Raw genomic sequence first — 130,748 nt, forward strand, 5'->3', positions numbered from 1 at the left:
CTTTTACCAATGTTTAGATAATCACTAAAATAAAAACACAAATCATCATCATCACTAAATTTCAATTTTAAATATCTTATTGTTCTATGCAGGGCCTGTGTAGTCTGACATACCCACATGGAATTAACCAGATACCACCTCCGCCATTTTCAGTGTGGCTATGTAACTCTAGCTATTGAAAATAAACACCTTCTGTAGTTTGGTAAATTACATCTTCAAGTTACACTTGGTCAAAGCCATAAATTCAAGGCTTGTTTTGGACGGTGATAGATTTCTAACTTATTCACCTATAAACCTAGTCAAAACACTGATCCTGGCTTTTTACGGACCCCATGATTCTAGACACACCATCTGAGCAGGAACACCTATCATTCGCTAAACAAGAGCACAGAGAACTGCTGTATATGCTCACAAGTTATGAAAATACAGTATTGACTCCATCTGAGGGTTTTTCTGCTTATTTACCATCTCTGGTCAAAACTGAGGATTTCTGTATTAGACATAAAGATGACTTCTTTTATCTTTTGTCCTATTCTTTGAGTGTTTTTTTTTTTTTCTTCCAAATTTGGGCTGTAGCTATTTTTCAGTTCTTTATTCAATATATAAGATGCCAAGAATTGTGCTGGGCATCTGAGAATACAAATATCTCACAGCCTAATGCATGAGACAGATATGTAAATAAATAGTGCAATGGAATAAATTCTGCAAACAAGATATATATTAAAGGCTATGAAAAAAAAGAAAATTGTTAACACTCACTCAGGCATTTCAGGAGAGTATCACAAAAAAAGAATCTTTTCAGTTGCATATTGTTATTAGTTATAGATTGCTGCATAACAAAGACCCCAAAACATAGCCGCTTAAAACAAATTTCTTCTCACTCAGTTCCTGTGTATCAAGAATTTGAGTTAGCTCACGGGTTTTCATGAGGTTGCAATCAGGATCACTCACATGGCTGTTGGGAGGCAGCCTCACTTAGTTCCTCTCGGTGGGCTTCTCCATGTGGGGCTGCTTGTGTGCGCTCATGAAATGTCAGGGAAATTTCCCAAGAATTAGTGAGCTGAGAAAAGATGGAAACAGAAAGACAGGTCCTAATCTTGGGTATCACACACCATCACTTTCTACATATTCTCTTCCTTAAACATTACCAAGTACAGACACCTAAAGGGATAGCGACCAGACCCCATCTTTTGAAGAGAAAACTATCAAAGAACTCATGGATATAGTTTTCAATCACCATGAGTACTGAGGAATGAATAGGAGCTCTTTACAGAGAAGCTTAGAAAAAAGAGAGAAAGAAAGAGAATCTAGAGGAGTATAGGCAGAGGAAACAGCATGGACAGGTGTGAAAAACCATGAGTTCCCAGAAAAGTAAAGCATTCACTGGAGATGTTCGGACTTATCTGAGCCTTTTAACTAGACAAAATCTTACAAAGAAGCCCAGTATGCAAATCAAAGAAAATGAGCTCTACCACAGCTGAAGCTAGGTAAAGGAGGGAGAGCGGGAACTCCCTCACCCAGGCAGCCTTTATGAAAACTCTCAGAGGCCCTAGAATATCAAAGTTGTTTGAAAACCACTGCTATACCCAGTGACTGTTATTGGTTATCTATAGAAGCAAGGCATTCTCTCGGTTAATCTTTGTCTCATCAGGTAAGAAATTGTGCTCTTGTTCTGTCACTGGGCTACAACTAAATAAAAACAGATAAAATTATTATTTAAAGGAGAACAGTGATCTTCCTGCAATGCAGAAAACCCCAATTTTCCTAATGAGTTATATTTCAAGAATTCATTTGTAAGATGGCTTTTAAAAAAAACCTCTGTATAAGTTAGCTACTGCCACAAAGATGCTGTGTAACAAACCATCTCAGAACTCACTGACCTAAAACAATTATCATTTATTCTCACATACCTACAGGTCAGCTGGAGGTCAGCTAATTTACACTGGTTATGCTTCAAGTTACAGGTCAGCTAAAGGGGTAAGCAGTTATCTACAGGAAGTTCATCTCACAGAGACCAGAAGTGCAGAAAGGCACAAGAAGGTAAGCAGGAAAAGACAAAGCCTCTTAAGTCCTAGGGTTAGATCTGACACACTTTTGCCTACATGGCTGGTGAAAACAAGTTTTATGGGCAAGCCCAAAGTCAAGGAGTAGGAAAGTGCACTCTGCCTACATGAGGCTAAACAAGAGAGTGAAGCACTAGAGCCAGTCATTTAGTCTACTACATTCTCAACACATTTTCCCATAAAAACAAAAATTTAGTTGTAGCCTAACATCTTAGCTCACCAAAACTGATTTAATGCCAAGAGGAATAACAACAGTAGCTACAATCAAGTGTGTACAAGATGCAGGCACACTTTTTAAGTAAACTGAGTGTGTCTTTCCAGCTCACTTTCCTCACCCACTTTTGACAATGTACATGCTCTGCATCTTCATGGTTGCCTAAACCCCTCACCTCTGTGCCTCACTCATGCCTCATTTCCCTCCTCCCAATCATGTCAGTCCCCAAATTTAGAACTTGGAACACCTGCATGTAGAACCTCTCAGCTGGCTGCCAAAAGAAAGACCATCTGATCAATTAAATTCACGTACAGAATAGTCCGCCGCTTCTTCACACTCAAGACATCTGCTTTATTAAAGGGCTTGTCCCATAGCCTAGTGATCCTCCCACTGGTGAGATTCAAGATAGTAAACTGGGAAGAGTCAGAAAGCCTGGAATATTTTCAGAAAAGGGGAATGTGTCCTAGAGATGCCTGCCAGTTACTCTCATTATGTGAAGAAAGTGTCATTCATACACGAGAAGCCTGCTGTATTCATTTTATTACTCTCAGTTCCAATATTTTCTTTTCCTCTCTATGCTGCTACAGGGAATTGAACTCACCAAGAGAAGATAAATGTCAGTGTTATGATTTACATCTCATTACAGGACTAGTGTTGTTTCCCATTTTGAAATTTACTCTATAGGCCAAATCTTTAAAGACATTCTTTTTTTTTTCCTTTTGACATTAAAATGACATATTTCAAAATTTTCTTTCGCCATTAAAATGACATATTTCAATGTGAAATATACCTACTTTGACTTAGGAAGAGCTTAATGATTTGGACCTTGCATTGGGTTTTCACGTGAACATCCCTATTTTAAACAAATAAAGAAATTACTGTCTTGAGAACATTGCAATTAATCATCTTTGAAAAATGTGTTTACTATTAAAGACATCATAAAGAAAGATACCATGTATTACATTTTAGTAACGCCACTTTTCTACCCTGTACAAATGTCTGTTTATAGACAAAGGGCAGTAGAAAGTTGAGGATTGAAGATACCATGTAAAAGACTAAACTGAATAATTTGGACCAAAAAAATATAGCTTTATTGATCTTGAGGTATGAATTTATGTATGGTTCTTCATTTCTGCTGATGTTTTCATGACAAAAATTAGCAATGCCTCGTGACAGTATAATTATGTCATATTTTAGCCATTTTGATCAGTCTTTGAAATAGTCAATATCCTCCGCCATCACTTTGCCACACAAATTATGGTACCCAGCATTAAGCTCCCTGAGGATGGGCTGGGAGGAGCAGTTATTTCTCTTCTTGTCTAGTCAAATGCCAATAACCACAGAATCATCTTCAAGGAGGCTGTGTTAGGTCAAGATTTGGGGTGTTTTAGCTTAAGAGCTCCTTCTCACATATTATTATTACATATTTGACCAGAAATCATACAAATTCCATGCTACCCAAGGCGGGGGGGGAATGCTTTTCTCTTGCTTCTTAACTGTGAAAGGGGGTGTGTGATAAGTATGATTGGAAAGGTAAGTCCCACCCTTCACCAATGGCAGGGTAGCCAACCAGTCATGAGGTTGCCCTTTTATTGTCTCATTTAGCATGAACTCACAGGTTAACAGTTGAAATGAGGCATAGGGTTCAGAGCAACATCTCAAATTCCAGATCCCACATTTACCAACCATAATGATGTGGGCAAGTTACTCACCTCTCTCTGCCTCAGTTTCTTTACCTACAGGTGAGGATAACCATATATACCTCTCAGAGTAATCATAAAGATGGAACGAGTCCATGTGTTTGAAGTGTTCAGAACAGTGCCTGGCACATAGTAAGCACTATATTTCTGTTTGTTGTCCTCGTCACGTCATCATCATCACCATCATCTGTGGATTCCTTTTAGCCATGCAGTCTCTCTTTCTCTTAACTCCAGATACTTGAGAGCAGCTAAATCAGCTCATAGCTGATTGGAATTCTTAGGTACCTTCTTAAACATTGTTGTTGGGAGTATAGCTTGGACAACCACCAAGATCTTGATATGATCTAATACAGCTGAAGATGTTCATTCTCTATGAGCCAGCAAAGCTACTCTCAGGCATATACAATAAGGAAATTATTAGATCTGTGCACCAACAGACTAGATTGGATTAGAATATTCACAGTCACACGGTTTGTAATAACAACAAAAAAGGAGACATTCAGATGGCCATCAACAAAAGGATGGATAAATAAGCCTAGAGTATTCATATAACAGAATAACAGACAGTTGTGAGTATGAATAAATTATGCTACATGTATCAACTTGGACAAATCTCATAAATATAATATTGAGTGAAAAAAGTCATAGAAGAATATATCTGTATGATTTCATTTACATAGGGTTCAAACATTGGAAAATTTGTCTTTAAATAGCAGGAGAATGATATACATGAAATCATGATAGTGGCTTACCTTCGGTAGCAAGAGGAGTGTTCTTGGAGTCTCCATGGTAGTAATAATGTATTTTAATTTGGGTGGGAGATATGTAGACATTTTACTGCAAAGTTTTATAACTCACATAGATTATAAAATTTGTAACATTTTATTCAAAAGCTCTTCCACAAAGAAAAAAATAAAACCACCACCTTGCTAGAGTCCCACCCTGTTTCTCTCCTGTGGGGCTCCACACACACTTGTGTGTGTGTGCTAAGCTGCTCTAGTCGTGTCTGACTCTTCGTGACCCTATGGACTGCAACCCCCCAGGCTCCTCTGTCGATGGGATTTTCTAGGCAAGAATACTGGGGTGCGTTGCCATTTCCTTCTCCAGGAGATCTTCCCAATCCAGGGATCGAACCAGAGTCTCTCACATCTCTTGCATTGGCAGGCAGGTCCCTTACCACTAGTGCCACCTGGGAAGCCCCACAAACACTTACGGCAGCACAAACTTAAACCAGCCCCAATTTCTCCTCTTCAGTGCACTGGGGAACTCTGCTGCAGCGATTTTTCTGTTGTTGTTCAATCTCTAAGTCAAGTCCAATTGCTTGTGTGGCCCCAAGAACTGCCGCACGCCAGGCTTCCCTGTCCTTGACTATCTCCCTGAGTTTGCTCAAACCCGTGTCCACTGAGTCAGTGATGCCATCCAACCATCTCATCCTCCATTGCTCCCTTCTCTTCTTGCCCACAGTCTTTCAGAGAACCAGGTTAGGGATGTGCAGTAGGGTCTAGTTAGAAAGGTACTCTGCCTCTATTGACATTTTTATTTTCTTAATAGAAGAATTCAATATTATGCCAAAATGACATGGACACCTCATCTCACAAACATCGCTCTGCCCATCGCCTCACAGGCAGGAGGTGGGTTTGCTTTCCCTGTTTGGTAAAGAAGAAATGCGGGCACAAACCTCCACGGTCCTACCACCCAACTGTGCCAGTCATGCCACTTCCTTCAGGGGCTTCTGTTCTGTTGATCCCCAAAGGTGCCTGCAGACACTACTTCTATAAACCATCTGCAAGTTCCTTTGGAGGTAGGAGAGTTATAAATCTTAAATTTAAAAAACAATGAGGGGAACGCACCTTTGGGATTAAAGCCCAGCTCTCCTGATTACAAGTTCCATAACTGAACGTCTTCTAAGTGGGATTTAAATCCATATGCAGTGTTCATTAGGCACCACGCGCAAGCTCAGAGATGGGGAGAGAAGGGGGGACGCTGGAAGCTGGGGCCTGCGGTACACCTGCAATAAGGGCACAAGTCACAGACAAGGGCCAACAACCCCCACTGTGGGCCCCTCCCCAGCCACCCAGGGCTCCTCTTTGCATCACGTATTTGTTTCTAAGACTCGGGGATAGGGAGGAAAGAGAGGAAGCAAAGGAAGCAATTTTTCTTCTTAATAGGTTTGCTCTTCTTGCTCTGGGTGGAATCAATGCAAGTGGGGTTGAACACACTCCCTAACTTTCCCTCCTCTCAACTGCTTCCTTCCATTGTAAATAATTTAGACAGAATAAAATAATCATGTGCTGGTAATTACCACCACCCCCTGCCCCCAAACGAGTGATGACTGCAGTGTGGTCTTCCTAGATGTTATGCTGCCCAGGCTGCTAGCAAGTTAAAGCTGGGATGTGTGTGGCATCTGAAGTTGAGGGCAGGAGGGCTGTTGGTTGTTCTTCCCGAGCAGAAGGACAATGAAATGATGCCACTGTGCTTCCGGGGAAATGGCTGGCGTTCTGCTCAGGGGCCTGGAAGAAGCACAATTTAAACCAGCTGCTCTAAAGCAAATTCTCCTTATTTTTCATTCTAATTTCTAGCTTCATGCATCAGAATAAAGCTTCTATGAGAGGCTCCAAGGCACCCCTACCCTCATCAAGAAACAGTATGCCTTTTCTTCCAGCTTCACCACTTCACAGAATTTAGTGGGCTTATTTCTTCATGCCAACACCTTGCCACCTGTGTGGGCCTCATTAGCAGGAACCTTTAGGAGAGGAGTAAGCGGTTGTTCTGCTTCAGAATATCAGTAAAGTTCAGGCAGCAATGGCACCAGCTACAATACAAGAGCGAGCATGTCTTGACCCCATAGAACAAAGTGGTGGCAACTCACCAAAAAGGGAGGGAGGGGGTCTCCCAACAAAACTGTGTGTGTGAGCAGTAGGGGGTAAGAGCTATGTGGTGGAAAGGATGTCATTTGGATAACAGTCATTTACAGGGAATCTCTGCTTGATAATAGTTCCTTCAAAAAAAAAATGCTCTGCAGACTCATTACCTTCATGGAGAATTAAAGAAGCTGTAAACATTAACTTTAAAAACAGCATAGATGGGGCTGTTATGATCTCGGCTTGTTACTGATACTCAGCGTGCACGCATGCAAAGTTGCTTCAGTCATGTCCAACTCTTTTGCAACTCTAAGGACTATAGCTTTCCAGGTTCCTCTTCCATGAGATTTCCCAGGCAAGAATACTGGAGTGGGTTGACATGCCCTCCTTAAGGGGATCCTCCCGATCCAGGGATCTAGCTCACGTCTCTCGAGTCTCCTGCATTGGCAGACAGGTTATTTACCACCAGCGCCACCTGGTAAGCCCAATAGTCTTTAAATAAAAAGTTGGACTAAAGAGACTAAATGCATAAACAGGTAGACCAAACCCCGGCTCTTCTTCTTGCTCTTACCCAGTCCTCTGAGCTGGTGGGGAAGCCTCAAGCAGTGGAGGGAAGTAGGCTTCAAAGTTCGAGGATTCCCCAGGCTGCCTGTCATGATGGGAGTACAAGCTGACCCCTTCTCTCTGGCTGTTTCTCAGGGTCAAGGCCGACAGGCCACGAAGCTCTCAATCTGACCTGTCCTATGCTATGGGTACTAGGCACATATGGCTATGCACACATTAATTAATTTTAAATAAGATTTAAAATTCAGTTCCTCATCTCAAGAACACAGTGGCCACACGTGGCCAGGGGCCACCCTAGTGGTCAGAGCAGACACAGAACACTTCCATCATCTTAGAGCGTTCTACTGGACAAAGCTGCTTTGATACCGGCACACTGTAGAAGAAACGCAGGCGTGCTGACCACCTGGGGGAAGCCTTTCACAAGAGAAGGAGCAGGATTCCCAAGGTGACATCATTTCCACATTTGGAGCAACTATTGAAATCAGTAAGTATCCACGGGAAACTGCGCAACACACAGTGTCTTTAAAATCCTATTTCTACATTAGTGAGTCTTAAGATAAAATTACAGGACATTTTCAAGTACTTAATAAGTGTAACCCTCAATTTGGTTAATTTCCCTCTTCCACTGGATGTTCTTAATTACTAGCATAGGGAAGTTTTTGGACAGAGGAAAAAGCCTAATCTGGGTGAAATTATTTTCCATATTCTAAGAGAAGACTAGTGACTGCAATGATAATATGAATTTTTGCATTAAAATATTACAAAATACATTAGGTGGAATAAATTCCAAGATATTAGCATTTGGAGCCTCAAAGAGTTGGACACAACTCAGCAACTGAACAACCCACAACCCCTCTGTTCTACCTCAGAGAGAACCAGGGTAAACCCTCAGGTGTTCCATCTCTCAGCTTCAATCAGGAATCAGGCACTGTGACTGGCTCTGGAGGGTAAAAATGACCCAGACAGCAGATGCCAACGTCACTATCAACCCAGGGAATGGGAAGTACAATAGGCTGCTGTAGAAAGGCGTCCAGCAGGGAAGGGGTGTGAGCCTGGATGAAGTCATAACACCATGTGTAAAATTCATTTTTAAATGCCATATTTAAATAACACATATTATGGTGCTAGATTTCAGTATGTTTTACTCTAAAGACAGCACAGACTATAGAATATTGGTGTACTGCACTTAGCATTACCATCATGGGGGGGAAAGTGGCATTCACATTTCTTGTTCCTATACTTTGAATAAGAGCAGAAATTTCAAGAGATTTCTTCTGACATCTAGAGCATTACACATTTGTTTCAAATATTATTCATCTTCTTTAAGGAATTCTGATATTTGACTTGACGTGTGTTCCTCTTGATTTTCCACCTCGGTATCCAGACATTTACTCAATCACTTATTTATTCATCTATTATTTTTTCCTTTGTTCATTTACACAAATGCTTTCCTTTCAACAAAAACATACCAAGCATCTGCCGTATGTAAGACACCAAGTACAGAGCCGTGGTGGATTCAAAGATGCATCAAAAGCCTCTCCAACTAGCAGGCTAGAAAAGACTAGATCTTCTATTCATCTGCTCATCTTCCCAAGCCCTGTTTACAGGGAGAATTGCCATGTGCTGGGCTCTATGTTAGCATCTGGTAAACTTTCTTGTAAGATTTTGCAGTCATAAAGGAGAAACAAACCGCTAATCTTATAAAGGCAGTGCATGACTACGCGATGATTACTAAAGGGAAGTGTAGGCAAAGAGTGCCTGGGGATTTAGAAACAGGGGTGCCCGCTTCCCACCAGGAGAACAGGGTCACTTCCTGAAAGAGGTGCCTTTTGAACTGGATCTTAGAGCTGGCTGAAAAGGCAGGTCACAGGGGTTAACAGGGAACCTGAATGATGACTGGTCTAGAAACTTACTACCTGAATACCATCCCAGCTAACAGTGGAATGCAGACTCCAGCACCTGCCTTTATTAATGAAGGGCAGTCACTTTATCCATACTTGTAAATACCTAAGAACCTCTGTCTATTACATCTACTCTGTGATTGGTGCTCCATGTCACGGGAAATAATTATGTCATCAGTTATAATGCCAGGCAGCCACCAACACCAGAATTCACTTACATTCCAACTTAGTTCTCCTTTCCTTAAATGTTCACCTGATAGTTCAATTCATCTTCAGAGTGATAGATCTTTGACAAAAGCCCCAGGAAGTGAAGGAAAGGATTCGTTCTCAACAGGTAGAAATTTGTAATGTAGGTGGTAAGAAGAACCTGGACTTGAAGCTAGAAGACAACTTATGCCTGCTCTGTCATTTAGCAGCTGGTGACGCTAGGCAAAGCATACACATGCTCTGACCCTCGATTTCTTATCCTTCTCTAAAACGGAAGAAGACAAATCATGTGTGCCTTCACTCATCTATAAAATACTGGGGAAATAGCAGCTATTACTACATTTAGATAAGAGTTTGGAATAGTTACTGTTAATTCATCATCTGCCAAAAATAAATCTAGAATAACTTTTTCTTTGTGAATAATGCCTTCTTCCTCAACAAAATACTAATTTTCTTTCTAATTTAAAGCTACTCATTCTTCAAAAATATTTTATAATGCACATTGATGTGAGTTCTTCTGGCTCTTTTTTATTTTCTTTCTAAGCTTTTGTTTGTTGTTTAATTTAGGAAAAACACAAAGGACTTATTTTCTGATTTAAATTTTGAAACTGATCATGAATTTTTTGATTTCCTACTGTGTGCTTAAATTCATATTTCTTGTTAGGGAGCGTACAGACGCAGTACTGGGCCTGGGCTCAGACCTCAAAGATATTACAATCTGACTAGTTACTTAAGGTCCTTATGATTGATTAGATATTTCATCAGAAATATGCACTATATCCCCCCAACCTCCATGGGATGAGTGTGTTTCCCTAGCCCTCAACTTTGGGTGGGCCAAGTAAACATCTTTAACCAAAAGGAGACACAGGCTGAAGCTTAAAATGTGTTTGTGCAGCAGGGCTTGCCTCCTTGTGCTCCTGCCATCATCTGGAGAAAACACTGTCCCAGTTAGCCCCTTGGTCCAAGTCAGGCCAGACCCAGATTAGCAGGATGAAGCAGAGCCAATCCAGTCAGCCTGCAGATCCAGGAGAATAAGTGACATAATATAATTCACACAAACTGGTAACCCAAGGCACACAAATTGCAGAATCCAACATTCCACACACTGGGATTGTCGCTGCCTCCCTTGGTAATTGTACCTATTGATAACACCATAACCTTACTGTATTATTCACAATAAGAACTGTAAAGAAGGGCCCTACCTGAACAATGTTGTTTTATTTTTCTCTCATTGAAAGCAATGATTTACTCCAGCTTTGGCTAAAATAAAGCACAACTATGAACAAAAGCTAAAACTGGCCCAGACTACAGTGGAAGTTTCTGGAACTCAGGCAATTATTTTTCCTTTCAGTGCACCATTCCTTTTCTTTAAATATAATTTGTTACTTTGGAATAACTTTAGACTTATAGAAAAGCTGCAAAAATAGTACAAACTGTTCCTATAATCCCTTCTCTCAGCTTCCTCTAATGCTATCATTTATTTGGATTTCACCAGTTTTTCTCCTAACATTCTTTCTCTGTTCCAGAATCCAGCGCAGACTCCCACAATGCTTTGTCTCCTTAGTCCCTTCCAATTCATGACAGTTCTTTAGTCTTCCTCGGCATTCATGTCCTTGACACTCTTAAAGGTTACTGGGCAGTTATTTTTCAGAATGGGTTTGTTTGTCTGATGTTTTTTCATAACTGGAGTGAGGTTATGCATTTTTAGTAAGAATACGGTGATGCTGTGCCCTTCTCAGTGCAGCACGGGGGGCCGGGCAGAGGAGGAACTGTCTTATTACTAGTGATAGTAACCTTAACCTTGATCACTTGATCACAGTAGAGGGTATCTGCTGGATGTCACCACTGTAAAGTTACTATTTCTCCTTTATAGTTAATAAATATCTTTAGAAAGCTACTTTGAAGTTGTACAAATATCCTGTTTCTCCTCAAACCTTCAGTGCTGATTTCAGCATCCATCAGTAGATCTTGTTGCAACAACTGCTGTGGCATGTGCCGAATGGCAGATCACACCTGAAATTAGAGGGAAGCAGCTAATGAACCATCCCTTCACTTTCCAACCTCTATTTAACCAGTAATGAGATTTGAACTAAGTGTGCAAAGGGGTAAAAAAGGTCCAGTTCCCAAAACAAAGGTGTCTCCGGCACAATTTCTGGGCTGCTTTGCAGAGTCAACTAAACAGCAGCTGACAGATCTTGCTTAGAAGGCAAAGAGAACAACTGGGACTACACCCAAGTCCCATGCTAACCAAGGGGAATAAAGCCGTGACATAGATGAGAAAACTGCAGTACTATGTTTAACACAACCAGGGGCTCAACTTATTCAGCTGGCTACCTTGTTTTCCATTTGTAATTATAGTCACAAAGAGACAGCCTCCTCGCGTGCGACCCCACAGCAGAGCCCCAGACAACATCCTCATTTTCAATAACTCTTCCCCTTTATCTCACTCTGCCTGATGCCTAATAAGCTGATTGCTATTTACTTTGAACCAACAGCTAATCTGTTAATGATTGATTTTAAATTTTTACGGTCATTTGTCTCTGGCAGGACCTGAGACTGCAAAAGGCAGTCCTTTTCCTACCTGATGAATTGGCTTTTTCTTTAAGGAAAAAAAGAAAGAAAGAAAAAAGAGGAAAAAGATTTAAGTCAAAAGTCTTCATAGTTGCATTCTGCTGAAAAACAACTGACAGTCAGTGAGAAATTTCAATGCAAAAAAAAAGAAAAGAAAGAAAGAAATGTTAACTCTTCCTCTAAAATTCATCTGCTTTTGAAATAGTCAGCAAATAATAAAAGTGGACATTTTGCTAATGGTGGCATGGGGTAAAGACCCTCTTCCATACGAAGTAAATTGTAATTGTATCATAAATTTGCAGAGCCTGAGATTCTTAATTAACCAAATTGATGCTCATTGTCCAACTGGGATGGGATATCTAAACTAATGTCTTTACTGTCCTTTAAAACGATCTAAATTGCACACCATATGATATGCATATTTTTTGCAGAAAAGTAAATTTTACTTTCAGTGAAAAAAAGAAAAGTCTATTGAGTAGACAATGGTTAAACTTGTATCACACAGCAGTGCTCTGCAATTTAATCACTGCTTCTAAAAATGAAACCACGGATAACTATAGTATTCTAAAAAGTAGAGGGAACACCAGGCATGAAAACACTGTGTGCATTTATAAACATCGCTTCTTCCACAAAGTCAAGCTTGCCTCAGAGATGCCATCTCTAATTTTGTAAATGAACACAACCCCATGGCAAGTATTCCCATCAAATATTTATTAAAGCGCACCCCAAGACCTCTCATCTCAAAATGGAATTAAACTCATCCAAGTGTCTCTGAAAGATGTGAGTGATTTAACATGTGAACCAGCCCTTCCAAGAAGTGAAGAGGAAGGACGCTGGTACGAAATGATGTTTGGGTACCTGTAAGTGGTAGCAGGTCTTCCTGGAGGGCCAGTGTTATAAATTAGCAGATTCGACATTTTGCAGAGCCTCTAAACGGAAAGGCTCAACTGTGTGAAGGATAAAAGCCCTGATCTTATTAATATTTTAGATCCTGCAAGACAGTGAGGCTCCATCTGCTGTCAGCACTACGTGAGAAAGAACCGAGGCAGCAGGGGGACAGAAACCGCGGCCTCCCAAATGGTCTACTGACCTTCCTGAGAGGCAGATATCATGTGACAGCGATTGCCTATCTCAGCAGACATGCTGGAAAACAGGAGAAAGTGTTAAATATAACCAGGTAGACAGTGATGAATTGACATACTGAAAAATCGAACGCTTCAGTAATCAGCCTAAGGATCTGATATCAACAACATTTTTCAGTTTTGTCCAAATTCATTGAAAGGTGTACTTTAGCAAGTTCACTTCTCATTGGTAAGACCTTTCATCTTTATGCTGCTTTTCTGATTGGATTCTGTGTCATCATCAGTTTGGGTGGCTCCGCACACAGGAAGCAGACAGACTGTTCACTTGTGAGAGAAGGAGGCCTGGGATGAGAACAGATATAAATGGGTTTTACTCCAACATTAATTAAAAAACTATTAAATATCTATCACAATGGTTATTTAGAAAGAATTATTAGAGCCACGGTATATGAAAATGCATCAGGTACTGTGTTCTAACAGCACAGTAAACCTGAAATATTAACATATTGCCTTCTATTTTGCAGTAGGAAGCTTCTATAACTATAATTCTAATTATAGAACTCTAATTAATGTCTACATGGCTTCAGATAACTTCATTAAATCATTGGAATATTTATATTATCCAAAGACAATCTCTATCCATTAGAATAAACAAATCCTTTAAAATAACTTTTAAAAATGCTACTGATATGCTTTTCTTTTTATGAGACACATAAGTCACATCATTTACTTTAAGGTTTATTCATCTCTGTAGCAGTATTCCAAAAATTCTTTACGTCTAAAACACTTTTTGTCCCTGGTACAGATGGATGAAACAAGGCTGTCAGCTGAGGTCCTTCCCTCCTTCGAGTGTGAGTGATAGTTGCTCAGTCGTGCCTGACTCTTTGCAACCCCATGGACTATAGCCTGCCAGGCTCCTCTGTTTATGGAATTCTCCAGGCAAGATTACTGGAGTGGGTTGCCATTTCCTTCTCCAGGGGCTCTTCCCGACCCAGGGATCCTGCATTGCAGGAGAGTCTTTACCATCTGAGCCACCAGGGAAGCCTACTATTAATCTCCTTTGAGATTGAAATAAAAACTTACTCAAGTCTCCAACCCTCATCTTGTGGCAAGTTCAATATTCTCCCCTAGATTTCTGAGAATTCCCAAGAGTTTGTGTTCTCATAGTCACTTCTCTCTCCCCAATGACTTCTTTGGGGTGAGTTCTTGCTCTCACTGTCTTTCATCTTTTATAGCTGCCCATACCAACCAAGATTTTGAAGGTAATCCCTTTTACTTAATTTGTGCCAAAACGTCACTCCAATAAAGTATCTGTGTGGAGGAGACTTTATTTCCTTAAAAGTCTCTCATCAGGTCCCATCACTTGCCCCCATCTTGCATTCTGCCTTACTCATCCCTCTCTTCTCCTCTTTCTCCTTTGCTTGCCCCCATCCCCAAATTCCTGTAAACTTATTCCACAGAGCAATTTGCTATCTCTTAGCCTAGCTCCAGACTGTTCAGACTATCTCCTGGGGACCTTATCTTCATAGCCAAATACTTCCATTAAGGTGGAGACAGGCTCCTCCCTAAAAGGAATTCCTGGCTGGCTCTTAAAATAACAGCATTTTCCTCCAAGCTGCTCATATATTACAAGAGATATGTGACTCATTCCTGCAAACATTCAGGAAAAGAAACACAAAGGACAACTAATTTTGTGATAAGCACGATAGGAAAGCATCTACAACAGAAGGCCTACAGCAGACAGCAAGATAAGATCAGAACTTGGAGGCAACTATAACTTGGGAGGCAGGATTCTGAGGAGATCCTGCTTTCAAATTTACCCTGGAAAGGACCAATAAAAGGGTTGATTCATAGATAGACAGAGGACGAGGGCCATGTTGAGCTGGAAATGAGCCTCTACACCAATGTCTTCCTAAGATTCTGAGCTCCTGGCTTTTCCCAGACATTTCAGTGTAGGAGCACCACAAATAGTGTTGTATGTGACTAACTTCCTGTTGCAGACTAAGCCAGAACTTAAAATGAGACAATTCCCTGCTGCATGGATGGGTAGAAAGAATTCCAGGAACTAACCAGAAGTCAAATTCTTTCCCTTTACCCCCAGCTTGAATACACAAGATAAAGCATCTTTCCACTGCTTCTAAGTGTCAAGCCAATCAGAACTATAAGGAGATCATTCAACCTCTGACTCACAAACCCACACTAGATCAACAGCCTTAACGGGGTGTTGAAATACCAGATCCAAGAACCCAAATTGAGAGGATGACTTGATTCATTAGCAAATTCAGACACATCCTAACCCCTTTAAGACAATTCAAGCAGAAGAATTTTACTTTAAAACGTTCAAACGGGTTTCTATTGAATGCATTCTTTACTTGCTCTCATAACAAAGAAATTGTGATTTCTAAACAGATAATAAAAGTAAGTCAACTAGGTTCAAGACTAAACAGAATTTTCATTAGTTCAGTGCTGGAATTGTATATTCAATGTCTACTGTGTTTAACTCAGTCGGAGGCAAGTGTGAATGCCCATTAGTATACACTGGCATAAAATCATCACAGACTGCTTGTAGGTGGTGGGGAGGGAATTGAGTAATTTTATCAAAATTTGTTACAATTCATAGAAACATTTACCCAACTATAATATGCTGGACAAAATTTGCCCACGCACTGATAAGTTGCATCTCAAGGTCCATGAAAGAAAATGTCTTGTAATTCATCCAAAACTGTCCTTTACATCATAATAATATTATTCACCCTATGCTTATTGAATTAATATATTTGATATGTGAAAATAAATAGCAAGGGCTTCCCAGGTAGCTCAGTGGTAAAGAATCTGTCTGTCAATGCAGGAGACTCAGGAGACATGGATTCAATCCCTGGTTCGGGAAGCTAGCCTGCAGAAGGAAACGGCAACCCACTCCAGTATTCATGCCTGAAAAAAACCCCACAGACAGAGGAGCCTGTTGGGTTACAGTCCATTGGATCTCAAAGAGTCGGACACGACTGAGCAACTGAGCACACATACAATAAATTGCAAACATTTTCATTCTTACTGGAAGCCAGGCACCATTATAAAACTTTATATATGCTAACTCAAATCTATATTACAACAACATTATAGGATAAGGACTCATTTTTTCCACTTTACAACAGGGGAAACTGAGACATGGAGAGACAGTATAATCACCCAAAGTCCCACAGATAACAAGTCACCAAACTAGGATTTGAACACAGGCAATCTGGCTGCCCAGGCTTTTACACTTGACTTCTAGGCCCTCTCTGGCTTCCACCGAATGTGGGTCCACAACTGATCCTCAGCAACTCCACAGTAGCAGCACCAGAAGCAAGAGCTGACTTCTTGTGATCTGATTACCAGTAAGTACTTGAGGGCGGAGGGCACAAGAAAACCCCACTAATCCAACCTAACTGCAGGGAGAGCAATAGCCGAATTAAGGGAATTTGCACTACAGAATATTTTTGAATGTACTGGTTTGGTTAATTCCAAATGCATATAGTGCTCTTAACCACAAGCCATTAAATGTGTCATGTCTAGGTTCCAGTTCAGTTGCTCAGTCGTGTCCGACTCTTCGTGACCCCATAGACTGCAGCACACCAGGCCTCCCTGTCCATCACCAACTCCCAGAGTTTACCCAAACTCACGTCCATTGAGTTGGTGATGCCATCCAACCATCTCATCCTCTGTCATCCCCTTCTCCTCCTGCCTTCAATCTTTCCCAGCATCAGGGTCTTAAATGAGTCAGCTCTTCGAATCAGGTGGCCAAAGTATTGGAGTTTTCAGCTTCAGCATCAGTCCTTCCAATGAACACTCAGGACTGATCTCCTTGAGGATGGACTGGTTGGATCTCCTTGCAGTCCAAGGGACTCTCAAGAGTCTTCTTCAACACCACAGTTCAAAAGCATCAATTCTTTGGCTCTCAGCTTTCTTTATAGTCCAACTCTCACATCCATGCATGGCTACTGGAAAAACCATAGCTTTGACTAGATGGACCTTCGTTGGCAGAGAAATGTCTCTGCTTTTTAATATGCTGTCTAGGTTGGTCATAACTTTCCTTCCAAGGAGGAAGCATCTTTTAATTTCAAGGCTGCAGTCACCATCTGCAGTGATTTTGGAGCCCCCCAAAAAATAAAGTCAGCCACTGTTTCCACTGTTTCCCCATCTATTTACCATGAAGTGATGGGACCAGATGCCATGATCTTAGTTTTCTGAACGTTGAGTTTTAAGTCAACTTTTTCACTTTCCTCTTTCACTTTCGTCAAGAGGCTCTTTAGTTCTTCTTCACTTTCTGTCATAAGGGCGGTGTCACCTGCATCTGAGGTTATTGATATTCTTCCCGGCAATCTTGGTTCCAGCTTGTGCTTCCTCCAGTCCAGCATTTCTCCTGATGTACTCTGCATAGAAGTTAAATAAGCAGGGTGACAATATACAGCCTTGACGTACTCCTTTTCCTATTTGGAACCAGTCTGTTGTTCCATGTCCAGTTCTAACTGTTGCATCATGACCTGCATACAGCTTTCTCAAGAGGCAGGTCAGGTGGTCTGGTATTCCCATCTCTTTCAGAATTTTCCACAGTTTATTGTGATCCCCACAGTCAAAGGCTTTGGCATGGTCAATAGAGCAGAAATAGATGTTTTTCTGGAACACTCTTGCTTTTTCAATGATCCAGTGGATGTTGGCAATTTGATCCCTGGTTCCTCTGCCTTTTCTAAAACCAGCTTGAACATCTGGAATTTCACAGTTCACATATTGCTGAAGCCTGGCTTGGAGAATTTTGAGCATTACTTTACTAGCGTGTGAGATGAGTGCAATTGTGTGGGTAGTTTGAGCATTCTTTGGCATTGCCATTCTTTGGGATTGGAATGTTCCAAGGACCTGCTTAAATAAGCAAATAAATACTATTTGCATATGAAGTTTTATAAGCCAAAGTATTAAAAATAATTTTTTAAGATTTTTTTATTTTGATGTGGACCATTTTTTAAGTCTTTATTGAATTTGTTACAATATTGCTTTTATTGCTTATGTTCTGGTTTTTTGGCTGTGAGGCATGTGGGATCTTAGCTCTCCAACCAGGTATCAAAATTTTGTATTGGAAGGCAAAGTCTTAACCATTAGACCCCCAAGGAAGTCCCCTAAAAATCATTTGTTAACACATTCCAAGGAGTATATTACTTGGACTATTTGATTTTTTTGTGAACCATTTCTCCCATGAAAATACCAGCGTAAATGCTAGCCTGAGCTAGTGCACACTTTGAATTAATGGAGGATGCATTAGTGAGAACATACTGCCACAATAACAGCAGGTCTGCATGTCTAACCTAGTCTGTGAGACATTGCAACACCGTGAAATATATCTTGTTCTACTTCATCTTACATTGAGCGCCCCCTTTGTCACAGCCACTTGGCAATCCTGAACGTATCTGTATTTGAATCAGGCAGCTGGGTGGGCTACACTCCTCCAACTCTCAACATGCAATTCTCTCTTCAATTCTTAGTGCCGACCCTTAATTTGCATATGACATAAACACTTAGTTGCTCATGCACTTGTTTAATTAATTTTTGCTTAATCATTCTTTTTTTCCTAAGACTCCAAAGAGGAGGTAAATCCAACACAGCTGACTGCCCGCTGTCCTTCCTTTTTTGGCAAAAGCAAGAATCTGTTCAGATACCTACGCCTCCCACAGATTCTGTTGTTGTTGTTATTGTTGTTCAGTGGCTTCAGTCGTGACCGACTCTTTGCGACCCCATGGACGGTAGCCTGCCAGGCTCCTCTGTCCATGCAGTGTTCCAGGCATGAATATTGAGTGGGTTGCCACTTCCTTCTCCAGGGGATCTTCCGGACCAGGCATCAAACCCATGTCTCCTGCATTGGCAGGTGGATTCTTTATCACTGAGCCACCAGGGAAGCCCCAAGATAACTCAGGACAAATCCTAACTGATCCCTGTGTGCTACTGTGTGCTAGTGAGCAAATGTCAGCTGAAGGGTTTTCAGCAAAAGTCAGCTGGAGGGTTTCTGAGTTTCTGAATGCAAACTTATACAAGGATCAGAGAAGCTCTCCCCATTTCTCTTGGATGTTACTATGACCAGATGTGATGTCTGGAACCATGGCAGCCGTTTATGACCATGAAATCAGCTAGGGTGAAAATGATAGAGCAGAAAAATGAGAAGGACCTGGGCCAGGCATGTGTTAGTGAGCAATTAAATTAACCAGCCACAGAACTTCTCTCCTTATAAACCTCTAGTTGAAGGAAATAACAGATATCCTTGCCAGTTTAGCAAGTGAAGACTTTCTGTTGCCCAGAGCTGAAAGTATCCTAAAAGAGATAGCAGGAAATGTGACTGTATAATCCACTTTAATTAATTTGTTCAACACATATTAGTTGAGCATTCACTATCCCTAGGCATTGTTCTAGAACTTGGGCATGAGCAATAATAAAACAGATAAATCCCAGCCCTTATGAACATACATTCTAGTGAGGAATTCACTTCGTGCAATGCCTTATATGCTCAGCACAGCCCAAAGTGAGCAGAGAAAAGTCATCCGATCCTGGAAGGACGAGAGGAAAGTTACATTTATTATGCATCAGGACATTTAATCAAAGGCTATTTCATACTATGGCTGCATGGTAAGCTTGGTGTTATGGCCCCATTTTACAGAAGAAGGTGTTGGGGCTCAGAGATCATATGTGGCAGAGCCAGGATAAGAATCCAGATCTTCAACACCAACTCTGACACTTTTTAAGCTCTCCTGCTACATCAAGGCTGAAGGATGTCCAGTGGGTCAAGAACTAGAGATCAACCAGATCCTGGTGTCCCAACAGATGGACACATCATGGAGACATATCTCTACCTGGTACCAACACAGGGCTATTGTGTGCCCCGTGAGGACTGTAAACAGGACAAGGCAGTAAAATTCAGAACAATCCCAAACAGATGGATGTCTGGCAACTGTGAGATAAACATTCAGAGTTTTTGATGAGTTGGTGACAGTGCAGGAAGGAATAGAGATGAGCACTCTGAAGGGTCTGTGATTTCCTGGCCTGTCAGCTCTGATCCAGACTGCCCTGCAAGGGATGTGGCCCCACCCTCTGTAGATGATAAAAACAAACAGCTTGGTGATCATAGATAAGCTGACAAAAAGAGGGGAGTCAGAGGAGGGATGCTGTTTCACTTGAGAGCTGCATGTGTTGCTATAATTACGCATAAAGGAATCCTTCCATAAATTTCTGTCTGGGATGCTATTTAGTGACAAAATGATGGAGGCTTCCATTTATTGAGCATCTGATACATGCCAGGCAGTGTGCTAAATCCTTTCCCTGTAGGATCATATTATGAAGTTAATTCTACCATTAATCTTGTTTTTACAGATGAGGAAACCAGGGCACAAAGCATTTTAGTCATTTGTCAAATGTTTCAGAAAATAAGGGGCAGAGCTGAGATTTGAACCCAGTCTGTCTTTTAACTACTGGTCCACACTCCCTGTGTTGAGGATTTATAGAACTTCAAGGCCCTGTGTGCTTACACCCTCTACTCGGACTTAGGATAGCTTACCCAAAATGAAAGACTGGGTTGTTTGATTGCTTTGTTTTGTCCAATCTGCCATGGGCTGATAGAGAGTTCTACTATACCTATACAGAACAGCTCCACCAATTATGACTTATAACCCAACCTGCTCTATATCCTATAAGACCATCCTCTGACTACTAGGATGTCAATGTCAAACCACTATGAAGCTTTTCATTCTGAACATCTCCTGTCGGTCCCCATACTTTCTCACTGTGGACCAGCAGCAAATAGTTCAAGACAGGCACTGGTCCACAGACCACGCTTTGCACAGCACTGACCCAGGACACTTAACAGGCAGCCCCTAATCCTGAAAAGGCAAGAGGGTCAGTTGACAATGATGGGTGTTTATATGTACAGGAACATCTTAGAGAAGGAAAGTCCAACATTTAAAGATCCAAATGAAAAAGGGGGAAAAAAGGAAGCAAAGACATTTATAAAAAGGTAGTTCACAGACCTAAAAGGATCCTTCATTATTATAAACTGCTAAGATGTACTTGTCAAACAGTAGAACATAAAAATAATTCTGATAAAGCCATTCATTGGAAAAGCACACAGTCACTGGAGGGGTAGATCTAATATTACATAGAAAACAAGATTAACATACAAAATTACCTACCTAATGTGATCCCATCTCCAACACATCCAAATCTGCTATCAAGAAAGGACTGTGTAAAATATCCTGTCCTTAATTGTAATTTGGTAGATATTTTAGCTGTTGACTAGTATCACTTTTTTCCTTAGCATACATATTCATATCGCTTAATTTTAAGAAAGTTGTTATAGGGAGTTCCCTGGTCACCTAGTGGTTGAAATTCTGGGCTTTCACTGCAGTAGCCCAGGTTCAGTCCCTGGTCGGGGAACTGAGATCACACAGCAACAAGGCAGAGCCAAGAAAAAAAAAACAGAAAGCTGTTATAAATTCTTACTCAACTAGGGTATAAATGACTGATAACTCCTAATATTTCCCAGGGAGCATTTGCCTTTTAATGGGAGATATAGTTAGCTGAAAGGAATTAATTCAGTAGGTAAGTTGAAATCAGGTAACAGATGAGGTTGGCTGGAACCCCTGATATTATATGGCCCATGCCTCACAAGCTTGTCCCAGCTCTTCTTCCAAATGAAAAGAATAAGAGTGCTGGCTGACACCAACAAACCATGAGACCAAAAATACAGTTGGCTGCCTGGTTCACTCACTTAGGAGGTACATATGTGGAGGCTTTTGAATTATTTGGGATTTAAAACTCACTACTTCCAAAAAGAATTTGAAAACACTGATGAAAATTTTAAAACAGATTACAAACAGTTTACGATATCCAAAAGACGGATAGAAAGATATTACTAGAGTGGAGGAACAGATTCATTTACATTTTCCTCCCAGGACACAGCATTATTTTTTTACTCAACAAAAATTTGCTGATTGTATCTTCCATAGCACCTTCCCCAGCAGGTGTTCCAAATGAATAGATTTAATCAAAGCACGTTAACTTCAAGGCTTAGCTGTTTCTTCCTAAGGAAACGTGGAAATCGATATATAAATTAAGAGTATTTGTTAAATTTCAAGCAAACAGCATATTCTGTTCACTGTTTTATTTTCCCACTAAGCCACTGAGAGCATCTCAGGCCTGAAGCACATTATGCACATCATGTGTTATCACTTTATAATGGGTTTAGAACCCAACAGACTCTCCTTCCCCTCACCTCACCACCAGATGATATCCACATAGGTCGAATCTGGTGTCAAGCAAATTAAAAGTGTTATTTTATTATCCAAAGTAATTGTTTAAGTATTAAAAGGCCATTATGCTGAATTGGCTATGTTGGTGATTATGCCATTAAGAATGTGGGGCTAACTATCAGTTGAGCTGAACGCCCATGTTCGCGAAAGCTTTCTTTAGGCTCTCCTATATGTGGCAAATCATTCTTAACTGGGTACTCCAAATGGTCTTTGTACTTCAGATGTATTTTTCTAAGCCATTAACACATTGAAGCCCATCCCCAAACTCCCCAAGCAACCATTAATTAACAGTGTAAGAAGAAAGAGCCAGGCCTCCCATTGTGATGTGGCTGGAACTAAACCTTTCAGCAGTGATGGTGTTCAGAACCAGTCACTGGATGAGATCTCTTATTCACATCAAATATTTCTATCATGGTAAGAAGCGGGGTGGGGAAGGCTATTAAAACAGTGCTTTTATTCAGAGCACTTTTTAAACATCCGGGGGGGGGAGGTACAAATATGTTTTTGAAAGATTCAAGGAATCTCAACCTTGTGAGGAATTTTGAAATGAACTCCTTAGCCTGACCCTCAAACAGCTCCCATATCTGAGGACTCAGTAGGTGCTAAGCCCTACATTAGGTGTTTTCAAGTATTATTACTGATGCTTACAAATTCCTCCAAGGTTTCTGTTTTACAGATGAGGAAAAGAAGCTTAGAGACGAGACACTCCCCAAAGTGTCATGGCAATCTAGAAGATAAAACAAAGCTCCATACAGGTCAGTCTCCAAAACATAGGTTTCTAATGCACACTGACCCCCTAAAAGAGTAATCCAGCTCCAAGCTTATATCCTATGCCAGAGGGTAGCTTGTTCAAGCACATATCTAAGAACCATATGGTTAATCATAAAACCAACAAAACCCTGTAAAATATCCAGAAATAAACTTTACAGGAAACAGGCAAAATCTGTTTGTGATACACACACACATACACACAGACGGACATTTAAACAAAGGCTTGAACAATTGGGAAATCATGTCTCATTCACTCTCTTGTAAGACTCAGAACTGTAAAGAAACCAATTCTCCCCACCCCCCACCAATTAATCTATAAATTAAATGTGATTTTAATGTAAATCCCAACAGGATCTGTCTTGAAACTTTGAAAAATAATTGCAAAGTTCATCTGGAAGAATAAACATTCAAGAATAGCCAGGGAAATTCTAAAAATGAATATTCAGACATTAAAAAGTATGTCCTAGCACAAAAATGCAGAGTGATCAAATGACCATGGTAGAGCCCAGAAAGTATATGGACATTTAGTACATAATAAAAGTGGCATTTTATATCAGTGGTAATAAAATAAATTATTCAAGAAATGATCTCAAAAAAACTAGCTAGCCATTTGGGGAAAAAAAACAACTGGATTTTAGCCTCTTTCTTTATACTGAGTTAAATTCCAGAGGGATCAACAATTTAAATATAAAAATTAATACTATAAAGCAATAGAGGGAAAAAGAAGATTTTTATTATCTGGGGGAAAATGGCAGTCTTTCTTATCATGAGTCAGAGGCCAGAAATGAAAAGGAAAAAACTTGATAAATTTTATTTTGTAAAAAAATGTAAACTCCCTATAATTTACAAAAAGGCAAATAATAAAAATATTTGCAACAAATACAATTTTTAGAGTTAATATCAGTAATCTAAAAAGTATATAAAATACTCTTTTCTGGGACTTCCCTGTGGTCCAGTGGTTAAGACACTGTGCTTTCAATGCAGGTTTGATCCCTGGTTGGGGAATTAAAATCCCACATGCTGAGCTGTACAGCCATAAAAAATGTCTTTAATTTAAAAATAAATATAATACTCCTTTCCTTATATTTTCCACATTGCTTGATATTTTTACAATGAGCATACAACATTTTTCTACCGAAGAAAATAATAAAGCTATTTTTATTTTTAAAAGAAGTATTTGCTTAACCATGCCTATTTCCTCTAGCATATAGCTTCCAATATTTAAAGGAACCAAAAACTTTAGTAACCAGTAAACTTTAGATCATACCATTGGAACCCTAACCAAAGAGGGTCTCAAAGCTGAATTCCCTGAAGAATATATTGTAAAGTAATTAGCCTCCAACTAATAAAAATAAATGAAAAAAAAAATAATAAAGTTTAACAAGCATCTTGATGTGTCTCATCTGCAAATCACTTTCCCTGGGTTGGGAAAATCCCCTGGTGGAGGAAAGGGAACCCCAATTCTGTATTCTTGCCTGGAAAATCCCATTGACAGAGGAGCCTGGCGGGTCAGGGGGTCACAAAGAGTCAGACACGACTGAAGATCATGCACCTTGTTAGATTAGAAACTTAACATTTTAAGTCAATTGATGGCACGTCTAGCCTTAAATGCAATCTACTCTGAAAGATCTTCCTATAATTGGGCTTTTCAAAGGACTTGAAGGCCTTAAAAATTGATCATTTTTTCCTAATTGTTTTTTCTCTTCTTTCAACTTTTAGTGACAGTAGTTAGGTCCTATAACCCACAATGCAGTCATTTCTCTCCTCATACATAGGTATTATAGTACTAGATAAAAACAACTGTTAACTATTGTTTATCTAACAGTTCATTCCATCCTTCTTCAATCATTATGGTCTTACTGAGTACCAAGATAAAGTTTGATTACTTTGCTAGATCATAAGTATATAAGAATTTTGGAAACTAACTTTGAGTTACATAATTTTTTTCTTTCCCATGCTTCCCCCAAAAGGAGCCAAACTCCATAATCACAACATAGCTCCAGGAAAATAAACTCTACAACTACTATGAAGGAAGTCTCAATAATCTTGGTAAATGGCCATGAAAAAATTTTGGAGTAATGTCTACCAATGGGGGACTAACAACTAGCATTACTTTCATCTGGTGCTCATGGCCCCTAGATGGGTGCTTTCAGATCTCCTAGTCTAGACTGTCGGAGAAGGCAATGGCAACCCACTCCAGTACTCTTGCCTGGAAAATCCCATGGACAGAGGAGCCTGGTAGGCTGCAGTCTATGGGGTCGCTAAGAGTCGGACACAACTGAGCAACTTCACTTTAGCTTTTCACTTTCATGCACTGGAGAAGGAAATGGCAACCCACTCCAGTGTTCTTGCCTAGAGAATCCCAGGGATGGGGGAGCCTGGGGGGCTGCCATCTATGGGGTCACTAAGAGTCGGACACGACTGAAGCGACTTAGCAGCAGCAGCAGCAGTCTTCATTGATGTAGAAATACTCAAGTGTCCTTCCACTCACTGATATATATGACACTGCTCTGCCAGCTGCTCTACATCATACCAGTTGAGGGACACACTCACAATGACCATTCTTCCAAAATAAAATTTACTCTCCTTCAATCTGGGAGTGGATCACTTGAAGACTTTTTAAGTTAATTAGCTTGTTTGCCTGTGCTTGGGTCTTAGCTGGAAGGATCTTCACAGCTTGCAGGATCTTCACTGTGTCATGCAGGAACTCTAGCTGCATTGCATGAACTCTCTAGTTGTGGTGTGCCAACATGGTAATTCCATGGAATGTGGGATCTTAGTTACCCTACCAGGGATAGAAGCTGCGTCCTTTACATAACAAGGCAGATTCTTAACCACTGGACCACCAGAGAAGTCCCTGAGAGTGGACTGATAAAAGACTGCTGTCTGAACAAGAACTCCTTGTCTCCAAAGTCCTGATACGCCAAAGCCTTTGAGTATGTGGATCACAACAAACTGTGGAAAATTCTGAAAGAGATGGGAATACCAGACCACCTGACCTACCTCTTGAGAAAGCTGTATGCAGGTCAAGATGCAACAGTTAGAACTGGACATGGAACAACAGACTGGTTCCAAATAGGGAAAGGAATACGTCAAGGCTGTATATTGTCACCCTGCTTATTTAACTTCTATGCAGAGTACATCAGGAGAAATGCTGGGCTGGAGGAAGCACAAGCTGGAATCAAGATTGCCGGGAAGAATATCAATAACCTCAGATATGCAGGTGACACCGCCCTTATGGCAGAAAGTGAAGGAGAACTAAAAAATCTCTTGACGAAAGTGAAAGAGGAAAGTGAAAAAGTTGACTTAAAACTCAACGTTCAGAAAACTAAGATCATGGCATCTGGTCCCATCACTTCATGGTAAATAGATGGGGAAACAGTGGAAACAGTGGCTGACTTTATTTTTTGGGGGGCTCCAAAATCACTGCAGATGGTGACTGCAGCCGTGAAATTAAAAGATGCTTCCTCCTTGGAAAGAAAGTTATGACCAACCTAGACAGCATATTAAAAAGCAGAGACATTACTTTACCAACAAAGGTCCATCTAGTCAAAGCTATGGTTTTTCCAGTAGCCATGCATGGATGTGAGAGTTGGACTATAAAGAAAGCTGAGTGCTGAAGAATTGATGCTTTTGAACTGTGGTGTTGAAGAAGACTCTTGAGAGTCCCTTGGACAGCAAGGAGATCCAACCAGTCAATCCTAAAGGAAATCAGTCCTGAATATTCATTGGAAGGACTGATGCTGAGGCTGAAACTCCAATACTTTGGCCACCTGATCTGAAGAGCTGACTCATTTGAAAAGACCCTGATGCTGGGAAAAACTGAAGACAGGAGGAGAACGAGACAGAGGATGAGATGGTTGGATGGCATCACCAACTCAATGAGTTTGAGTCAACTCCAGGAGTTGGTGATGGACAGTGAGACCTGGCATGCTGCAGTCCATGGGGTCTCAAAGAGTCAGACACGACTGAGCAACTGAACTGAACTGAACTGAAAGTCCTGATAATGACTTGGGACTGGCACCTGCTCACCCAGGCAGTAAAAAAATCTCTCTTCATCTCTCAACAACCTTGTGCTGCTGCTTGATTTCTGAGAAAATTGAAAATTTTCTCTCAGTGTCCAGACCTTGCTCCATACCCCCCACAAAAAAAAAAAAAAAAAATCAAGCTGGGATCCATCAGGGGTCTCCCTTGGAAGTCATTACCATGGATTTCACATACAAGATGATCTCATAGGAAGCTATTTTGGAAATCCCCAATATCAATGTGTGGGGTAGACGGCTTCACTCTGTGAGGTTTCAGCAAATCCCCTCGGATCTCCCATTTGCATTAGTGTAATTCAAGACTCTGAGCTGTGACCAACAGGAATGGCAAGGCATCCTTCTTCAATAATTCAATAATTTCACCAAATTCCCATATCTTAGATGACTCATTAGTCATAAGAGTTGTTATCATGACATGTGTTTTGTTTGGTCCCAAGCAGTCTGCTTGTGTTTATTTTGCTTCTAGATAGCCTCCAATACAACTTGGAAAGCCCTGAGCCTAGAAATTGGGGGAATTACATAAAGTTCATCAGGAAGTCAGCACAGACTTTAAGCAAGTCTCTCATGCTTTGGGACAAGATGGGCTGGGCAATAATTCTCAAGTTGTCAACTTGAAGGAAGGTCTCTAATCAATAGGCCACAGGGTTCTCTCTGTCCTTAGACATTGTCTCAATCAAAACGCTTCCCTCTGCCCCAGACAAAGACATGGATGGCATGCTTAACAAACCCAATGAAATTCATTCAGCATATGTATCCCAAGAAACAGGACACTTGACATCCAACTCTGCAATATTTCTCAGGAAAACCACTCAAGTCGTGTCTATTCAATTTTCAGTGAAGATAGGATTTAGTTGCTTATGAAGAGTAAATTATCAAAAGATTTACACTGTCTGCTATTGTTTTGGTTTTTTCCTTCATTCTCATTAGCATCACTTTGTTGCAGTTGGGGCAAAACGTGTATGCAGACTTTGGGATTATGGTAAGTGTTCATGATAGTTAGTTCCAGCAAATTATAGCCAGCATTTACTACCATCTTAAAGGAATACCCCAAGATACCATGTAGTGCTCCTTGACACACAAACAGAAAATAAAAGTCCTTGCAGGCAAGTTCAAGTCCTATGCTCAAAGGCCATTGAATTTTAGAGGTGATAAAAATATTAGAAATTATCTAGTCTGTATGTTCCATCTTAGAAATGAGGCACTTAAAAGCTACAGGATTCTCAGGACTTTCAAATACCCGACAACAATCAAGAGAGAAAGCCTGAATGAGAAGCCCACTCCTTCCTTATATGTCACTCCCTTAATGTTCCAGCATGGGAACTCAATGCCTCCTTGTAAGTAGGTGGTGTCTCCCCTTCAAGTTCCCTTCCTCCCAACACATTCCCTGTGAGCCCGTCACACCAGCATTCCTCCAAAGTTCCATCCCTTTATTGTGACTTTCTCTGTCTAGAAATCCTTCCTTGTTAGGCTGGAAACCATTCCCAAACAATCTTCCAGCTCAAATATCAGACTTCAGGGAAACTATTTACTCCATCACAGTTAGTTGCTTATGTTCACTTTGCCCATATTGTGGAATTTTCAGACTGGTTTCCATCCCCTGTCTCTCCCACTGTGAGCTGAGGAACAATGAATGACTATCAGCCATCTTGAAAATCCAGCTTCAGGCAGAGCGAGGTATATGGTGAACAATAACTGGCCATGTTAAAACAATCAAATCAACAACAATTAAAAGAAAAAACTTTAGGTCAAGCCCCATTCCATAATTTCCATAATTCCATTCAAGCCACCGAGATTAAAAAGACAAAGGTTTTCCTCTCAAAGGGCTTACAATCCAGTGGAGAATTCATTTATAACTTAACAAATATCTGCTGAATGATGAATTAATGTGATCTAATTCCAATTCTCCCGTGTTGACAAGCTATTACCAAAATTCAACCGATCTCAGGGTGTTCTGTGGAGCCATCGTTTTTTATCTTGATTAACGAGACTTCCTACTTTGTAGTCTAACTTCCTTCATTTCATTGCATTTATCACAGCCTCCAGTGCTGGACTCTTACCATAAAGCTGTGCAGAGAACATAGCAGAAAAATTCACTCACACACAAGTGTCCCCATGAAAAAGCTATACATTGGCCTGGAGTGGAGAAATAGGCATACACATATTGCTAGTTGGGGTATAAAGCAGGACAATCAATCTGGTTATCAACTTGGTGATATGCATCAACATTTTAAATGTACATCTCTTAGTCCCAGCATTTCCACTATTGAAAAATTATCCTGTGAACAGATTTGCACAAATCTGCAAACATATGAAGATATTCACTGCAGTAGGATGGTTGAAATAGCATAAATTTTTAAAATTAAATCCATATCCTGGATCCATACCCACACAATCATTACAAAGGATGCAACAGATCTAAATGCCCTGAGAAGAGATGTTCAATATATTATTAGTTTAAAATACAAGGCACTGGAGAGTAAGGATTGGTGTTATCCCACTTGTGTAAACAAAGAATTGATACACTTATTTTTCTATGTATAAAGATTACTAAAATATACAAAAATATATTAACAGATTGTAACGGTTGATGGTATAAAAGAAAGGAAGGAACAGGAGAGTTACTTATTTCGTACACTTCTGTAGTATTTGAATTATTTTCCTATTGAATATATTCTACGATGTCTAAAAGTGTCTTCCACCTTCTTATCATCTCCATGTTTCATCTATTTCAGTTTAACCAACTAGGTTTTCTCAAGACTAAGGTTACAGATTCTGTACTAACTCTCTCAAACTCATACGCATCTCCCAAACTTATTCTCTCCAAACTACTTTTTCTGTTGTAAATATGACCCTCCCAAGGTTTTTAGCTTATGATTAACCAGATGAAACCATCAGTACACAGACCTCCGATCTAGGTTTTGAATTACAAAAGGGACCTTGGGGGGGAAGAAAATGCTAACTCAATTGCGGTCAGTTAAAACATCATCGTTAGCAACACCACCGAGTCCTGATGCAGGAGGTCAAAGATCCATGGACTCAGGGAGTCACAGCAGGGCTTAACTGGGGCAGTTCTGGTTCTGCCATTAGAACCACGAGCACTCCAATCTCAATGAAAGTGCATAAGACACCACAATTATCTCCGGATCATCGACTCGGTAGACCCAAACAGCGCCAGTCTATCGTGTCAACGTGTATTCTGGGAGTCTTTAATGCACGGATCATTGGCAAGCTGCGCCATAAAAGCCCTGTAGGAGCTGTGCGTGCAGTCAATGCACACTCAGGGACTCCTCCAGGTCCGCATCATTGGCAGCACATCGTGTCAATGCATACTTCGGGAGCCCTGTGCATGCCGAGGAACCGCGTCCACCAAAAATACTTCTGAGATAGCTGCTACAGGATATACACAGTATTCACTCCTCCAAAGGGCATGTCAGCAAGTTTAGCGCGCAACAAATAACTCCTAAAAGGCACAAAAGGCTCCTAGAGGCCAGACTTCACACACAGACGGTTAGTCCAGGGGACTGGGGCACGACTGCGGTGGGAACATGGGTCTCTCTACAGTGAACAAGGGGACAGGACCAGCCAGTTTATGCATCGAAGCCACTGCCTCTACTCCGTGCTGTCAAGGTTTTCAGTATAACACTGACGACTTCCTAATTATCTGCCTGGGTATTTGATGCTTAAGAACTAAGAACCTTCTCTCTCTCCCTTGTCTTGTTCCAAAGCACCTGTGGGGTAAGGTGAGAGGGTTAGAGGAAAGCGCCTTGGGTCTTAAGCCTCTAGACTAGTACCTGCCCAATAGAAATATAATGTGATCCACATGTGTCATTGTAAATGTTCTTTGTGGTCACATTTTTAAAAGGTAAAAAGAAACAGCCTTAATAGATTTTAACAATATAGGTTATTTCACCCACTACATCCAAAACATTATCATTTCAATGTCCCATCGATATTTTAAATGATTGAGATAGTTTACTTTTTTTTTTTTTTTTTTTGGCTTCACAATCTAGACTGTATTTCACACTTACAGCACATGTCCACTTGGACCAGCCAAATTTCAAGTGCTCAACAGCTCCACGTGTCCAGCGGCTGCCCCAGGGGCCGCACAGCTACTCAGGCCTAGGAAAACGCACCCATCCCAGGAGCTTAAACGTTCACTGCGCCCCGTCGACTACCTGTCTCAAAGCAGGGGTCTGTCTAGCCTGCGCCTCCTCTCCTGACAGCGCTGAACCTGCCGAGCCGCCTTTTCTTAGCCGCTTCTGCGGGTGAATCTGTCTGAGGCTTTGAAATCCTAAAAAGGACCACAAATAAGCTTTCAGAAACGGGACAGAACGACTTTAGGCCAAAGTGATAGTCAGGGTCCGGTCCTCTCTCTTAGAGGTGGAGATGAAGAAAGCGAGGGGCTGCTGGGTGCGCGGAAGGGGAGCGGGGACGGCGCCCAAGGCGAGGATGGCAGCCTCCCTGCTACACTACACCGCCCCCCAAACTTGCGGATCAGCAGGGCTTGCGGGTCACGGGGAGTCGGCCCCGGCGGCGTGGCTGGGGTCTGAGGCTGAATCTTCCCAGGGACACAAAAGGCAAGGATGCGAGGACAGGGAGACAGCGACAAAGATGCGGGGTCGGGAAGAGAGAAGGGCCGGGGTGCTGCTACCGGTGCGGGCGGCGGACAAAGCCGGCGGCTGTCAGGGGGGCAGCGGGCGCCGCGCTCATCCGGGGACTCGCGGGACGTGGGAGGCGGGGGGCGCCCGACGCCCGGCAGGCCTATTTGAATATCAGGCTCTGCCACACTCGGGGCGCCGCTGACAACTTCATTACCTCCGCGGATAAAAATGACTGCGGGCGAATGCAAATAGCGAGCCGGTCTCGCTGCCTGCCTCCGCTCGGCCGCCGGCTGCGGGCGGGGCCCCGCGCCGGACCCACCTCCCCCCGCTGCCCCGGGCCCCGCGCGGCGCCGCCCCGCTCCCCGCGCCCCGCGCCCCGCGCCGGACCCACCTCCCCCCACTGCTCCGGCCGGCCCATGGGTCTAGGAAAGGAACGCGGTGGCGGCGGCCGGGAATTGCTAATCTAGTTAGATTTGCTCGTGAATGTTAAGAAAATGCCCTGCTTCTTAACTGTTGTTGAATTAACGTGTGAAAATGCCAGGAAAAAAAACTACCCTGTGCATGGGATTCCTAAGCTTGAACCCTGGTAAGAGGAGGCTGGACCTCATTGGTTCGCAACCACCACGCCCGAGGTGAATAAGTTGGACGAAAGCATCCCCAGCGCCCATCTTTGCCCACTGAGCAAGCAGGTGAGGGGCTGTGCGACGCCCTGCTCCCAACCTTTCGGGTCCTCCTGCCACCAGGGCGTTGCTCAGTCATGGTGCAGAGCCCCCCTCCCAAACTCCTGGTCCAGCTGAGCAGTCCATATGGGGGTGGAGGCAAGTCTGGTGCAGAAAGGAAAGCAGTGTTTCCAGAGCCTCTCATCTTCCTTTGCATAGAGAAAGAGGGGAGGGCTCACTCCCTGGCAAGAAGTCACCTCCTGCCGTGGACGGCTGCGGTTATTGCCTGTGGACTCCTTGCGAACTTCCTGAGGCCGTTTTTATTAATAACACCAGTGACAGCAATAACAGTAACAGTAAACATCTACTGAAGGCTTATTATGCACAAAGCATTATGCCAACTGCTTTACCGAGATTATTTTATTTTTGCCACAACAACCCTATTGCTCTCCTGGAAACCAGGGCTTAGCCAAGCCTTGCAAGAAGGCCAGGGTAAGCCAGCTAGGAAGCGGTGGATCACGGGTGAGAAAGAAGGCCACCCTCCCTCCAGAGCCTGTGCTCTCAACCATTCTGCAGTTTTCTGAGCCTCTCTTTCAGCTCACGTTGCTGTACCATGCCCCCTTCCTTCTCCCTTAGCTCCCCACCCCCCAGGCCATTCCTTCCTTGTGGCTCAAGGGTAAACCCTAAATAGTATCAATCAATCAGATCAGCCCCTTTTGTCCAGGACTTGGCTCAGAAAAGGAGTTGGTGATGGACAGGGAGGCCTGGCGTGCTGCGATTCATGGGGTCGCAAAGAGTCGGACACGACTGAGCGACTGAACTGAACTGAACTGGCTCAGAAAAAAAGCACGTGACCCGTCCTGGCCTACGCGGAAATTGGGGGAACATCTGCGGGGTGGGGGCGGGTCTGAGAAATGCTTCCCTGCGGGGTATCGGAGCGCTGTGTGTAGTTCCAGGGTGTCCACCACCTGGTGGCGCTAGTGGTAAAGAACCAGCCTACCAATGAAAGAGACAGAAGAGATGGGGGTTGGATCCCTGGGTTGGGAAGATCCCCTGGAGGAGGACATGGCAACCCATTCCAGTATTCTCGCCTGGAGAATCCCAAGGACAGAGGAGCCGGTGAGGGGGTGGGGGGGCGGCTACAGTCCATAGAGTCGCATGGAGTCGGACACGGCTGAAGAGATTTAGCACGCACGCACCACCTGGTAACCAGCAACAGAGCTACAGTCAACAGAGACAAATTTGCAAGATTTAGCGCAGTTAATGCCAGGGCTGAAGTTTAGGAAAGTGGCGTCCTAGTCCTTTCTCTATCAACAGTGAAATCATGCTGTTTCATGTTTATTCAGGATTTTATTTAAGGTTAATTCCTTTTGGGGACAAGAGATAATATAAAGAATTTAACAAATGAAAACTCGAGTAATTTGGCCATGTCTCTTCCCCACTGTTTCTGTTTCTTCATCTGTAAAATGACGGAAGAACTTCTGCTCCTGGGCGCTTCAAATGGAACCTCACAATCCCAACTTTTCCTGGGCACGCACATCCAATCTCATTCGGCCTCAAGGCTCTCAACAGCTTTTCCCCAGCTCCCTTTTCCATCAGGATTTCTCTTTGCCTACACAGGCAAGTCACCTCTTCCCTCTCAGGGCATCAGACCCTCCATCTAACTGTGCTGCAAGTGCACATCCAGGTGTCTGAGCTTGACTGCCTTTAAAATGTTGTTTACTAGCCTTCAAGTAGTCTCTCTGGGGCACTTGCAGCTAGTTTTAAGCGTTTTGGAAAACAATGGCTACTTAACCAGTCACTTACTTGGTTCCCTTGGCAATTGCTTTAAAATATAGAATCAAATTAGAATGGAAATTTTCTTTCTTTCATTAAAGTCATGCACACTTTCCATTAAAATATTCAAAAAACCTATATATATACTATAATATATACTGTATACTTTAACAATTCATCCGGAATCAATAAGTGGTAACCAGCTCAACCCTCTAATGTTTCCCACCACCAAGGAAAGGAAGCCCAAACTCCTTAACAAGACATTCAAGACAATTTACAGTCTACACATAACCAGCTCCAGCCTTATTATCTACAGTGGTAGATAGGGGTAGGGTAGGTAGATAGGTAGATAGATAGATATCAGTATCTAGGTAGATAGGTAGATAGGGGTAGTAGATACCCCTAGTAGATACCCACTGATACCCCTATCAGTGCATCATTCTGGTGCACTCATAACAAATCAGGAGTCATTCTGGTGCACTTCTTCTCCCATGACATAGTACTTCAGTATGAATGCCCACATTCTCTAGAATGCCCTTGAACCTCATCTCCAACTTTTCCAAGACCAGATTAAATACCACTTTTTTGCAAGAAGCCTTTCCCATTCCTCACATTTAATGACACAAAATACTCAGTTGTCTATTGTTTATTCTCAGTAAATGTAACATGTTTTGTGTTTATTGATACCCAGTATTCTAGAAATAATTCCTGTGTCCAAATAGCAGAAGACTTCAACATTATTATGCAAACAAGTAAAATGGGTTATAAATATTATAGCAGACTGTATAATAAAGCTCATTCCCAGTTTAAGGATGAGCTGTTCTCATAAAGGCATTAAAGTTTCTTTCACCTTGTTTGTGTTAGAATAACTTTGATGCAGGTAATAGAAAACCTGTCTCTACTAGATTAAACAGCAAACAAAATGTAGTGTTTCCTGTAGTATTTCTCAAGATAGCAGGTGCTGAGGTTAATTAATTCATGTTTAATATTGTCAAGGACTCAGATTGTTCTCATCTTTCCACTACTCCATCTTCAGCTTACTGACCTTGTCCTTAGGTAGTTCTCCTCAGGGTCCCAAAGTGGCTGCCATAGTTCTAGGCATCACTTGAAGACATGGTAAAGTCCAGCCCAAAAAAATGAGGCTAGTCTTACTTTAAATTTCTTCTTACGAAGGAGTCAGTTATACCAGAAGACCCCTCAGAAGATCTTTCCTCCTATTTATTTGGCCAGAACAGGACCCCATGCCTCTCTCTACAATTTCACTAGCAAGGAGATGGGATAAACATCACTGATAACAAATCAGAATTTATCTTTGAGTTATATATTGGTGGGGAGGGAGTGAGGGAAAGGCAAGAATTAAGACAGGCAATATCAAAACAAAAGCTGGATTTTAGTCAGTATCTCAGTCATCTATTCCTGCATACAAACTATCACAAAGCTTACTGTCTTAAAAAATATATATGTTTTCCTGAAGAATCTGAGCTGGGGAGAAAGGAGTGATTCCCAGGAAAGAAGGGAAGATTATTAGGTAGGTATTTAAAAGTATTTCTCTGCAACTTATTATGCTTTATTATTTGAAAATCAAGTATCCTTATGTTTAAATTATTCTTGTGAGTATGTGTGTGTGTCTGTGCTCAGTTGTGTCTGACTCTTTGCAACCCCATGAACTGTAGCCCACCAGGCTCCTCTGTCCACAGGATTTCCCAGGCAAGAGTACTGGAGTAGGTTGCCATTTCCTTCTCCAGGGATCTTCCCAACCCAGGGATTTAGCTCACCTCTCCTGCATCTTCCTATGGATTCTTTACCACTGAGCCATCTGGGAAGCCCCCAAATTATTCTTATATTGGTCTTTTCCACAAAATATGGTATACATTTTGTATATTTGGAAAATATACACAAAAAAATTGTGTATATTGATTTAGTCAGTAGTAAGTTGGCTAAACTCAACCAGCAATTTTCTTAGAGGGTGGTAAAATCATTTTTACTCTTTTGCTTTGTTTTTTCCTAAAAACTAGCTACATAATGGACTCCACATCTTAAGTTTTCCTTTCAATAATAATGCTTAAATGAATGAAGTAATTTTTGCCCTAAATCTTTAGCTTGCAGACATCTAAGAATTAAGATCAGGAGGATAGCAAGTAATTCCTTTGATTTAGCAAATAACAAATAAATATTTAACAAATAACAAATAATAGCAAATAACAAATAACAAAAAATTATTTAGCAAATAATTTGATAATGGAATTACTAACCATGGGAATATTACCCTTTTGAAAATCAGTAAATCAAAAAAAAAAAAAGAAAGAAAGAAAATCAGTAAACCACAGAAGCTTTTGAAGACATAATAATTAAGTAATCATTCCCCTCTTTTAATCAGGGCCGGTAGGAAAATTGTAACATACAGTCTTTGTTTTGTAATATCATGTTATCGTAAATAGGCCTTCTAGTTCTGTTGTAACTTTTATATATCTGAGGCAAAAAAAAAAAAGTTCTTAAGTGGTTGCTATAGTTAGATTTATATCATTTACTAAAATAATACATGGTATTCCTTTTGTAACTGTATCTTCCATCTTCTTATAAATGTATAACTGTCTCTATAACAATACCCAGTCAGGTGATGAATGTTCATATATTAATGTTACCTGTCTCCCTTTTTTGTGCCCAAGAAACCCATGGCAGTGCTTGAACAAAATTGAATGTATTTCAACATCATCTTTGTGAATCATAGACCATTAAAGCCAGAATCAGCCCCAGAATCAGCTCTCTCATTTGATGAGTGAAGAAAGAACTTAAAGAATTTTCTGGAAGTTTCCAGGCTAATTAGTGGTAGTGTGAGATCTCATTATCTTGTTTTCTGGTTGACTGCTCTTTACACCACATAATACTATTAATGATTAACATTAAGGACAGAGCTAAGTTTAACCAGGTTATCAAGTCAGATTCCTTAATGTGGAGTTGGTGGAGCCCACTCAGTCATGTTCCTGCAGGGGGCAGGGTTTCCAGTCTGTCCTCAGGGGCAGAGAGCTTATCCTCTATCCTCCAGCCCATCACACCCAGAGAGCCCGCCTACCACTGTGTATACCATCAAGCCCCACTCACAGATCCCCAAGATCCGTTTTGTTACATGTCCTAGCGGCCCAGGAAAAACCAGGGTACAAGGAACGTGCTTGATAAGGTGCTTCTGTCTTCCATGCTTGTTTTTTAGTTAGTGAGGAAAAGGGGAAAGGAAGAAGGCAATTGATAGTGTATTTCTTGCCATCTCCTCGCCATCACAGTGAATTTAAAGCCAAATTTTAAGATTAGAATCTGACAGCTCAATCATATAAGTAGGTTTTTTGTTCTCAAATGCTAGTTGAATTTTCCCCCTTAAATAATTGTTTGGATTTAGAAATCCCAGGGTCTATATTTTTTCAATATGAAATTATTCCATTTGCTTCATTTATTTAAATCCACAACTCATCTGTTCAATTCATACACTTATAAACAGGAGGAAGGAAAATGTACTCTAACTCTCTAATATTTTTTTAACAACTAAAGCACAGCTAAGAAAATGAAGCCTCTTCATTCCCCTCTTCCTCCACCTTCTCTTCCTCCTCTTCTTCCTTTTTGACCAACAACTGCTATAATCCACACTAATGAGGTAGACTGTGCTAAGAATTTTCTTCACTTAACATTTCTCATTATTAATAAATTTTACACTGACAACTATAAAGTGAACACTTAGGATTTATGCACCTAACCTAATTACATATGCTGCATGTATGCATTTCATTATTTACTTGACAGATTCATTCCTTGATATCATAAATAATTAAATAAGAATCAAATATTAACAATCAGATACATATTAATTCTCCTCAAATCTGTAGAAACAAACTATATTTTTATCTTCAGTTCAACAAGCACTGATTAAAATGTCTTCATTAGGCAAATTTCATAAGCAAAGTTCTTGGTCTACATTTCTTACCGTCTCTAAAAATTAAACCTGGGTCAAATTATTCCAGAATTACTTCATGGAAAAAAATAAATATAGCAGTATTTTTAACAAGTCATGGGATTCATAATCTTTCTCAAGCACTGCTGCATCTTATATATGAAACATTAATCTTTGTGTTTGTTAGGAATTTTCAAATATAGTTTTTATTATAAATGAGGAACCAGCACTATCTTGGTTCTTAGTAGCATGTTACCAGAGCTTCCTGTCTTATGAGTTGATGGGTTTAACCAAATAATAATTATATAACTAGTTTAAAGAATAATTTCTAGACATTGTGGGTAATGGTAAGGACTACATTTATTGGGGCTGATATTTTACCCTGAGATTAAAATGTATAGCTGTCACTTTTTCTGCTTTTAACAAGCTAGGTTTAAATTTTATTATTCGTGTATATCAACATCTTCATTGATCAATCTTTTCTCACATACTATCAAATTTGCTTTGGTAGAGCATACCATACAATTTCATCACTTAAAAAATGTTAAAGATTCATGGATAGCCACATTATTCATAATAGAAGATTAATGCCAGGCTGACAGGTTTTTGTAAAGATCTAACTCTTTTTTCCTAAGTGCATATACCATATCTGTGTGAAATGTACCTCTGATGTTGCATATTGATTACTCTCCTCTTTTCTCTTCTCAAGCTAAAGAGAGAATATTATGGAATGATTGTCAGGGTTAGTGTGTCTCTGACCTACACATGTACTATTAATAATTTATGAGCTGACTTGAAATACAGCATCAAGAAACCAACTGAGGACCACTGCCGCTGCCTGGAATGACATATACTCGGGGTTGACAGCATGTGCACCCAGATTTTGAGGTCCTGTTGTTAAAATATGTAGAGAGACACAAACCTTCTAAGTGCCAGAGCTAACTGAATGGAAGGAAGCCACGCTTCTTTGTTACAAATCTGTGGTAGCTATATTTATGTCTTTTCATCCCATCCTTTCCATGCCATGAAATTTTCTTATTAAATTATTTAATCAGCTTGCCAAGTGAACTCATGGTGTCTATAAACATTAGAGTCTCCACTCAAGAAATATGGAGGTACAGAAAGCAGCAGCTCGGGTCTTCTTATTCCCCACATTCCTTCACATCCAGAGGTTGTCTGGGGTGGATCCTTCCAGACTGTGTTCTATGCTCACACAAAGATAGTGGGGGTGGGGAGAGAGAGTCCCCTCTGCCCTCAAAAATGGTATCACACTCTACACACTGTTCTGCAGTTTGTTTTTTTCATACAACATATCTAAGACATTTCCCAGATCAGCACATATGTTTGTAATTCTTTTTTTTTTTTTTCACTTTTTTCTCATTTATTTTTTAATTGGAGGAAAATTGCTTTACAATGTTGTATTGGTTTCTGCTGAACAATAATGCAAATCAGCCATAATTATACACATATCCCCTCCCTCTTGGGCCTCCCTGCCTTCCCCCAGTCCCACTTCTCTTGGTCATCACAGAGCACCAGCCTGGGCTCCCTGTGTTATATAGCAACTTCTCACCAGCTGTAGTTCATTTTTTAAACAACATAGTGTTCCATTTTATAGAATACCATGGCTCATTTATCCATCCCCTTATTAATAGATTGTTAAGCTGTCCCAAATTTTTCACAATTGAAAAACAATGCCACATACACGGGAACATATATACTGTGTACTTGCTTAACTATTTCACTAAGATGGAGTTCCAGAAGTGAAATTGTTAGGTCAGTAACTAATCTTTTAAATCTCTTTAACCCATCAATTAGGTAAGAATCAATAAGTACTGCTATTTAGGATTTAAATATTATAACATTTCATTAATAGATTTGCTTGTAATATGTAAGTGTATTTTTTTAAAAACATACTTTTACAACTTTAAGAGTATGGAGTAATTTTGGAAAAAGATTATGTTTTAGTTACATTAATTTCATATGTGAGTAGCTTTCTGCAAAAGCAGATTAAAGTCAAAGTTGTTTCCAGTGTTTTAGCAATATGTCATCAAGTCACATGTCTGTGTATATTATTTTTAACATCAATGTCCAAAGCAGCCAGTCTTCATTTCAGCAATGCTATCCATAACTAAGGATGTTTATGGAGATTGACAACTGTTAAACCACTGAATGCTTTTCAAAATATATTTTAAAAAGTTATGTGTGAAAACATTTCATCTAGGAAATCTAATTAAAAGCAAGATTATATTTATTTGAAACCATCACAAGTAAGTAAACTTATAAAATTTCCTGCTTTTCACCTAAACTGTTTGAAGCCTTCTACAAACAGCATCATGGTTACCTACTGTGTCAGGTTCTATTATGTGAACTAGAATATGTTTTCAGAGAAGAAGCTTGCATCCGATGACAGACACTTCCTATCTGCTAGGACTCATATATAAAAATTGGAACACTGATCATTTCATGTAGAGATTTTCCATAGCGAGAAGATAAAGGGAAATCTTGTTATGCTAACTGACTTACTAGTCAAAAGTAGCCAGGACATTGAAACCTAGAAACTAGTTAATGGTTTGTAACAAGTCAGAAATAAAGATGTTCAACCAAGAAAAATGACATTAAGCAGCACTGGCTACAAGAGAAAAGAGCAGCCTGTCAGAATCACACGAGGACGGTGGTGACAGGTAGACAATAAAATGGGATGACACTGGGTCCTCTCACCGGGGGTGTTTTCAACAGCTTTCTCTTGGGAGTTTCCATGCACTTCCTTTGTAGGAAACCTTCCCTTTAAAAATGGCAGCAGACCCCTTGGAGGTCTTATTAAAATTCTCCTTCGGTGTTATGAAGTGTGTTGTTTAAGGCAGATGGCAGTACCCGAACAGTTCATTCCTCATTGTACGAAGGAAAGTGAGGAAAACAGTCATACCAAGAAGGTAGCTTGTGGCTGACATATCCTAGTAATATTGCACGGTGGCCATCATCAGAGAAGAAATGAATCAAAGGGGAAAATCAGTCCACAATCCCACCTAAGATGGCAGAAAGCATGAATCTAAACAGAAGCAATATGGTACATAATGAATATTTCATATTCAGATTGATACCCATTATATCTGCAAATTTCATATACCAGTTAAACTTCCATAGCACCACTAGGATAAACATGGTTTTTTGTTTTAAGAGAAATTTCCTTTCATTCATTCTTCACTAGAAAACTGCAGCTAAAACAGTGTAACTCTTCCTACCTCATTATGGACTATAAAGGCTATGCCACGCAAGAACTGAAAGAAAGCAAAGAGCTTAACTATTGCCCAATGACTTCTTTAATACAAGTAATTTCAAGGAATCAATCTACTTTATCTGAAATAATGCTATCACTTTTTTACTTAACCCTGTTCTAATGTAAAGTTTCCCGTATGTCTAAAGTATTATAATACCACTAAACTATTTCCAATAGAGTAATAGCTTCGAGAACACTCTTCTAAACCACTTCTCTCTTTTTTTATTCTATCCCAACATATTTTAAGTTATATGACAAAATAAACATTGCATAACCTTTTTCAGCTGAATTTTTTTTCTACTAATGTCATTTCAACCAGTGTGAGATCTATATTTTCCATGCTGCAGTTCAACATCTAAAATTATTTCTGATATAGATTAGCTGTCCCTTCGTGAACCATGAAAGACAAAATCTAAGCCTCTTTAAGACCATCTTGTTTGACAGCATGCACGTATTTACATGAAATATAAAGCAAATATTTGTTCTTTTCGTACAAGCTGTCAGCACAAACTTGCATTGTTTAGAAACCTGTTTAGACAAACAGAATTGGCATTTACCACATAACATATGGTAAAAGGTCAACAATAGGTAAAATCAAAGATTATCGAAAAAGAAAGAAAGCGTTGACATGCATTTGTGGAACCAAAGTTGATCACATTATGCTGTAACTCCTATAGTACATTGACAATTAAAACTTCATTGTGTATTCATTGTTTGTTTAAGAAAATGTGAGGCTTAATTTTAGTTGCTTACTTATCAGAATGTTAACTTTTGGTTCACTGCAGGGATAGGTGTAAGGAAACTGTTACCTGAAAAGTTCCCAATTAAAGTTGCTTTTCAGCTTTTTCTCCACAGAACTTTCTAATTGCTAATAGGAACATACTCTGGACATTTCTTGATATTACTGCTACCTAATCAGGGTCACTGAGCTACCAACTCCAACTGCCCAGGACAGTCAGGTTCTTGCTTTAAGGAACTAGTGATTCCTGAGTGTGCAGGAGCAGTAGTTTACCAAAAAAATCAAATTTGCTTTCCTCCTGCCTTTAGGATTTGCACTATCATGGCTTTCCTGGCAAATGCCTCCATCCCGGGGGCACATTTCATCTACCTCTAGACCTGCTCTGTTCTGAAACCACAAGGACGGAACTTCTTCTGCTTCCTGTGGACAGCGTCCCATCTGCTGAACACACATTTTAATAAGTGAACTCTATTTCCAGGGAAATACCTATTGGTATTAACAAGAAAATAGCATCTCTACAAGATTTTCTGAAAAGAAATGCTGTCAGTGCCACTCATTCTACCTTCAAAGACAAGTCCCTGTAATTACTTTCTCCCCTTCATTTCCTTGTCTGGATAAAGCAACGAGATCAAGAGAACCTATCCATTTTCCCCAGATACCTTCCAAACTGTGCATCCGCTTTTGCAGGCTGGGATCAGAAATTTCATTATCTGTATTTGTATTAGTAATTCACTGCACAGAGAGAACAGGGGCAGAGGAGAAGAGCAAGCATGAAAGCAAACATCAGACAGACAATTGTATATATGCAAATGCTTGCAAATTTCTGCCAGCATCTCCCTATCTATAACCAAGCAACATGGAAGCCTATTCATTCCTCAGTCTCTTCACTGCCAAACATGGTTGTGGATTTGAAGGGGGAAATTCAGGAAACATTGAACTTTTAGCCACTGAGACTAAATCTAACTCAAAAACTACTACATAAAAGGCTAATGCATAAATATAATCAATGATTTTCTAGAAAGACATGAGATATGCAACCTCCTGGCCACAGAGAGCAGAAAAACAAAGATGCCCTGGGAGGGGGCGGGAGAAGGGATCTGGTGCAAGTGACTCTCCAGCCCAATTGTCAGAGGACTGAAGGGCTGCCTCCAGGCTTCATGTTGTGCATGTGCATAAGCTGCCTGGGCAAGAAGGGGTATGGGAAACCAAAAAGATGCACGAGGAAGAAAATGCCCCCAAATTCATAAATACAAAGTGTTCACTGTCAAATGAATGTACATGGTGTTTGAAAATGACAGCAAAAATCATCATGTATTTTGTTTTGCCTTGAAATCAATTATTCTCACTGTTGATAATAGAAAATTTCATGACTTCATTCTTATATGTATACTCTACTCACTGCAAGTCCCTTTCACATATAGTAATTCCATTCATCCTCAAAATTATGTTTCAGGGTAGGGTCAGCATTATACCCAATTTACAAGTAAAGAAACCTGGACATGAGGTTGAACCAGCTCCACTGTGAACAGAGAGCTAAAGGGGTGGCCTGAAGAAAATCAAGAGACTTGTGAGAAGAGAAGGGACAGTGGGTAGGTGAAACAATGGGTGTTTACTACGTCTACTAGTTGTCCTTTAGCTACGGCCCCTGATTCATTCTGTCTGGTATTATGGTTAGATGTTTTCATGTGTATCTGCCCTCGGATGGACAGCCCCTGAGAACTATATATCTGTTATCACTGTCTCTCCTGAAGGACCCAGGACAATCCTTAGAATATAGGATACGCTCAATAAATGTTTTTTTGACATTATTGTTTCATTAAACTAGTTTAAACTATTGTCTTTTAAGCTAAAAGACCACTTCAGGTTTTTTAAGTTCTGTGGTGTCTTGTTCTTTTTATTTCATGGATATACATAAAATCTCAAACACTGTTAAATACCTTCTAACACTGTCAAAGACAGAACTTCAACAGTTCTGTTGAAATAACTGTTGTTATTTCAAATAACCTATGTTCATAATTTACACATATTTTGACTCTCCTCTAAAATCATTTCTTCAGTTAATTTTACACAGGTAAGAAAGAGTAAGCTTCTGCGGTGCCTTTCTAAGTCACTTCATTTTGCTGTTCTATTTTTGTTCCGCAAATGTTATATTTGCTAAAAATTCGAGTGCCTAAGACTCCCTGCGTCCTTTCATAATCTGTTAGCGTGCAGTTGTTCATCATTTGGATTTCACTGCAGTGTAGAAATGACCTTAGTTTTTCCTTGAGTCATTTAATTTCCATCTTTCTGGCCTTTCTCAAGGAGTCTCCTCAAAGCCTGTAATCTCAAGTACTGCTTCTTTTCCTTCTTTCTGGGTTTATAGCCGCCCCGCTTGAGATTGCCCAGCCTTTTCTGAAGTTAGACATGGCCATGAGCCTGAGTTCTTATCAAGAGATGTGGTGATGATTACAACTACCAGATCATCTGTTTAAGGATGTCTGGGGTTTGATTTCAAAGAATCCAGCAAAGAGGGACATATCTGGGGCACAGAATGGTACACGTTCTACCATATGACCCTAACTTGAAGCTGAGTGATGGGCACATGGGGGTGAATTATACTACATTATCCCCACTTTCATTTCAATATACTTGGAATTTTCTATTGAAAAATAAATTCAAAGGTGTTGGCCCTAGTTGTGTTGTCTCCTTTCCTTATCACTGGCTGGAAATGGAAATGACTGGAGCGAACTTGGAAAGCACCTGTGGAGGAGGGCAGAGCCACCACCCCCCCTCCCCAGCCTGGGTCCTGGAGCAGGACTTGTCCACCTGTCTTGTAGACTTCCTGAAAGAGAAATTGATTTCTCGCTCATTTGAGCTATTGCACTGTGGGGTCTCTGATGGCTAGAATTCTCTACATAACTCAAGCCCCTTATTTAGTTACATTCTATTTCAAAACAGACTGGACCATAAAGAAGGTCTTTGGACCATGAAGAAGGCTGAGTGCCAAAGAATAGATGCTTTTGAATTCTGGTGTTGGAGAAGACTCTTCAGAGTCCCTTAGACTGCAAGAAGATCAAGCCAGTTAATCCTAAAGGAAATCAATTCTGAATACTCATTAGAAGGACTGATGCTAAAGCTGAAACTCCAATACTTTGGCCACCTGATGTGAAGAGCCGACTCAATGGAAAAGACCCAGATGCTGGGAAAGATTGAGAGCAGGAAAAGAAGGGGACAGCAGAGGATGAGACAGTTGTATGGCATCACCGACTCAATGGACAGGAATCTGAGCAAACTCCAGGAGACAGTGGAGGACAGAGGAGACTGGCTGTGCTGCAGCCATGGACTTGCAAAGAGTAAGACACAACTTAGCGACTGAACAACAACAAATTTCAAAACAGTCTTCTTTACTCTAACAGCCAGCATAATCTCACTCATCTTCCCCATCCCTTTACTTTTCTTGGGCTCTCTTGTTGGTCGGCAGGGTGTTAGAACTCAACCAACATTTAGTATGGTTACATTTTTTGTTCCTCTGGAGATCAGGCTGAACCACAAGCCATACAAATACCTAGGTTGCACCAAGACTACCTTAAATTAAATTGCTCACAATCCAACTCACTGTCAAAACCCTTACAAAAATGTCACTTTTTAGTCTGGAAGTCTACTATTTAATACAGTTACTGACAAACTTGATTTAGAAAAGAACTATACGTTACTATAGAAAAACTTAGGATGAAGTAGTAATGTTGAGAACATCTCAATCAGATAATAAAAGGTTAAGAAGAAATTTAATTTTCTTTACACAAAATATGCTTGTATTCTAAACCAGTATTCTTGCCTGGAAAATCCCATGGACAGAAGAGCCTGGCGGGCTACAGTCCATGGGGTCGCAGAGTCAGACACAACTAAACGTGAGCGCGCACACACACACACACATTCTAAACCACTGTGTAGGTTGCATCTGATCTACCAGTGTCTTGTCTCTCACCTCCCCGTCCAGCACAATCCAACACAGTGCTTTCGCGGACTTTTGAATTTCAGTGTATATACAAGGCAAATGCTCCCCAGTCCAGAAGTTTCTGTCCTTCCTGTGGCCTCACACCAGCCTCTTCCACACTAACCCTGGCCATAGATTGGGCTTAACATGTGTAGCGTGAGGTGCGTGGGTTACAATAATTTTCTAAAAGGAGTTGTTAATCCTTGTGATGAATTGCCAAAGAAGGTCACAGACTCTTTCTCCAAAGGTCCTTAGAAATAAAGTAGATTTTCACAGAATGACTTTTAGAGGAGGTCCCGTGAAGGTCAGAGGATGAACTTAGGTAAACCAACAAAGAGAAAAGCAAAAACAGGATGCAAGTTAATGTTTGTTATTCATTGAAACTAAACAAAAGGAGGAGTTTGGGGAAGTTCTCTTTTCAGGGTTAGACTGCACGTTTCACTCTACCCACTTTTGCTCACAGGGAGAAAGATAATCAGCTGTAAGTATAGCCGACTGTTCCCATCCTCAGCCCCCCAGCACTGTTCACACTCCACACTCCCCTCCCAGTCCTCCTGCCCACATCCTTCAGGAGAATTCCCTCTTTGCCAGGCTAGTTCCTGAGCTATGGCTGCCCAGGTTGGACTAAGTGTGGGCAGGAATCGAGAGAACTGGGTTTACATTAAGAAGAGTAAATAAGGTTAGAGAACAAGGAAAAGACAAGAGCCAGTGTGGGCTGGGATCTGGAAGTTTGGAAAGAGACTAAAGTTATCACAAGTTCAAAAAAAGCTGACAAGAAATGTGAGATTGTAAATATCTATATCTATCTATGTATATCTATCTAGAGACAGAAAGAGAAGAGGACTGAGGCTTTTAAGAAAGTTTTGGAGTATCAGAATCCTTTGGTATTTTTTAAAGAGAATTCAGTAAGGCTTTAAATTATTTTTCAGTTGCTTTTTAAAAGTCAGACTGGGCTTCAGCTTTAAATGGGATTATATGACATAGCAGACTACATTTGGAAAAAATACTCGTCTGTCCAGCAAATCAAATATCCAACTTAATCATCCACCATTTATTGAATATCGGTTGCTCTATTACATACACACTGAGCTAGGCACAGTGTCTTAGAAACAAATTAACCAAAAGAACTATTTCACCAAAATATTTCATCGAATGGTTTCTTTGATAACCGAAAAGAGGAATCTCAAGCAAAGCTTTGATTGACTGCCATGTAGACCTCACGAATGGACAACTACATTACCATGTCAAGGTGTTCTGCCACAGAGAGATGAGATATGAGTCACTGTAACGGCAGGTTCTTCTACACCCTCCGGACCGCCAACGATTTCCAGTTCCAGGAGGCAGATCTCTCTGAATCACCTACCACCATCCTGAAGTTGATCTGCTGCTACTTTTGCTAGTTCTACCACAGGAAAGGGGCTTTGAAAAGGGTCTGTATACCTTTTGCCTACATAGGAGTGTAACTCATCTCTGACTCTGGGCCTCGCTCTGTACTAAACTGTGGCTAGTGCTGGGAGGTTGAGGTGGGCCAGAGACAAAATGCATTCTTCATCCTCCAGGGGCTTCTGCCTGAAGAGAAGATGGGTGACCAAGCGTGCAGCACAGGGGCATGGGTGCTGCCAGAAAGGCAGTGCGAATGTGAAGTAGGTCCTGCGCGGAAACAGCAAAAGCGTCCCTGCCCTGCAGGGGTGTGGTCAGGGTGGGCATCTGTACCAGGAGACATTTCATTAGAGTCCTGAATAACTAGGCGAAATGAACCAGGCAAGGAGGCAGGAGTAAGGAAAGCGAGAGAGCCTTCCAGGCAGAGGGACTCGCGCTGATTTCATCAGCGCCTCACAACTTGCCCTCAGGGTGTATTATTATCTTCATGTTGTATATAAAGAAACAAACTCCAAAAGGTTGAGGGACCTACCCCAAGCCACTCATCTTTAGGCGGTGAACCTAAGATTTAAACTTAGCACGATACTCCCTGCCTCTTTACAGAACCTGGTCACTGAGGGGAATCCTCATTTAATGATATCCACATTGACTTCCCTGGTGGCTCAGTGGTGAAGGACCCGTCCGACAGTGCAGGAGACGTGGATTCGAGCCCTGCGGTGGGAAGATCTCCTGGAGAAGGAAATGGCAACCCATCCCCATATTATTGCCTGGAAATCCCATGGACCGAGGAGCCTAGGGGGCTACATTCCATAGGATCACAAAGATCACATAGGATCACTGAGCGTGCATGCACCCAACTCTCACACCATATCCTCAAGAACGTTTAGGATGAGCATGTGCATGCTCAGTTGCTCAGTCATGTCTGACTCTTTGCGACTCTATGAACTATAGCTGCCCAGGCTCCTCTGTCCATGGGATTCTTCAGGCAAGAATATTGAAATGAGTTGCCATTTCCTCCTCCAGGGCATCTTCCCAACCGAAGGACGGAACCCTCATCTCCTGCATCTCTTTGCATTGGCAGGCAGATTCTTACCACTAAGCCACCTGGGAAACCCAAGGATGAACACAAGTGTCCCTTAATCATTCTGGGAAAAAGATCCAAAGTATTATAGACTCAAAAGATCATGAAATTTTTATTGTTTTTTTGGATACAGTTTTGTAAAACAGTATCCCCCTACACACACACACACACACACACACACACACACATACAGTATCTCTACATATGAAAGGCACTGAGAAGTCCTGCAATAGTAATAGACCATGAAAACTTCCACCCTACCTCCTTTTTTCTCTTTCTTTCTTTCTTTTCTTAAAATAACATTTATTAACACCTTTAAAGACATTCTGTATTTAGTCTTTTTATTGTATTGATGAGGATACTGCAGTCTACAGAGGGTGGGAGCTGCCTTTGGGAATGTGTTAATGGCAGAGTCAGAACCCAATTCAACAGACTTCCCTCCTGTCAACACTCACTTGGGTAAATCACACTTCAAAGTGTCCATTCCATACCTCCAATATATAAACAGTACACACAGCACAAGAGCTGATAACCTTGTAATTGTCAACTTACAAATTACTCTTTTAAAAAAAATACAAAGAAATCCCTAGGTGAGAGCTGAGATGGTGTATACAAATTTGAAGTGTGTTTATACACACTATTAATCGCCCTTGTCATGGTTTATACTAGTTATCCAAGTCTTGCTGATATCAATTGTTTATCTTCACAGACTTCCCACAGAAATAATAATACTAATAACAACTACTAGCTCTTTTTTTGCTCTCAATGTGAAGGATAACATTAATATATTGATGCAAATTTCCAGTGTTTATGCATGCACTTAAATGGAACCAAAGCTGAAGAAATCACTTCTTAACAAGATAATCACAAAACAAATCTTTGTACCAAGTACTTCATTACTAGATTAAATTCCATTATCACTAACTAAAAAAAAAACAAAAAAACTTTGGAATCTGGTTGGAATCAAGACAGAAAAAAAAAGTGGGAGAGGAGATTGGAAATCCTTTTGTTTTTGCAAAGATTCACATTATAGCACTATTTCTTATATTAAAATTAAAGTTGTTTGACTGGAAATTCTTTAAAGTAACGTACAAATTTAAAAACATATTTCAAGAGCAGTCAGTACTCAACTTCGAAGAGTATTTATGAATAATAACATACTAGAAAAGGTCAATTGGGCTTTCTGTCTGAAAAGTTAAATATTCAGTGCCTGTATTCTGCATTTGTTACCAAAGTCCCCTTTATCAGCAGAAGGAGGCAAATGATACCCTGAAAATGTTTTAAACGTGCAACTTTGCTTATCTTCCTGTATTAATGATCCTTATGGCAGTTGTTACATTAACCTTATCACATTGCACAGCAATAGGGGAAACCAGTTGTGAAAAGAAGAAAAAGAAAAAGCATTTAGTTTAATCTTGGAACCTTTTTTTTTCTAATCGAGCATTTTTCTGATTGTCAAGGAGGGTGAAAATGAAAGTTAGATTTTTACTGAGTTTTCTTAAAATCTCAAAGAAAAAACTAGACATTTCCAAATGGGTGACTCATTAACATCATATACTGTGAAAAGGACACAAATTAGACTATCGACGAATGGCTCATTATGTGAATTCTGGGTTTCCTGAGATCCACAAAGAGGCTCTGATTAGGAGACAGCCAATGGCTCCTGAGAAAACCGGTTTCTCTTTCAAGGTTCTGAATCTCTTATTTGTTGATATGCTATTCAAAACTTGCCATTTGCCTCTAAGACGTCTATGTCCTTCTTCATACATTTGTGTGCACGTAGAGGAAATTCAAAGGCTCCATCTTTTAATCCCTTTTTACCTTTGACAATAGTAAACCTGACCCTGAGACCCTTCTATCTTCTCATTCTCTCAAGGTGCTTGAGAAACCACCTAACTTTATGACTGAAATTAATGTTTTTATTCAACTGCAGATGCTTGAGCTCAACACCCATACCAGCAGAGTGAAAATCAGCCCCTTTCATTCCTTCAGCCAGGTAATATGCTTTTTCCTTTTTTCTTTTTCTTTTTTTCATTTTCCTTTTAATGCAGAGCAGGGATACTGATTACAAAGAGGCAGTTTGACTCCAGCAATAGGTCTTCTTCACTAATCCTCACTGTCATGGAAATTCCAGCTGCTACAAGAATAAGAGGCTCAATCCATATTTGCCAGCTCTAATATGAAATCTGTCAGAGCCCAAATTAATGAGTTCCAAATTCCTTACATCACGATAACAGGTTAAGACTGGTCAATTAATTACATAAATCCTTCCCGATTCATTGTGCGTTTGCAGCCCAGATTGTGTCTTACATTACTCCATGACACAAGGCCTTTTGGCTCCTGTTGTTCTGCAGAAAGGCCCCATTTAAGTGGAGGCTGCCTGCCACGGCAAAATGTTAAATGTCACCCGTTAAATTTGCACTTTTCTGTAATTGCTTTTGTTAAAAAAAAAAAATTAAATTACAGCACAGGGCTCCCAGTATACCACTACATAGAGGGCCGGGGTTGTACTGAATGGATCCCAGGGCAGGCAAGCTATCTTTTATGGTTTACACAGGTGTGATAGTTTACAGTCTCCTTTTTACCTGGTGCCCGGTAGGCAGCAGAGCCCAGAACGTGCACGTTTATGAAAAATATACCAAATTTCCATAAGATCGATGGCAACAGAAACATATATTCAGAAGATTCTTTTATGAAAAGGTTAAAATAGGATTCTTTAGCCAGTTTCCCTTTTGTTTACCAGTGAAAGTATTAGATATATAAAACACTTGATCTAATCACCTTTTCAGGACCATATATTGTACAGATGTGAGTTATACTTCTTCAGGTATTTGTGTTGAATGTTGCTGATGGTTTTCCTGTTTGTAACTGGCACACACCTACAGAGGGCGAACAACTGAGGATTAAGATGACGAAAGACTTTAAAAATTATCCAGACTTTAATCCTTATTAAAACATCAAAATGCACCTGGAATCACAACTGGTTAGATTCAGACCTAGAACTATAAGGCGTCCAAGTTCCAAATTCCGAGTGCCCTCTCTCTTCACTGCACTACACTTTTGGTGGAGTGGACTCTTTATGCACCTAGTTGCTCTGTATCCAGTGGAACCAGTGCCGGTTATGTTTCCTGCATCATCCTTTTGACAACTGGCTGTTCTGAGAACAAGGAACAGATGACGCTCCCAAGTACCGACGGAAACCTGTGTAGGGCGTGGGTTCTTTCTTTCCAGTTGGAACCCCACACCACCACGCAAAGGCTAGCCAGACCCCAGGCGGCGCGTTCTCCCACGGATCGCCGGGCCACCACGCTGGCCTGGCAGCGCCCCCCTCTGTCCTCCTGCAGCCTTGCACCGGGTCTGCCACCGGCCGCGCCCTTCCTTCCAGGGTTAAGGAAGCTCGGCCTCTGGGCTCCCGGCCCTAGTGGGGTGAGGGAGTTGTCTTTCCCTATACATTCCCCCCACACTCCCTCCACACACACGCACACATTAAACCTTGACCCTGGGCCGTTTCAGGACCCAGAAGCACGCGCTTCTTCCTCGGCGACCCGGTCCCGCAGCCAAGCGCACCTGTCCCCTCCCTACCCACAAGGGAGCGGGCGCATTAACGCGAAGGCGCTCCCACCGCAGGGTTTATTTAGGGCTCCGGGGAGACTCCAGGGGAGAGGGGACAACTAACGTGTGCGGTGCGGGCGCAGATAAAACGTTCGGAACGCGTGGGCTTCGCCCCAGCTCCATCGCGACCCCGGAGCGCTCCCGGGCCCCTACAGGCCGCATCCACACCCTAGCCGGCGGCGCGTCTTCGCCCTCTCTTAGGCCCGGCGGCGGGGTCGAGGGCGCAGCGCCGCGCGAGCTTCTGCAGAACAAAGACGGGTCCAGCCCTAGAGTGAGAACTGCCGCCGCCGCCTCCCCGGCTCCGGCCGGGCCGCCCTGACCCAGCTAAGCCCGAAACCCACCCGAGCGACTGGCGGTAGCCGGCTCCACGCCCGCTCCCAAACCAGCCGGGCCCCGGAAACGACTGAACCTGCACTCCCCGGGGGTCATCGATATTCAAACCTCCCTCCCGCACCAAACCTGTCACCCCAAGTCCCTCTGCATTATTATTTTTATTATTTTTTTCAAGCCGCCAAGTTGTCGTTCTAAAGTTAGGAAGGGGGCCTCGCGGTGCCCACATTCGAGGCAGGTGGGCAGGGGAGGGGGCACTGCAGGTCGGTGCTGTAAATCCTGTCTCTTTGCGGTTGTTGTTCCCACTCACCACCCGCCGCCCCCCTCCACCCGCGTTGGGTTTTTTTTTTTTTTCCTTCTTTCTTTCCGCCTAGCAGTTGCTATGGGTTACCAGGGCGGTTGCCATGGGTTACCGGACTGAGGCCGGCTGGCTCGCTACCTGCCACCCAGTCGCCGCCGCCGGCGGAGCGGCCCGGGCGGGAGGCAGCGGGAGCGCGCGTGTGCGGGCAGCGGCGCGGGGAGTGTGCGCGAGCCGGCCGGGCGCCGCAGCCAACAGGCGGCCTGGGTGCCGCAGCGGGAGCGCCGCCGCCGGTGGGGTGGGGGGCAGAGCTATAAAGAAGGCCCGGAGGTAAGAAACAAGCAAAAACACAACCACAAGTTATGCCCGTGCTGTGCCTCTAGCAGCAAAGACAAGCGGTGTGGATGCATCTACACTTCTCGTCGGGGGAGAAAGGGTATTTTCCTGTTTAGCATAAACCATCTGCGTAGTGTCTTGAGAGTTTAAATTCCGCAGAAAAATTGTAGCTTAATTTTTCTTTTCTCGTTTCCTATTATTTTGAAAGGAAGTCTTTGGAATATTGGAGAAAAGGGGTCAACTACCAGTTTGCGCAGCTAAAATAAATGAGCGTCCAGTGCACCGTTCCTAACAATGATCTAGAAAAGTTTCCATCAAGAGTGAAGAGCAATTGTGTTTGACTTAAAGGAACAATGGTGACTCGTTTGTGAGCTGCATATGGCAAAGAAGAAAGCCAGAATCCTTTGTAAATATTTCAAATTTAAAGAAATTGTTGCTTATGTACATCCTAAAATTTTTGAATTCCATTCTACTAAAATGTATTAATTTCGTATGACCTTTATGTGCAAAGGAAATTGTACCTATGCTTTGAATGTCTAATTACAATAACTAATTTCAGACAGCTTTTTGTATTTGATAATATGTGTATATACATGTTATATAATTATAATAAAGGTCTATATTCCAAACAAAAGCAGAAAATTGTATTGAAATAAATTGTCCCTCTGTTGAAAAGATGCTGCGTTATATTCACAGGATATCAACTAAGTGACTTGAATATTAAGAAAACTTACTTATAAATAGAATAAGCTTTTGCTATTTTTGTCTTAAAATTTTAGAAGCCTTTCATGGAAAAGTGTCTTCCGTTATGGCTGAAATATTGAAAACCTTATCTGTACCACAGCTACTCAATAATGATGAATCCTCAAGGCACCAAAAAACAAACTGAGTTCAAAACAACATTCAATTTAATGTTGGGATATAATGGTAACTGTGGCTAAGCGAAATGAATTTGTTTAAATTCTTAAGAGCCATAAGATAATTTTTTTTGTCTTACTATAGTAAGGTTATTGCATATCACTTGTTTGTATTTAATTATTTAGTAAAATGTGAACTAGAGTTAAAAAGCTCCTGCAGGGTATTTAATATCTTAAGGTACATAACTCAAGAGTAGCATTTCTGTTTTTCCTTAGTAATTTTTAAAACTTGAAATTTTAACTCAGTTTCTTTAATCACTTTCTTCCAAGTGAGACTTTGAAAGAAGCCCTAAGTAACAGGTTGTTGACTTTCATTGTTGACACTTTTGGATTATACATAAAATCAGTTCTGAAACAGAACACATAAACTAGCTTAATAGGTGAATAGCATGTCCTTTCAGAATTAGCCAGAGAAATATAGTTTTGCTGTATACAAATCATAAAGCATCCAGGATAAGAATTCTTTAAATTTGTTACATTTTAAATAGTTTTAAATAAACATCTATTTTATTTAGTTATGTAAGTAATTGTTTTCTTTGTCTAAAGAAAGCTTTATAAAAATATGCCAGAGAATAATACGAGACTTGAACAAAGCAAGAAAGCCACTAGGGGCTGAAGTTCATTTAAATCTCTCAGCTGTTGGGAAATCAGTTTTAAGAAGCCAGTACTTAGATATCAAAACAACCAAACCAAGGCTAAACGCCTTAAATGTATACAACTACAGTGAATATGAAATCAAATTTTACCAAAATTATCCATTAAAAATTACTGATGATTCAGAAATATACTGAATTTAGATCTAAGTCAGAAGAAATATATTGTATAAAATAAGCAACAAACAAGTTATTTTTTTCATGTTTAATGTGAAAATGATGATCTCATGAAGTTTACATACCACAGTATTACACATTACTTAATATCAATTTTGACAGCTATAGTCTCATCATCTAAGAATTACAATTGGTGGCACGATATATGCTTTTCAAAACTACTGTAAAACAGAACATGAATACAAATACATATTGCCAAGGAGCTGGTGACCACACTGAAATGACTTAATGGCAAACTTCACATGTCAGCAAGATAAAAAGAAATTGCTAAATCTTTTTTCTCCAGTATTAAAATAATGAGTCTTAGATGATAAAAGTAGTAAGATCCAAGATACATTAAATAAAAATATTTACAAAAAGTTCAATAACATTTTAGACCAAACAGAAAACAAAATGGCAAAATTAAGGAAATCATTCGTATCCTAAATTTAATTTTTTTCTGTTGAGTCTCAGTTAAAAGCATTTCACAGACTTTTTAAAATAATACAGTAACTTTTAATAAACTCCTAGTTAAAATGAGGGTGAGGTAACATTTAATTAAAGCAACAAGTTATCCCCCTTATATAAGATATCTTCTTGTTAATTTCAGAGATATTTCATACCATTCAACAAGAAAGAAATATGAAGTTATCTCAAGAAAATGCTGCCTCATCTGAAATTTGACGTTCAATGTAGTTTATCTAAGATATTTTATCTTTGACCACTATAAAAAAAGACATTTTGTTAAATTATACCAATCCTTAGGCAGATGCCTTAAAACAAAGGACTTTTTAAAAATGAATAATTAATTCTGAAATTAGCAAGTTCATATCCTTTTCTATATTATGGGAATATTTACTGGCAAATTTTATTAATTTTTATAAGATCCTACTTTTAACTTAACAAGCAACTGTCACTGATACTGAAAGTTATCTAGTGATAAGAAATTGCACATTAAGTCAGAAAATAAATCATGAACCTCTAATTCTAATTACACACAGATAATGAAAACAAACGGTTTGTTCCCAGAAACCATGTGTTTAAGCTGATTTTGGACAATGAAAATGTATTTCTGAATCTATATATTGCAGATTCTTTACTGCTAAGCCACCAGGGAAGCCCTCTATACATTGCAAATATAAGCAAAATGACTAGAGCTATTTCTGGGCTTTTCATTTTTAAAGATGTAAACATTATTTTAACATGTCTCTATTCGTAAGATACATTTTCCATCTAAGTGTGAAATAGAATAATGAAAAGGTTAAACGCTCTTAAAATATTTCAATCAACCATTCCAAAGCTCAGTGTTTTTCCAGTGCAGAGGAGGTACCCACAAAATTCCAGCTGCCTGTCTGAGAGAGGCATTCTGGTCTGCGCCGTAAGTCATACACATACCTGCTGTGTTTATGCTAACACTGCCCCAGTAATACAAGGAGAAATGCTCCATCTGGATTTGAAATGCTACCTATTTACCTATCTTTTAAAATGCAATAAAGCCAACTAGATTTTGTTTAAACATATAAATCATTTCATCTGAGGGCAGGATCTCGTTTTACCAATAGCGTGCGCTGATCAAGGAGAGTGCTGCATTCACAGGCTTTTAGCTTTTCACAGAAGCTTAGCCAAAATAAGACAACATAAAAATACCACTAATAAACAACACAACATCTTTACGAATTTAAATACTTAATATGACAGTTAGCTTTAGGTAAGAATATATTATTCGCAAGCTTTATTCTCTATGACTGGACACAATTTGCTATTCCTAAAATGGTAACATTAGAATTATTTTTCAGGCTTCCTGCGGAGCTGTGCTCATTTTACATCCGTGCGAACTGCTCTCATCACTACTATGTCCAAACCCAGAGGATGAACTGGAAAAGAAGAGAGGGGGGAAAATAATAAAAAGAGGAAATTGGTTTTCACAACACACTCAAAGCCTGAGTAACAGAGGAGAACTTTAATTATCTCCAGTCACAAAGAGAGACAGGAAATTTGGACTTTTAATTAGCCATTTGGAGTGCAGTTGGATATTTTTTTAGCTAGATAATTTAAACGCGAATAATTCAAGTCTGACTAAATGAAAGTCACATAATCAGAATGCAGATAATTGAATTTCTACTGCATTCATTAATTCAGTGTGGAGGTGTGTGTGAAGACTACTATGATGAGCTGTCACAGCTCAATAAAATCTCAGTCAATTAATTTTTTCATTATCTTAGTATTACATCAACAAAAAGTGGAGTGTGTGTATATGTCTATACACACGCATATGTGTACGATGTGTTATATAAATACGTATACGTTAAATCAAAATGCAAGGAAATACCTTTCTGAATCATAATCTATATCATTTTCTTTTTTTCCTTCTTCTTCTTCTTCAGGGAAACGTCTGTTCATCAAGGCAAACTTGTGAATTGCTTCTTCTACAGAGTACTTAGTCTGCCCAGAAACACACGCCTCGATGTCTTCTGAATTCAGATGACTTTGCAGGAAGAGGTGAAGGCTGCTATCTGAAAGCAGAAGTGCATTCTGTAGAACCCTATGTAAAAGAAAAAAGAAGACACGATCAGTGCGCAGGGAGGGACAATTATAGGGTGGGAGAGAGGAAAACATCAGAAATATGCCACTGAAGTGATTTCTCTACTATGGCAAACTTGGCATCAATTACAGACTCTCCCTATTAAAAGGATGAAAGCATATGTTAACTTTTATTCGATTATTTGGAAATTTAGGTGAGTAAAAACATGAAGCTAATAGTTAAGAACATCTGTTAAAAGAATAACTTCAAGGACATTTCTTCAATTTAACCATCTGTTATGACCATGTGGATTAATTATGGAAATATTTTGCTTAGATAGTCAGAGAAATTTATTCTGCCTTTAAAAAATTTACTGCCAACCAGCATGTCAGTTCTGTGATCTTTATTGGTTAGGCTGTCATGAAACATCAAAACTTTCAACGACTATTAAAAACTATATTAAAAAGTCAATACATTTCTCAGCATGTCTTACATTTTCAAACTTTACAAAGATGCTTATATACAGGTTCACAAGGGCTCAATTGAGAGGGAGTGTTTTTTGAATACTTAAGATTGACTAGAAATTTCTCCAAAATCTTCAGCAGTGTATGTATTTTAAAATGAGTCACTAAATAAAATTGCTCCCAGCCAGTTTTACCATATATGTAATTAAAGTATGATAAGTCTGTAATAAGTACATACTAGCCTTCCCACATTCCAAGATCAAAGTTCACAAAGGGAGAACAGATTTCAGCTAGTACATCATGGAGAATGAAACTACATGGAGAATGAAAAAGTGCCCTGTAGCAAAAGGTACACATGCTCAAATTCATCTTATCAGTTAATGTGTCTTTTCTGAAATGCATATCAAAGAACACCCTTATGTTTAAATAAAAACTGGTTTTCTCTTTTTAGCAATGATTTTGACATATGATAATTTAGTCTCTGTTAATAGTTCAACAATGATGTAACACAAGACACTAAGACCAGATGTTGGGGACAAGCCTGAAACATTGAAACTCAAGTGTGATTCTGTTCAACACAGATTTTTCATGTGGAGATCTATGAGAAATAGAGTATTTCAGACCAACAAAACTTACCTTATATTCTGCATTCTTAGATGCAGAAAACAAGTTAATTAGAAAAGTAAACAAGTTAATTAGAAAAGTAAATCTCTTTTGATCATTCGTATCAATTTACTTAAAAACCAAGGTCACTGGAATATTTCCTTCTCTTTCAAATAAGACAGTTATTTCTTAAAGAAGGCAAGCATCGAAAAATACACAGTATCAAAACCAAAATCTGGCTGTCCTCTTTGCTTCAGATAGGTTTACAAATGGTTTTTGAGCAAACATTCTTTACTGACCTACTAAAATGAAAAGTAAAACCTTGGTGCGTTTTTAAAAGGCAAGGCCTCAAGCAAAATAGCTAAATATTTCCACTCTTCCATGTCCTCTGCCCTGAGTTCCCTCAGTAAATGACCATATCACATGATAAAGATTAATTTACCAAGTACAAGGAGTAACGTAGTAAATCCTTTTTACTACTCTTTGAGATTTATTTTCTACATTTATAAATGTTTACCACTCTTGTTTTAAACGCTTCAAATCAAGAGAAGATTTATATAGCAACGACCCATTAATATTAACTTGCAGTCGCTGTGAAGTTTGAACTGAGTGTTTCCTGTGTCCTTTTGTCAGCGGTTTCCTGCCCACGACGTTACAAGTAACTGTTCATGGGATTATACTTACTGCTTTGTTTCTGTTGGAAATGTGTTTTATTTTCTTTATAAAATAATGGGTAATCTTTAAAATTGATTTTGGATGCTTCGAGGCATTACACCACAAAAGTAATGAGCACTAATGCCAATGATATTGGACACAAATTCATTTTAGCTTTATTTCATGTCTAAAGCAATTCTATTGAGCCTTGAACTGGTCACACACTGTTATTAACTTGCTAGTAACCTAACACATGGGTACAGCAAACAAAAGTGATCAGAGTCCAGGTTGATCAGGACCTCGAGGCTACTGTCTTTTTTCTTGAACTATAATTCAATTTCCAATTTTACTGTACATTAGACTCATTATTTCCCAGTCTTGTCTTTTCTGCTTAATACTGCCATCTGGAGGACACACAGGTGAACAGTCAGAGGGAGCTTGGCACACCTAGGTCACAATTCTGAAAGGGGAGAAGGATGTGGCTGGGAACACCTGAAGAACCATACAGGCTCTTGAGTGCAAAAACATCTGCCCAGTTTAGGTTTTGTGAATTTCCTCTGTCTGGTTGGCTAAATTTATGCCACCATACTCCATGGATAATTTTTAAATAAGCAAAAATAATTTTTTAATTGTATTTATGATTTTTATTTTCAGTCAAGTGTTTCATTCCAAAATTAAAAATACAAAATTTTCACAGTATTTTCCCATCTGGTTCAGTAAGCAAAATTAGTCCATTTTAAGTAATATCCGATTTACTATATGTCAGAGTATTGTGACTGCCATCATAATACTAAATCCTATTTTTACCCTAGTCATACTTACACCACATTTTCCACAAATAAATTTAATAGCAGAAAATCAACTTCAAACTTAAAATCAACTTCAAACTTAAAGTAAGGAGTACTTTGTAAAACAGTCAGTAAAATGTCACCTTTATAAGTCTCCATAAAAATAAACGTATATAATTTTCAAGCCCTTATAAAAGGAACAAAAAAATAGCCTCTAGAATTTTAAAGGAATTTTAAGCACAAGCTATTTATAACATGAGTCAAGAGTTATTCCTTTCTCCATTAATAACTTTAAACAAAGCAAAACCTGTTTTTCCTTGAATTAAACACATTTGAAAATCTGGTTTTCCTCAACATGAGTTTATTAGGTGTATTCTATATTGCTTCAGCTGAGAATATATATAGCTATGCAAACCATGTAACCCTAACTAAGGATGCCCTGAGTCTACAGAACCCAATATAATGATATACATACACATCTGTATAGCGGGTGGAAGTTTACCAGTTTGATGTAGGGGAAAAAATTAACTCAGCCTGTTTACCGCTTACCATGAGAAAAAAATAAAACCTACAAATCTTCATTGAAGACATTCATGATCTGTGCTGTGGTGCCCTCTATTGAACATAAAGACTTATAAAAATTGTGTGTGTGTGTGTGTGTGTGTGTGTATAAAACTAGCTGTAGTGTTTCCATGATATCCTTTCATAAAAATTTATATAAATGCATTAAATTTTAAGACATACAGAACTGTTATATGAAAGTCTACCTTGTAAGGTATGTGTAGTTATATTAATGGGGTGAATTCAGTAAAGAAGAAAAGTTGGCGCCCACTTGTGATAGCAAAGTGCAAAAAAATAGTCGGAATGCCAGTTTCATAGCTGGAGACTTACCAACAGAGCTTATAATTTAGTCTATAACTTCTTTGTTCATAACTATTCGTAAAAGTGACTTACAATTTAAAATTAGCCAGGGAGGAAGTCCCAAAGGGAGATTATACCCAAGACAGAGAAAAAATGAATATATTTGAAAAATTTCACAACCATACCAACTAATTTAGCTAGCATTTAAGAGTTCCAATTATAAAGCTGCCAGTTCCTGGGATTAATATACTGCCTCCACCTTGCTTATAATTTCCTTATCTATAAAACTGAGATGTAACTTGACTCCTAATATTGTCATAGGTATTGAGATAAAACATGTAAAAAGCTAAACATAGCCAGTCTTCAATAAAATGGTATGCTGCTGCTGCTAAGTCACTTCAGTTGTGTCTGACTCTGTGGCCCCATAGACAGCAGCCCACCAGGCTCCCCCGTCCCTGGGATTCTCCAGGTAAGAACACTGGAGTGGGTTGCCATTTCCTTCTCCAATGCATGAAAGTGAAAAGTGAAAGTGAAGTCGCTCAGTCGTGTCCGACTCTTCACACCCCATGGACCTCAGCCCACCAGGCTCCTCTGTCCGTGGGATTTTCCAGGCAAGAGTATTGGAGTGGGTTGCCATTGCCTTCTCCGATAAAATGGTATAAATTCCTCTTATTTGGTACCTCAGCAAAGGAACAACTTTCTAGTTTCTCTATGAAGACTGCCAGGCTATATACATTGCTATCAAATATGTATTACTTCACACATAACCTTAAAATGGAAAAAATACATATTTATATTATAGACACATACCTATGCACAGAAACAGCAGTATTTTTGTTTCAAAGAGGTTGAACATATACAATACTCTTGGTTTATAACTTCAAAATTTATATAAAAACCAAGTCTTTTAAGAATTCAAAAAGCAACATGTTTATTTGGGGCATTTATTGGGAAGCCCCCTAATTTCATTCCCATTCATCATCACCAGTTTAAAAACCAAGTCTTAAAAATACATGCTAAAAAGGGAATTCCCTGGCGGTTCCGTGGTTGGGACTCTGTGCTTCCACTGCAGGGGGGTGCAGGTTCAACCCCTGGTCAGGGAACTAGGATCCTGCATGCTGTGTGGTGCAGCCAACAATAATTAAAAATACATGCTAAGAATCTACTATACACAGGCATATTTCATACTTTAATATTGTGGTGTTTTTTTCTTAAATTCCAAAAGTGCTCTACAAACAAGGAACAGGCTACCGACAGTGGCCTCATTTAACGGGTAACCAACGGGCCCCAGAGGACGTCAAGGTGGGGTCCGGACACAGATGGCTGAGATGCACGTTGCATCGTTTCCCAAAGTGGGCTTAGGCTGGGGGGACAGAGGGGTCCACTAGAGGCAAAGACATGCAAGGCTGCTATTTCTACACACACTGGGCAAAGAACAGGACTATGTATCAGATTTGAGGGGCACAGAAAAGATGGTGGGGAGGATAGCGGGGGCCACAGCATTTAGGGCACTTAGGTGAGGACTGAATCCAACGGTGTGGTATTAGACTCCTTGTTTCCTTCAGGAGCAGACCACATAGAAGCACCAGCTTTCATTTTTCATGTGAAATTCATCTCTTGGAGACTAATGTTCACAGACCATAATGGGACAAATAACATCACAATGGTGTCTGCTCCGTGATTTGACTTCTGGATGACATCAAGATTCAACTTTAATGAATCAAGACATCCCTGATAAGTATGCAGTTGCCTCCCCGCTAGAATGGAAGCTTCAAGAGGACAAGGATACGTGTCCGTCTTGTGCAGTCCTATGTCCTCAGTACCCAGCCTGGTCAAAAGCAGTCACTTCATATATTGGCTCACTGAGTCCTTTCCCAACCCTCCTCTGAATGACACAACTACCCATGAGGTCGTGATGTGTGTATTAAATCATTGCACTTTCCAGCAAACCAAGGCTCACAGGAATGAATGACTTTCCTGAGGTTACAGAGCCAGAAAACAACCAGGAGCCAAGATTCACGGACCTGGAACCCAATCCCTCAAGCTCCTGACCCAGGACACTTCCATTATGACCTCTGCGTAAAATTCAACCAGCAAACTGCCGAACAACACAGCACGCAAGAATAACCTACAGTAAGTGAGCACAACCCCTCAACAGCCTAGTGACTCTCACACCGGCATGAATTTGGTTGCCCAATTGTGCAAGGCAAGGTCATGTTCAAAACAATGAAGTAATTCCTGATCAAAAAAACACATGCCTTGGGCTTAACAAGCCACATAAGCAAAGAGACACATGGTGTCCTCTGATCTCAAATAAGGATACTTCTCTACAGAAAACACACAGCTCCGCAGATGCTTATGGAGACTGCAGGATACAACTAGCCCTGTCCGGGACTCACTGGCGATGGCCAGTCTGCAGCGTCCCCCAGCAGCATCTGGAGTGACAGGCCACTCTGCAAACTTGTCTGTGGGGATCAGGTCTTTAGGGAGAGGCCATCAACCACCTGGGTCTCATATAGACAATTAAAATTGGAGCTATCCCCAAAGGGAAAGGGCAGGAAAAACTTGAGCAGGTCTTTGTTCTGTCATGCCTATGAATCTCCAAAGAACACCACTGTGAGGATTTCTGAGGACTTGGCTCGGTTAGATTCTTCTGTTCTCTTGTCATTTTTATTCCTCTGTTTCCTTTTTCTTTTCCAGCCCTCCCTCAATTTATAACCTTGGCTGTTTCTCTGTCTCCATGACCCCTTCAAAGGAAAAGCATGATACCAATCTAATGGAAATAAATATTAATATTCATGTGGATACTTAATACCCAAGCCTTTGATGAGTGAGCCATAGACAGAGAGACAGCCAGAGGGCAGTATATTATTTCAGGCTAGCTCAAAGGTGCCGAGTAGAAAACTCAAAAGATGGCTTCAGATCCTGAAGCTAGTAGAAATGGTTCAGGAGACTGGGCCCTACCACTAACTAGTGGTCATAGGACTCGGCCTATTCCCTTACCTATAAATAGGAAGATAGAAAAATTAGCTCAAAGCTATTTCATGTCTAAGTGCATTAAAATAATGGCTGATACTTGGATATCACACATTATATTTCAGTCTGTTGTGAGTGCTTTACATTTCTTAACTGATTTAATCCTCTTGACAGCCTTATGAAGTAGATACTACTATTACCCCATTTTACAGGTGGGCAAACACAAGCACCGAGGAGGTAAAAGGCTTGCCTAAATTCCCAGCTAATAAGTAGCAGAAGCAGGATTTGAACCCAGGCAGTCTGGCCTCAGAGTCTGTGTGCGGATCAGTGTGTTGTCCCATAGGATGGATATTCCAGCATTACAGAGTGGAAAAAGGGGGGGGGGGGTAATTATAGCAGTGTGAACTCAAGTCACTTTCACTGCAGTACCAACCATTACCAAGTGCTCCAGAGTTAAAAACCCACTGTGTGCATGTGTGCTAAGACAATCAGTTGTGTCCAACTCTTTGCAACGCCATGGACTGTACCCACCAGGCTTTTCTGTCCGTGGGCTTCTCCAGGCAAAAATACTGGAGTGGGTAGCCATTCCCTTCTCCAGCAGGTCTTCCTGACACAGGAATTAAACCCATGTCTCTTACATCTCCTGCACTGGAAGGCAGATTCTTTATCACTAGCACCACCTGGGAAGCCCTAATAACCCACTAAGACTATTCAAACACCAATAAATACTCCCTTATAAACATTCCCTCCAAAGAGTAGCAACAAGTTATTCACTTAGAGGAGCTCAGAGCAGTGTTAGCAGCCCACTGTAGAGCTGATGTTGGTATGTCGATCCTAAACGTTGTAAATAAAGAGAGTTTCTAAGAAGTGCCTTTTAATAAGGTACATTTGTTTCCCGGAAAATTTTACTCTTGTCAGCTAAACTCCCAAGCAATTTGGCTCTGCTTTATAGCTTAAGGGAGTATATATTTATTATCTGATTCAATTAGTTCATTGTTTTCTTTCTGGAAGGTTTGGTCCTGAATATGCACCGTGTGAGGTGAGCCACAAGATGGCGCTCTAATATAGGAAATGAATGAGCACAGCATGCAGCGCACAAATGGATTTACAGTTCTGGGGAGGATTAGCATTGGCTTCTATTGGCCAATACCTGAAAGGTACTGTAGAGGATTGAATTGTGTCTCCTTGAGAGAGATGTTCTTAAATCCCAGTAACCTATGATCATGACCTTATTTGGAAATAAGGTTTTCGCAGGTGTAATTAAATTAAGGATCTCAAGACAGATGATCCTGGATTTAGGGTGGGTTCTAAATCCAATGATTGACGTTATTTTGAGAGAAAGAAAAGGAAATCTGAGACACAGAGAAAAGAAAGACATGTGAGGATGGAGGCAGGGATTAAACTAGCTTCCCTGGTGGTTCAGAATCTGCCTAGATTCTGCCTATAATGCAGGAGATCCCAGTTCAATCCCTAGGTTGAGAAGATACGCTGGAGAAGGGAATGGCAATCCACTTCAGTATTCTTGCCTGGAGAATCCCTTGGACAGAGAAGACTGGTGGGCTAAAGTCCATGGGATTGCAAAGAGTCAGACACGACTGAATGACTAACAATATAGGAAATGAATTACTGAGCATCCCCCCAAAGCAGATTATCAGCATTTTAGAAACAGGAACATTCTCTCCAGCTTGACCACAGGACTCCCAATTCTTACGGAGCACTGTGCCCACATCTCCTATCTGGCCACCAGAGTGTCTGCCCACTTACTTTCTGAGGAAATCTTCCAAACCCTGACGGCGCTGATCTACATGCTGGCGATTGTTCATGTTGAAAAATAGGTTTTTAGATGGAAGTTCTGGCAGTTGTCTTATGAGAAAGAAAAAAAATTTTTTTTAATCATCAAATCAAGGTGATTTAGTTACAGAAATCCCTCAAAATGAAAGCAAATCATGCATGATAATTATCACACAACTATTATATAATTATACACATATTTTATAGTTACATTATACAATAAGGGTATGAAAAAATCAGTTAACTTAAAGAAAAAATATTTTTAAACATTTTTGAGGTCTTTCATGATCAATACTCATATAAATTAGTATAATTCAAGTGGTAAATTTTGAATTTAGAGGCAACAGCAAAAAAAATAAAGCTATATTTTGCAATTGAGAAGAAAGCCTACAAAATCCTTTATATATATCAATACATGTCAATTTTTTAATTGATGTATATTGTTTACAATATTATGTTAGTTTCAGGAGTTTTCCACTGTTTTTCAGATTGTTATCCATGTTATTACAAGATATTGAATATAGTTCCCTGTGCTATTCAGTAAATCATTGTTGCTTATTTTATATATAGTGCTGTGTCAAATTTTTAAATATTGAATATAATAATAAAGTCTTCTCAATATACTCTTTAAATCACTTACACCAGTAATGCATTACTTTGGAGTCTCTGCCTCAGCCACACAAATTCTCTATACCTTCTTCTCACACAGGATGTTTTCATTGTAAAACACATGCTATTGGTCTGTTTAAAGAAAACAAAAAAACATAAGCCTCACTTGAGGAAAACATGCTTTTCTTGTATCTATAACACTCTATATGCCCCAATATTCATTTAAAGTAGGATTTTAAAAATCAAAAATAGATTTGCATTTATGCCATACTCAAATCTTGCATATAACCCACCAACATCGCATCCATGAAAACAGCTGGGGTGACATTAATGAGCAGTGATGTCCTGGGGCAAGGCATGAACCTGACTTTCCCTGAGTCCTGACAGAGCTTCCTGCTCATCTATAGCACTCCTTTCAGAGACAAATTCTAAACAGTAGACAAAATCCTGAAGCATAAATGATCAGTAAAAGCTCAGAGTCATCCACTGCATTTAACCCCAGTCATCCATCCATGGAGAAGCCTTTGGGGATTAGAGACACCTTCTCATGGTCCTCAACATGACATTGCAGAAGGCCACGTCCTTGATACGGCCATCACCACAGACCACACAAATCACCTGGGATCCTGAAATCACCTTTAAACAAGAGATCAGCATTCCCCATCTCTACTAGGTATGCAAGAGAGTGTGATCAAGGGAAAGAGGCATGTAGTGCACAGGACAAGTATGTGTGTGGAGGACCCAAAGTCCAGTACTGGCTCTGCCATAAGGCAAGTGACTTGAACTCCAGTTCCTTGGATGGGAAAATGGGGATGAAATAGCACATTCCTGTTTCCCAGGGTCATTGTCAGGATTGACAATATGCAATGGCAAATGTTCTTTCTTAATATTATCATTAGTTACTAGATATAACTGGTACTTTCTGCTACCTTAAGGCAGATTTAGGAAAAGCCACCCTCAGAGTCCCTACCTGAAGCAAAACCTCGATGCTTCTCCTGTGGGTTTTACCCAAGGCTGTTTCTCCTTTGTGTAAAACAAGGGATTGGTTTTGTAAGAAGATCTCTATTCTGCCTATTAATTTCAACATTCTATTTCATACTCTTTATACTGCCAAATGAGAAACTTTTTTGCCCCAGAGATTGATATTACTTCAAAAACTGTTATCAACTTGCTTAATATGCACCCAAAGGCTGTTTTCTCTGGGAAGTGCCAGTGATAGCAGGATTAGTTCCTAACGGTCCCCGTTAGATGTACGGCACAGTTCCCGGTATTCCTGAACTGTATAAAATTCAAAGAGTCTCAGGATGCAGAGAGGTTAAGAAACTTGTCCACAAAGTAGTTATTGGCCCAAATCTCATTGTGGACAATTCGGCAACAAAATGCGCTAGACGGAGTTTATGGCACAATAATAACATTGTGTGTGTGGATTTCAGAGCGCACCAGGGCCCCCCTCTAACGTGGCCCTTGGGGACTCAGTCGGCAGGCCATTTACATCAGGATCCATGCCCTAGGGAGGCTGGGTGGGCATCCTCTCAGTGTTCTCTCCCGGGAGAGGACCAGGCCACTGCAGACCCTCCTGAGCCTCGGGCGTAGATGGGGTCCAGGGCAGCTCCCTTCATTTCTCTGCTCAGAACCACTGTGGATGGAATAACTGGAGATCCACGTGGTGCCCGCACCAGACAAAGGTCTATCTATAAGTCCTTCATTTGAAGGACAAGCTCGGGAGAGAACACATGAAGGGCTACTCACCTTGACCATCCATTAGTTTAAAATTCCAGGTAAATGCTATGACTTCAGAGTTGTCTGGTATTATTTCCCTTGAGGCTAACTTAAATGGGTTAAACACCAGCTCCTCTACCTGCAAAGCTCTATGGGTCTATGGGTGCAGTGTCTAAGCGAGGCTAACTACAACTATCCAGGCTCCCCACCCATTCCTTATCATACAACAGGTGGAAGCCTCTTCAGGATCAGGTTACACTGAGATCACTAATTTATTAAGTTCCTCTAAATCTAGTTGCTGGTTTCTGCTATCTACCAAGCCAAGAACATGTATTTATTGTCAATTTATTAGCATCTCAGAGAAAGGCCAACCACTACCACCACAGAAAAATGCCAGAGCACCACCAAATAGTACTTGTGGAACCCATTATTTCTGGCTTTTAATGGACATTTCTGAACTCACATCAAGTTATTTATGTAGAAAAGAAGGATCTATACTTTCATTAACTCCCTGAGGATAATTAAATTTCATACCTACTATAAAGTGTGTCAATAAATATGTCATAATTTGACCCACAAATTTTTTAGAGGAAGTCAAAAGGCAACTAAAGAATTTCATTTCATTTTCAAATGCTCAGTCTTACATACTCGTGTTCTAATTTTCCACACAGAATGCATATCTAGTGTGCCCTTATGAGTAAAACCAAAACAAAATCAAAATACAAGGCATACCCTGATAATGGCCTTCCTTCAACACCATCATCAAAAAAAAGCATTCTGAGTTTTTACTTTATTTTCAAAGTTGAGGAAGTTTGAAAGAAAAAGGGAAGAAAGGAGAAAAAAAGAGTTTAGTGGCATTGAGGTGCCCAATATAACAATTTAGCTATTAACAATGGGAAGAGTAAAGAGTGGCTAAATTTTATCTCACTTGTATAATACTACACAGTCACAGATAAAATCTGAGCCTATTTCTATGCTCTCAAGAGAAGTCTGGACTAAATCAGACAAAAGAAGTGATTATCTTCATGATCAAGGGCCAATAAACTATATACACCTGTGGGCCAAATCCATACGCCACTTGTCTTCACAAATAAATTTTTATTGGAAGACAATTATACTCATTCATTTATGTATTGTTTATGGCTGTTTTCAGTGATTCTGAGAGTCTGTATGGCCCACAAAGCCAAAGATTTTTACTACCGGGCCCTTTACAGAAAAAGATAGCTGACCCTTATTCAAGATGATTATAGGAGGCCACACAACACACAATACTCCTCAAAAGATTATGATACAGTATTATTTCCAAATAAAATAAGTCATTTCTAATTAATTACTTGTCTTAATTACTCAGCATTGAGACCAAGGCAAAAATAATTGCACATATTCATTTCCCACTTTTCTGTTCTACATATAAAACACTGCACACCTCTTTTCCATAGAACTCTACATCCTCTCAGAACTTAAGATTTATCAGGTAATATAGTCTGCAGAAATATGCCATAACAGATCATAAAGAAATACCATTAATGAACTATAAAAACTCTTTGTGAATTTTAGATGTTTTACATCTTCAACATGAAGGCAATAAACATTAAAATATTAATATTAACAAAGGTACAATGAGGAATTCAAATAAGTCCATTTTTCAACTTTAGGAACCATCATACTACTTCATTTAAGAGACAAGCATTAGTTGCAATCATTCAACTTCAGTTCTTTGAATTAGAAATATTTTTATAAATTTCACTTATATTGTAGTATCCATCAAATGTATGCTACCTAAAAATTACTATGATTTCCATGTACTATTGATGGCATACTTACATGAATACATATCTCATAGTCGATATAAGAGTGCCAGAAGTCCTCCTTCTGAATCCTAGGATCTCGAACCCAGACACTTACAAATTCCTGTAAGGGCATCACAAAGAAATATGTTTAGAATTGCAAGTAGGGCTCGGAAGGGCTGAGAGAAATGACTGTACTAGAACAAAACTGGAAGGAGCTTTAACTGATGTGGTTGTAATCCTTTAAAAAAACAAGAAGTTAATGAATCAAGCACCACAGGAAGTCCAAGAAACACTATTGCCACAAATGGAATTTTACAATAACGCAAAACCAAGCTGGGCGTGATTTGGTTTTACAGGTTATATGAAGATAATAAGGACAGAGTAATCTGAAACTGATTTTCATTTTTTTTATGACTTTCAGTTTTTAATCATGAAAAATAGGTTCAGATTTTTATCAAGTTTTAAAAAAGGTCATTTCATACTTTCTTCATTTCTCTGCATTAAAACTACAGACCCTGCCTGATAAGTTACTTGCTAGAACACTAATATGAAAGAGTAACAAAGGTCATATCAAAAGGAAGCAAGGAGAGTTGAAAATGACTTTTGTGCACCCCGATGCCCTGAGAATAAGCAACACTAACTTAGTAATATGAACAGAAAGATGGGTAATTTTGACATACGTTTCTATTTTTAAAATATACCTTCCCATGTGGTAAACAACTTCTTCATAACAGCCTCATGTTATAGGTAAAAGTTAGAGAAGTTAAAAAAATACAGAGTAGATCATTTTATTCCTTTTTAAAGATAATAAGAACAGGAAATACAGAGTCAAATTTAAAACACTTTTTTTAAAAGTGCTCTTCACTACATCAGCTTAATTTTAAAATATGAAAACATGTACAACAAAAAAGTGCTATGTTTGGCATGATAATCTTTGAAAGTATCATTTATTCATTTGGTGATTATAAATTTGCTAACTCAATTTCGCTTTAAATATTTTTAACCTTTTGTTTTGAAAAAAAGAAAAAAAGACTTCAGGACTGAAATTGTAGGCCTTTCTACTGCTTTGCTTTGGCACATCTGTGAAGCAGGCTGTCAATCCTCCAGAGCAGAAGAAGAAGAAATATTATGGCGTTTTCTGGACAAAGAACCTCCATTCTGTTATGCAGATAATAAAATGAGAGTTTGCAACACAGAAAATTAACAGAAAAGGAGAAAAACAGTCCACATTCCCTTAAGTAGCTTTTGCTACCTATAAGTCTCACCTTCTAAAGTAATACTTTGTTCTTGCATTGGAGATTTCTGCGCTACTGCTTGTCCTCAATATGCTTACAGAGGTGATGAGTTAATGCTCCAAAAAGACTTACTTTGAAATCTTTTCATTATGTATTTTTAAATCATTTAGAAGACAGACAATAAAAACAAGGCAACAATACAGCAATGTTCTAAACATTTTGGCCATTATTTCTTAAACGCACATTCTTAATTATAAGAAGGATTATAAAAACAATTGTTGATAAGAGCCCCTCTTGCACAAAGTGTGACTGGTTCAGTGTAAAGCGGATCCTGACCAGGGGCAGAAATGAAACAGAAACCAGGCACCCTGCCCTGAGTACACATTTCACCTCCATCTCCTACCAGAGTGTGTGGACGTAACTCATTTTCCCGCAGTGCTTTTCACACACCCATAGTTCTTAGAAGGAATGAATCAATCATCAGTGAATCAATAAACAGAAGGACAAATAGGTTAAGAACAGGAGAGAAGACCAGAGTCCAGGGTAGACCACATCTAACCCTCTACAGTGTCCCCACACACTCAGGGCAAGACAGAATATTGACAAGGGCTAAGAAGATTATCCTGCCCCCCGTTCAGCCCAACTAAGGGAGAAGGCTCCCAGTCATCCAGTCACATGGAAGCCACACTCCCTCACAGGGTGCTGGCAGCCCCACTTTTCCACTGGAGAAGCAGAAGTTATTGAAAATCCCACAGGGGAAATTAAATATTTCCAACAGTTCAGTGTTCCATATTAACAGTAGAAGACCCGCACCCATTACTGAAATAGTGAGCCTTTACCCAGGTTAAACAAAAACGAAAAGACAAACAAATGCATTTGTCACCTTTCTACAAACCTGTCATTTAAAAAAGGGTTTCTGAACTAAAATTATAGAATCCAGTTACTACAGCATCACCACTCCTTTACCACTCAACATAGTATTACTTGAAGATGGTAGTAATGACAAATATTTCTCAAAAAAATCAGAACTTTTCTCGCCTGTTTGCTATTGCTCAACTACTAACATCTAAACTTTGAGTAATATGTCCCTTTTCATGGAAAGAACACTGAAATTATGGTCACAAGACCAGGGGTAAATTCTTGTTCACTTACTTCCTAAATTATGTGCTTATTCACTGAGCTTCTGTTTCTACATCAGGAAAATAGGAATGATGCCTATCCAACCTATCTCAGCTGTTCATTAAGAGAACCAAATTACAAAATACCTGTGAAAGCTCCAGGAAAATTTTTATTGTGCTACATGAAGTCAAATATTACATAGAAAGGAAAGTGCTTATAAACCCAAAGCATGAAGGTCTTTCCAAAGACCTTGGTAATAAGCAATTCAGAAAAGCTAACCCAATTATCTTTTTTAAGTACAAATTTATTAATTTAAGAACCTAGTAGCAAATACTTTAATATTGTAATTTTTCAGTAAAAGGCACAGAGACCTAGAGACTTCACAGGACTCGCTTGGAGCAGGCCCCTCATAATATTTGTAGAAGGAATGAATATCATAATGACAAATTACAGTAAGGAACCTAGTTTCCTCATCTTAATGGGCTAGAATTCTCAGATTCTACCTTTATTAATACTCATTATGTCTAATCTTTATGTAGGGAAGGATATGTTGAAAACAGATTCTAAAACTATGCTGGGGGAAAAAAAATCTCCTAAGAACACAGCAATGGACTTTAAATGCACACTCAAAATTAACGATGGTGCTAAGTCTCCAAATACTTTCTCAGTCCTGAAAATCTTTAACTTGGTTGAAGTGCTAAATAGTAAGCTTCCTTCCTTCTCATTCCCTTCCACATCTCTGTGGCCCTGAGAGCCATCCCAAGCTGCTGTTCTTCACATCCTGTTACCATTCCAGGGTGACCTCATCCAAACATATGGTTTCAAGCACTCAGCACGAACTGATGATTCTCTCTCCATCTCGGTCCAGGCATCTCCCCACATATCCAGCCTCCTGCCTAGAAGGCTCACTTGAAAATCCCACTAGTGCACACAGTCCACACCCTTCCCACATCCTCCTCCTCATCTCATCCTCAGCAGCCCCAGCCAAAAATCTAGAGTCCCCAGACTTCTGTCTTTGACTCACTGACCAAGTCCTACAGTTTCACCCTCCTTTGATACACCCACCATTCTATTCCCTCTGTGAGTGCTCTGACCCAAGGACAGATAGCATGCCCAATGTTAATGCAAGTGCTGCTAATTGATCTCTGGGCCTGTATCCAATTCATCCCCCATACTAAAACAAGAACAGTTCCAAAGCACACATCTGATGATGTCATTTTCCTGCTGAAAATCCTACCAAACCTGTCCCATGACCTTCAAGATCAAGTTCAAACTCTGTAGCTAGCACAATACAGCCTTTCATGATTTTCACTCTACCTATCTCCAAAGGCGAAGCTTGCATCACCATACATAGCAGGTCATTTCACACCTGCGTGCCTTTGAACACGCTGTTCTCTCTACCTGGACTGCTGTCCTCATCCCGCTTTCTGCTTTTTCCTTTATTGTCATCATCTGGTTCTTTCTTTTATTTTTTGCTAACTCAAATCCATTTTCAAAATGTAACTCAGTCTCTAGAAATCCTTCTGGAATTCCTCTGGAAATCCTCAGATTCATTCAGTCTGATTAATTTGACTCTTCTCCAAGCCCCTACTGCCTCCGAGCAGACCTTGGGCGTCCTCTCTTTTCACCGTGCCTTGTTGCACTGTACTTACCTGCCGGCCTCCTTCACTAGATGCTAAGCTCCTTTAGGGTAGCTTAGGCTTTGCAGTGTAACTTGAGTGCCTGGTACATCCAAAGCAGTCCATTAATATCACTTAATGAATAAATGAATGCCTGTAGGAATAAATGAACTGCCTTCAGGGGGAAAAATAAAGATGAGATCAAACTTCAACTGAAATAAAAACCTCATCCACTTGGTTCTTGGACTTCATGAATTAATGATAAGTTATTTAGCAGCTGGTCTAAAGTTTATCTTAATTTAACAAACCCCCTCCTCTAAGGGCGTGCCAATTAACAGCACATGGCTACAAGAATAATGTTTAAGATCTATGAGAATCAACTGTTTTTCGAGCACCCTAAAGAACTCCAGAAGCACCTATTTACATAGAAATAATTGAAAATCATCCTGAGAGCTCCAATAACCGGAGTCCCCTAAGACTTCTACCAGACAACAATTTGTTTGCCTAGTTGGAGTTAAAATACGTACTTGAAAGTAATAAAAGTACATTTATTTTAAAATATTCCATAATTCAGATGGGCCTCCCCTCCCCCACTCCACAATTAGTAGGAATTAGTGAACTTTCAGGATACTTCCAGCTATGAACAGCACACCCAGGAAGCCAAGGTTCACCTATAATCTCTTAATTAGACGCATCCCTCATGATCCTGCCCACCATCCTTCAAGGGAATGTTGACAGCCTGTCAGCCACAAAGGACAGCCCCAAGTTCCATACCTAGAATCATATGGATTTCCTATGAAAATTGCTTTTGCAGCAGCAGTTAGTCAATTTAATAACCTTATTAAACACTTTAATGACTTCTTGGGCCTAATGATTATTTCCAGTATGAAGGAAGAAGTCAGGCAGAGTAAAATTAAAAATTTAAGCTAACTGATCCCTACTGTTCTCCATGTGAAAACAGGCTTCTGAAGAAAGACTGCTGCACTGTTTGAAAGTCTAATTCCTATGTTGTCTTATAATAATCAAGCCTTGGTTTCAGTGTACCCCATTCCCTCTCCCAGCCCCATTCCAGGTTCAACGTTTATCCATGTATCCATCTACCTTGTCTTTTTCCCCATAGTCCTTATATGAGATGAAATCAATAGTAAAAATCATCGTACTGAACAGAGCATGCATATGGGTCATGCACTGTGGTGTTTTACACATGCTTTCCTTTAATCTTTACAACAATCCTAAGAGGTCAGTAATATTATTACCCCATTTTACAGACTAAAAAAATTTTAAAATTGGCTTCTAAAGCTTAAACAACTGGCTCAAAGTCAAATGGCCAATAGGCTCAGCTAGGTTTCAAACTCTGGTCTGCCTTGCTCCAAAGCCTGTGCCTTAAACACATTCTATCTGGTGGTTCTTAAGCAATAAATAATAAATCTCCAATTTCACTGTATTTTCAATCCCATATAAGTGCATTATTCTGGAGTGGAAAAAATTATTTTCTCTGCTGTTAGCTACAGCATCAGTTCAAGTAGCATGCTCTTCTGAAATTCTGTCCCACTAGCCTCTCAAAGGCCTTATATTTTATTTTCATATTTCTAGCATCAAGCACAGTACTGGCACCCATTAGTAAGTGCTCATGAAATGCTTGAGAATTAATTAACCAATTGATATCCTAGAAGATTCAAAAACAAAGGATGTATAGGTTCTGTATGCTGAAAATTATAAGATGCTGTTAAAAAAAATCAAAGAAGTATATACTTCTTTGTATATATTTATGGATTGGATGGTTGGCTGGCAACACCAACTCAATGGACATGAGTTTGTGCAAGCTCTGGGAGTTGGTGATGGACAGGGAAGCCTGGCATGCTGCAGTCCATGGGGTCGCAAAGAGTTGGACATGAGTCAGTGACTGAATGAACAAAAACTTTTAGAAAAGAAATATAGGAGAAAATTTCTACAACCTACAGTTAGACCAAAAGCTCTTAGATTTGACACCAAGAGTATAATTCATACAAGGTAAGAGAGCTAAGGACTTTCCTGGTGACCCAGTGGTTAAGACTCAGCACTCCCAATGAAGGGGACACAGGTTCGACCCCTGGTCAGGGAACTAAGATCTTGCATGCCACACACTTCAGACAGAAAAATAAAATACAATAAATAAATCCTTTAAAATTTAAAAAAAAAAGAAAAAAAGGAAAGAGAGCTAAATTCTACCTCACCAAAATTAAAAGCCTTTGCTCTGTACCTCCTGCAAAGAGGCTGCGAAGACAAATTACAGACTGGAAGAACATATCTGCAAATCACTCATTCCTCAAAGGATTTGTAGTTAAAATATACAAAGAATTCTCGAAACCCAACATTTAAAAAAAAAAACAAAGAATTCAACTAGAAAATGGGCAAAACACATGAAGAGACATTTCACTAAGGAGGACATACAGACAGTAAAGAAGCACATGAAAAGACATTCAACATCATTAGCCATTGTGCATGTGTGTTAGTCACTCAGTCATGTCCAACCCTTTATGACCCCATGGACTGTAGCCCGCCAGGCTCCTCTGTCCATGGAATTCTCCAGGCAAGAATATTGGAGTGGGCTGCCATGCCCTTCTCCAGGGGATCTTCCCGACCCAGGGATCGAACCCAGGTCTCCCGCATTGCAGGCAGAGTCTTTACCATTTGAGCTATCCAGGAAGCCATTAGGGAAATGCAAATTAATACCACAATGATATGTCACTACATCCCTATCACAGTTTCTAACAGTATCATCACTTTTTATTTTAGCCATCTTGACAGGTATACTTTTTAAATCTTTACTGTAGTCTAGCTTTAATCTTTATAGTATAGTAAACATAACTGTGTTAACTGAAAAAACATTTATTCAGATTACAAAAAGATGAATACAGACAAAAGCTAATACCCAAAGCAGAAGGTGTTAGGTGCTAGTGAGTTTCAGTTTTTTATAGCCTTGATGAGAATTTTCTATCAGAAAAATGAAAACTTGTTTCATTTTGTACTCCCTGTCTCAGAACATTTTTTTCCTATTCCAAAATATATACCATTTTATATGTTCATGTATTTGAACTGGAAGACTCAGTCACTCAATTAAAATGTGTTGAGCCCTGGCTCAGTGCCAGCAGAGAACAGAATTTAACCCAACACCTTATTCACCAGGGTTCTAGCCAGGACTCCCACGTAACAATCTCAAAACTAAAATTTAGCCCGTTTCACACAAACCACATTCTTTTACAAATAACATGCTTGAAAGGCAGAAGAAATGTACCAAGTAACCTTCCTTTATTTCCTGATAACAATTACAATAAATAACCTAAAAGACATACTACAAGGGATGCTACTTGTCACTTTATAGCTTGAAGTAGGTTTAAATGCCATGCTCTGGCAGTTTTGAATGATGACTTTTAAGAAAGCTTTTATTACTTCAGGATATATAACTGTGGGTGAGCTTTGCCTTTTACATGAATTATAATAATTTGTGATGTTACAAGTTTCTCTACACAAGCAGCGTCCAGAATTAAGTACAGTTACCTTTCTGCATCTCATAATACATTAGGAAAAGTCTAGTGGAAAAAGACTCACCTTTTACAACAAGAAATAATTGCCAACCTGTGTTAAACTACACCACAAGAACATGAAAGATCAGCAAAATCCAGAATATGAAAATGTCTACAGGTCAAAAGATGCAGTTTCTTCAACAAATAAATTGCACAAGGGGGAAAAAGGGCAGAATAAGAGGTTTTAAGCAATATATTAACCAAATGCCATGTGTATTCCTGATTTGAATCAGGATTAGAATAACCAAATATACAAAATTTTTTTGAACATCATCAGGGAGACTTGAACACTGAATATTTGATGGTATAAAGGAATTAATGTTAGTTATTTAAGGTGTGATAATACAGTGTGTTTCTAAGAAGGGTCATTTGTTAGAAATACATACTGAAATATTTACAGATGAAATTATACTATGCCTAAAATTCATTTCAGATAATTCATCGGGTGGTAGCAGAAGGAAATGGGTGGGGGTGGGGCTTGGTCATGAATTAATGTGTTAATTATTGAACCCTTAAGCATATAAGGGTTCATTATATTTTTCTACTTTGTATATGTTTAAATTTTACAATGAAAAGTTAAAACCAGTAAAAGAAAAGAAGCAAGAGAGGAAGAGGAAAAGGGATGGAACTCATCTCAAGAGGACTGCTTTATGAAGAGACACATATGGAACCTGAAAGTGAAAGTAAGTCAGAAATGTGAATCTAAAAGAGCTAACCATGAGTTCAGCCTGTACTGACACCACTAACATAATGACATCCTAATACTTATTTACTTTTAGAAAATAAGATTTTTTCATTATTATAAAAGTAAAATATTATATAATTAGAGAGAGATACAATTGCAAATTCAGATGATAACACCATGAAAATGAAGTCCCCCTCCAACTGTACTCCCAGTTTCTTGTCCACCTATATGCTGCTGCTGCTGCTGCGTCACTTCAGTCGTGTCCGACTCTGTGCGACCCCAACGGCAACCCACCAGGCTCCGCCGTCCCTGGGATTCTCCAGGCAAGAACACTGGAGCGGGTTGCCATTTCCTTCTCCAATGCATGAAAGTGAAAAGTGAAAGTGAAGTCGCTCAGTCGTGTCTGACTCTTCACGACCCCGTGAACTGCAGCCCACCAGGCTCCTCCATCCATGTGAGATTCCAGGCAAGAGTACTGGAGTGGGTTGTCATTGCCTTCTCTGCCACCTATCTAGGACTTTTATATATTTTTAATATTATATATATATATATATATATATAACTGGCATATATATGGATATAGCATATATATATCTGCCACATATATATAATATTATATACATAAGTAGCATATATATGTGTCTATATTTGTATGTGCTCACTTGTGTCCAACTCTTTGCAACCCCATGGACTGTGGACCTCCAGGCTCCTGTGTCTATGGAATTTTCCAGGCAAGAATACTGGAGTGGGTTGCCATTTCCTTCTCCAAGGGATCTTCCCGACCCAGGATTGAACCTGAGTCTCTTACATCTCCTGCACTGACAAGCAGGCTTTTTACTACCAGCACCACCTGGGAAGCCACCTGTATATATATATATACATGAATATATAATTTTTAATGCAAATGGGAGCACACTGTACCTTGGTTTATTCATTGCACAATCTTTTAGAAATCTTTATGTGTGAGCACATAAAACTCAATGTTATTTGTTTTAAAACAAATTGTTTATTTTTGTACAGTTTTAAACATACAGGAAAACTGTTCAAAGATAACAGAGAATTCCCATATATCCTATATGGGATATATGGAAACTATATACCCAGTTTCCCCAATTATTACACCATATCACATATATAGGGAGGAAAGAGGAAGGAAAAACAAATTGATTTCTGGCGATTGGGAAAGGGTCATGTCTTGTTTTGTCGCTTCCCCTCAAAAGTCCCCAGCATCACAGGACACACCAGGTAGAGGCCTTGCTGATGGATATTCTTTAATATTATTCATGGGTTCCAGCTTAGTCAGTTTCCAATCAGAAATCAACATTAAAAAATGCTTTCCTAGAGCAAGCCTAAAACGTTACCATCAATCAGGCTAAGTGTATCTTGGACACCTAAGTTTCAAGCTCAGAGCCCAAACATCCAAAATAGCAGCACCTCCCTCCTAACTCTCCTGTAGGGGCCTGAGTGTCTGGGTCCTCATGGTGCCTGGAACTTTCCCAGACCCACTTTGGTTCTGCTCTGCTCAGGGTACCTCCTGCCACAGAGCTAGTGGATTTATCGTCACTCAAGTGTCAATAAATGGAGAAGTGAAGTGGAAAGTGTTAGTCGCTCAGCTGTGTCCGACTCTTTGTGACAGCACGCCCTGTAGCCTCAGGCGCCTCTGTCCACAGAATTCTCCAGGCAAGAATACTAGAGTGGGTAGCCATTCCCTTCTCCAGGGGATCTTCTCAACTAGGGAACGGACCTGTACTGCAGGCAGATTCTTTACCATCTAAGCCACCAGCGAAGCCCTAATAAATGGTAACCAACATTATATCCAATATAAAGTATGTACATTTTGAAGGAATAAAAACTCTTATCCAAAAGGCATGAATCTCTAGAAGTTTAACTCAGTCATCATGATTCAGGAGAGCTGGGGAGACACACACACACACAAAAAAAACAGGTCTCAGCACACCCTTCCTGTCACGTCACATACACAAGACTGTCTCACTTAAACCAAGAAAGCCCTGGGCAGAGAAACAAACACAGTTCCTTGGAGGGGCTAGAATGTCAGACTCCATGAAAGACTGTAAACTGCTTATTTACATATCACATAAGATGAGCTCGATGTACCTGGAGCCAAAGGGCCTTAGTAATGTAGAAAACTCAAACGGTTCATTCTGGACATTAGAATATACAGAGACCAAAAATGCCTGACTCCACAAAAGACACCGTCTGAAACGTGTTTCCTGTCACAGCCACCTGCCTTTTCATAAGGGTTCTGGGTTCTGTCTCATTAAACAGAAGAGTTGATTCAGTTGGGTCCATCTAATTATTCTTATTAAAATATGTAACCATAATATTTTAATTGTAAATTAAAGCTGCATGCATGAATGAATCTGAATTCATTTTAATTTTACAATGGCCCAGTGCCAAGGCCTTTTTATGGGGAAGATCCATCAGCACGGATACTGCTCTCGTGGGAATTCAAACCAATGTGCAAATGGAACATGTTTAACTAACAAGGGAGCCTCTCCCTCCCTGCTCTCCTCTCTCTAGATTTATTGCAGTAATAAAGCTATTTTAACGAGAGAGTGCAATTGACTCCCCACTTCCCCCCAACCATCTTTAAAAGAAAAATTTACCAAACTTCTAGGCTGGCACTACCAGTTAGGTGGAACCAAGATGTCAGTCTGGGGCCGTCTGCCTCTTAAACTTTCTTTTTTCTTTTAGCCACACTGCATGGCTTGTGGGATCTTAGTTCCCCAACCAGGGATCGAACCCAGGCCCTAGCAGTGAAAGCATGGAGTTCAAACCACTGGACTGCCAGGGAGTTCTCCGGTGTGCATCTTGAACAAGGATGGTAACTAGGTCTCAATTCATGTGCCAACCTCATGATTAGTTAGCAACATCTCCTGTGGGCACTGAGTACAAAGTGCTTATACACACACTGCCCCCTGGGTCCGGATTCTAGAATAATTAGGGATACTGCACTCAGCCCTCACATACCCAGTTGTGGGGGAATTGAATTCTTTTCCACTAAACAGCCACCAGCCACTAGGATATTTAAAGTCTCCACCAAAACCTCCTCCACTGCTAACTGGCACTAACTCCAGGGTGCTGCTGGGTAGGTGCTGAGATAAAAATACCTTGGTAATGAGGCTTGAGGAAAGCCTCTTCTTGACTTATCAGCTGAGGCCTGGAAAATAAGGAGGAGTCAGCCAGCTAAGGTGGTCCGAAAGCAGTGGGAAAAACATCTGTGAAAGCGCAGAAGCCCAGGGCTAGTAGAGCAGTAAAGTCTCTGAAATAAGGACTGAGATGGGTGCTGGGTGGAGGAAGGACGGGAGACGAGCCTGGGGAAAGCAGCAGGGTAAGATCACCTGGGGCCTTAGAAACCACATTGAGGAATGTGCACTTTGTTCTAAGAGCAACGTGTTAGAAGCCGGGAAGTCATTCTGACCACATGCAGAAAATGAACTGATATGTGATGAACATGTATGTGCTATAGCACATTGAGAATCTCGCTTTGCTGTGCTGGTTTCTTGCTGACAGAGGCCAAAGTAAATTTTTAGACATTATACCTCTTTCTCCTTACGGGTATTTTCCTTTTCGGTTGAAGGACTTCCCAGTTTAGAATTCTCTAACGTTATGCATTAACACTCTGTGTGCTACGTGCTCAGTCATGTCCAACCCTTTGTAACCCCATGGACTGTAGCCCACCAGGCTCCTCTGGCCATGGAATTCTCCAGGCAAGAATACTGGAGTGGGTTGCATTTCCTTCTCCAGGGAATCTTCCCGACTCAGGGATTGAACCCAGGTCTCCTGAATTACAAGTGGTCTCTTTACTGACTGAGCCACCAGAGAAACATTAATGTTATAATAACACTAAGGTTATAATGTTATATAACCTTAATGTTATAATATTACATGATTATTTATAATAAAGGACTTTCACAAGGTCAATAAAATGCTTTCTTTATGTAGCTGGTTAAAATTTGTGTCTAGTTTTTATGAATTGAAATGAACTAAAAATTAACATCAAGTGATTAAACCAGCCAAGTCAAAAAGAAAAAAAAATGCTTCTTCTAATTGGGAAAAAAAAGTCTCTGTTGCTTTCATGGGGAGCTTTGCCCCCCAAGAGAACAATTTTTAAAATGTGCCATTGGAATAATGCTGGCTGTCAACACAGCCCTGCTCCCTTGGCATAGCCAGCCCAGGGCTCAGGCCGATACAGGTGTGTAGTGAAGCATTCAGCTTACCTGAAGGGAGGTCTGGCCTCTGCCTCTGACTACTGGGAGGTGATCTCTAGGCCCCCAGAATGTCCTGACTGACAAGAGTATCTTTTTTTGCCTGGGCTTTGACCACTGAACAGTCTAACAATGTGAATATATTGGAGGAGGCTTAAGGTCATGCTCTATAAGCTATGACCTCTGGAGAAACTGGAAACTAAAGGTATTAGCCTGATTGCAGGAAGACTGGACACTAAAGATTGGCCACGCAGTCAGGATGTCGTTATTGTTATTCAGTTGCTAAGTCGTGTCTGACTCTGGGACCCCATGGACTGTAGCACGCCAGGCCTTCCTGTCCTCCACTATCTCCTGGAGTTTGTGCAAGTTCATGTCCATTAAGTCAGTGATACTATCTAACCATCTCACCCTCTGCCGCCCTCTTCTCCTGCCTTCAATCTTTCCCAGCATCAGGGTCTTTTCCAATGAGTTGGCTCTCTGAATCAGGTGACCAAAGTATTGCAGCTTCAGCATCAGTCCTTCCAAGGAATATTCAGGGTTGATCTCCTTTAGGATTGAGATCAATATCTGAATATTCTGGTTTGATCTCCTTGCAGTCCAAGGGACTCTCGAGAGTCTTCTCCAGCAGGCAGGAGGAGCCTAAGAGAAATCCCTGGACACCAAAGGCTCCGGGGAGCTTCTCTTAGGCATTATCATACAGAGGAGAGCTACAATCACACCCAGTAGCTCTGCATTTGGACCCTTCCCCAGCCTGACCCTCTGTTCAGCTGATCCTAACTGGTATCCTTGCCCTGTAATAAACTAAAACCGTGAATGTAACTGCTCTCAGTGAGTTCTGTGAGTCTTTCTTGTGAATAATCAAAACTGAAGCTGGTCTGGGGAACCCCTGAACTTGAAATCACTACTGGAAGTGACGGCAGTGTGAGGACTTGCAGTTTGGCCAGCTTCACAGAGGTGTTTCCTGAAGCAAGCAGCTTGGTCCCAGTACTGTTTAATACAAGGACAAGTAAAAAGCATCCCTGGTCACGGTATTGTGTGGAGCTCACTCTGTGAGGATGTTAGGGAGACTGACTGGAAAGGGATACAAGGTACCTTCTGGGGTGCTGGAAGCATCCATACCTTGAGCTGAGTGGTGGTTACACAGTTGTACACATAAGTGAAAACCTACTGAGCTGCATACATAAGATAAGGGCATTTTATGCATTTACTACAATTTACATGTGTTATACCAACTTTTAAAAGCTAGAAAACAAAAACACTGCCTTTGAAAATGGGTCGGGGGGGGCCGCCTGGACTACAAGTGTGGAAGTGGGCTGGACTCCTGAAGAGACCCTGAATTCAAACACGGGACTGAAAGAAAGAACGAGAGATCTAGCAAAGAAGTTTTCTGGGAGGATTCTCTGAAATGGATTGTTTAGGGTTTTACATTTGGGCAAAGCAAACTAAGGACCATGCAGCCGTGTTTGACTGTGTCTGCGACTATGTGTGTATACATGGAACGGTTGTGTGTACCCATGTGACTGAACCTGGAAAGGTCCAATGAAACTACTGAGTTTCATTCAGCTCACCTAGTAACGACGTGTGTACTATAACAATCGGCAGGGCAGACAAACAGGTTCTTCCAAGGGAGACCACTCAACCCAGGGCTGGTGTGTTGGTTATCCTCCTACCCATCTTCCAGCCAGACAGCAACTCAGGAAGCTGCAGTTGGAAGCCTGGGAGGCCAGGCTGGGATGGGGAAGGGACAGCCTTCCCCATATCATGTGAAACCAATCCCAGAGATCTAAGAGGCAACAAGCAGGACAAAACTGAAACTAGTGGCAGACAGTTACCCCGGGCAGTTACCAAAGATGGGGGAATTCAGAATTAAGTAACGGAGCAGAAAACCCGAGACAGCAGGCCAAAGGGAGACTGTTCAAAGCAAAGTTGGGGGCAGAGCCTGGAAGAATTCTGAGTCACAGAAAACAATACTTTCAGAAGCAGTGGATGAGAGTGAGCAGAGAGAAAGCTCAGCCACTGGAACCAAAGAATAAGGGCCAAGATGGCTGCAGCAATGCTGGGGAGAGGGGGTGTGGGTGCAGGAAGACAAATGCTTTATTCTTTCATCAGCCCCCGTCTACGATGCCCTATGGTATCTTGACTTTCCTCTACAGATTTATGGTTAGAAAATGAAGAACCAACCTGGAGTGAGTCAAAGCACATGAAGTCTTTATTTTTTGTTTTCTTAAGACATACCTCTTTCTGCTGTTCAGGAAACATCTTCAACACAGAACACGATCAATCTGAAAAATAAGATACAACACTTGGTGATTTGGAACCTCCATACAGGAGTAGATAGGCCCCTCAGGGCCTCTTGCTCAAACTCTCACTGAGAACCTGCCCTCTGGGTCTCTGAAAAGTGTACCTCTGCTCCTCCCTGACCCCATCCCCTGCAGACTACACCAGAATGCAGATCAGTCCACCTGGGGATTGGGAGTTTGGGACACGGCAAGACCAAGGCAGCTGGATGATGGCAGGCCTTCAAACTGAAGATCAGGCAGAGTCAGGCCAGAGTCGAAATCTTGGGACAATCAGAGGGGCTGGCGATGTCAGGGAGCAGAGGGGCCATGAGGCACAGCAGGGCATGCTGGTTAGCCCTGAGATAGAGAGAATGAAAAAGATACCCAGAGATCCACCACTGAGAATGGCCCTGACGGTTTCACTGTCAACCCAGTATCACTATCAACAGCCCATTCCTTTGACATTTAAACTACTCCAGAGTTCAGATAAGAGAACCTGGTGTGGTGTGGCCTCAAGAAGGACAAAGGTCAGAACCTTGACTCTGACCCACAGTCGATGCAGGTAGCCTATCGGCTGATTCCAAACCCTGCAGGTCCCAAGGAGTGTCTATTATTCCTTAAACCTTCATTTATTACAACAGCTCATTGGAGTTAACACCTACTTCCTGCCCGCTCCCGCACCCCTCCCAAAAAATTAAATCCCCTGACTATAGGCACGCACATGTACCTTACAGTGGAAAAGTGGCTATGACTACAAAGTCAGAATTTGCCTTTATTTTGATAAAGTACGTCTGACCTCATTTTTCCAGATGATTATCATCCACAAGTATTTCCTGAATCTCTAAAAACGTCCCTGGAACCCTAGGGAGTACAAGGAAGCAAGAGCACCAGCTCTGGCCTCCAGTCCCACGTGGTGCTGGGGAGGAGAGAACCCAGAGCAGGCAGAGGAAAGGGCTCCCGAAGGAGGAGAGCAAACCTAAATAGGGAGGTTGGCTGGGAAGGTTTTACTGAGAAAGTACTCAAGCTGAGGCCGAAAGGGTGGTGTGATTTAGCCCAGAAGGCAACAGAAAAAAGGCATTTTAAGCAGAGGGACTGGGACAAGCAAAGCGGCAGAGGCTGGAAGGAGGAGCAGCTCAGAGTTCCAGTTATTGAGAAAGAATCTCTGCATCACCTGAGAAGTAGGCCATGGGTTGCCTCCATCTGGGGATTTGGTTGAAACAATGATTGGGCGGGTTCTTGACCCCTTCCAGATCCTCCTGCCAAGTCCCACTCCTCTTCCACAATGCTGCCCAGAAATCACCTACCAGCTCTTGCCCCAGCTCTTGGCCCCCATTACACAGTGAGTTATGTGATTCCCCGCTGGCATTAACCTCATTTGCATCACAACCTTTGTATATTCTCTGTCTCCCCAACTGACTGAATTTCTCCAACAAAGCCTTCTGTGTCTTCTTGTGTAAACTTCACAGCTATCCTGTGAAAGCGATTTAAATGTCCTTACTTTACAGGGCCTCCCTGGTGGCTCAGACGGTAAAGAATCTGCCTGCCATGAAGGAGACCTGGGTTGGGAAGATTCCCCTGGAGAGAGAAATCGCAATCCACTCCAGAATTCTTGCCTGGAGAATTCCATGGACAAAGGAGTCCGGTGGGCTACAGTCCATGGGGTCACATAGAGCTGGACATGGATGAGCGACTAAGCACGCACTTTACAGGTAAGAAAACAGAAGGTCGGAGGGATTAACTTGCCCCGGGTCACAAAGGAAGGGAGAGGCGGCAAATCCACTTCCCAACCCTTGTCTTCCCATTGCCCAAGGCTGCCTTCATAATTGTGTGACGCAAACAAATGGTTCAAAGTTTGGGTCTTAATTTAATTCTCTCCAAAGGACTTGAGTTTTCCAACCTCTCCCAGCCAAGGCAGAGGGACTCTGCAATTCCCATGGGGCACTGGAGTCAAACTGTAAAAATAGGAAGCTGAGAAGTTTAAACCTGTTCCAAAACATCACAGAGAACACATGGTCAAGCTTTAATATTTTAAATCTGGATAGTGGGATGGGGGTGGGGTTAGAGGGGCAAAGAGCTTTATTTTCCACTGATACACTTCCATATTGTTTGAATTTTTCCATAATTTTACACTTTATGAAGTAATAGTCATTTAAAAATAAACACTATAATTCTATCAGGAGTGTTAAAAAAAAGAGATGACAGGCCCAACATGGAGACACTTGTGCTCAAACCAAGACTTAATTCTTAACCAGTCTGCCATTACAAGGCTGCCCAGGTGCTGCTAGTGGCAAAAAAAAAAACCCGCCTGCCAATGCAGGAGACACAGGAGACTCGGGTTTGATCCCTGGGTCAGGAAGATCCCCTGAAGGAGTAAATGGCAACTCACTCCAGTATTCTTGCCTGGAGAATCCCATGGACAGAGGAGCCTGGCGGGGTACAGTCCATGCCTTTACAACCTTTCCCAAGATTGCAATCCTAATCAGTGTGGAATTTTCTAGTTAGCATCAATGAGGTCACTCTTTCGATCCCCCAAAGGAAGATGAGGTAATCCCTTCTGTCCCCCACAGGGAGGTTACCTAAGCCAGAAATAATCCTTTTGTTTGTTTATAGCTTCTTTGTCTTGCCTTTGAAAACCTCTCCCTCTCTGCAAGCCTCTGGAGCTCCTCTCTGCTCGCTGGATGGAATGCTGACAGATTCAAGAATCGTTCAATATGCAAATCGTTCAATATGTAAAATCTATCAGTACTTGGTTGCATTTTTGTTATTCTACAGAAGAAATAATGACTCAAACACAAATTATAGAAGTTGTTACTTCATGTTAAATAAATAACAGATTCAAATATAGGAAGAGATGCTACCTTTATAACACATTACACATCAATAAAGTGGGGGGAAAAAAGAAAATTATATACTTTTAAAAAGAAAATAAAATGTATTCAATTACTTTTATTATTTCCCCTTTGGGGGGGAAAAAACACACAACAGCTCAGTTAATTTCACTTTCTGTGTTTGTTTCATTTCCTCCTACAATGTTCAGCAAGTTTTCTATTCAAATTAAAAAAAAAATCACTGACTTCTTACTTTCATCTATTTAAGGATACACCATCAGTGGGGTTATTTAAAATGAAAGGTTTAATTTAGTGCCAGTTTTTCCCAGAGCAACTCTCCTTGGCACCTATATCCTTTGCAGGTCTGTGGTGGGGACTGCGGGTGGGGGTAGGGGTGGAGGGCACAGTCCTCCCTTCCTCTGGGGGAAGTTCTTGGCCAGGGTCTTGCTGCAGGGGGTGGCTCTACAGGGATCCTGTTTTCTGTCACCTGGGGGGGCCCTCCTCAGATACAGAAAACAGCATCAGGGATGGGCATCGGACTCCAGAGAAGCCCATCCCTAGGTTAGCCAGGTGCCAGAGGTGTGGCCTGGCATGAAAAGCAGGGAGGGCTGGCACCAGCTTCCTCTCAGCATCTGGACTAGGACTTGGACCAAGACTCGGCAGCTCTCTGGGTCCTGAAGCTCAGAAATGATGGTGAGAACATGGACAGATAACAGTGCCTTAACTGGAGTTCTGCAGACCAGAGCTTATGCTTAAACAAAAGTCATGATGGAGATAAAACATCTCTTGAGATATGAAAGAAACTGGCCACCAGAAAAGCTGGGTTGCAGAAGCCAACTTCAGCGGCTGCTGGCACCGTGACTCAGAGGTCTTACTCCCCCAGTGGCTTAAGTGCCCAGTGTCTCCTGGGCTCCCATGCACAGCATCCTTACGATAAACAACCCCAGGCTCAAGCTTGAGGGAGATACCAATTCATGTAACCAAAAGAGCTCAACGGAAAAGAAAAAAGAGCTGCACCAAAACATGAGAATGGACAGAAGTGGGGCGTCCATGTACTTTTGAGGAGGGCCAGCAAGGTGTGCATAACCATCCGTAAACCAGACCCACGGTGCTCTTCCTCAGTCTGATCTTAGAGCTTTATTTATAAAGGCAAAACTCAAATAGAAAAATAAGATGAAACATGAAATTCAGTTAAAGACAAAAATTATCATTTTTTTGTCTGGAAAGACAAAATTACCATTAAATTTTCCCAGTATTCATCACACAAATACTCAAATATATTAAAGAGGGTTGCTGTTCAGTTGCTAAGTCATGTTCAATTCTTTGCGACCCCATGGACTGCAGCATGCTAGGCTTCCCTGTCCTTCACCATCTCCCAGAGCTTGCTCAAACTCATGCCCATTGAGTTGGTGATGCCACCCAACCATCTCATCCTCTGTCACCCCCTTCTCCTCCTGCCCTCAATCTTTCCTAGCATCAGAGTCTTTTCTAATGAGTCTAAAGAGAATGAGCAGTCTAAAAAAATTACTGGTTCATAACACATAAAATAATGAAACTACTAAGTTGCTAATCTCTAAGACATAATCTCTACAATGGGTTCCATTTATGGTCATAAGAATGACACTAGGCCAAATTTAGGGTCTGAAATCCAGAAACAAGAAAAAATATACATACATATAACATTTTAGCCTCACAACTATCTTGGAGGCCTTTAGGACAAGTGCTACCTTCGACTTACGGATGCTCCAGACACAAGCATGTGCATGACCTCCCCTTGCCTTCATATACATGCTAAGGAGAATCACTAGGGGAGAGCAAAACAACCTGGATAAACAGAATTCAAGGGGGAAAGCCATATAAAGTAGATGAAGGAGAGAGGAGGTGACCACTAGAGCAGACAAGCAGGTAATACTTACTAACTTGTGCTGTGATATCCTCTCTCTTCAAAACAACCCTAACTTCCTAGATCAAATCCAAAAATATTTTTCACACTTCCCAAACGGTCTCCTTCCTCTTTAATGCTACTAAGTTTCTCCTAATTAGTGATTCATCTGAGCTACTCATTTTCCCCTTTTAGAAAAAGCTGATAAATCTCAGAAGTTGGGGGAGGGTTATTAGTAATTTAAATATTTAATGTGAGTTAGTCCAATTGGATTGCATTTACATTAACCAAGAGCGATCAATCTTCAGATACTCACTCCCATCCCCCACAGCACAAAACCATGCGCTCTTGGTTATATGGAGTTCTTTCCAGGCTGATGTATCCCTCTGTGCCCTGCCACAGGACCATGAAAGACCTAAGCACACAGCCTCCTGAAGAACAATAGAAAATGCCCTGCTCTTTGCTCCTGGCAACAATTGGAGAGGCATTTTTTCAACTCTCCACTCACTACCCCTTCACTTGATAAGAGGACTTCCCATCAAAATACTACCTGACGGGTAGCATCAAAAGAAAAAATACCTTGTGGTCCAGTGGCTAAGACTCTGCACCTGGGGACCCGGAATCCTTTGTCCTGCAGCTAAGACCTGGCACAGGCAAATAAATAAGTAAATATTTTTTTTAAAAAAAAAGAATAAAATGCCTAGAATTAAATGTATCAAAAGTGCAAAATATACTCTGAAAACTACAACACTATTCAAAGAAATCAAAGATCTAAATAAATGGAAAAACATCCCATGTTCATGGATCGGAAAACTTCATATTGTTAAGATGTCAATTTTCCCCAAACTATTCGACAGATTCACTACGATCTATATCAGAATCCCAGATGAATTCTTGGTAAAAACTGACAAACCAATTCTAAAATTCCTATCTAATTGCAAGGAACCCAGAACAGCCAAAACAACCCTGAAAAAGAAGAAAAAAGTAGGGAGACTCTTATTTCCTGATTTCAAAACTTGTTACAAAGCAGTGGTACTCGAGACAGTGGGGGACTGGCACAAGGATAAACAAATAGATCCACAGAACAGAACTGAGAGTCCAGAAATAAACCCATACCTCTCTGATCAACTGATTACATCAAGGATGCCAAAACCATTCAATGGGGAAAGAACAGCCTTTTTCATAAATACTCCTGGGACAAGAGGCTAGCCAAGAAATAAGTTGGACCCCTACATTATACTGTATATAAAAGCTAACTCAAAATGGACCAAAGACCTAAATGTTAAGAGCAAAAACTATGAACCCTTGAATGAAAACAGATAAATATTCATGGAAGGATTCTTAGATATAATACCAAAAGTATGAGCAACAAAAGAAAAAAACAGACTTCATGAAAATTAAAGTTTTTGCTTCAAGGGATACCATCAATAAAGTGAAAGTCAAAGCATAGAATGAAAAAATATCTGCACGTCATTTATCTGATCAGGAACTTGTATTCAGAATATATAAAGAACTCTTACAACTCAGTAATAAAAAGACTTAAGGATCTAAAGTAAAACAGGCATTGTATAAATGAAATTTTCTAAAAGAATAGAATTTAAATGTTCTCACCGAAAAATAAAAGGTAAATAAGTGAGATGATGGGTGTGTTAATTAACTCAATAGGGGAATCCTTTCACAATGTATACATATACCACTATATTGTACATTTTAAAAATTCATCAACTGCACCTCAATAAAGCTGTAAAAAAAAATACTAAAAAGACTTACTTCAAAAATGGGCAAAGGATCCTGAATAGACATTCCTCCGAGGAAGATATACGAATGGACAATAAACGCATGAAAAGATGCTAGATGTCATTAATCACTGGGGAAAGCAAATCAAAACCACAGTGAGATACCACTTCATTTCCATTAGCCTGGCTAGAATAAAAAAGTCAGATAATAAGAAATGTTGGCAATAATGTGGAGAAATTGGAACTGTCATATATTACTGGTGGAAATATAAAATGGTACAGCCCCTTAGGAAAACACTCATATTTTCTCAAACAATGAAACAGAGTTACCATTTGACCCAACAATTGCATTTTAGGTATACACTTAAGAAAAATGACAGAAATGTCCACAGAGAAACTGGTATATAAATATCAGCATTATTCATAATAGTGAAAAAGTGTAAACAACCCAAATGTCCAGTAATGGGCAAATGGGTAAACAAAGTGTGGTGTATCTATACAATGGAATATTATCTGACAATAAAAAAGAATGAAATACTGACACAAGCTACAACAGAGATAAACCTTGAAAACATCATGGTAAGTGAAAAGAAGCCAGTCACAAAAGTCCACATATTATACAACTTCCATTCACATGAAAATCCAGAATAGAGAACTTTATAAAGACAGAAAAGAGATTTGGGGTTGCTTAGGTCTTGGGGCGGGGGACAATCGGTGAAAGAAAGGAGACTGGGGTTACAGAGGGTGATAGCTAAAGGACAATGAAATGAGGTAATGAAAATATTCTAAAATTGACTGTGGTGATGGCTGCACCTATCTATGAAGACACTAAAAATAACTGAATTGTATATTTTAATTGGGAAATTGTACAGTATGCAGATATCATAGCAAAGCCATTAAAAAAAAAAAGAAGAGTACTATCTAAAACCCTTCATTCATACCCCTAGTGACAGTCATCCTGCAAACCACATCTGCCAAGAGAAAGGCCCTCCAGGTATCATCCCTTCCAGCCCCTGTGGTTCCCTCATCCCTACCTGGTTCTGACCCCCTCCCACCTTTGCCATCTCTTCTTCTAACCCTGCCTTCCACCATGCCCCAGGAACCCTCAGTCTCAAGCCAGCAAATGTCTCACACTTGCATTATCTCAGGAGCTTTAGCTTAGCTTAGTCCTGGCTTCTCCACTCTCGTCTTCCCTGTAACCCTCCCAAGTTGAGGCTGCTCATTTCCTCAGCACTCCCATTTCTCAAGATGAGGGGAAACCAAATTTCCCTGGTCACTGTCATCTCCAGACAATAACTACCGAGAAGCACCCAGAATCTAGGCATGGGATCCAACTCCCTTCTCCTCACTTCCTAGCATCATTTCCTTCTCCCCAGACTCCTGCTCCTCATCTCTACATTTTTAGAGACCTCCTCTGTGAGTTCCCCACCACTTTTTCCTGATCCCTCCAAGGAGGACATCATTCACAGTATGACCTAACGTTCCCTGGTCTCACCTTATTAGCCTGTTCCTCTTCATTCCTGTAACTTAGTCCTTTGTCTATCAATAATTTATCAATCATGTGGCCAACATCCCAACCAGGAACTGTTCTTTGAAATAGAACACTAAAAGTCTCCTCTGATCACCACAGCCAACCCTTCCTTTTCTCACCTTCTCATTGTCATGCAATTTGCTCTTCCACTTGAATGAAAAGCCACCAGAAGTTTTGATCCTACTCTCTTATTCCTGCTCCGGACTTCACTTTCTTACCATTCAAGTTTTCTTCCCTTCAGCATCCTTGTTTTCCTGTTCCATTGACACACAGCCCCTTTTATCTGCCAGTCCCCCAAACATGGATCAACATAGCCTCTGTCTGCTCCACTTCTTTCTTGTCCTGTTCACTATCAAAGAAAAATCCAGTCATTTCTGTAACAGGCTCCATCTAGAGGTTCTGAGTTCCAGCCTAGGTGGGATCCTCCAGGGTTCAGGAGTCCCTCCACTCATCCAGCAGCTTCAGACCATTGTATCTCATCCAGCAGCCTCCTGCCTCCTCCTGGCCTACTTCTCTGTCATCTGATAACTGTTCCTCCCACTTCATCAAAGAGTAAGACCATTGGGTTTATACTCTTCATCTTGGTCCTGCTACCTTGAAATCTACCCATACATTCACCCACTTCCCTTAGTCTCAAAAAAAAAAACATAAAACTCTTCCCTGTCTTCATGATCTTATCTTCCCTACCTTCTTCAATACGTCAGTCCATCAAGTATCCCACCTCCTTACTAACTCCAGCTTCTCTCTTTTCACTAGTCCCTTCTCCTTCCCCAACAAGCAAGCTCAGGTTCTTCTCACCCCAGAGTAGAGTGGCAGCCCTGGCTAGTCCATCAATCTAGGAAAGACCCAGCACTGCGGTAGACATCAGAGATGGGACAATGACCAGGTCCTAGGTTTACTTACATCAGAGTGGGAGAAGGAGAGTTATCCAATAAATGGACAACTCATCCATAAAAAAGAATGAAAGTTTGCCATCTGCAAAACATGGAAGGATTCAGAGGATATTATGCTTAGTGAAATAAGTCAGAGAAAGACAAATACTGTATGATATCACTTATACACAGAATCTAAAAAACACAAAACCAGTGAATATAACAGACTCCCCAGGTGGTGCTAGTGGGAAAGAACCCGCCTGCCAGTGCAGGAGACATAAGACATGGGTTCAGCCTGTGGGTCAGGAAGATCCCCTGGAGAAGGAAGTGGCAACTCACTCCAGTATTCTTGCCCAGTGAATCCCACGGACAGAGGAGCCTGCCGGGCTACAGTCCACAGAGTCACAGAGCCAGTCACCTGAAGTGACTTAGCACAGCACGGTGAAAATAAGAAAAAAGAAACAGAATCACAGATATAAAGAACAAATGAATGGTTATCACTAGAGAGAGGAAAGGGAGAAGGTCAGGAGAGGAGGATTCAGAGGTACAAACTATTAGGTACAAAATAAATAAGCCACAGGGATATATTGTACAACATAGGCAATATAATCAATGTTTTATAATAACTATATATGGAGCATGACTTTTAAAAACTGTGAATCTACATTGCACACTTGTCACATATAATACTGTACATCAACTGTACTTCCATTTTTAAACACTCCAGGAGGAGCAATCACCATGTGCCAAAGTCCCAAGGCAGAACCAGCCTGGCTTACCTGGAGCCAAGGAAGCCATGCGGATGGAGTTGGTGGGAGACAGAGAGGGGCTCAGAAAGGGAGGCAGGTGCCCTGTGGACCTTAGTGAAGAATCTGGAAACTCTGCGGGCATTTCCAGCAGGTGAGAGACATAATCTGACTTACAGACTATCAGGGCCAGAGCAGAAGCAGGGAGCTCTGTTGGGAGGCTACTGACATGGTAGAGCCCACAGCTGGTGGTGGCCCAGACACAGCACAGCAGCGGAGAGAGGTATGAGAGGAAGCGGCTGTTGGTGTGCTTCCTCCTTTGTGCACATCCAGCTGGACAAGGGAGTAAGCAACGACCCGCGCCTGCTAGGAGAAAAGGACCACGGCATCTATCTATCCAAGAAAGGTTCAAGACTTCTTGGTGGTCTGCGCTCCCAAGGCAGGGTGCACATATTCAATCCCTCATCAAGGAACTAAGATCCCACATGCTGCGGCGTACAGCCAGAATAAATAAATGCATTTTAAAATAAATAAATAAAGGTGTGTGTGTTTTTTTTTAAAGAGAAGGGTTCTGTGAGACATGCTGTGGGGGAAGAAGATAGACACTCACGGTAGGTCAGGCCCTGCAGGTGATGAGTGAGGTCCTTGTGGGGAAAAGGGTGTTCTAAGACTCACCACCTCCACACTAACACCAGAGGCTGGTCTTAACTTGCAGATGGTGGTGGCCTGTGCTTGGTGGGGGCCCTGAGCAGTTTTCGTGGTGAGGCACTACGCATGGCTTCCCAGCAGAAGCCACAGACTCACACTCACCTTCCGCTTTAATCAGGGCAATTCCCAAAGGGTCACCACGGCCTCGTCTCTGCTGCTCCACACTTGTTCTCTGTCTCAGCCACCACCCCATTCACACCCAAAGGAGGCCACAGTCAGAACCTCCTTGCGCTCGTCCCTGTCCAGACATCCTTCAGGCACCTCAAACTGACTGTGTCCCATCCAGGCTGGCTGTCACATGCAACCTCTTCCTGCCCCCCCCCCCTCAAAACGCAGCTGGTTCTCCCTCCTCCTATGCTATACATCTTAGTTAATGGTGTCAGTATCCACACACTGACTCAAGCAAGAATCCCAGAGACCATCTTTGATTGCTTCCTTTCCCTCACTTTACAAATCCAGCTGGTCAACAAGCCCTGATCACCCTCTCTCTCTCTAAATGCCACCTAAGCCCATTCCCTGCTCGCAGCCTCCAACGTCTCCAGCCTAATTCAGGCTCTCGACACTTCTCTCCTGGACTCAAGCTGGAACAATGGTAGATTCCTGGGCTGGTCACCCTTAGCAAGTGCTTATAAATGATTTTTGAACAAATGAAAGAGAATGCATAAATAAAGAAAATGACTGAGTAAACAGATGAGTGAGGAAATCAAATAAAAGAATCAATGAATGCTGTGTAGAAACAAAACTAAAAAAGATATAAGAGTGGAAGAAATACAGCCAAACAGGTACATAGTGTCACTATCAGGTGACATAGTGCTATAGCGGGGGAGGGACGGAAAATATAGAGATTGTCTTCCAGGTGTCAAGGATGAAATTGGGCACTTCACACATGCTTCACACATGATTCACTCAGAAACCATGTGATATACTGTGCTCCAGATGGGGAAACCGACATTCAAAGAAGTTATTGAAAGATAACCACCCAAGGCCATCCAACACATAGGTGCAGGGCTCAGACTCAAACCTAGGTCTGCAGTCCCTAAATCCCACGTTGGTTAATGGGCACAGGCTTATAGGAAGGGCCAGACTTCAAAAGATAATGATAATAATCAACACCCAGAGAGTCCTTCTGCCAACAGTCACTGTGCTAAGCACTTTACATGTATCCTCATAAAAAATTCTGTGAGGTAGATGTGAATATTAGCACCATTTTAGACTTAAGAAAACATAAGTACCAAGAAGGTATCAAGTAATTTGTCAAAGGTCATACAGCTACGAAGCAAAAGAATTGGGATTTGAGCCCAGGTGGTCTTGCTGCCATGTCCAGGCTGCTCATTCCTTTAACCTTACGTTACATTGCCCTAATGACGGAGGTGAGATGCCAGAGGCGGGTTCCAGGTGGGAGGAATGGTCTGATTACCCAGGGAAGCAAGAAGTTACAAATGACTTTGGGGAACAGGAAGTGGCTCATTGTGGCTGGGATCAAGAGGTGGTGGAAAGTGAGACTCCAGGGAAAGGTGGGACCGGACAGGCGGCTTCCTATCACCTGGTCCAGGGTGCTGGCCTGTCTTGTCTGATCAAGTTCCTCCTTCCTCCACAAGGTAGTGAGCAGTTGCAGGAGCACATTCACCGTTTTCTTAACCAAGTTACTTCATTTTCTTGCATCTGAACGTGGAAAAGGCAAAGGAATAACTGATTCGTTCAAGGTTTTACCGTTAACTAGACAATACAACCTCTCCCATAGTCCATGGAAATAAATATCAGTGCCATGATCCCTTGGCATTGATTTTTTTTAATTATTTAAAATAATTTTATTTATTTATTTTTGGCTGTGCTGGGTCTTCATTGCCGTGTGGGCTTTTCTCCAGTTGCAGAGAGGAGGGGCTACTCTCTAGCTGAATTGTGTGGGCTTCTCACTGTGGTGGCTTTTCTTGTTGTGGAGCACAGGCTCTAGGGCATGCAGGCTTCAGCAGTTGCAGTTCCCAGGCTCTAGAGCACAGTCTCAATACTTGTGGTGCACAGGCTTCGTTGTTCCATGGCATGTGGAATCTTCCTGGATCAGGAATCAAACCCATGTCTCCTACATTAGCAGGCAGATTCTTTACCACTGAGCCACCAGGGAAGCTGTGGCACTGATTCCTAATACATATTTAGTTTGAAAAGATTACCCTATGTTAAAAACTCCCTCTCTGATTTTGTTTCCTGGTACTATAAGCGTCCAATACATTGTCATCTTTACACCTCACTGTGCTGTGCTGTGCTTGGTCGCTCAGCTGTGTCCAGCTATTTGCCACCCCATGGACTGTGGCCCACCAGGCTCCTCTGTCCATGGGATTCTCCAGGCAAGAATACTGGAGTGAGGTGCCATACCCTCCTCCAGGGGATCTTCTTGACCCAGGAATCGAACTGAGGTCTCCTGCATTGCAGATGGATTCTTTACCAGCTGAGCTACCAGGGAAGCCCTTACACCTCACTATTACGAGGTTATACACAAGTTGGTCAAATACAAATTTCTATTAGGAACACTTTAGTAGAAAAAACTAAAAGGTAGATCCCCAAAACTAACTTTTAATTTGCAAACTGTTTTGGGAAATTAAAAAAATAAAGAAGACCAGGTCTGCCAAATAATCCAAACAAGTCCTTGGGTCATTATTGAGCCTACTGGGGTCATAATCCATCAATCACAGGAAAAGGTCATCTTGGAATCTGTAAGTGCTATTCTAGTTCCTTCTTTCCTAAAAATTTCAGGGGGGAAAATGATCACAGCATCAAAGCCTCCCAGCTTGAAAGAGACCAAAATGGTCCCTCCCCATGGTCAGGAGGACAGACTAAGTAAGAGAGCCCAAAGAAATGCTCTATGACCTCTGAAAGTAAATATTCTAAAGCAAAAGAACTATTTTGCATTTTTTAGTTCAAATTAAATTTAAAGTGGTATAATTCAGGAAGTTTGAAAAACAGAGAAGTAAAATTACCACCCATACTTAGGATGACCATATGGCCTGGGTTAGTCAAATCAGTACTGGCTTATACGGGTCACTCTGTAATTATTAATAGCATGCACACACATACACACACATTTTAAGAGTGCTCAAAAGCATTGTGGTTTAAATGGTAAGTTATTTCTGGTCACCCTAGCATCAGTTCAGTTCAATTCAGTCGCTCAGTCGTGTCCGACTCTTTGCGACCCCATAAATCGCAGCACACCAGGCCTCCTTGTCCATCACCAACTCCCGGAGTTTATTCAAACTCATGTCCATCGAGTCGGTGATGCCATCCAGCCACCTCATCCTCTGTTGTCCCCTTCTCCTCCTGCCCCCAATCCATCCCAGCATCAGGGTCTTTTCCAATGAGTCAACTCTTCGCATGAGGTGGCCAAAGTATTGGAGTTTCAGCTTCAGCATAATCCACTGTTAAAAAGAATCATCACAGTTTTGGTATATTTCTTTGCTGACTTCTTCTTACGTGCATATTTTTTTTATCATCATAATCAAATGTTTTCACAAACCTGCATCTTTTCTTCAATTTTCATTGCAACAACACTAGCATTCTATGTTCCTAGATAGTAAGTCACGGCATTCCACTGAGTAAACGTTACCTTTCTTCTACTGCTGAACATTTAGGTGGCTGCGAGATAGCTTTAAAGGAAATGAATCTGTGCGGTATTTAGAGGACCAATGTATAAATCTCAAGAGAAATTTCAACCTAAGTGAGGAAGAGTCAAACAAAATAGTAATTAGGTGGAATTTCACTAATTCCATTTTTATGAACAGGGGAGTCCCCTGTTTCCCTCTAGACCAAGCAATTTCTTCATTCTTCCCTGATGAAGGGCTGCTGGATTCAATTCCAGCATGCCTGTGTGACTTTTCCATTTGTGCCCATGCAACCCATGCTCCACACACGCAGAACGAACCTCTCAAAACAAAATTCAGATCAAATGCCTCTACTGCCTCAAGTCCACCCACACTGGCCACTGCAGTGTGAATAAACCGCAGATCTCGGACCGTGACTCACAAGCCCCGCCCCCGACTTACAGACCCCCGTGGGCTGATCCCAGCCTACATTCCTACTTCATCTACTTCTCTCTCCTGTACTCTCTGCCCTTCTCTCCATCTCTTATATGTACCAACTTCATTCCACCCCAGGGCTTCTACACCTACTGTCCCTCTTTCTAGAACATTTTTCTCTAGATCTTTTCTGATTGTGTCCTCAGCTCAAATGTCACCAGAGTCATCTTTGCTGCAACACCTTAACTAAAAGTTTCCTCCCAAAGTCATTCTCTTTCCAATTAACACTACTTTATTTTCCTTACGGCACTCAACACAACCTGAATCTATGTTATTTGTTTATAGGTGTATCTGTCCCTGTGATGTGGGCTCCAAGAGGGCAGAGAGTCTGGCTAGTTCACTGCTGCACCCCAGAGCCAGCCCATAACAGCAGATGGAGAGCATGTAACTAGAAAGAATGAATGACAGTGGATAGAGTCACCACGAGAACAGGCACCTATTCAATTTGCAAAGTACTATTAACCACTTTGTGTTGTTCTGCAAAATGATCAACCAGTACTATTATGCAGAAATAATGAAATTAATGAAATAAAATGTTCATCTAAGAACACATCAACACCAATATACAATATTACCTGGATTAAAGGAATTAAATTTTTTCTTTGTAGTACCCTTCACCAAAATATAAAAAAGAAAACCTCTAGCAGTCTGAAATAAATAACAGGGGTCTCTAAATGGCATTTAGGTCCATGACCAAGTTTTTTTTTTTTCCCCCATTCATTTTTATTAGTTGGAGGCTAATTACTTTACAATATTGTAGTGGTTTTTGCCATACATTGACATGAATCAGCCATGGATTTACATGTCATGACCAAGTTTTTAATGGTCCACAGTAAAATGGGAAAAGGAAAACAATGCACTGAATTTCTAGAAAGCTAAAATCTTTCTATGTAAAGTACTCCGCTTTATTTTTAGATTATGTCTTTCCTACTTTTGGGGTATCAAAATAAGCCTCTCTTTTGTAAGAAAACAATAATTGTATCTGATGTGTTTTGAGGAGGCTTTTATGCCCTTTATGTAAAAAGCAAAAGGTTGGCGATCCTGTGCTAGGCCGTAACTTTCTTCTATCATTTCAGAAACCCAAGAACTCCTCAGAACGGGGTATCATTCATCTCTGCATTCCCCGTACTCTTTCTCAACTGCGGCTTTTACTAAAGTAAAAGGTTTTTACCTTGGAGGTTTTACTAAGCCCACAGTTGTTCAGTTCAGTTCAGTTCAGTCACTCAATCGTATTCGACTCTTTGTGACCCCATGAACCGAAGCACGCCAGGCCTCCCTCTCCATCACCAACTCCCAGAGTCCACCCAAACCCATGTTCATCAAGTCGGTGATGCCATCCAACCATCTCATCCTCTGTCGTCCCCTTCTCCTCCTGCCCCCAATCTTTCCCAGCATCAGGGTCTTTTCAAATGAGTCTGCTCTTCTCATCAGGTGGCCAAAGTATTGGAGTTTCAGCTTCAATATCAGTCCTTCCAATGAACACCCAGGACTGATCTCCTTTAGGATGGACTGGTTAGATCTCCTTGCAGTCCAAGGGACTCTCAAGAGTCTTCTCCAACACCACAGTTCAAAAGCATCAATTCTTCGGCGCTCAGCTTTCTTCACAGTCCAACTCTCACATCCATACATGACCACTGGAAAAACCACAGCCTTGACTAGACGGACCTTTGTTGACAAAGTAATGTCTCTGCTTTTTAATATGCTGTCTAGGTTGGTCATAACTTTCCTTCCAAGGAGTACTGCTAAGTCACTTCAGTCATGTCCGACTCTATGCGACCCCATCCCTGGGATTCTCCAAGCAAGAACACTGGAGTGGGTTGCCATTTCCTTCTCCAATGCATAAAAGTGAACAGTGAAAGTGAAGTCGCTCAATCATGTCCGACTCTTCGCGACCCCATGAACTGCAGCCTACCAGGCTCCTCCATCCATGGGATTTTCCAGGCAAGAGTACTGGAATGGGGTGCCATTGCCTTCTCCGTCCAAGGAGTAAGCGTCTTTTAATTTCATGGGTGCAATCACCATCTGCAGTGATTTTGGAGCCCAGAAAAATAAAGTCTGACACTGTTTCCACTGTTTCCCCAATCTATTTGCCATGAAGTGATGGGATCAGATGCCATGATCTTAGTTTTCTGAATGTTGAGCTTTAAGTCAACTTTTTCACTCTCCTCTTTCACTTTCATCAAGAGGCTCTTTTTGGCTTTCTGCCATAAGGGTGGTGTCATCTGCATATCTGAGGTTATTGATATTTCTCCCGGCAATCTTGATTCCAGCTTGTGCTTCCTCCAGCCCAGCGTTTCTCATGATGCATAGAAGTTAAATAAGCAGGATGACAATATACAGCCCTGACCTACTCCTTTTCCTATTTGGAACCAGTCAGTTGTTCCATGTCCAGTTCTAACTGTTGCTTCCTGACCTGCATACAAGTTTCTCAAGAGGCAGGTCAGGTGGTCTGGTATTCCCATCTCTGTACTGGCTCTAATTCTGCAGCACCAGGGGCCCCGGGCTCTACGGTGAAAGGGCAGGATCAATCATTCAATCAATGAGTGACATCTATCATGGTAGGGAGAAGGCTGGGCAGGAGATGGGAGATGGAGTTGAGGGAGACTGGCATGCACAATGCATCCAGAAAAATAACCCTGCCTAATATTAAAACCACGCTTCCCTGGTGGCCCAGTGGTAAAGAACCCACCTGCAATGCAGGAGACGGGGGTTCAATCCCTGGATCAGAAAAATCCCCTGGAGAAAGAAATGGCAACCCATTCTAGTATTCTTACCTGGGAAATCCCATAGACAGAGGAGCCTGGCACGCTACAGTAAAAAGAGTCGCAAAGCGTCAGGCACAACTGAGTGACTAAACAACAAGCAAACAATATAAAAACTACCTGGAAAATCATAAGTGAAAAATTTAAGTGACTTGTCTAGCCCCTTAACAGAAGTCGTTGTTGAACCCAGAAAAGTGAGGACAATGAAGTCATGAGTATGCCCAGTGGTCAGCCGGCCTCCTTCGCTGCCTCCTGGTATGTGACCAAAATTGTGGGAAGCTGTCAGTATGGCAGCCGTGAATTCAAAGGCTGTGGTGAATTCATGACCAAGGTAGTCTGGCCAGGAAAGAGCTTGGGGCAAGGCATCACAAAACTGACCAAATTAAGCCAGTGGGAATTGGTTTCAAAGAAGGCTAATCTTGTGATCTTGTCAGCAATTTTTAGAAGTCCAAAGGTTAACAAAACACCAAGAAGGAAAACAAATGCAGGCAGCTGGGGAGTGGGAAAGAAAACCATGACTGGCCTCGTTCTCGGGGCAGACTGGGCATCCTAGAGTGAGGCAGAAGTCAAGATTTGAAAACTGTTACCCGCATAAAGTTTGGAAAAGGGTGAAACAGCAGGCAGAAGCATCACGCTCATTAACTAGCTCTGTCCAGGCTCAGGGGCTCCGGGTGCCGCCGCTTTGCCTGCCTTGGTGGAAACCAAGAAGGGATTCTATCCGAGTCAGGCCAGAGCTCACACTCCACCTGGTCCAGAACACAGGGTTACTGGCTCCAAAGCCTGGAGCTCACACACCCTTTGACCTGGCACCCCTACATCTGAGAAGGGATCCTCGAGAAGGACCAGCACCCATGCGCAAAGTCACGCATCTGAGTCTACTCACTGTGGCCGTGTTTATTGCTAAAAAAGTTGAGACCACCCGAATGCCCATTCCTAAGGGAGCAATTAAACAAAGTGAACCCATTCACCAAAACCTTGTCGTTCAAAACACAGGGGCACCTGGAAGTACTGAGGGGAGGGGGCGTGTCCATGACACACCAAGGGGAAACAACAAACTGCAGAACAGCAAGCAGGGTGATTCCACTGTTTAAGTATGGACATAAATGTGTATACACACACCGATATGCACAGGGATGCACACAAAAAGATTCCAGAAGGATACACGCCAAAGCGTATGCAGGCATATATACACATGCATGTGGGGCAGGGGAGAAGGACCCACTTTTCTTATTTTTTACTCTATACACTCCTGGACTGTTGACAACTTTTTTTTTTAATATATTGCCTTTGTGATTTGAAACTATAGATCAAATAAACCTGTAAGGACATAAAGCGTATATAAAATAAACAAGAGCCCCACCACCCCAGTCATCGTTATTCCTCTTGCTGAATCAGGAAAAACCAGTCACTAGGATGGAAAGCAAGGCTGGAGAAGGGACCGCTGTGGCTTGCCCCCCTTCTCCACCAGCTGCTGGATATTTCTCCCTCCCTTAGCTGACACATCAGGTTGTATTTTTATTTAGTTCTGATCAAGAACCACACATACTTTTTGAAGCAGGATTTGCACTAGCAGAGAACAAAATAAGAAGTGCAAAACAAATCGGTTCAGAAGTGAGCTCTGCCCAGTCTGCAGCAGTATCAGGCTCTGAAAGCCAGTAGCTTTGTGGCCGAATGTCTCCTTGATACACCTTTCTGACTCCACCCACAGAGTCTACACCCATCTCTGAATTTTTCTTGAGGGGGTCACATCAGACGGTTTGTGGGATCTTAGTTCCTTGACCAGGAATTGAATCCAGGCCCTTGGTAGTGGAAGTTCCATGTCCTAATCACTGGACTGCTGGGGAATTCCCTTTATTTTTATTTATAATGCATCCTCCCTTTGCTTCCAAATGAATGTGAAGTAGTTCTCCAATAGATTTAAGGCAGCAAACAATAGCTGATCTAACGATGGTAAAGTTATTAACATAGGAATTGAGGTAAGAATGAGGGAAAAGTGAAAATGTTATTTGAAGTATAAAGTCCTACCACTCACAAGCATATTTAATTTTTGGTTGCTATGCACTAACACTCCTTAAAGCCTGTACTGCAAAAGCAAAGTTTACAACTATCAGGAAAATAACCTAGAAAGACATTGCATATGCACATGCATGTGGGGCAGAATATCCACTTCTGATTCACTGCATAAATCTAAATTCAGCAAGCTTCCTCAATGCTCTTCAGAGACCACTAACATTTTTCATAAGCCTTCCTCATAACTATATAGTGTATAATAAATCTTTTGACACACACCTACCTTGCTGACACAGCAGTTAGATCATCTCCAAAAACTTAGCTTGAAAGGCAGCAACAAGGTGTTTAGAGCTCAGGTTTGAAGCCACTCACATGTGGATTCAAACCCCAACTATGCCACTGATGGCTGTATGACCTCGGATAAGCTACTTAACCTCTCTGAGCGTACATGTTCTTATAGAAGAGGGGGAAAGCATTCTTAATAGTGCCTATTTCATAAGGGTACTGTGAGAACTATTTAAGTAATTCAAACACTGAGCAAATGTGCAATAAAAATTAAGTTTGATCACTGGCTAAATTCTTGGTACCTTTTTTTTTTTTTCAAAATATTTGTAAAAACAATGGAAAGTGCAAAAAATTGCATAACTTGAGTAAAAAGCTAGATTGGATATATGTACATACATGTGGGTCTCCAAAGAGCAGAGAAAAAGTAAGACTTGCCTCTCTCAAAGGATGCAGACAGACCCTTGCACATTTAGCTATAAGAAATACTCACCTCCAACTAATAAAAAAAAAAAAAATTAAAAAAAAAAAAAAGAAATACTCATAAATAACTACAAACACCTTGGCAACAATTACTGGACAAATAGAATACAGTATTAGAGCAGAAAACATACATTAGCCTAGCTACTCATGGTTGACTGCCATGAGAAATGGAGAAGGTGTGATCTAATAATTCATGTATCTTAAAATCCTGGTATATTCAAAGGCTTCCAAAGTAGCCCCATCCTGAATGTGACTTCACACCAATGACTCTATAAAAAGCTTTTCCCATATCTTCAAAGCTGAGGACACTTGGCCTATTTGTAAACCATCATTAAATCTCTCTTAGCTTCCATTTTCCCAGTTAACTATTCTGGAGTTATTTAGTAGCTCCTGCTAACCAGAACAAGGAAAGATTTAAGTGTCTTTTCAAAGTGTCCAGCAAAATGAACAGAAAGCACAGAGAAAAATAAAACAGCTCTCATTATGAGTGTCAACTGTATGCTGGCAGCATGCTGAGTATGTTCTGTGCACTGTCTCATTTAATTCTCACAACCGTCCAATTCACAGATGAAGATACTAAGCCTTAGAAAGAGGAAGTAACTTGCTCAAAGTAATCACCACAAGGTCACCCACTTGCTCAGGGGCAATGCTGGAATTCAAACCCGTCTGTCACTAGATGACTGCTACTCCCTTTTCAGATCTCTGTTCCCGTCTCACTACCTCTGGGGAGCTTCCCCTAACTCCCTCCAGCAGAGTCAAATCCCCCTCGTTATACTTCCCCTGCACCAAGCTCTTCCTCTGTGGTTCTGATCTCAGCGAGATTCTTACCCTTATTCATTTAGGCATTGAGTTAATGTCTATCTCCCCACCAAACTGTAGGCTTGGTGACAACACAGCTCTCACTGTTCTTTATTTAGGATCTCTGGCCTAAAGGGAGATCTCTGCCTTAAGGAACGAGGCAAGTAATGGGTTCTCTACATACATTTATACTGATTGATTGAAGAAATAAATGGGAGAAAACAGTGCTCAGAAATCACTCAGCCACTCGGGCACCGCACGAAGGAAGCACAGGCAGCCCAGTGTTCACGGACATATGGGCATCGTAATACTTGAGACCGAGGTCTTCTTCGGAACTGAAGAGGATCTCAGGTACAAAGCCTCACAGAGGTGAGATGGACACGGCAGCATCCTCGCAGGTGAAGGAGGGCAGTGTGAGGTATGGACTCTTCATTAGCCCGGTTAATACATTATTAACAATAAACTGCTTTTCTGATTCTTCTGAGTGATTTTTTCACTACACAGGGCTTCTGTTTTATTTTTCCTGCTAGTTTAATTAGCTTTCCAATCCCTTCCTTGAATATCTTTTTTCTTAAAATTCTTTAAGCAGAATCACATGTCATTCACAGGTTAGGTTCTTAACACTCAATTGTGAAACTGAAAACTGAAATAAAGGAAACTATATATACACACATACACACACACACAAAGTTACCAAATCTCTGTACTTCTCCACAAGCCACTGTCACAAGGAAAAGCCCAAGTGTTTCAGAATATTGTATTTTTAAGCAAGTCATACAGCACCATCCCACATTACACTCACTCCTAATGTAAAAATACTAAACCAGTAGAAGCAATAAGTTCTTTATGAGAAAGGAAAACATCCACAGGCAAGCTATTTTAGTCTAAAAAGATTTTAAAAAGAAAATTGTATTTGTTACTTGTCAAATAGTGAGGTTCTCAGGGTTTCAGGATTTTGATTATCACTCAACAATAGGCTTGATTTCACAATGTTTTCATTTTTTTTGCCACGAGTGAACAACAGACTTTAAGAGGTGAGAAAAAGTGGAGAAAAGCAGATGGAGTTTTGCTATGTGAATGTTCAGGAAAAAAGGGAAAACTACGAACTTAGCCACATTGGTTTGGCAGAGCCCTAAATTCACATAAGGCCTAAACTATGTGCCCCTTTTCAGTAGGCATGTAATTCCTCTGCACATTTTTTTTCAGAGATTTAGAGATATAGCAGGTCCCACCAGACAGGCCAAACAATCTTGAAAAGTCCAGTTAAGCAACCTCCCAACCAAGAAAAGTGCCTCAGGTGAGTGACTCTATAGCCTTGGGGAGGAAAGAATTCATTTACAGGATCTAACAAGATCGGGCTTCCCCGGTGGTTCAGACGGTTAAAGCGTCTGAGTGCAATTTGGAGACCCAGGGATAGGCTACCCACCTCAGTATTCTTGGGCTTCCCTGGTGGCTCAGCTAGTAAAGAATCCGCCTGCAATGTGGGAGACCTGGGTTGGATCCCTGGGTTGGGAAGATTCCCTGCAGAAGGGAATGGCTATCCATTCCAGTATTCTGGCCTGAAGAATTCCTTAGACTGTACAGTCTATGGGCTCTCAAAGAGTCGGACACAACTGAGCAACTGAACAACAGCAACATCTCCACTTTCTCCTCCTGGTGACTCTAATATGAAGTCGACCGTGCCCAAAGTCTCTGCTATTTGCTGCGAAGCTGAGCCCCTCTGCCTGGGAAGCAGCCCCACATCCAGGGGGCACAGCCGGGCATCAGGCTCACCTGTCACCTGTCAGCCCTGGCGGAGGGAGAGAACCCTCAGAGATCGTCTTCCAGTGGTCAAGGACTAGGCAACCCATTCCAGGCACTTCACACATAGTACACACACGACTCAAGCAGAAACCATGCGACATCTTGTACTCCAGACGGGAAAACCAACTGAGGGAAAGGAAGAGACAGGGCTCTCAACCGCCCATTCACCACCACCCAGGACCAAGGAGACCACCAGCCCAGGCTGCAGCTTCACAGGGAGGCCTTGGTCCTGGTCAACCAAAGACCACCATTTCAAATCACAACTCAGCCCTGTCACAGACATTACCATGTACCTGTGAGTCAAAATCACATATGCTTTTATTTCCTGTTTGCTATCTGTCTCCACAAGACAGCCTGTGACTCTTCCGCTCAAGAAACCATTCTACATGCTGAGAGGCCACAGTCCCCAAATGGCCAAGGCCGGAAGGGAGTCGGCTTCTGAAAGACAACCAGCCATCAGCCCCTGGGGACCGCCAAAGCCACACAGCTGGGGTTTCTGCTCCTCTCTCTGCAGGGACCCAGGAGAGCCACTGCAGACACCAGGGTGTTCTCTCTCCAGACACTGAGTCCTGGGGCTGGTACCAGGTACCAGGGCTTCCCCTGTGGCTCAGTGGTAAAGAATCTGTCTGCAATGCACAAGATGTGAATTCAATCCCTGGTTCCGGAAGATGCCCTGGAGAAGGGAATGGCTACCCACTCCAGTATTCCTGCCTGGGAAATCCCACGGACAGAGGAGCCTGGCGGGCTACAGTCCATGGGCCTGCAAGAGTTGACCATGACTGAGCGCCTAAACACCACCACCAGCCCAGGTACTAGGTAATGGCCCCTGATCCAGATACACCTCCAGGGTGGCCCAGTGGTCAGAGTCAGGGGATGCGGTGTGATCACCGTGGTTAGAGGTCAGGCTGCTCAGGGTAAGGAGACAGACGACAAGGGGGCGGGGGAAGCAGATTCTGAAGTCAGGGCTTAGAACCGAAGCCAGCCTCCCCTCTTAATGAAACCTGGCCAGCGCCCTAACTGTACCCACTGTCAGCCTTCCTACTGAAACCCTTAGGCACTAGGTGGCCGCCTCAGCCCAGCTTCCAAGGCCACGGTCTTCCAGCTTCACACTCCTCAACACCTCATTTTCTGCTCCCTCCTCACCAGTGTTCCCACCACTGAGGTGAGAGCCCCCTCCCCAGCAAGAGGCCTGCTGTCCCCAGATGCTCCCCCACCTCCCTCTGCCTGGGCCCGCCTTACTCTCCCCTCATTAGGATAAAACATCACCTGCAAACACGCCCACAGCCCTTGGAAATGCCAGGAACTAATATGTGTAAAGTACTTTACACATATCCTCTCCTTTCCTCAACTTGAGAGCCCCTTCAGGAGGCATTATTAGTATCCCCACTTTACAGATTAGAAAACTGAGGCACACAGAGATGATGTGACTGTCTGAAGGCCCCACAGGCTGCACCTGAGTCCCTGCTCCCAACGAGGGAGCTGCAGTGCCTCTTACAACACAACTCTGACTGCCACCTCCTCCCCAGGTCTCCCCTGGCCTCCCCAGACACCTCGTGCAGAGCCCCTTGCAAATCTCCAGACCACCTTCCACACTGGCTGGCGTGAGGACTGGCTAGGTTCTTGTCTTCTCTCCCCTCTTAGATTAAAAAGCCCCTGACTAAGGCCTTGGGGTATTTCTACATCATCTTTGTATTAGTTTCTTGTTGCTGCTGAAACCAACTGCCATCGACTTAGTGGCTTGAAACCACACAAATTTATGACCTTAATTTTGTAGGTCAGAAGTCCAACGCAGATCTCTTCAGGTTGAAATCAAGGCGTCCTCGGGCTGTGTTCCTCCTAGAAGCCTAGGGGAGGATCTATTTCCTGGCCTTCTCCTGGTTCCCCAGGCTTGGCTCATGGCACCTTACTCCATCTTCAAAGCCCACAACATATCATCTCTCTGACCCTTCTTCTGTAGTCACATCTCCCTCTGAACACAGCCGGGAAAGGTTCTCTGCTTTTAAGGACTTACATGACTGTATCAGGCTCACTTGGATGACCCAAGATAATCTCCTCATTGATCAAGGACCTTAACTTAATTATACCTGCAAAGTTCCTTTTGGCATGCAAGGAAAAATGTTCACCGGCTCCAAGGGTTAGAATGTAGACCAGTGTGGAGGCTGTTATTCTACCTACCACACTCTTTGTATAGAAACCTTGAACACAGTGGCCCCACTGAACTTCAGGAGCTGCACCAATCCCCAAAGGCTGTATTATATGGCCCTTCCATGGCCTCTGATTGAGGTGGACATTAGTTCTGTACCTGCCAAATCCACCAAGAACTCTTTGGAGGAGTACCCCCAAACAGAGATTAGTGATAATACATGGTGGACACATAAAGATGTCTGATAATCTAGGGATCAAACACACTGCTAAGGAATTTACTGCATTCAGCTCATCAATCCCTACCTCAACCACTATTGTTTTATTTTTTGCTCCGTATTTTACTTTTATTATTTTTTAGAGCTTAACACTTGTTTCAAAATGTAAATAATGCCAAAAGGTCAAGAATAAACAGTCTCCTTCTCTCTTTTCTGCCTCTTAGTCATTTTTTGGTATCCTTCCAGGGACATTTTATGCATCTGCAAGTAGGATATATTCCTCTTTATTTCCTACCCCCTACTCCCTTTTCTGTAAATGCTAACATCACTTACAGTCCTTCCCATGCCTCACTCTTCACAACACAGACTGCTCCGCAGCTGTCCACAGGGCGTCCTGGTTCTCTTTTGGGCACTATTCCACTGTGCAGCCAGAGCACAATTCAGCTCACCAGCCCCCACACTGACAGACAATCTTTTGCTATTAGAAACGGTGCTCAGAAAGTTTGTGTGAATTTGTCTGAAGGATAAATTTCTATAAGTGGACTGAATCAAAGCAAGGCAATGTGAACGATTAACTCTGCCAGGTTCTGGCAGATGCCCTCTGCAGGGAACTAATACACATTCACAGAGTGTGTATGTATGAATTCTGTTTTCCCACATCCTCCCTAACATGGATGGTTATCAAAATTTTTTACTTTTGCCAACCCCAGATAGGTGAAGTGTAGCATGTTTCAATGCATTTCAATTGGTATTTTTAAAATTATGTGTGAGGTCAAGCATTCTTCATGTGTTTAGGAGTCATTAAATTACTTTATTTGGATTTTTTGTTCATATCCTTTGACCATTTTCCTACACCGGTCTGTTCTTTTCCTTATTAATTTGTAATTCTTTATGTATTAGGGAAATTAACCCTTAATGCATAACATGAAACACATATATTTTTCCATTTTGTAATCTGTCTTTAGTTTTGCCTACAGGGGTTTTGCTATGCTGTTTTTAAGTAATGAACTGTATCAATTTTTTCCTTATGGCTTCTAAGTTTTGCAGCACACTTAGAAAGCCCATTCCTACTTAAAAGTTATAAAAATATTCTCCTTTGGCTTGTTCTAGAGATCAGTCACCTATGAGCAGTGAAAAGTTCTTTTCTATGGTCATGGATTTACACCCTGGCTATCATGTGCTTCTGGCCATACAATATGCAAACAAATTTTAATTTTATAAGGTAATTTTATTTTCTGGTACTCTGCCGTTTATAAAAGCACTGTCCCACGACAGTCAGTGAGACTGGCAGTGCAAGACTTATCCGTCTTGTTTTGTAGAAGATAGCTTCCCAAGCCAACACCCAGAGAGGTTAATCTCCCATCCACATCCACAAAGTGTGGTCCAGACTCACACCGAGGACTCCAGAAGCTCTTCTCTCCTCTCCCCTCCACTGCTTCTCTTCAGAAAAGGATGTCTATACTCATTAAAATCTTAAAGGACATCGCCAAAGGCATTTCTAAATAACTTCAAAAGAATGTGAACAACTTTTCTATTCAAAAGACAGCACTGGACTTCCCCAGTGGCACAGTGGATACGAATCTGCCTGCCAACTCAGGGGATACAGGTTCGACAAGCCAGGAGCGACGAAGCTCGTGAGCCACCGCTAAGGAGCCTGTGCTCTAGAGCCTGTGCTCTAGAGCCCGTGATCGGCAACGACCGAGCCCAGGTGCTGCAAGTACTGAAGCCCACACACTTAGAAGCCTGTGCACTTCGACGAAGAGAAGCCCCCACTCGCCACAACTAGAGAAAGCCCACACAAAGCAAAGAAGACCCCGCACAGCTGAAAAATAAAATAAAATTTTTTAAAGGCCTTGAATGCCATGCCAAGGACTTTAAAAAAAAAAAACCCACAGTATTATTTAAATGGGCCACACAGTGATCCAATTCAACAGTGACTCATCCTCAAATGCCCGTGCCAGTGTTATCAAGAACAGGCAGAACTCCGTGTTCCTACAGTGTGCCTATATAACCCTGCAAAATTTAATGAAAATTAAGAGATGTAAATGTCCCCAGATCCCAAGGCTTCTGAGTGGATCATCAAGAGCAGCGCTTCTCATTTTGTGGTGAGTTATATTTAAGCTATGGAGGGCTCTTTTCAAATGACACATATCCCAGCCTTCTCATCACCCACCCCTCCAAGGGTATCCCCCCAGGAGCATATCCCTTGCCTCCTCAAGTGTACTGACGGTAGAAGACTTTTGAAAACCACTGTCCAGAGCACAGGGTCTGTATCCGCACAGTTCCTATCTACCACGCGGCCTTGGTTCTCCCACCAGCCCGGACTCTTCTGCCATAGTGTCCAGCTGCCCTAATCAGGTCAGTTCTGAAATTCCCCCCTCAAGTCCTTTGTACCTTCTGTTTCCTCTGACACCCCCTCACCACCTTCCCTCCCCAACCCACCAAGACGGCTCCTTCCCACCCTGCAGGTATTGGTTTAAATGCTACCTCCTCAGGAGCCTTTCCTGACCGCCCACTAAAGCAAATTCCCCCCAGTAACGCTCCATCCTTTTATTTTCTCCCTAGAACGTGTCAGTCTGTATTATTTTTATCTATTAATTTATTTTCTTGTTTATTGTCTGTCCTCTCAAAAGTCCCACAAGGGCAGGGACCTTGTCCATGTCATTCACACTTTATAAGCCTAGCATGGAGCAACATTCCTGGCATATAAGAAATGCCCATTAAAATATGGGTCAATTACACTTGATTGAATTAGTCCTAGCTAATTCTCTCCATTTCTGCATCACCATCAAGTTTTTAAGCAGCCCCAACCACATGGGCTGGGAGGATGGACATTGGACAACTTGCCCAGCCCCTCCCGTTGGCCATCTCCGCTCATGGTTACTCAATCATTTTGGGAAAAAAGAAAGCAATTTAGCTAGCAACAGTCCAGGGTGGAATGCCTTGAAGACCACATGCCTTCCTCCATTGTTTTCTCTTTTTCCTTCTGGTCTAATTCCACTGGACTGTGGCAGATGAGACAGGAGAATGATGTTAAAGTCACACTATTCATCATCAAAAACAGCAACCCAACTAAAAATAACTGACTGTTAATGATGGGGCCAGACACTGTGTGAAGAATGCAATATGAATCATCTCATCTAACCCTCAAGATAGCCCCCCCAGGCAAGTCTCACTAACCTCAACTTTACAAATAATGAAAAAGTGTGCAAGGTCATAGAGCTAGTAAGTGAAGGAGCCAGGACCCAAACCCAGCTAGCCAGACCCTGGAAAGCCTCGTCCTCCCGACACAGTATCCCCTACATCTAACACAGCATCCAAGTTACATACTTAGAAATAAATGCTAAAAGAGAGCAATGAGAGGAGAATACTAACCAATAAATAGAATTATTTATGTGTCAAATGCTTCAGGGATGTGGAGATTGGGGGCAGAGTTCTGTCTATACATGAACTGGGAAAGTTCACAGCCATACTTCTAGAAATGATTTTTTTCATTCTCAGAAAGGAGGTAATATTGAGACAAGTGTAGTGTCTTCCTCTGAAAGACCTCTTTTAGGGTCATTAGCTATAAAAGAGGACCCCTGAGAATAGCTAGAGGGCAGCAACGATCCAATTCAATGAGCAATTACTGAAAGCCCACTATGTGAGAGTTCTAGGTTTGGTCCTGACAAGGGCTGTTTTTAAAGGTTAAGGCACACGCCCTGAGTTCTAAGATGTAAAGACGTCCAGATACAGACATGAAACAGTCTACTTGTAATCCAAACTTCACTCTATGTGCCAAAAGAAATAGCACTGGTAACAGGGTTACAGGAAGGAGGAGAGTGCAAAGGGAGAAGCTTCATGAAGGATAGTAGGACCTGACGAGGCCTCGACGCTTGCATCAGGACAAGCAGGGAAAACAGGACCAGCCTGGGGTGATTGAGAAGTAGCACCACTTGGGAATTCCCTGGTGGCCCAGTGGTTAGGACTCCATGCTTCCATTGCAGGGAGCACAGGTTCAATCCCTGGTCAGGGAACTACAATCCTACCAACTGTGATGTGTGGCCAAAAAAAATAGAAGCAACAGCATCACTTTCAGTAGACCTAAGTGTTCAGCGCCCTCAGCAGTGGAGGGCCTGCGTTGACAGAATATCATGAGGAGGTTAAGCTGGGAAGAGCTCTAATGGGCATCCTAGGATGGGGAAGTCCTGAATGATGAGAGCAGGAACGCTGACTTCTCTTAGAAGGCAGGAATGTAGTACTCGGAAGCCTGCCATGATGGTGATGACTCATCTGGGGATGGGGTGGAGGATGGATTGATAGGCTGTGAGCTTCATCAGAGAGCTGCCGAAATGTACCAACCAACAGAAGAGATCATGGACTCAAGGTGGGCGGGAGATGGCCAGGCACATTTGAAAATAACAAGAAGCAGAACCCTGAGGATTTGTTGGGGAGGGGTGAAATCATTTTGTGTGATACTACAATGGTGGACACATCATATACTTGTCAAAACCCAGAGTGTACCACACTAAGAATTAAGTGAACCTCAATGGAAAGTACAGACTTTGGGTGACAATGTGTCAATACAGGTTCATGGACTATAATGACATACGTACCACTCTGATGCCAAGGCTGATAACAGGAGAGGGGAGGCAGGTAATACATAGGGTCTCTCTGTACTTTCCATCAGTTTTGCTGTGAACCTAAAACTGCTCTTAAAAATCAAATCTATTAGGACTTCCCTGGCAGTCCAGTAGTTAGGACTCCGTGCTTCCACTGGAGGGGGTCCCAGTTCAATCCCCAGTCAGGGAAATAATACCCTACAAGCTGCATAGCCCCCCTCCCAAAAAAAACAGGTTTATTAAAAAAGATGTAAGGGGAATTCCCTGGTGGTCCAGTGGCTAAGACTCTGAGCTCCCAAAGCAGGGGGCCCAGATTCCATCCATAGTCAGGGAACTAGATTCCATAGGCCGAACTGAAGATTCTGCATGCTGCAAGGAAGGCACAGCACAGTGAAATAATTTTTTTTAAAAAAAAAGATGTATATAACAAGAATAACTTGGAGACAGCATGATGGAAGAAGGGCATCAAGAGTGACTCACCAGCCAGGTGACTGGAAGAAGACTGGGGTCACAGGCAAAATGAGGAAGCTGGAAAGGAGGCCTGTTTTTAGAGGTGAGAGAGAACAAAGATGAGTTCAGCTGGGAACAAGCCAGGATGATGGTGGACATCCACACAGAACAGCCTTCATGCACCTGAAGAACGATTTGGGGCTCAGATAAGAAAAGGGTAGAGCATGCAAACTGGAAACAAAAGTAAGCACTACATGTTCCTCTTTTATTTTTTTTCCCATTTATTTTTATTAGTTGGAGCATGTTCCTCTTTTAAAGTGATAAATTGTCTTTCAAAAAGGAAAATCATTGCAACACACTGGAAATAGTCTTCCCACTTGCCACTCTGTCGCAAAGAACTCTTGCTGAGGAGGCAAGTTTATCTACAAAGGAATACAGCAGCACCAGGGGTTGTGATACACTAGTCACTTTCAACTCTGCCCAAAGTGACATCAGTCCAGATGGGAAGTCATCTGAGGGACAGCAAGAGGGAGATTTCACTTTTAAGCAAACAGTGTCCCCCTAACAAGGTTTTCTAGGTGGCACCAGTGGTAAAGAACCCACCTGCCAATGCAGGTAGACCTAAGAGACCTGGGTTTGATCCCTGGGTCGGGAAGATCCCCTGGAGAAGGAAATGGCAACCCAATCCAGTATTCTTGCCTGGGAAATCCCATGGACAGAGGAGCCTGATGGGCTGCAGTCCATATCATCACACAGGGTATCAGACATGACTGAAGCAACTTAGCACGCATGACCCCCTATCAAGAGGAGGAAGGACAGTGTGAATGCCAAACTGCCTGACTCCCAACCTTCTTCTGCCCCTTGCCTGGGGAGATTGTTTCACATCTCTGTGCCTCAGTTTTATCATCTGTGAAATGGGGATAATGGCCTGTTTCATGCATCAGCCGTAACGATCACAGGAGTAAATGCGGAGCTCAGCCACTGCATCAGCTACTGTCACTGATCATCACTTTCTAGAGTGATCATCACTTTCTAAGACCCCTGAGGGAGAAAATGCTGAGGTATCTTCCTGATTATCACAGAGCAGCTGTGCCTTTTTTAAAATATCCCCTTCAAGTATCTGGCTTGTGAGATGGGACAGGAATATTTACAGAAGCAGAGCATTTGAAGTCTATATGCTCTGAAACAGCCCACACAATGAAGTGCACACCTTGGCCCTTCCCTGTGGCACAAACTTACCCACAGTTTCCTGGCACTGGCCTTGACCCAAGAAGAATGAGATAACACATAAAGTTATTATGTGTTAATAACTATTAATAGTGGGTAAAATGCCAAACATAATATTCCTTAAACTAAATGCCCAAAGCACTGACTGCAATCCAAAGCATCTGACTCAGATCTGTCCACAGATTCAGTCTGGCAAAGGTCTCACCTCAAACAGAGGTCACATTTTTTCAAGGTTTCCCAACCATCAGGGAAAAGTGCTGGCTACAAAAAGCCAGCACTGGGTCTGCACTTCCCCATAAAAGGTAAAGCTGATCTTCCGGCGCAGGAATTTTCAGGTGCACCTGGGCAGACACAGTCCCAATTCTCAGGGTCTGATCACCCAGAGAGCTGACAGAAAGGCTCCACATTCCCCGCTTTGAGACACTAGAGTCTAGAATCTAGGGCTGTGGGAACGCCTGCCTCCTCCTCAGCGGTCCCAAATGCCAGTGTACAGTAAACAGGGCTGTGGTGTCAGTGAGGCAGGGGAGGATAGTGATCAGTCATAGAAACCTCCTTCCTGCGTACTGTATTCATAATTTCTAAAGAGCAGCAGTTCCCTACATACATTGCCCCTTGCTCTGTTCTGCACTTGGAACCCTTAGGGTTTGTAAGTCTGAGAGGAACCGGAGAGCATTCATAGTCATAAAGATAAAGAGAAGACCGTGCAGCTCATGGGTCAGGGAGGAGGGTGAGGGGCAGGGCTGAGAGACCAAGAGAGGGACCCAGGGGATGGTGGAAGATCAGGGGGCCCACAGGTGACGGCTCTACTCACCAAGTAAGGTCTTCTGAACCAGCTGAGCACGGGGTGGGGTAGCTTTCTCAACCAGTCAAAGATTTCCCCATCAATATGGAGAAATGGGCTTGGACTTCTCTGGTGGTCCAGTGGATAAGACTCTGAGCTCCCAATGCAGGGGCCCCGGGTTCGATCCCCGGTCAGGGGACGAGAGCCCACATGCCACAACTAAGAGTTCACAGTGAACAACTAATGATTCCCATGTGTCACAATTAGAAGATCCAATGTGCCGCAATGAAAACCCAGTGCAAACAAATATTTTTTAAAAAATCTCACGTATGTGTATATATATTTTAATATCTATAATTTTGGTTTTGACATTCAATCTTTACTCTAAGTGGCATTTACTTTTCTGAATGGTGTGAGGCTTGGATCTCATTTTTTCCTAACTGGACCGATAACGGTCCCAATAAACTTTACTACAGTACATTTAATCACACGATGAATTCCTATCTTGACAAGGGAACTAGTTCTGACTTGCTACTCCTGGTCCGAAGTAACGTATTTTGATGTCCAGTTGAACAATACATTTCAGAACATATTGCCTATTAGTACAATGTATTGATATTTTCCCAGGAAAACTTCATCAATTTGTAAAAATTAAGTGACTTTAAAGTGCTGGTCTAAACTAACAGCAGGTCCATGACCTATTAGTCTTATTTAGTCACTGGAGCATCAAGCTTTGGCCTGACTTCCCAGTGATTCACACCCTACATGGAAATCTCAGACTTCGTGGAATTTCACTTGAATTTATAAATCCCTCAGCAATAACTGTCCAACACTACAATTCTATCAAGAGGCCTGAACGGCATCCTTGTGCCTTAACCAATACATGTTCTGACTCCTTCCTTGCTTTCTCTCAAAACAAGTTTTATCCTCCTGGCTCTTATCGTACAGTGTTGTAGATTCCCATCTTAAATCACTGCAGAGTGGTTCAGCTAACAAGATGACATGCCAAAAGATGATGTATTTTAATAGTGCTTCCAGGAAACTTTATTGGCCTCTCCCACACTGGGGAAGAGGGTGGGAAATCTGGGAGTCTTTTGGCTTTTTGTAATTCATTCACCTGGTACCACTCATTTCAAAGGGAAATACTGGGGTGTGGTGGAAAGAATATGAGACTGGAAGTTAGGAAACCTGAGTTTTATAGTCCCCTTTCTACTCTTAAGTAGCTGCATAGCTCAGATTAAGCTATTCCCTTATTTGTAAAATTAGATTATAGGAATAGAATAGTAGAACAGTCATTACCAATTTTCATTGTCATTATAAAATAGTCATTACCAAATTTTCTTTCTACCATGAATGACCCTTTAAGAATCTAAAGTAAGGACCTCCCTGGTGGCCCAGTGGTTAAGACTCTGCACTTTCACTGTAGGGGGCACAGGTCAGATCCCTGGTCAGGAAACTAGGATCCCACATCCCATGCAGCCAAAAAGAGTATAAATAAATGAAAAAGTATTTTTAAAAAAGAGAATCTAAAGTAAGCTGTGGATTCTCACCTCTAGAATAATATGCTCTTGTACAAGAGTATGAAATCATATGATTTCAGGGAGTTTACAGACTCCCTAAAGCCTATCTCGTATTCCCAGGGTCAAGATCACTGAGACCTACCACAAACTTCTAAAAAATAACACAGAATACAACAGAAATGTATGCAGAATCAGAAAACCTTAAGCAAAGTTGAATCATTTCCAGAACTAAAAGCATCTTCTTCTCCTCAGAGACTGAGAGGAGGAAGTGGTTTCTTAGGGTAAAATAAATGAAAATGTCAATTAAGGGCTGCCCTTGATTGAGGTCTGGCTAAGCCCTTTACCTACATTCACACAGGGCTGGCTGAGAGTACCCATTCCAGAGCCAGGCTGCCTCGTTCAAATCTCGGCTCCATCGTTTATTAATTGACTTAGGCTTTGTGCCTGTTTCTTCTTCTGTTATTGAGAAGGAGAGAAGGGAAGAAAAAAAAAAGAAAAACTAGGGCACACTAAAAACAATACATATCTCAAGGACTGTTAATATACATATGGTACTTGAAATCAAGCCTGCCAGACACTAAGCCCTAAATAACAATTCCACATTATAGAAATCTGGGACACATTTGCTGGGTGGTTAAGATCTTGAGCTAAAGAGTTTAGGGAAGCCATAGAGATCTTGATAACTCATTTTCCCTCAGATGGAAACAGAAATCTGCTTCAGAGGTTTGTTATAAATGAGCCTGCCATGTTAAAAACTATTTTCACAATGCCTAGCACATAATCAGTGCTCAGTAAATGTCAGCTATTGTTATGAACAATTCTGGGAGGTAAGGATTATCAGTAGCTTTTTTTAGTTCTGAAGAAAGGATAAATCAGAAATTTAAGCGTACTGCTGACAGTACCTCAGTTAGTAAATGATTATCCCCAGATTTCAACTCCAACGAATCTGAAACCAGAAGTTGTAACCACTATCACACACAACCCCTTAATTTGAACAGGGCTTAGAGAACAGAAAAGCTGATTCATACCTACTAATTTTAAGAGGGGGGTGGGGGTGGGGGGGGAAGACTGTTGGTGATAAGAGTCTTTTATCCAAAATGCAGGGTATTTATTTTCCAGGGAGGTCAGTCATGACTGGCCAAAAGCCCTCATTTGCTACTCTTAGAAATGGAAGCCTGGAAAGGCTGGACCCTGGTCTCATAGATTTCAAACCCCTCGCAAGTGGTTGTTAAACCACAGCCCTCACGTCAAAAGAGGAAAAAGAAGCCATTTCCCATAATAGCTGAACAAACAAACTGAGTTCTCTAAAATGCAAGTAGAGACCCTAAGGCTGAGAAAAGTATTATTAAGAATGCTCCAAAATGACATAGAAATGCCACAGTAGAACACAACATTAGTCTTTAAACAACAAACTTTTTTTTTTTAACAACAAACTTTTATGCAGGCAGGAATGAAGGTGTTTACCTCTGTTTTCAATAGCAAGCTCCAGGAGGCCTTCCCCTAAGTAAAATAAGAGGAAGTTCCCACCACAGCCCACTGTTGCAGGAGGAGAAGCAGACTGTCAGTCAAGAGACCCCTGGTGAAGGGCGGTGTCACCTGAGAGTCACACCCCACTCCTCCAACACCAGTTTCCTCCCTAGTGATATAGTCACCTCGGAAATGAGAATGAAATAGACCAGTGGGAGAAACAGGGTGGTCCACTGAAATACAGGTCAGTGCTAATCACCTTTCTTCACATCTTCTATATATTTACTTCTGGGTGTATTGTATTTTTTGTCTTTTTTTCAAAACAGTCCCATTAGTCAATCTTAAATCTACCATGCCTTTAAAAAAAAGGGGGGGGTGCGGTGCTTAGGACTAGGCATCACTGATCACTGGAAGGGATGGTAGAAACAGCAGAAGCATCTCATTCAACTGCATCCTTGGAGCTTGGTCCATCGGATGGAGTAGCTAGTACCCCCCCACCCCTCCACCCCCCCGCCGTGGCTGCATTCATCCCTTCCACCCAGCCCACTTCCAGGGGCGAAGAGGGACTTTATGCATTCCCAGCCTACCCCCACTCCCACGCCCCTAGAGGTGTGGAGAAGGCTGCGGACGGAGGGAGTCAGAAGTCCACCACAATCTAGGCCTGTTTCTGCTCTCACTAGCTGGATGACTCTGCTCCCTGGGGCCTTAGTTTCCCAGCCTTAAAATGAGAGGTTTGAAGGAGATCACATGAAAGCCTCCTGCCTGATCTAAATTTCTAAATCCATTATTTTGATACATAAACGTGTCCTGCAGAAATAGAAGCCCTTACTGGCAAGCAGGACTTGTGGTTCTACGTCCCCCTGACCCTTCCCCTCAATCCCCCGCGGACCATCTTACCGAAGTATGATACATCAGAACTGAAAAACAGGCTGTTGCTTTCCTGTGGCACCAGACCTAATAATCAGTCAAACGTGGATTTTCACTCGGGCCTTTTCCCTCAATCCCACAATCCCACGAAAACCCCCTGCCTACCCCTCCCAGTTTCTAAACTCAAAGCTACCCTTTCGTGAATTAAAAATACCCACCCCAACCCGGCCTGGTGTAAGGTGTCTCAGCACATTTCCCGCGCCCCGCCCCCCCTCCGCCGGCGTCCAGGATTCCACCTCTGCCCCATCTTCTCCCCAGGGTGTCTTTTTAGCCGGATCAATTCGATCCGTGCCCTCCCCTGGCAAACCAGCCGACCGATTCCTCTTCCCCGGCAGGAAAGGAGGCAACGCCCGGCTCCAGCCCCAGGAGACCCAAGCATCTTCCCAGCCCGCAGGGAGAGGCACCTGGGCGCAGAGGAAAGGGCCCCAAGCCTCCGCGAAGGAAAGGAAAGGGCGGCCGGCTCGTCCCTGGTTGCGGTCCCCACCCGGCGGCGCGGGGGAGGCCTTCCCGGCAGATCGCCTGTCACTTACGGGCGGCACCTCCAGGCAGAGCCGGGCAGAGCAGGGCCAGCGGGCCAGCGGGTGGCGGAGTTTGCTGACTCAAAGGCGCGGCGGCGGCGAGCGCTTAGGAGCGCACACGAGCGCAGCCCCGCGCTCCCCGTGCACGTAGCGGCCCCGCGCCCGCGCTCCACGCCTGCTCTCGCGGCCACCGCACCGCCCAACCCAGGTACGGCCCCGCGGGGGCCTGCCCCGCCCTGCCGCGGACCTGCAAGCTGCCCTCTGCCCCCGGGCTGGGGAGAGCTGTGCGGCCGCTGGGGGGCGCCACTTGAAAGCTACCAGGAGCTTGCAAACCCCGCCCCGCCCCCTTAGTTACTTACGGAGAGGATGGTTGAATGGGAAGAGTGATGGACTGATAATGGTACAATGTCAATGGTAGAACCTAGGTGGTGGGCATATGGGTGTTTACTGAAAAATTCTTTCAACTTTTCTGTATGTTTGAATTTTTTCACAAGACATCCTGGGAGGAAAGAAATGAGGTCTGTCAAGGTGGCTGAATCAGTAAACCGTTTTCCAAGTGACATTTTGGGTTGCATCTGACCCACTTGTTCTCGTGGAAAGCCGCAATAATCACTTAAACCGCTAATGGGTGACTACATGAAAGAATAATAAAGGCAGTGTTTTAAAAAATCCATTGAGTAAATGTTAAAGATTTTACTGGTTTTATTCAAAGATTCATGATTAGTCGGCATCCAATTTAGTAGATAGGAAGAAGCGCTAAGGAGTTGTACAAAATAAAAGGCTCTTACAGACATAAAGTGGGGAGACAAGGAAGTCATCCTAGCAAAAATCGGATTGGTCATGGCAAGATCACTTTTCTCTAGGAGAAGATAGGGGTCTATCAGGGAGACAGTCACACTGCTGACCAGGTTGATACTAAGTTCCCATTTTGTGATGTCTCAGCAGATGGCCATAATGGTAAAGAACCCAACTGCCAATCCAGAAGACATAAGAGAGCAGGTCAGATCCCTGGGTTGAAAAGGTCCCCTGGAGGAGGGCATGGCAACCCACTCCAGTATTCTTGCCTGGAGAATCCCATGGACAGGGGAGCCTGGTGGGCTACAGTCCATGGGGTGGCAAAGAGTCGGACATGACTGAAGCAACTTAGTATACCCTGTAAGTGCTCACGGTAAGTGACTCCATTCTGGGCCTATTTTCTTTCTTGTAATAGGAGTCTCAGTTCGGTTCAGTTCAGTTCAGTCACTCAGTCGTGTCCAGCTCTTTGCGACCCCGTGAATCCCAGGATGCCAGGCCTCCCTGTCCATCACAAACTACCAGAGTTTGCTCAAACTCATGCCCATCAAGTCGGTGATGCCATCCAGCCATCTCATCCTCTGTCATCCCCTTCTCCTCCTGCCCCCAATCCCTCCCAGCATCAGAGACTTTTCCAATGATTCAACTCTTCGCATGAGGTGGCCAAAGTATTGGAGTTTCAGCTTCAGCATCAGTCCTTCCAATGAACACCCAGGACTGATCTCCTTTAGGATGGACTGGTTGGGTCTCCTTGCAGTCAAAGGAACTCTCAAGAGTCTTCTCCAACACCATAGTTCAAAAGCATCAATTTTTCGGTGCTCAACTTTCCTCACAGTCCAACTCTCACATCCATACATGACCACTGGAAAAACCATAGCCTTGACCAGACGGACCTTTGTTGGCAAAGTAATGTCTCTGCTTTTTAATGTGCTATCTAGGTTGGTCATAACTTTCCTTCCAAGGAGTAAGCGTTTTTTAATTTCATGGTTGCAATCACCATCTGCAGTGATTTTGGAGCCCAAAAAAATAGTCTGACACTGTTTCCACTGTTTCCCCATCTATTTGCCATGAAGTGATGGGACCAGATGCCATGATCTTAGTTTTCTGAATGTTGAGCTTTAAGCCAACTTTTTCACTCTCCTCTTTCACTTTCATCAAGAGGCTCTTTAGTTCCTCTTCACTTTCTGCCATAAGGGTGGTGTCATCTGCATATCTGAGGTTATTGATATTTCTCCCGGCAATCTTGATTCCAGCTTGTGCTTCTTCCAGTCCAGCATTTCTCATGATGTACTCTGCATAGAAGTTAAATAAGCAGGGTGACAATATACAGCCTTTTCCTATTTGGAACCAGTCTGTTGTTCCATGTCCAGTTCTAACTGTTGCTTCCTGACCTGCATACAGGTTTCTCAAGAGGCAGGTCAGGTGGTCTGGTATTCCCATCTCTTTCAGAATTTTCCACAGTTTATTGTGATCCACACAGTCGAAGGCTTTGGCGTAGTCAATAAAGCACAAATAGAAGTTTTTCTGGAACTCTCTTGCTTTTTCGATGATCCAGCGGATGTTGGCAATTTGATCTTTGGTTCCTCTGCCTTTTCTAAAACCAGCTTGAACATCTGGAAGTTCACGGTTCACATATTGCTGAAGACTGGCTTGGAGAATTTTGAGCATTGCTTCACTAGCATATGAGATGAGTGCAATTGTGCAGTAGTTTGAGCATTCTTTGGCATTGCCTTTCTTTGGGATTGGAATGAAAACTAACAGTTCATAATTGAAACACAAATTTTCCCACTAGACACAGCCAGCCCTGTTGATCATTCAGGCCATTCCAGGCTTACCTGAAAATATCCAAGTCTATATTCCACACTCAAATTGGCTTAACTTAAGAAAATTTCTAAATCTACAACGTTGTGTCTTAACACCTTGGATCCTAATGATTCATTGCTGAATCTTGAATCACTTGTATTTAATTTCCTAAAATTGCAACCCAGCTATAACACACAAGTAAATGTAAATATGATCACTTCTGAAAATCAAGTTAAATTGTCTTTTTTGAATTATTTTCCCTATGCTGCACAAAGCATTGACTAGAAAACAAAATGCAGTATGTATCTAAGATCCTACAGAATTAAAATCTTTCTAAGTTTATTATCAACAAGAGCATGATTTTACAATGTGGGCAGAACATTAAAAAATAAAATAAAAAACCTTTGGAGAGTCTATAGGAGTCATTTAAATATCTGACTTCCACAGAAAGGAAGAATATGAAAAAAATTCAAAATAGAATAAAGCAATAATGGATTTTAACACACTCTATCAGGGTAGTTACTTGGTGGTATTTCTAGTTTAAGAATTGTAATATACAACCTGAATCCAGGGGACTGGGCTAAGTGACCACCACGTTTTTAGATTGTGACTTTTTGTTATACTATCAGGTAAGAAACTGGACTCTCTGATTCTTAAGAAATCCTAGGATGCTAATAAAATCACCATAAAATTGCTATTAAGAAGAAATCCTCTTGCCAGTCCCAATCCTACCTCAACTCTGGCTTCTATGGTTAAGTTAACTAATTCAGACCCCAACTTTATCACCTCTCACTATGTGATCCTGGGATAATGAAACTTTTTGGGCCTCGTTTTACCATCTGAAAAAAAAGAGAGAGTAATAGCACCAGCCTCGTAGGGTTGTTGTGGGGGTTAAGTGAAATATTTCAGGTAAAGCTCCTGAACTGCTCTAGAACATAGTAAGTGCTCAATAAATTTTTATTATTATAACTGTTATTACAACATGATCCTCTTCTCTAATTTCTTTCATTTCCAAATGCCCTTAGTTAGACATATTAAGGAAAGCCAGCTGTGTCCCCTACCTCTAACTCAAGAATCAGTAAGAAGACAGAGTCCATCTGTCTCCTGGGAAAATTGCAAAATGCATAGACAGTAAAAATAGAATTTGCCTGGACTTGATCTTCAGCAGTTATAATTAACAGATACAATACAGTTATTCTATACTATCCAAAATTTACATGAATGGTCCTGCCTTCTTGAGAAACACTGTCATGGTACATATTCATTCTGTAAAAAAGATGGTCTTATCATTCATCAAACAACTAATAATGAGATGTGAGCAAAATAATTTAAACAAATAATTTGGATTTTGATTTCTCATTTTACATCATCTTTTTTCAATAATATGAAGACATACTGATTAATGTGAATAAAAATAATTTCTCTTGACTATTGTTGATGGAAAATTAATCAGTCAATCTAAGAAAGAAATGGAAAATTTTATTAGTGCCAAATTGAGGATTATAACCTGGAGACAGCCTCTCAGGAAACTCAGAGAACTGTTCCACCCATTAGAGGTCAAAGCATAGTTACACAGGTTTTTGAGACAGAGGACTGTACCTTAAATGACCTATTAATAGTTTGCGCAATCTGTCTCTGCAAGTACCAAGTAGTGGGTCATCATGGTGCCTTACAAGATTAAGAAGGAATGTTATCTTTAAGGAGTTGTCTTCTTGGTGCTAGGAGAATGTTATTCTTTATGATTGAGTAGGCATTTTTGCTGCTGGGGAGGTCTGGTCAATGTATAACGCAGATACACAATGCACAGTAGAGTGGGAAAAGAAGACCAAAGGCCAGACAAATTTTTTTATGTTTAAATTTTCCTTAACTTGCCTTCGAATATGAGCTTGTATTTCATCATGATCAATCTAAAGTGTTTTTTCAAAATACCTCTCTTATGCATCCGTCCCCCCAAAAAAAGGCTAGAAAAAAGTTTTGAGACTACTTACTTATTTGTAAGGTAAAGAGGTTTAGACTTCTCCATCTACTCACTCCTCCATCTTCCTTATGTGTTTATTAACTACTGTTCTCAGTTAACACCCCAGACCTACTAACTTTGGCATTACCTTTGACCCACTCCCATCCCCTGATTCACTCAGGTCCAAGTCCTATACATTTCTTCTCAGTTAGATCTTGGTGTTACCTTCTGCTTTCCATTATCGTGTCTAAACTCTCAGCTCAAAATCCAACAATAGCCTCTTTATTAAACTAAGCTGGACCCTTTGGGACTCTTTCCTGTAGCCTCTCTTTTTGTTGTTTGCAGGGAATAGATTCCAGCCTCCAAGACCTTCCCTGAGTTCCAAAGGGTAGATTGGAACAGTTGCTAATCAGGGAAGAGAGGATATGCAGAGACATGAAAAGAGATGACCTGAGGCCAGATTGAAGGAGGGCAGGCCCTGCAAACACCATGATCCTTATTTGCAACTCCACCCTTGAACCTTTGCTATAAAACTCCTCACCAAATCCTCCCAGTTTGGGACACACGGGTTTTTGAGGCACAAACCCTTTGTGTTCCCACTTGCCTGGCAAATCAATAAAGCTATTCTTTTCTACTTCACCCAAAGCTCTGTCTCTGAGATTCGGTTTGGCACTGGTGCAGAGGCTGAGTTTTTGGCATCATTTACAGTGGCCTGATTAAGTAGTTTTCAAATATTTTTAGCAACAGGATATTTTCTTCACAAGAACCTCATTTATAAACTAGTGAAACCAGTATTTCATTACTATACATTTATTAGAAGAATTCAATTTTATAACATCAGTTTATCATACGGAGAAGGCAATGGGACCCCACTCCAGTACTCTTGCCTGGAAAATCCGATGGACAGAGGAGCCTGGTAGGCTGCAGTTCTTGGGGTCGTGAAGAGTCGGACACGACTGAGCGACTTCACTTTCACTTTTCACCTTCATGCATTGGAGAAGGAAAAGGAAATGGCAACCCACTCCAGTGTTCTTGCCTGGAGAATCCCAGGGACGGGGGAGCCTGGTGGGCTGTCATCTATGGGTCACACAGAGTCGGACACGACTGAAGTGATTTAGCAGTAGCAGCAGTTTATCATAAAAAAATCAATGACTCCCAGAAGTTGCTTTGCTGAATACCAAAATCAAAAGTTTGTGAATGACTCTTGGAGTCTCCTATCAGGGTCAATATCCAATTTATTTCTCTATTCGATTGCTCAATACTGAGAAAATTATACTCTATGCTGAGAAGTAGTTGTAAATAATAAGAGCTTGGAGAGGAGTCTTGAGAGTCCCTTGGACTGCCAGGAGATCAAACCAGTCAATCCTGAAGGAAATCAACCCTGAATATTCATTGGAAAGACTGATGCTACAGCTGAGGCTTCAATCAATACTTTGGCCACCTGATGCAAAGAGCTAACTCATTGGAAAAGACTCTGATGCTGGGAAAGATTGAAGTCAGGAGGAGAAGGGAACAACAGAGGACAAGATAGTTGGATTGCATCACCGACTCAATGGGCATGAGTTTGAGCAAGTTCCAGGAGATGGTGATTAACAAGGAAGCCTGGTGTGCTGCAATCCATGGGGTCACAAAGAGTCAGACACCTGAGCGACTGAACAACAATGAGTGGTTGCCCTATGGTTATAGTTTATACCAGAATGACTGGTCCTGCTACTCATTTATCACTTGCAAGTGAACTGTCTCACCACCAGACTTCCTCTTGCAGGAAATGCACAGTCTTGGTGGAACTGTCAATCAAGGGTGGTAGGGGAGGCAGGATCTGAGACCCAAGTGAGCCAATCAGACTCTTCTGGAAATTTGAATTACGAGGGAAATAGCATCAGGTCAGGAAATTAATTCAAGTTCCCAGTGCTGGGACTCTGGGTTCTCCCACATGCCATAACTGAGAATTTGCATGCCACAATTAAAGATCCCACAGCTGAGACCCAGTGCAGCCAAATAAATAAATAAAAGCATTGATTTTAATGGCAGATTTTGCTTTATTATTACAAACTAAAAATAACAAATTTGTTGGTTAAAACTGGCCAGAAACAAAGTGTAGCCTTACTGAGCATATCCTGAACATGAATCCAGGCCCAAGTCATCTAACTTCTAGGCCTTTGATACAAATTGCAGTATGGTGTAATTACCACCAACCTCAACCAAAGAGCCAGTGGAGAAGTCCATCGTCTTGGATGAAGCAGTTAGAGGTTCCTGCTCTGGACTTACGGTAGCCTTTATTTTACATCTGTGGCACTACTTCTGGATCATGGGTGCATTACAGCCAATAGCCATGTCGAGATAGTAGAGTGCAGTGGTTAGGGCTCCAGAGTCAAAGGTTCAGTTCTAATTCCAAAACTCTTACTTGGTAGCCAACTGACCTCAGGCAAATCATTTCATCTCTCCCAACCTCAATTTTCTTATCTGTGAAATAGGATCCACCCTACAAGGTTGGAATTAGGAGATAAAATATATAAATAACTTAGCCCAGTTCTGCAACAGAATAAAAAAGAGCTTCATAAATATTACTTAGTGTGTGGTAAAATTCATATTTTATGGCAAGACATAAAAAAAGTTAAACATAAAAAATTATTTCTGCTCTTTGGCTTCCTCTCTCTCCCCTTTTGTGCAGTGTGTGTCTGCATTATGCATAGACCAATCTGCCCCATTTTTGGACATTCTCCTACTTCAACAAGACAACTCCTTAAAAGATAACGTTCCCTCCAGATATTGTTAGGAGCTTAGATCAAGATGTGTAAACCATCCATAATATGCGTCATTTAATGTATAGTCCTTTGTCTCAAAATATTTGTATAACTGTGCCCTGACATATATATACATATATATATATGTGTATATATATGCTGTTGTGGTACACAGGCTTCTCTAGCTGTGGAGCATGGTCTTAGTTGCCCCACAGCATGTGGCATCTTAATTTCCAGGCCAGGGATCGAATCCACATCCCTTGCACTGGAAAGCAGATTCTTTACCACTGGACCACCACGAAAGTCCCATGTGCCCAGACTTAGGGGAATAGTTCCCAGAGCTTTCTGAGATGTTCTTCCAGGGTTCTAGTCCTCAGATTTGGCTTGAATGAAAATTTCCCATTTCTTTCTTAGATCAACTGTTTAATTTTATATATAGATATAGGTATTGATGTATGGTCTAGAAGGGCAGCCTCAAACTTTGAACAGATGCTACCCCTGAGAAGAAGAATGACCCAACACTGCTGCCGGTCCATGTAACACCTTTGTGAGAATTTTTTTTTTTAAGCTTCTTTTCTTCCAAATAATTTACTGCCATCTGCTGGAAAACTATCATTTTGAAATGGTGAAACTGTCTACCCTGTGACTAGAGATACCTAGCGTTGTTCAGGGCACAACCTGCGGAACTGTGCTCCTTGACCCTAGAGGCCATGCCCTTTATGGGTAATAACTGAACTTCTTATACTGAGATCCAGCTACATTCTGAGGTTTACACAAAGCAAGTTAAGTTGGCCACATGAATAAACATTAGTTTTCAATGTGTTAAAATTTAGCACATAACACATTTCAGTGTACAAAGGTGGCTGGGTGCCAAAGCAATGAGATTTGTGGGTTGTCATTGCCAGCATCAGAGACTCAAAGCTTACAAGTGCTGGGAGTGCTTAAGTAGTAGCAAGCTTGGGTATCAGATAAGACACATTTATTACTTCTCAAAGCCTTCCTTTTAGATGGCAGGAATGCAATAAATTCTTGCATAACAAAGTATCATTTCTCAGTAGTCCCAGGCATCCATTTTCTTGCTTCTCTTTATGTTTCAAATATCATTTTGAAGCACCAGGAATTGGTAAGCTATTTGCAGCCATTTGCTCATAGCAGCTTAAAATATTTTTGCAATATTAATTTAAATTAAGTATTAATTTAAATTATTAAATTAAATTAATTAAGTTACATTTCTACCTATGTGGATTTAGACTCACATGGGCGAAATGTGATGCTAATTAGCAGTGAATGTTAGAACTGTGAAGAATGTTGTTTGTATGAAAGTATTAAATAATATTCCATTCAGTTCAGTTCAGTCGCTCAGTCGTGTCCGACTCTGTTACCCCATGGACTGCAGCATGCCAGGCCTCCCTGTCCATCACCAACTCCTGGAGTTTCCTCAAACTCATGTCCATTGAGTCAGTGATGCCATCCAACCATCTCATCCTCTGTCGTCCCGTCCCGCTCCCGCCTTCAACCTTTCCCAGCATTAGGGTCCATTAATTCATTCCCAAAAGTCAAATTTAGAATTGCCAGTTTATTGAAATAAATTAACAAATTTTATGTTTACTAAACAGGGTTTTGTTTTATTTTTAACTTTAATAAGTGATATTGAATGTTTTAGAAGAATTAGCTTTCAAAAAACACCAGAAACATTCAATAAAAATATGTTCAAAATTTGTTCATTTTGACTAAAGCTACACATTACTTTTAACTCTTTGATCATTACTGTCAACAGAAGAAAAATTATGTAAAAAGATTCATTATAATAATAAAATTAGTGATTTAGTTAAAATAAAGTTTTAAAATATCTTTATGAACAAAGTTAAGTGAAGTGAAAGTCACTCAGTAGTGTCCGACTCTGCCACCCCATGGACTATACAGTCCATGGCATTCTCTAGGCCAGCATACTGGAGTGGGTAGACTTTCCCTTCTCCAGGGGATCTTCCCAACCCAGGGATCGAACCTAGGTCTCCCGCATTGCAGCCAGATTCTTTACCAGTTGAGCCACAAGGTGGGGAGGGATCTTTATGAACAAAATACAATAATTTATGAATTATGAATGTATTACTTTATTGCTCATACAAACATCACCAACCCAACAGAACATCCAGATATGCTCAATAATTGAATTTAGTCATCTTTAGTATTTCACTAAATGTCAATCACATAAAAACATGATTATGAATGTATTTTTCAATTTTGACATTAGGAAGTTTGCTCTGTCAAAGTAGAAGAATAGATTATATTTCCTTTAACAGTTTGTCAGGTTGATTTATAACTGGTAAATATTTAGACACATGATATGCCTATCTTCATTTTACTCTTGTCCAAGGACCTATAAACACATTTATGGAGATATCAATGTATAAAATAAAATTAATATCACACTACATAGAAGTATCATTTCAAGATGCATCATAGACCTAAATGTAAAAAGTAAAATTATTAAGCTTCTAGTGAATATTTAGAATGCTATTTGTTGAGTTTAGGGCATTAAAAGCATTAATCATCAAGAAAAACTTGATAAGTTGGGCCACAT

General features: G+C 41.4%; 1 protein-coding gene across 3 annotated transcripts; it reads right to left on the reverse strand.

The window, feature by feature from the left end:
- Positions 1 to 55,047: 55,047 nt before the first annotated feature.
- On the reverse strand, positions 55,048 to 121,144 carry SNX10 (sorting nexin 10). 3 transcript variants are annotated; one of them, XM_043463357.1, is made up of 7 exons: positions 120,884 to 121,144; positions 84,475 to 84,521; positions 69,824 to 69,910; positions 66,312 to 66,412; positions 65,645 to 65,743; positions 57,343 to 57,555; positions 55,048 to 56,887 (listed from the first exon to the last, which is right to left on the reverse strand). In XM_043463357.1, the coding sequence occupies exons 2-7, from the start codon at positions 84,496 to 84,498 to the stop codon at positions 56,806 to 56,808; spliced, it is 606 nt and encodes a 201-aa protein (XP_043319292.1). In that variant the 5' UTR covers positions 84,499 to 84,521; positions 120,884 to 121,144; the 3' UTR covers positions 55,048 to 56,805. The 3 variants fall into 3 exon arrangements, with proteins under 3 accessions (XP_043319292.1, XP_043319293.1, XP_043319294.1); XM_043463358.1 differs by lacking the exon at positions 120,884 to 121,144 and adding an exon at positions 120,758 to 120,858; XM_043463359.1 differs by lacking the exon at positions 120,884 to 121,144 and adding an exon at positions 89,808 to 89,825.
- Positions 121,145 to 130,748: the final 9,604 nt, after the last annotated feature.

This window comes from Cervus canadensis, chromosome 3 (assembly GCF_019320065.1).
Source record: "Cervus canadensis isolate Bull #8, Minnesota chromosome 3, ASM1932006v1, whole genome shotgun sequence".
Lineage (NCBI taxonomy): Eukaryota > Metazoa > Chordata > Mammalia > Artiodactyla > Cervidae > Cervus > Cervus canadensis.

What these genes read in the sequence shown, in the direction of transcription:
- SNX10 (XM_043463357.1), bottom strand. Translation starts at nt 84,498, where the DNA reads ATGTTTCCTGAACAGCAGAAAGAG. An exon ending in TTCCTGAACAGCAGAAAGAG is followed by an intron (nt 69,911 to 84,474) that starts GTATGTCTTAAG and finishes ATGCCCTTACAG; the next exon opens with GAATTTGTAAGTGTCTGGGT. An exon ending in TTGGAAGATTTCCTCAGAAA is followed by an intron (nt 57,556 to 65,644) that starts GTAAGTGGGCAG and finishes TCTTTTACATAG; the next exon opens with GGTTCTACAGAATGCACTTC.